Genomic DNA, 144179 nt, shown 5'->3' on the forward strand with positions numbered 1-144179 from the left:
TCAAGAGAATCTGTATTTTCACCAAATCTCGAGAGGGGTGTTTGTAATTTGCCCTTTATTTTATTTTTTCTTCTCAGTCTTTTATTTTTTTTTCCTTCCATTTATTTGACTTATTTAACCAAGATTTGCGTTATTTTCTTGCATTAAAGTGTTATCTTATCACTTAGGAATCGTTTGACAATGACTTTTAAACTAAATTTTTTTTAAAAAAAATCATTAAAAGAGCCAAATCTCAAATGACCCTTTAATATCATCAATATATTTGTATAAAAATTCAAAGTGCATAATATCTAGCCACAGAATTAGACAAAATACTCTCATATGAGTTAAAACTCATTAAATGTGTAGGTAAATTACAAATACACTCTCTAAAATTTACTTAAATTATAAATTACCTCCTGTAATTCTGAAAATTACATTATGCCCCTTAAGGTTTCTAATTTCATAACAATAGGTCATTTTATTAATAAATTATCAAGTTAATTAACAGTTTTTAATAATGTTAAAATTTTATTTCAATTAATAATTCAGGTAATATTATTGTATAGGTGAACAGTTAAAATTTTCACTTTCTCAATTAATTCTATTAAATAAAAAATTTTGACAAGAAAATATTTGTAATTTTTCAAATCACAGGGAGCAATTCGTATTTTAAGCAAATCTCAGAGAATGTAGTTGTAATTTATTCTAAATGTGTAGGTTCCACTCTATGTAAGAGAATTATGTCCAATTCTGTCCATGTAGAAGCAACGTTATGTATACAGAAAATGGCCCCAAAAAAAAAATATATATATATATAGTTCAAAACAAGAAAAAAAATTGCTAAAGACGAAAGAAAACCCATCCAAAAACACACAGATTTTTATTGGGGCTTTCTTTTGTCTTTAATTTTTTTTTTTTTTTCCATATTTTTAGTCTATTAGAAACATCTAGATTAAGTTCGTTTAAAAAGTATTTAAAAAAAAAAAAAAAAGTTGAATAAAATGTGAAGAAAATTCATCAAAGACAGAAGAAAATCCGTCTAAAAACAGTTTTTAAAAAATCAAATCAAACAAAGCAAAAACCTTCCCGGTAAGATTGGCAACAAGTACAACGGAGGCACATGGCGTGCAAGATTGAGCTAATCCATCCGCAAAAGACACTTTAAATTACAACAGACAAGTGTATACCAGACTCTTCAATCTTCATCAATCCTGACATTATTGACACAGGAAAACAAGGACATGTCACTGAGGAAACGGAGAAATAAGACAAACTCTGCGAGGTTGGAATTCTTAAAGAAAGGCTGTCCATCAAGGCAAAGCAAAACAAGAGAATCTTATGTCGTACTTTATCCAAGTTCTATGATTATTACTAGCTTATGTAAATGTGAAAAAATTCAATTCAACCACCTCATGATTATTAACCTCCAAGTAGTGATCCTAAATTTTCCAATCTATTTTGTTGTTGTTAGGCAACAACCTCTCTCCTTCATCGTCATGTCCCTGTTTTAACAGCCTATCCCACCCATCTAATCCTCTCGCGACAAACACACGCATTTGTGTGCATAATGCTGATAAATTTCATGATGGTGGTAGAGTAGTATGGATTGATAAATACTTCACACTAACCATTTGATCGTAAAGTTGCTCCAACTTAATTTTGGAATAAAGATATTTTACATTTATATATATGTATTAATACGTTCTTAATGTTGTGTTTGGTTGGGAAATTTGATGAGGGATTTAAAAAGGAAAATGAAAAAGGTTAGTGAAATGTGAATAAAACATACTTAAATTTTACATAATTTCACATACTTTTTCCTTTTCCCTTTCTAAATTCCTCTCTAAATCTCCTAACCAAACATAACATAACCAAACATAACATAAGAGGGCAGCTATATCTCATTTGAGTTGTTAGGTGGGTGTGCTCCCCATTTACTAATGAAGGTTCAAATCTTCTCCTGTTTGTTCGATTCACTAACTTAGGGTTGGTTTTTCAACCTCGAGTTTACCTTCTTGAAGTGGATGGTGGGTCCAAAAGATCCTGGGATGAGTTCTTGATTATCAAAATAAATAAACAAATAGATAAAGAGAACAACTATCTCTATATCTAGTGAAATCATAGCAACGACGAACAAAACTCTAGTTTTGAGATGAACCACGTAAATCACTTGTAACTCTAGTAACCCTAATTTTGAGATAAATCACATAAATCATGTGATCTATAATTCTTATGTGTTTGTTTTTCTCTATTTTCATATCTTAAAGATTTTGATTAGGTGTTACAAAATTGTTAATAGAAGTTATCATCAAGATTAATGGGATAAGTTAAATAAGTCTCCAAAGTATATAATAAAAAAGAAAAAGAAAAAAAGAAAGATTGTATATGATTACAAACTTTTCACTGTCAACATGGTGAGGAAAATGGATTTACAGGACTACCATGTATGGCCATCTCAACATCTCTCTCTCTCTCTCTCTCCTTGGCCATGATTCTCTTTCTCAAAACTTCCTAAGATCATGCCAAACAACACCTCAAACAACAACCATGCAAGGGGATGAATATGAGGGAACAACTTGGTTGATGGTGATAGGTGTGTTTCCCATTGGATTCTTTTCTTAACAAGTCTTGTCACCATTCATATAGCTGTCACAAATACAATATTGCCATCAACAGATGCTAAACAGATCAATTTCAAGAAAACTTTCTTACTTGACAAAGATAAAAGAAATTACAAGTAGTAGTAGTTCGTAAAAAAGAAATATCCATAACCACTAAATTCTGAAGAATAGACCCTGTCTCTCTCCAATATGATGAATGAATAAAAAGGTGATTACCGTATGCGAGACCCCTGTTAAATCGGAGTCCGAAAAGGATAAGATGTACACAATCTTATCTCAAATGACAAGCCTTACATATAGGCCAAGCCGCCACAGAGATGACGAATGAATGAGAGCACTCTCACCTTCATAAGCTTAAGGCAGCAACGATAATAGGACCAACAAACTATTCATGCCACATGAATTTAAACAACGAAAATGAGTGACGAACTTTAAAGATTCAACTTTTCTATTTAAAATAGGAATCAAAAAATTAAGTGGAGCCAAGTAATGTATCAGAAAATCAGGTACCAATGTCTATCTGCCATGTGTCTGATTTCACCATTCTAAGAAAATGCAGACTGTACTCTCAAAAAGATGAAAATATGTTACATCAAACTATTTTCTCGACTACTTTCTTCCCCTCTTTCCTAAAATTCTTAACAACCAATCATAGCACTAGCAATAAGCATTATAAAACCAAGGAGTCTAGAATGGATAAATACAATCAGAATCAAAATACATAATGAAATTATACGAGGTAATCAAAACATTGAACTAGCAAGTAACAAGATATGCACAATATGAATAATTCTTGAACACACAAACAATGTAATTCCTTACCCGTCCGATTGTTGCTGAATAGTTTTTGATATCAAATGGGCCTCCCAACAAAGAAGCACTGACACGAATACATGACAAAACACGGAAACTGAGAAACACAATAGCTGTTGGATGAAACACTTTAGTTTACAATTAAAAAGAAAGATAAGAAAAAATGACACAGATTTCCACAAGGGATGGAAGAGAAAATGCCACGCGAAATCAAAGCCCATTGGCTAGAATTAACCCATCAACCAAAAGCCACAGTAACTTGTATGCTAGATACTTTCTACATGGCTCTGACTATAAATGTCATAAAGCCAAACCTCATCAGCAATGTTCTAAAGAGCAATCACTTAAGAATATTAAGAAGAAGAAAAGAAGAAAAAAAAAAACTATAAGAAAAACAACTTACAAATTGGAATTTAACAAAATTATGGAAGGAGAAGAATATTCAGCATCACCACCACCGCCACCAGCTGCTACCAAAATTGAGTCTTTAGCTTGCCCAGAGGTGCTTCAAAATCCAAGGAAGAAGAAGAAGAACAAGAGGAGGTTTAGTGAAGAACAAATAAGGTCACTGGAGTCTATGTTTGAGTCAGAGACGAAGCTTGAACCGAGGAAGAAGGTGCAGCTGGCTAGAGAGCTTGGGCTGCAGCCTCGGCAAATAGCTATATGGTTTCAGAACAGAAGAGCTAGATGGAAGTCAAAACAAATAGAGCAAAACTACAGAGTACTCAAAGCCAATTATGACAGCCTACTTTCTCGGTTTGAGTCCTTGAAGAAAGAGAAACAATCCTTGCTCAAACAGGTAATTCTTCTGCTCACTTCAAAGATCAAAATGATTTAATTGAAACGGCCAATATATTCCCGTTTTTAGAAAAATTGAAACGAAAATGGCTGGAATACCGAAATTGTAATGCTTCCACCGAAACATACCGAAAGGTGAAGTATCTTCTCCTTGTGTTTTTGGTTTTTTCATTCCTACTTCTAGTAAAATCTCTTCCCAACCAAGCCTTTAGACTTTTTGTTTATGAGTTTCTAGTAATATGTTCAATTATTTAACTGTCACATTTATATAAGTTCTTGTTTTTGTTTCCAAACATTTTCAAATTTTTCTCTCATTCCCCTTATGTTTATGAAATGTTTCCATTGCCAAACTAACTGAAACAAGAAGTTAAAACGAAATTTTGATTCTAGGCTTTCTGATCTAATTTTCTTTCTACAGTTGAAGATGTTAGGTGATCTGCTGGAAAAAACACATGACCAGGGCAGCAAAAGCAAGGATTTGGGAGGAAATAGCACATCCGGTGACTCTGATAGTGGAGAGCCAAGTTGCTTGAAAAAAGGTTCAGACCGTGGAGCTGTAGCAGATTCAGATGGTGATGAGGGAGGAAGTGGCAAGAACATTCAGCAAGAAGCAACAGAGAACATGGGTGGCCAAGTAGATGGTTCCTTAGCATTGCCTGAAAAGTCATGCAATTTTGAGTCCAGTAGTCTTTTTGATGGCAATTCAACCTGGTGGGACTTCTGGACTTAAAAAATGCACTTCACCTTCCTGAATGATAGAAGTGCTGTACAAAAATTGAAGACCGGTTTCTTATGTAGGATGAGTCGTTCAAAGAGGTCGAGAGGAAAGAAAGGATAGAAAAGTAGACTACTCCATCGATGACAGAAACAACAATCAAAGATTTCAACTACAGCTAAACATGTGACAGACAATGCAAATTCTTTGACAACAGTTCAAAGAAAGCAACAGAAAGTGATGAGAGAGCATGTTTGGGAGAATATGCAAAGAAGCAGCATCAATTATGCCAGTGCGTCCACAAGACTGAGAATATGCAAAAGAGCAGCATCAATTATGCCAGCCTATGCATGTCCATGGTGTGCACAAGAGCATGGGTTTGTACAAATATTTCAAGGCCTGTAAATAATTGTGTGAAACTTTAAGTAGTCCAAATGATAATAGTTTTTCCTGGAAACTAGGAATTGAGCTCTGTATGGTTTACTTTCTAAAGTTTCTTTTTTTTTCTCCATGAAATAATTGCAAGGAAGAAAGTAGGATTGTCAAACAGTTAGGTTTTATTCGGATACAAGAATTTAAAATTAAAGGGATTTAATGTTCAAAGTCAAAACACAAACATATAGAAGGTTTAATTAGAATGAGAGGAGGGTTAAGTAGAGAAACCATGGGTTATTGGGAGTAACTCTATTGATCTTGTTACTTCAAATCCACTCATATAAAGATCCCAAAGTTATGCATGCATCTTGTTGAAATCTAAATTTAAAAGTTTTCTTAAATAATTCTAATTTTTATCATTTACTTCTCGAAAATAAGAAAATATATTGTGTTGTCAATTCATTCCAAAGAATACTTTGGAAATAACAATCCATTCCTAGAATCGTTAGCATGTTGCCAAAAATTCTTACCCCTAAAATTTTCTTAAATAGTTTTTTAACTGAATTTGCATCAAATTATCAATTATTAATGGGTTTAAAGTTGCATCCATGACCCCCCATATTTGTGAATAAGATTTTATTTATTTATTTTTCACAACACATCGTGAACTTTGAATTTGACTTCCCTCCTTGCAAGAGAAGAACTAAAGTATAGCAACCTTCAGCTTCAAACATGTGATTCAGAGGAGTAGTATCACTATCCACTAGCAAGAGGGAAGACATAACAAAGGAAGAATAACACTACACTAAATTTTCGTCAAACCATTTCTTTTAAACACAGAATCAAAAAATAGATCAGTCAAACAAATCTAGGGTGGGCATTTGTTGGGCCGGGCATTTGTTGGGCCGGGCTATTACTACATAATAAGAGGCTTTGTGTCTGTCTAAACCGGACCCAGCATTAACATCGGGCTTCTACATTTGCCCAAGACTGGCCCAAAAAATAATTATAAATCTCAAATCCACACATACTGTATGAAATTTTTTTTTAAAATATTCCATAATTAAATTCAATCACACATTATATTTCTTCAATAAATATACTGATATCATTATAAATTAAAGGATGTTGTGTATAAATTAAAACAATTCAATCAAACATCATCACAAATGTGATTTTCAATAAAATCAACAAAAATAAAGTATATAACCCAACAAAAAAATATATATTTTAATATATTATAATAAATTAATTAAATAGCAAGCCGAGCCCGACTGGATTAAAAGTATAAATCTCAAACCCAACCCATTAATATATCAGGTTGAAAATATTGGCTTAGCCTGACCCTATAAGCTAAAACAATCTTTTCAAACCTTAAAAAAAAAATAGGACTAGGTCAGGCAAGCCAACAGGCGGATGCCCACACCTTCCAAACCCAATTACTTTAAGCTTGGCTAAATGTATACCATTTTTTTTTTTTTCCAGTAATCTATTTTTAAAGATGCCTTGACAATTTCACATGGTCCATGTTAATGAGATGTGACCACAAGCCTTTCAAACCACAACCCTCTTCCGTTTGCGGACTTTAGGACAGACATAGCAATGGCATGAAAACAAGACATATGCAAGGAAAATGTGAAGTTTTCAACCATTTGAATCTTTCGATATGTAGAACAAGTAGTTGAAGAATTCTTGAAACAATTAAATCGGCAAAAGGCAAAAAAGCAGTTAAACTGATAGTAAAAACGTAAGCCTTGTTTGGTTTGTGTATCCCAAAAATTTTTAGAAAAAATTCTCTACAAATAAGTTTTCAAAAGTAATGAAACCAAACAAATTTTCCCAAAAAAATTTCCCAAAACTTGTTTGGTTTACAAGTTTTCCAAACAAATCTCTCTCTCATACACATTAAATCAATCACTTTTTCCAAAACTCTCTCTCAAAATAATTTTCCAAAACATCTTTTGAAAAAAATCAAACCAAACAATTTTTCGTACTTTTTATCTCTAAAACTCATCTCCCAAACTCAAACCAAACATACCCGTAATTTTTGTGACGAGTTCTAAATCCATCCCCAGTGATGATGTACGGTGGATTTTAGCGAAATCCCTTCACTTAGGCCCTCAAATTAGCAATTTTGCCATTTTAGGAAAGTTTTGTTTTAGCAATAACTTTATTTTGGGAAGTACATTTTTAGCATCATCTATTTTGACGTGTTTCTCATTTCGGCTAAAGTCATATTTGCTATATTTTGTAATTTTTTGTTTCTTTTATTTATTTTTGTGTCTAGTAAGGAATTAGCCTAATTAGTTGTTTCCTTGTTGAGTTAGGGTTTCATGTATTACAAACAAGGATGTATGCCATAGGGCAAAACAACTTTTTGATCAATATTATTCCGTTTTTCTTTGAGAATTTGTTACTTCGTCTACTAAAACAATATCTAGCCTCGTGTGATAATTTTTGCTGTGTCATGTATTGGACACATTAATCTATATGTTAGTGAGATGGGAGATTTGCACCGGTTAGTACGGCCGAGCTACTGTAACACGGGTCGTGACAAACCGCACGGCGCCGAGCTGTTTTCTCTCCTGACACGGCCCTTCGGCCTGTTTTGCACGACCGAAGATGTTGGCCGACCAGGCATGATCTAAGGTCTGACCGAGTTGTGACCAGACGTTTGGCAGGGCACACGGTGACCGAGCTAAGGGTAGCCCGAGCTAGACTGATTACAGGGCGGGACCGGCATGCCTCTAACCAGTTGGCCGAGATGGACGGACTTCATATAACCGAGAATGAGGGTAGGATGGGGGGAGGCCGGTATGCCTCACGGCCGATCAACCAGGGTGGACAGACCAAGAGTAGCTCGGCCATGAGAATCAGACTTTCGCTTCTTCCCCGAGGGATAGGTCGGCAAGATACAGCTCGGTTGTGTTGCTTGTGGTGGCGACTCTTCACAAGGACTAGGCCGGTCGTGGTACTCCGGTTAAGTGAGCCACTTGGGCCAATGGCGTGAGGGAGAGGACATCTGCTCCAAGCACGCGTCAATACCGTTGGGCAGTTCTGCGTGTACTGGTTGGAGGACTAGGCCTTTACACACGTAAGGTGGTGAGAGGCGAGCACTGCCACTTGTCCAGGGAAGGACAACAAAGGTAGTGCGCGCACAATCTTGAGGCTGCATGGCCAGCCTAGAAATAGGGGAGGAAGACGAACGTTAGAGGTAAGCAACTCGCGCCATAAAAAACACACACTCTCTCTCTAACAGCCTTCTTCTTCTAGGAGTGATCTGACTTGATCGTCGGAGGGTCTATCCGGCAAACCACCGCTGGGCAGCTCACCGTCTCTGTTTTGTCAGGTTAGACGCCGTCATGTGAAGCTTGAATCCAAGGAGTACGGAAAGCAGAGGATATTTCGCCCTCGTACAATTGGCGCCGTTTGTGGGAAGCTGTTTGATACTCAAACCTTGTTTTTCAAGCTTCTTCGGCCATCTCCATGGCCAACAACGACGAAACTCCACTGTCCGTCATCGATGGCATCACACCAGAGTCTGTTCGACGGAGAGAAGGCACCTTGAATGTTCCAGCCATGGCGGGCCTAGAAACTTCTTCGCGAGGTGCGCGAGACAAACGCGGAAGGAGTACCGATCGCTCAAAGAGTCCAGAGGGCCGTTGGCGGCGGGGGGAGTCCCGTGCGCAGCGCCTGGAGCACAAACTCAAAGACCAAGACGCCCTCATTCGCAAGATGGCAGCGGAGATGGAGATGCTGAAGCGTCAGATGAAGGGGAAGGGTGTTGTTGGAGAGGGCAACCTCAGTGAGCGCACCCCGTCCCCCCGTTCTAGCAATCGCCACCAGGAGAGGACTCACTCTCTCTCCATCACCAGGAACTATGGGGTTAGAGATTCCGACCAAAGAGAGGGCAAATCTCTCACTCGAGACAGCACATACCGTCTTTCACGCCCTTCGCCGACGTCGCGATACTCTTTCTCCACCCGTTCCAGAGACCTGAGGGACATATTGGAAGAGAGGGCGTGCTGTCGAGAGGCTCAGAGACTACCGGCGTTACAGAGATTGAGCGCCCCAATTCATTGTAGCGAAGAAGTGGCGATGCCAGCGCCCAGAGTGATGGCCCCTGCGCCAGTGGACAAAGAGCTGGCGAGACTTACAGCCACGCCGTTGTCTCCGGAAATCGAGAGTACACCACTCCTTGTCGGATTCCACCAGCCTAAGTTCACCTTGTACGACGGCAAGACGGATCCGTACATGCACGTGAGTCATTACCGGCAAGTAATGGCTGGCCACCGGCGCAATGACGCCTTGATGTGCCTCATATTCCCAGCAAGCTTGGGAGAACTAGGCCTGAAGTGGTTCGAACAGCTTCCAGAGGGGTGGCAACAACTAGCGGAAGCCTTCGTCACCAGATTCAAAACCAACACTCGAACGCCGAAGGAGGTCGATCATCTTCTGGGCGTCAAGATGGAGTCAGGAGGATCACTGAAGGCATACAACACGAAGTACTGGAAAACTTACAACGAAATCCTCGACTGCCCTACCAATCTGGCGATCACTTAATACAAGCGGGGCCTCCCAGTCAGACATAGGCTGCGAGACTCGCTCACAATGCACCAACCCACAACCATGGAGCCCTTGATGCAGCGAATCAATGAGCACATTCGTGTGGAGAATGATGCCGCCTCCGTGACCGAGAAGGTTAATCCGGTCGCAGCAGAAAGAAGGGTGGCAGGGAAAGTTCACTCGGTCGGGCAGGAGGATAACCGCCTAAACGACCGGTCAAAAGATCAACGTTGTGGCCCAAACCGCGATGACAGGAACAAAGGTCGCGGAAACGACCGAGCTGACGCTCCCCGTGATGCAGCGGAGGATGCCAAGAGAAAATTGAAGGCGCGGACTGGAATCACCACGGTCTTTAAAATCCCTATCTACCGCATTTTGAGCGAGATTGGAGGTGAGCCTTTTGTCCGCTGGCCAGCCAAGTTGGAAAGTGCACAGAGAGGTTTCAATTCAAAATATCACTGCACCTTCCATGAAGAACGGGGGCACCGCACGAAGGACTGCTTGCCGCTCAAACAACATCTGGAGGAGCTGGTGGTGGCGGGGCATCTTGACCAATACATAGATGGGGATATGAAAGCCGCCCCGCAGGGACAAACCCAACCAAACGGCCTAGCCGCCTTGGACGCGGCGTCGCAAGGTGTAATCAACGTCATCCATGGCATCATTGAACCAGCGAAGGTCTGCGAGCTTAGAGGGATGATTAAGAAAGCCGAGCACATGAGGGAAGCGCTCTCCGTCCAGCTTGCTGCGAAAAAGGGAAAGACCGAGGAGAAGGACATCCTTACCTTCTCGAGCAAGGATTTGGAAAGGATCCAAATGCCCCACAATGATTCCCTTGTAGTAACTCTTCGCGTCAAAGACTTTGACATCAAGAGAATCTTGATCGACTAGGGGAGTTCGGTCGAAATTATGTATTATGATGCATTCAAACAAATGAAGTTGGAGGACAAGGACTTGGCCCCTGCGACGTCCCCTTTGGTTGGCTTCAACTCTCAGCCAGAATGGCCGATTGGAAAGATCATTCTGCCGGTCAAAGCGGGTTCGGTCGTAAAGCAAGTGGAATTCTGGGTGCTCAAGGTTCCATCCACTTACAACTTAATTTTGGGCAGGGGCTGGCTGCACGCCATGCAAGCAGTTGCGTCGACCTTCCATCAAGTTATGCGCTTTCCGACGCCCACCGGGCAGATCGTAGAGATTTGGGGAGACCAAGTGATGGCAAAACAATACTTCGTTGCGGTAAATGGCAGCCGAGCAGCCAAAGGGTTTGTCCAAATGATTGAGGGACCCGAGGGAAATGAGATCCTTGAAGACGTAGGAAGAAAGGCCGAGGAAAAATCGGTTGAGGATTTGGTGGAAGTGCGCATCGACGAGAACGATCCAACTAAGTTCTTCCTCTTGGGATCATCTTTATCTAGCGCCGAGTTGTTAGATTATGTCAACTTCTTGGTTTCGAATTTAGAGGCTTTTGCATGGACGCCTTATGACATGTCTGGCGTTGACCCTAGCTTTATTTGCCACCAGTTGAATGTCTTCCCAAATGCGCGGCCGGTCATTTAGAGGACTCGCCACTCGGCTCTGCACCATGCCGAGGTAGTGGCAGAGGAGGTCAAAAATTTGTTGGAAGCAGGAATGATAGAAGAAATGCAATACCCTCGATGGATATCCAACATGGTGGTGGTCCCGAAAAAGAATGGCAAGTGGCGAGTCTGCGTTGACTACAAGACGGCTAACCGTGCATGCCCAAAGGATAGCTTCCCCCTCCCTCGAATTGACCAGCTGGTGGACTTGACCGCTGGCCATCAGAGGTTTAGCTTCCTGGATGCGTATCGTGGCTACTACTAGATAGCCATGTATGAACTGGACCGAGAGATCACGCCGTTCATTACTCTTAGAGGCCTGTATTGTTATAAAGTCATGCCGTTCGGACTGAAGAACGCCGGGGTAACTTTTCAGAGGATGGTGACAAAGATGTTCGCTCCTCTTTTGGGCCGAACAATGGAGGCCTATATCGATGATATGGTGGTAAAGAGTAAGGAGAAATCTCAACACCTCGCTGACCTAGCAGAAATGTTTGCCATACTTAAGCACCACCAACTTCGTTTGAATGCCTCCAAGTGTGCTTTCGGAGTCGGCACCGGGAAGTTTCTGGGTTTTCTGGTCACAAAACGAGGGATTGAAGCCGACCCATCACAGATCAAGGCTATATAAGAGCTGGAGCGCCCAAACTCCACGAAGGACGTGCAACATCTTGCCGGGATGGCAGGCGCGCTGAACAGATTTATCAGCCGGTCTTCAAATCGTTGCAGGCCCTTATTTAAAACTTTGAAGGCGGATGACGAATGTGACCGTGCACTGGCAGACTTAAAAATATACCTTTCCTCAACCCCTATCTTAGTCACATCTCGGTCAGGCGAAGAGTTGTATCTCTACTTGGCGGTCTCTCAACATGTTGTGAGTGTCGTCCTAGTCCGCGTTGAAGACATCCAGCACTTGCCCATCTTCTATGTAAGCAAGACTTTGCTCCCGGCCGAGACGAGGTATCTTCCGCTGGAAAAATTAGCGGTGGCCCTGATGATGGCATCAAGAAAGCTGGCGCACTATTTTCATGCCCATACAATAGTTGTGTTAACCGAGTTCCCACTTAAGGTGCTTTTTGAAAAGGCAGACTTCACCAGAAGAATTTTGAAATGGACCGTGGAATTGGGGCAGTACGATATCAAGTTCCGCCCGCGCACCACAATCAAGGCTCAAGCTCTTGCAGACTTTGTGGCGGAATTTGTCCCGAGAACGCATCCAGTTTGCCCGGTTGATTTGGCTGGTGCGGATTTAGCGCAGCCCATGGTTCTGGCAATAGAGACGAGTGTTGGCTCACAAGTGGGAGAAGGCCGAAGAGCGACCGAACTAGAGGAACCAGGTGACTTCTTGGAAGATGGGCTCAACCAAGATAAGGAAAGAGACCAGAATGAACCGATCAGAGACTTGGAATTGAGAAGCTCCCAGAACCCCTCTGATTACTGGAAGCTGTTTATTGGCGAAATGTGGAAGCTCTTCGTGGATGGGGCATCCAACAGACATGGGGCCGGGTTGGGTATCGTACTGACTTCACCGGATGGGCTGATTATCGAGCAGGCAATTACGCTCGGCTTCCCAGCATCCAACAACGAAACGGAGTATAAAGCCCTCCTTGCTGGACTAAGAAGCGCATTGAGAATGAAGGCGTCAACCCTAATGGTATTCAGTGATTCCAAGCTGGTGGTCAATCAGGTCTCAGGGAAGTATGAGGCAAGGGACGAAAGAATGACCAAGTATCAGGCGCTGGTACGCGCAGAGATCAAGAAATTCACCGCAATAAGGATGGAACAAATTAACCGCGAAGAAAACAACATGGCTGACGAGTTGGCCGGGCTAGCTTCTACACAAACAGCTTTTCCTAACCCCTTAATGATAGAATTTTTATCTCGGCCAAGTATTGAGGAACCAGAAGTGACCGAGGTACTTTGCACCAACTTGGGTCCTTCCTGGATGGACCCCATCATCACCTTCCTGAAAGATAGAGTTCTACCCGAAGAAAAGAAGGCGGCCAACAAGATCCGGGCCAAGTCAGAGCGGTTTTGGCTCTCCCCGTCCGGAGCCTTGTATAAGAAGTCTTTTACCGGGCCGTATCTGAAGTGTGTTCACCCCGCTAAGGTGGAAGTCTTCCTCTATGGGATCCATGAAGGCATCTGCGGCAGCCATACTGGGGGCAGGTCATTGGCTTACCGAGCAATTTCCCAAGGTTATTGGTGGCCGTGCATGCAGGCAGACGCGCAAAAATACATTCGCTGATGTGAAAAGTGTCAGAAATTTGCTCACTAGATCCACCAGCCAGCGAGAGAATTGCTCCCCCTTACAAGTCCTTGGCCGTTCGCACTCTGGGGATTGGATATAGTGGGGCCACTCCCAACAGTCCCGGGCAATCGCAAATTCTTCATCGCCGCCACTGACTACTTCACAAAGTGGGTTGAGGCTGAGCCACTGGCAACCATAAAGGAAAATGATGTGAATAAGTTTGTCTGGCAAAATGTTATCACTCGTTTCGGTATACCCAAGGCCCTCATCTCGGATAATGGCACTCAATTCGATGGGAAACTCTTTCGCGGATTTTGCGAAGAGCTGAAGATCGAATTCTACAATTCAACGCCGACCTATCCTCAGTCAAATGGTCAAGCGGAGGCCTCAAACAAGACCATCCTGGACGAGCTGAAGAAGCGGCTTGAGAAGGCCAAGGGGAAGTGGGCTGAAGAACTCCCTAATGTACTCTGGGCGTACCGCACTACGCCAACACGGTCGACCGGAGAGACTCCGTTTGCCTTGGCCTATGGCATGGAAGCCGTTATCTTGCTGGAAATTGGCATGCCAACCATCCGGTCTGAAAGCTTCCAGCCACATTAGAACAATGAAGCAGTGGCATTGGAGTTAGACCTTGCCGAGGAAAGGAGGGAACGGGCACTAATCCTCATAGCGGCCTATCAGCAAGAACTCTCCAAGAAATACAACAAGGCTGTGCACCCCAAGCTGTTCAAGATCGGGGACTGGGTCTTAAGAAAAGTGCTGGGCAACACGGTGGTCCCTGGCGAAGGAAAGCTCGATGCAAATTGGGAAGGACCATACAAGGTGACTGGTCTCGCTGGCAAAGGGGCATACCATCTGGAAGATTTAGATGGCAAAGCTGTCCCCAGACCGTGGAATGCAGCCAACCTTAAGATCTTTTACTTTTAAGATGTAATTGCTTTTATTGCTTAGCTTTCTAGACCTTTAGCCTTTTTAGCATTTGATATAAGAATAGCACTGCTTTTTGTAATGAAAAATAGCCCTCTTGTTGTTTTGTATCACATCTTTCTGTACAATGACACCGCAAGGATACAAGGCCACAATGGATGCCAGGGGCAAAGAGACTGACCTGAATGGGACCGGACTGATTTTCTCTCACCGGTATAGAAGCAGTTGGTGTATTGTCCAGCGAAATGATTAGCGTATGGTCTAACTCACATAAGGGCCGAGCTGGTTTTTTGCTCGCCCAATTAGGATGTTGGTGTCATGACCAACTTAAATGAAATATTGGTGTTTTGCCCAGTGTTAAGGCCGAGCTGATTCTGCTCAGCCAAAACGAAATGTTGGTGTTTTGTCCAACCGATAATAGCCGAGTTGACTTTGCTCGGCCAAGCGATATGTTGGTGCCTTGTCCAACTTACAAGAAGCCGAGCTGACTTTGCTCGGAGAAAAAAAATGTTGACATTCTATCCAACTCCAAGGCCAAGCTGATTTTTCTCGGCCATGTCGGAATATTGGTGTTTTGTCCAATATAAAGGTCGAGTTGGTTTTGCTCGGCCATAGTGAAATAATTGTGATTTGTCCAACTTCCTTTAGGGTCGAGCTGATTTTTGCCCGCCCAAATACAGGACTTGAAGTGTTGTCAAAGCCAGAACGACAGTGGTAATTTTTGCTCGGCCGGATGAAAATTTTTGGGTTCATTCGAAAAATCAAAGAACCGAGCTGCCAGTTGATTCGCGAACATTTAAGTTGAAGAAATTCTGATTTTAGCTTGGCATATTGCCCGGCATGGCCGACGTACCAGTTGTGATGCATTAAAGTTTGAATTAAGAAATTTTGCACGTGCAAACCGAACAGAAATAGGAGTTAAACGAGCAATAAGTTCAAATTTCATGGATCAAGGAAACTGCATTACAAGTAAGGGGCCTAGCCCGGTTACATTAAACAAACAAAGAAAGGAAACAAAAAACAAAAGCAAGAAAATAGAAAGGAACATCTTCAATCCAATTCCAGGTCGACCGTCTGCTCGGCGACTTCCACAGTCTGCTCGGCGACCTCCGCAGTGTGCTCAGGCAAGCCTTCTTCTGCCTCATCGCCAGCGCCCTCCATCGTGGTAACCTCCCGATCGGCCACTTGATCTTCGGTATCTTGAGGTGCTTCAAGAGAAGTTTGCTCGGTTTGTTGCGCGGCGGCGGCTTTTGCCTCGGCTTCCTTTTTGGCCTCCTCTATGAGCCTCTTCTGCGCAGCGGTCGTGTAAGCCTGCATATAGTGCGGTATGAAGGCAGCAGGTGGATTCAGGAACATATCAGCATCTTGACCAAGGCCAACTTTCTCCACGGCAGCTTTCCAACCGCACTGGAAAAAGATGTCCTTGATCGCCTGCACTTGTCGTTCATACGTTTTCTCGCCTTATCTTTCTCCTCCTTATGGGCATCGCGCAATTTCCTCACCTCGGCGAGATACCAGGCCTTCGTTGACTTCACGGCTCGCTGTTTGTCCGCTTCAGCTCGGTCAACCTTCTGGCTCAGGTTATCTCGCTCGGCCACAACTGCCTCCTGCGCGGCCTTCAGCTTCGCTATCTTGGCCGCTTGGGCCTTGTTCTCAACTATGGCTTCGCGCAGACTCTGTTGCACAGCGATCATGCGCTCATGGACGAGATAGTTCTTTTGCGCGGCCTGTAAACAAATGAAAGATTGTGAGTATTCAGAAAACCCAGCAAAAACCGAGCAATAACTTGAAGAAAGGAGTGGAGAATTTACCAACACGATTGACTCAGCTGTCGAGCGAAGCACCTTCAAGTCGGACAACTCGTCGTGCTTCTTCATGTCGGGGGAAAAGATTAGCCCCTTGGTCATGTTGAAACCGAGGGAATAATCCTTGTCCGCGTACACTGAATCGGCCGCAGAGACTGCCCGGCCCTTGTACTTGATCTCAGGCGCCCAGATCGGGGAGGAGGTTGGGCTCTTGGATGGCCCAGTTGGTCGTTGCTCAGTCTGGTCCCCCATCTCAGTGGAGGCATGTTCAGTGGAGTCCTCATCAACAAGTTGCTGCTCTGTCTGGTCTTTCCTCGATCGCTTCTTCGACTGGCCAGCCGGTTGTTCGCTGGCAAGGGCCAGCCGGTTGTTCGTTGGCAAGAGCCAGCATAGGCCCTTCCTTTTGCCCGGCTGGAGTGGAATATGTTCCCCCAGTTGCTTCCGGTGGTTGGGACCCGCGTTCCTCACCGGTGATCATGGACTTAATTGCCCAGATTTTCGCCATTTCTTGCTCGGCAATGAGAGGAACAAGTCTGATCGGTGGAAGATTTGGGCCAGGTTCTGGGAAAGGAGCACGGAGGAAGTCAGTAACCCGGCTTTTGCGCGGCGCTTTGTAGTTGTAGGTCGGTTCAAAGCCGAGCAGCTTTGGTGACTCTCTTTCTTCTTCTGGATGGCGCAGTAAGACTCTTATGGCCTCTTGGTTAGCCCGGTGGTAGTCTTCCGCTAAGTGCTTGTAATCTGCAAATAGAAGGAATGTTAGACCGGCACATAGAGAGACTCATGCAAAAGGAAAATAGTGCGGTTAGCCGAGCTACTCACCAACACTTCCAAAATCTTTCCTAATATACCAGCCCGACATGGGCGCCTCGGTGTCCTCGTAATTACCGAACACCCACAAGAAGTCGTCATCATTGGTCTCCTTGTCCGGGTTGCCCTCGATGAGTTTTGCTTGGCCCTTCTTTACTTTTAGATACCGGCAAAGCCCACCTTTATTTTTACTAACGTTGTACTGGTGGAATATTTCAGCAAGACCGAGATTGAGACCGAGCCTCCTGTTTAGCTCGGCCACACCGTTTATTATCTTGTATGTGTTGTTCGACACTTGGGTTAGACAAAGCCTTGTCTGCCTCAAGAATTCACAGATCAAGGGTTGGACTGGGAAGCGAAGTCTTCCTTCGACTATGGACACAACCGTGAAGGGGCACCAGTCTAGGTCGCCCCAAGGGGTATCTCCCTTTTTGGCCAGCTCTAAAATGACATCGTCTGGAATATTGTACTCCCTATGAAACTCGGCGAGCGCACCGGGCGAGCTCACCATGAATCGGTACTTCCCCATCTATCTCGATTTTATTCGGTGATTTAATTGGTATCTCGGTGAAAAATTTTGGTGTATTTGCTCGGACTTTGAGCTCCACCAGTGATGGTTCTGGACTGGCCTGGTCGGTCCTAGTTTGTTCTGCATTGTTAAGAAACAAGTCCAAGGGTTAGCGCGGCACAAATTGCACGGCTTCAGTGTGGATTTTTTAGCTCGATGAAGGGTTTTTGGGTGTTCGACCGGTTCGACCCTAACTCGGCTAGACAACTTGGCCGATTTGGCCTTTCTAGTTCGGTTCTGATTCTCTATTTTTGGCTCGATCAATGCCCAAGAAGAAAACTCGAATGAGTTATAGCTCGGTTCAGTCTTATTTACGGATCTAATTGAGTGTTCAGCTCGGTCAAGGCCCCAAGTAGAGACCTCGAACAAATTTTAGCTCGGTTAAGTCCGATTTATGGATCTAAATGAGCATTTAGCTCGGTTCTGTCCAGTGTTCATCCAGTTCATCCTAAGTTCAAGGTTCATCCATTTAAACTAAGGAAAAACAGGGGCACGAAGGCCCCATGCACCCCTCCAGTTCCAGTTTGCCCTGAGGTGTGCCAATACTACCCCATAGAGGAGGTCTTGGTAGGTGCCTAGCATTTCTAAGCAAGAACGCAAGCACAAAAATGAAGAATAAGTATGGAGGTACGGGAAAGGGAAATAGGAAATGCAATGAAGGGATAGAGAACTCACCAGGAACAGATGCGAAGCAAAGTGGGCCTCGCGAGCCTGGGTACGGCTTCTGCAGGGGCGAGAATGGATGAATGTGAAGATGGAGGCTTCGAATGGACGATTGGGGAGCTTGGAGGCTAGGGTTTGCTTGAAAGAGAAAATGAACAGTGAAGAGGCAATAGTGACCCTTCGTGTGATGTTTAAAGAGGGGGGAAAAAACCCAAACGGCGGCAGCCGTTTGAATTCTGCGCGCGGAAGACAGCTGGGTTGTACGGCCCAATGGCGTGAGGCCATGTGGCACTGAGAGCGCGGCTGTCAATACAGCTGTACGACCCTTGACAAGACTACTGAGGCAATGGCCGACCAAATGGGATAGCTCGACAACGGACTTGGTGACAATCACGCTCGGCCTGGATTGGAGCAACTCGGTGACCATTAGCTCGGTCATGGTGGTAACTCCAATCACGATTAGCTCGGTTGGGATTAAGGGGCAATTGAGAGAGGAGATTTGCATCGGTTAGTACGGCCGAGCTACGGTAACACGGGTCGTGACAAACCGCACGGCGCCGAGCTATTTTCTCTCCTGACACGGCCCTTCGGCATGTTTTGCACGACCGAAGAGGTTGGCTGACCAGGCACGATCTAAGGTCTGACCGAGCTGTGACCAGACGTTTGGCAGGGCACACGGTGACCGAGCTAAGGGTAGCCCGGGCTAGACTGATTACAGGGTGAGGACCGGCATGCCTCTAACCGGTTGGCCGAGATAGACGGACTTCATATAACCGAGAATGAAGGTAGGACGGAGGGAGGCCGGTATGCCTCACGACCGATCAACCAGGGTGGACCGACCAAGAGTAGCTCGGCCATGAGAATCAGACTTTCGCTTCTTCCCCGAGGGATAGGTCGGCAAGATACAGCTCGGTTGTGCTGCTGGTGGTGGCGACTCTCCACAAGGACTAGGCCGGTCGTGGTACTCCGGTTAAGTGAGCCACCTGGGCCAATGGCGTGAGGGAGAGGACATCTGCTCCAAGTACGCGTTAATACCGTTGGGCAGTTCTGCGTGTATTGGTTGGAGGACTATGCCTTTACACGCGTAAGGTGGTGAGAGGCGAGCACTGCCACCTGTCTAGGGAAGGACAGCAGAGGTAGTGCGCACACAATCTTGAGGCTACATGGCCAGCCTAGAAATAGGGGAGGAAGACGAACGTTAGAGGTAAGCAACTCGCGCCATAAAAAACACACACTCTCTCTCTAACATCCTTCTTCTTCTGGGAGTGATCTGACTTGATCGTCGGAGGGTCTATCCGGCAAACCACCGCCGGGCAGCTCACCGTCTCTGTTTTGTCAGGTTAGACGCCGTCACATGAACCTTGAATCCAAGGAGTACGGAAAGCAGAGGATATTTCACCCCCGTACAGTTAGCTTGTATGAGAAGCTGGAGAACACATAAACCGGTCTATTAACAACACCTTCTAATTTAAATTCTCCTACAACATGTGGATTTCTCCCAAAAACCCAGCAACAAAAATATAATTATCATCAATCAATCTTTTCCAGGAGAAATAACAAAAGGAAATCAAATTTGTTTTCCTTTTTTGTTCTGCAATTTATCAGTGTGAATAGCAATTGAAACTGAATTGCAGAGTGCATTAACACGCAAGTGAAAAGCCCGTATATAAACACTCATGTATGTGTTAACAAGAAAAAATTTATAAATCAAACTACAACAACACATTCACTCATTCAAGTTAATGCACATAGAACCTAACTACAGACATTAATAAAAGTGCAAAGGAAAGGAAGTAGAACACTCACTTGAAAACCCTTCTTGAACCACCGAAGAGAATGAAAAAGTTTGAGGAGTGCAAAAGAAAAATGGTTTAGTTTTACGCTATGTTTGGATTTAGTGATTTTGAGCGAAAAGAAAAGAAATGGAGAAATATCTATTTTTATTATTTGTTTGGATAATTTAAGTGGAAAGAAATGGAAAGAAATTGAGAGAAATAGAGAGAAACTCATTTATCTTATAAGCCTTATTTTCAATCTTTCCAAAAGTGGAGAGATTGGGAGATGAAAGAAATCACTATTTTTATAATATTAATTTTGTCCTTATAAAAATAAAAGAAATAAAATGATTGAAAATATAAAAACGTTATTTTGGTAATATAATATAAAATAATTTCTTTTCTTTTCTTTTCTTTTCTTTTTGAAATCTAACCAAATAAGAATGAGAAAAATCACAATTATTTCTTTTCTTTTATTTCTTCCTTATCCAAACAAAAAGGAGAAAAATCGCAATCATTTCTTTTCTTTTCTTTTCTCTTATAACATAAGTGATCATTTCTTTTCTTTTCTCTCTTAGGTTCCCAAATATAGTGTTATAGTTTTTGTTAACCTAACCTAAAATAATTTTAGGTTATGTTTGGTTTTATTTTTTGAATTTTTGAATTTTTTTTGTTGAAAATATATAAATTTGTTTGATAAAAATAAATATCAAAAATATATTGTTAACTTTTTTTTAAAAAAAATATTTTCCAAATAAAATATAAAATTATATAAAAATAATAATAAGGTAAACTACCCACAAGTTTTAATAGTTTGATTTAATTATCATAAAATCCTATTGAAAATAAGCCTTAGGCTCCGTTCGGGAAGAAAAAAGCCAGGCTTTTTTGGGTAAAATAGTCACAAAAAACAAAACATACTTTTTAACCTAATAAGACAAAACATCACATCCAACACATAATCGTTACATTCTTTCTCTTACAAAAAATCAAAAAAAAAATCAAAAAAGCTAAAAGCCTTTCCCAACCGAGAGACTTTTTAGCCCTAGGCTAAAATAGTCAAAAAAACTAGAAAGTCAAAAAGCTAACCCACTTCCCAAACGAACCCTTAGTACAATCATCGTTAAAAATAATTTTTTATGAAATTTTTTTACACATGTCACTAAAAATTAACAATTAACAAATGTGATTTTTCTTGTCACGATTTTTATAAATTGTTGTTAAAACTTACAATTAGTGACTTTTTGTGACGAATTTTTTAAACTATCGCTGAAAATTAAAAATTAGTGACTTTTTTATGACAATTTTTTAAAATTATTGCTAAAACTTGTAATTAGTGACATTTTTTGTGACAATTTTCATACTGTCGCTAAAAATTAACAATTAATGACTTTTTAAATAATATATGATGAAAAATATAATTAATTATCATAGGACCTATTGGATAATAAATACTTATAGGAATTTAAACATAAATCCCCTAAAATAATAAGTGCTTTTGATTTTTTATTTTTTTTAAAGAAACTAATTTTTATTTTTATTTTTTTAAATTAATAAAATAAAATTTGAAAAATTACAAAAACCAAAAATCAAAGTTTGACTAGTGCATCCAAATAAATCCTCAAATTTTAATTTGGGTAAATTATATTTTCCTCATTTTTGTTTGACCACTGCTTCACTTTAGCTCTTAAAATTTATTTTTTATCATTTTAACTTTGCATATTTTAAGTTTTTTTTTTTAAATTTACTCTTAAAATTAATTTTTATTCAAAATTAAACAAAAAAAAAATACCACAATAACTATTACATAACATAAAAAATACTCTCTCATTTCAAAATATTAGTTTCTTATTCTATTTTTTATTATCTCAAAATATTAGTTCATTTTCAAAAATTAAGGACTAAAATAACATGATTTTTTTATTTTGCCATTCTTTTAAATTCATTAACATTAATTTGAAATGTAACAATTGTACTATCAAAAAAACTAGATTCTCCAAAAATGATGAATATTTTGAAATGGAAGAAGTATGTTATTATATTGGAGTTTGAATTTGTATTAGATGTATGAATTATATATAATAAAATATTCTTATACCACGTGAGTGTCAATGTGAGGCCCCTGAAAATTTTAATTTCTTAAAAATCCCTTACTTTTAAATTATTTTCTTGAAGTCCCTCAGTTTCTTAATTAATTGTAGCCCTATGATCAAAATACATGCGCCAACAAAAAACCCGCAAACCCTAATCGATTTTGGAAACTTAGAAATAATTTCTAATACTCTAATTGACTTCCTAAATATGAAATTATCACTTGGAAACCCTAGGTTTTCCAGTCTTTATCACGTTCGTCGGTTGATCGCGTTTTTGTTCGAAACAAGAAATTCAAACTGAATTAGACTCTCTAACCCCAATTTAATTTAATTCTACACTAAAAAAAATGTTCTAATTCATAAATTTAACCCAATACCCTCATATTTTTCTTAAAACACATTTTGACCCCAAACTAGTACCATTACACATATATACTTGTACATTTCTTAAATAAATAATTTTATATACAAATATCTTCATATCTATATATAAAATCAACAAAAATCTCCCCAAATCTAGCACATGGCCAGCAATCACCCTCTCTAGGCTACAATCAAAGATACTTTAGAGACAAATCCCTTAAATCATGGAAAAAGTATCATTGGTACTCCCAAATCAAGGAAAGTTGTTTTGTACTTGTAACTATCTTGGTTCTACTTAAGCCTAACCCTAACTAGATCATGCCTTAATACATGATTAGGCTCCCTAATGATCCTTCATTCCATTACATTCCAACTAAATACATCTCAATTCCACTCCATTCCAACCAATGGGAATTTTGGACATTTTACACCAATTTTATTATAAAAACACCACCACCCTCCACATGTTACACATCTCATACACTCACACACCTACACATTCAACTGAGAGAAAGAAAGAAGAGGAAGAGAGTGAATTTTAGTAGTAGAAGAGATGAAAAGAGGAAACAATTGTGCAAACACTTCACTACGCAATCAAGTAAACCATAACACAACTCTCTCTTTTATTTTCCTTTTTCAAATACATGTTATTAGAAGTTTAAAATGGTATTTTCGGATGTGTTCTAATGGCATTCTTGTGTTAAAAATGAAAGGAGTTGAGCCTTGATTCTACCCTTCTTGTATTTTCCTTAATCGGTATAAGACTACATTTTTCTATATCAAACTCTCAAAATTTTCAAAGGCACACCTTCACCTTAAATTTCTGAGTTTAATACATATTATTTAGCAAGTTTTCATCACAAGATAAGTGGAAAAATTTCCCCTAGTTGACCTTTTTTCTCACCAACTTTCTTGTTGCAAGAACTGTGCCAGAAAAATCTGTTTTACAGCCAACTTTCAAAAATTTTAGAAAAATGTATAAAAATCTTCTAGATCTCAATTTTACGTCCAATTATTCCTTAAGGAGTTAGCTTTCAAGGAAAATTGGTTTCATTGAAAAAGAGTGAGCGGTTTGTAAGAAAATCCAATTTTCGTAACGATCGACGAATCTGGACAACGCTGGAGCATTTCTTAAATAACTAAAATTCTAGAAAAGCTATTCCATTTCCGAAACATGTTATCAAAACTAGATTAAATTCTATACAAACCATATGAAGGCCGAGTTCAGAAAAAATCTGAAATAGCCATTTTGATTTTAATCTTTAAATACTACTGAATCTAGAAATTTAATTTTGCATGGGTATTTTATGCTCTTGTGTTCATGATTATGCTTATTAGTTGATGATCATGTCTTGGTATGATATTGCATTTGTTATGGTTACGTTTCTTATATTCTTTATTTTAATGATGCTCATGCTTATGTAGATATTACTATTTTGTTGAGTTTGTTCTAACTTGACTTAAAACATTGATCCAAACGGAAAACTTAATTGGGATGATATTGGGTTTTCAATCACTTGAATAATGAAGAGATGATAATGTGTTATGTATGGATTGATGGGATGTGCTCCCTAATTGGAGGTTAAGTCTTGCGCAAGCGGTTGTCGCATAAACCCTAGAATGGAACGGACGTATTCGGACTCTTTGCGATGGTTTGATTGGTGAGATAGGGTTGGGTCCGGATGGGACATTCAGGAGAATAAATTTTTTTTGAAAGGATAAGGTTGGATTCAGGAGATAAAACCTTTTTCTTTTCGTTGTCCCTTTTGAGGCCCTGCAGTTAGCGCTACGCGGTATATAACTGTTGGTAGGCATCCGAGATTAGTTCTGCAACAAAGCAGCAAAAGGGGGAGTTTCGAATAGTCCGGTGTCCAATTCTTGTGGTTAGGAGAATGAAATCTCTTTAGGGGATTTCTAGAATACTAACCACTAACATTATAACCTTTGTTATCTATTTGAATGACATGTTCCTTTCCTCTATTATTGAAATTGCTGTTATTGACTTGAATATCATGCTTCACTACTTGTTGCTATAAATGTGATGGTGTATTGGATTGGGAAAAAGGGACGGGGTGTGTGTGTGTTTACTGGGCATTCAAAGCTCATGGCGTTTCATGCTAGGTATTGAAGACTATTAGATCGGTCGAAGGCAAAGCTGAAACATTTGAGGACGTACGGCTACCCTAGGAGGATTAGAAACTAGTTTGTAAACATGTTTGAGATTGTAAGTGATAGATCCCATGTTGTATTTAAGACATGATTTTGTAATTTGTATATATATAACGTTTGTAACCTATCCTTATATCCCGTCAACTCATGTAGGCCTTGTGTTAATACATTGTCAAGATCTGTCAAAAAGGTAGCTTTGCTATCTAAGATGGTTGGACCTTGAAGAGAGGCTATTTTGATTCCTCCGACCTTCTTAGAATCTTGCTTGGTTATTATCCAAATGACTCATTAATGACGTTTTCTACTCTTGTAACCTTAGATAAACCCTGTATTTAGTGGTTAATATATTATCTGATGTTCCCGATTTTTGGGGCTTCACAGTCAATGTGTCATTTTCTGTTTAAGTTTGAATAGAAGTTAGTTTTAGGAGTATACTGAGATAAACTTGAAACATGAAAAACCAAAGTAAGAAAAAATAAACTTCAAGGGTCAAAGTGGAAAAGTGATCAAACATAAAGAGGCAAAATGCAATTTATCCTTTTAATTTTATCAATTTAAACTCTAAATCTGCGATTTGCTTTTAATCTAAACCATTTACTTATTTCCATTAAGTAAAATCGATAGAAAAATTTGCATTTTAATCATTAAGCTTAATGAAAGAGTATGGGAGATGGCTTCTCTTCAGTCGATATCAGATTGGATGGTGTTATTGGGCCTTCATGGGCTTGCCACTGAGCCTGCATTGATGATCTGAATCATTCAATGCGTAAAACTTGTTGAGTACTTTGTCCTTATAAAAAAATCATGTTGATTAAATATCGATAATGCGATTTGATCAAATGTCTAGTAATATCCGATTAATGTAATTTTTTGCAAGAATAAATATTCGACAAGCCCTATACATTTAACGGTTTTGGTTATCAATGCGAGTTTCGTGGTGGGGCCACGAAGGCCCAATAACACCCTCTAGTTGGTTTTCCCAACTGGAGAGAAGTTTCTCCCTTTTATGTATACCTATATTGAGTTTAATGACTAAAGTATTATTTTTTCGTTGAATTTACTTAATAAAAACAAGTGAATGGTTTACATTGAAAATAAATAAAAATATTAGAATTTAAATTGACAAAATTAAAAATTTATGGTTTATTTCAAACCATAAAGTTTTTTTTTTGTAGTTGTCCCAAAAAAATTTAAAAATTGTGCGTACTGATTTCCGCACTAGATGAAATGGATCGGAGCCTTGCGATTGAATTGGACTATTCAGGATCCGAAGGCCTACAAAATGGAAGCATAGTTAGAGCTACCTGCCCGAGATTGGCCGGAAAACCTCTCCGGTGTGAGAATCAGTAATCAAAGAAGATGAAATTATATCTCTAAGTGTAAAGAGAGGAAGAGAGTGTATGTTAGTTAAGTTGGAGTAAGATTCAGTACTATAAATGAGATGAGAGTGTTTGCTTATATAAGAAACTTAACTTGTTCCCCAAGATGAACATCACGAAACTTGAGTGTCTTAAGGCTCTCTTTATCATTACTCAAGGTGAAGAGCGCGTGTTAGCCATGAAGGCACATGCTTACTTTAACTGGGTATATAACAAAGCATATTTCTTCTCCTAACTGTTTTCATGATTCTGAAAGGGAGGACCAACTGATGTGGCTTTTTTCACATACGTGAGTGTTCATAGCGTCAATGCTTGCTTAAGAATGCCTTAGCTCGATGCACTTGGTTCCTCGACCACACCTTTGTGTTGGACTTTTATGAATCTGTTCATAGAGATAGGCTGGACCATAAAGATGACTTTGTGTGGGTTCGCCCCACATCGGTTCTACTAATGGGCTCAACCCATCTAGTTCGACCCAACCTCGAGCCTTGCCTGGGCTGGTCATGATTGTAACGGATTTGGCCAAGTGCTTGAGGACTTAAGGCTTGTCCTCATGGGTGTTTGGTCCATACAAGATGGCTATATAGGATTGGTTTAACAGATTGGATCAACCCAAGGCTTAAAACCCTATCCGTTTACATTGAGCACCTTTAAAAACCAAATCAAACATGGCTTAAGTTTTTATTTTGTTATTATTGTTATTTGTGTAAAAAAAAAAAAAAAAATAGTATACATAAATGTTTTAAAATAAATGAAAATAAAAATAAATAAATATATTTAATGAGTTGGTAGAGATGATGGTGGTAGAATGCGGTCGAATGTAATGATTGTCAATGGGGGCAACCACAGTTGGTTGTCTAAGTTAATAGTTAAAGTTTCGCCACTTATCATGAGGTTACCGAATGGTTTTTGAAAAAATGACTTAAGTCACTGAAGTGAAGTAATTTGATGGGTTGTTTGTGATGTCTTAAATAAGTGCATTTTTTATCTTTTAAAAATAAAAAGTTAAGGTTGAAAATATGAATATTTGGGTTAACTTTTTGACTTTTTATGGAAAAATGTGTATTTAAAAATTGTATAAATTAATGTGTAGGAGAAAATTAGTATTGGGAGTTGTGCAGCCGTAATTGTTGACTTTTGGTGAATAGTGATAACTTTTTAACTTTTTGAGTAACTTTTTGATTTTTTGACTTTTTTGAGACTTCCCAAACTTGGCCTAACTGATTATTATTGGTGGACGATAGTAAAAGAAAGAGAGTACAATTTTGCTTTTGGAAAAAAAAAAAATATATTTTTTAAAAAATTTAAAAATAATATATTAAATAAATTTACCTTATTCATTTCCAAACCAAAAAATAAAAAATAAAAAACCAAAATAGAAAACAAAATTGATTTTCTGTGGGCCTGAAGTCTTACAACTGGGCCTGGGCTGAAGACTAGAAGGGAAACCATCTATCTATCCACTCGAGGATCAAATCCCGTGCAAATGGGGGCCCTATCTTTTCTCGAAATCAAATCCTAACCACTTCTCTCTCTCTCTGTGTCTCTCTCTCTCTCTCTCTCTCTCTCTCTACACAGTGAGTGTAGTAGCAGTAGAGCAAGCAACAATGGTGTTCAGTTTGACCATGGCGACACCCTCTGTACATTTTAGCTGTTTCAGCGCTTCAAATGAGACCCTCCTCTCATCTTCTCCCTTCAAGTCTCTCAAACTCCCTCTTTTCTGGCCATGGCAGAAGGTATTCTTCTCTCTCTCTCTCTCTCTCTCTCTCTCATGTACTGTTGTTTACATTTATACATTTTTCAGCCAAACTACACTTAATTTTAATTTTATCAATTTTTTCAGTGTGACAATTTAAATCAGTTGGAGGAGTGTTTAAAATAATTTTAACAATTATTTGATGCAGTAAAGATCTGAGAATTGTGTAGGGGTATTTCAGATATACAAAAGTTGTGATGAAGCGTGTGCGTTATATATATATATATATATATTAGGGACAACCCGTGCCTGAAGGCACTATGAACAATTTTTGTTTGATACCGTGTTACGAAATTCAATTATAATAAATCAATTTAAAATGATAATGTCATTCTAATATAAAACTTCACATAAAACAGGAACAAATGATATAAAAAAAACTGAAATAAATAACTAATAAATTTCAAATTTTGTATTTCCTAATGAATTTATCATGAATGTAAGCTTCCCACCTCATTCACATAATTGGGGTGATGCCTTTTAAGAGTTCCCACCTCATTCTCTAACATATTTTCAAAGGCAGCCATGTTTAAGAAATAGTTAAAATTAGTCTAATAAAACATCAAATATCAATAGGAATAAAACATCAAATATCAATAGGTCTTGAAAAGAAAAATGAACTCATAAACAAACCATGAAAATAGTGCATCTAAATACACTGGTCTTTCTTAATCAAGAAACATAAAATTCATAACCATAATAAATTATTTCCGCACAACAGATACTAAATTTACACAAAATCCATGTCAAGCATATGTGACTTCCACCAAAATATGCAAAGATACTAAATTTAGTGAATTTTCAAAGGCACTTTACTGTCCACACTCAATAATCATTCATAAGGTCCAATCTTTTACATTGATAAGAGACTTTACAAAAATATTAGAAATTCATTGAAGTACATACCAGTAGGAAACTTTACAAAAATGGTTAACATCAAGGATATACTTTACAAAATATTTGTCAACTTTACAAAATTTATGCCATATAATGTCTTTAAACTTGTTCTTTTACAAAAAAGTACTTGGACGCCTCTAAAGCGCTTGGACACCCTCAAACTTGTTCTTCATCACATTCTGAAATGTCCGAGTATCAACTTCTATGTACTTTTTTCTGTGAGGAGCATACACAACAATCTAATATTTAAAAAAGCAATAACATTAGCATATTGACATAATACGAAAAATAGATATTGAAACAATATGAACCAAAGATACCTTATTATAATTTCATCGGAGCAATGTAGTCTTATTTATCCTCTTGAGCTTCATAGCTTTTTCAACCCAATCCTACAAAAGTTTGACTTGATCATAATTTAAACATAATTTTAATTAAAATACACTTTCAATTTATTTCCTTCTTTCATCATTTGTGTTCTTTTTTAAACTTTAGTTACTTCCATCTTCCATTTGAGAAATTTTATATATCTTTGTAAAAGATCCTTTATAATTTTTTAAGGATGCATAATTTAGTTTGAAAATCAGTAATATTAAGAAAATTACTCAGAGATTATGCATGCTTCAAAATATCACATTTCCCCCATGATTTTCTTTATACATGTTCCAAAACAAACTTGAAAAGAACCATACCACTTGTGTATTTTTTATTCCCTTTCTTGAGTAGTTTTCCTTTCCTTTTCCTTTAAACTTCTCATTTTCCTTTGCCTTTGCATTTGCCTTTGCCTTTAAAAAAATAAGCAAAAATTATTAAGAAAAAAAATATGAGAAACAAATAAATTTGATTAGTGGGTTTAACCCACGAACACAGAGGACATTGAAGTCTCGTTCATTATGGATCACAACACTGACATTTTTGTTTTGAAGAAACTAAACCTGTGTATAATGCATTTGAAAGGTCAAAGAAAAATTATATTAAGGAATGTAGATTAAATAAAAAATGAGTATAGAGATCTAATATTACTGTTTCCTCTAACATATCATCCACCTACAAAAAAAAAATACAAAAGCATTTGATTATGAGAAAAATTATAAATAATAAGTAAGAAATTAAGCCTCGATTCATAAACTATAAAGTAAACATACATAACCAAAAATATGAATGTTGTCCATGATATAAATTAAAATGAACTCCAAGGTTGTTAAAGAGGTTGAAACACTAAAGATCTGTAGTAAAGAAATAACTCATTTAATAGTGCTATAAATAGATTAAGTTTAAATACCAATGGGCTGTACAATGACTATTTGATTACTTAATTGTGCCATAATAAAAATACAATGGGCTAGTTCTTTCTCACTATAATTCTAATTTTTAACAATCAAATAAAAACGAAAGATCACAAAACATTACTTTGCATGTTAAAAAAGGAAACTCAATTTACACATTTATCAAAATAACCCAAATCATTTATCAAAACACTAATCATATTTGAAACACTTCAATCTCATTGATACTTTATTTGGTTCACTGGAATGAGATAAATGATGATTCCCATTGTAATGAATTTTTCATTATTCTTTTAATCAACCAAATATGAGAAGTGTAAGGAATCTTTGAACTTCATTATAGAAGATTAAAACATAGTGAAAAAAAAAAAATGTAATGATAGGAAAAATCCAAAAATCAACAAATTTGACTATCCAAGCCTATAAACAACAATTCCTATTTAGCAAAGTTGAGAGCTCTATCCGCTAAACAACAATTTCCAACAACACATAAAACATATGTTAAAAAACTTAAATCCCATCCCATATCCCAAAAATGTCTAATTTCCTGAGATGAGAAAACAACAAAGAAAAACAACCCATTTCCATTATTCATTCATAATCAACAATGATTCAAGATACAATGATAGCCTGCTCAATCCATTTCAAAAGCATAACAACAAACTAAGCATCACTGTAACAATGTAATAAATATATTTAAAAAAAAAAAAAGGGTCGAATGTAACAATCAATCTTCAAAACAAACTGAAATAGATATGTAACGACATAAAATGAAATGCAATGAAATGATGGGTGTTGAAGGTGGGGGTGGGGAGAGGGCTTCGAGCGAGGGAGTTACATATCAGAGCCGTTGGGGTGGGAAGTGGTTTTTTGGCTAAATGTCATATAAGACTCTGTATTTACCTACCTCTTCGTTTGGTTTTCCCCTTTGGCTTGACACACCTTTAACTTGGAGCACGAAACTGATCAATTTTGCAATATGCATTCATCGGACTGGACCAAACAGTTGAATATAGTTCTCTAGTTGTGTGTAAACTTGGTGTTTTATCCATTTCTTGAAAAACCATTTTGACTTAAGGTTATATTAGTTGCTAAAATCAGAGGGCTTAAGTTTTGCTATTTTTTGAATACATACTTGGGTTTTATATAGCCAAATAGAAAACCAACTACAATTAAAAAATAATATAAGCAAAAAGCCACAACTATATAAGAAGCCAAAAAGCAAGACAATCCATTTCAATTATCACAATCCAATTTACCGGATTAATAAATGATATTGATTACTTGAAAGTAGAAAAATGAAAGAAAAAAATAGGAAGAACACAACCCATCATTGGATTATTAATAGGAAAAACAATCCCAAAATGTCTGATTTCCTGATTAATCCCTAAAATCAATCAATTTCAATTATAACTTGCTTAATATAATTATAAACTGCTTAATACATTTATAATCAAAAGCATGAACAACAAAATGATTCAAAAATTATAACCTGCTTAATACAGATTTATGGATAAATAATTCAAAAGCATGAACAAAAACAATGTAACAATCAACAACAATAACAATATAACATGCTTACGACAATTCACAACAGGTGGGTATGGAATTAAATTGGAATTATATTTAAATGAAAAAGAAGAAAAAAGTAAAATTATATTTCATTCATATAATTTTAGGGTGTATCATGTACAGATACTAAAAATTCTTGGTTCAAAAGATTGGTATTATCGAAATTGGTTTTCTTCTATAAATTGAAATTAAACAAAAATAAGATGAGCAATATAGAGTAGGGATGAGGTTGCCAATTAAAATTTTATTCAAGTCTAAGCATATGGAAAAAAAAAAAAAAAAAAAAACAAACAAACAAAACAAAAACAAAAACAAAAAATGAATCTCAGTCAGGAGTTTAATTTTTTAATTTAGAAATTGTTGATCAGTCAAGCACTCAGATACATGACTGATGTCAGAAGTTTAATTTTTTAATTTAGAAATTTTTTAAGGCAAGAAAGTGATGTCCTCAACTTTGATTATGTTCACAAATTAAACTTGCAACTCAGTTATTGTTCAATCACTCTTCTTGGACAGTGATGGATAAACAAAAATGATGACAGGTTATCTAACAAAGATATACATAACAAAGAAAAACGCAAGAATGATGATTACATAGGTTATATAATCTATACTCTAACTAATCATCCCTTCAAGAAGATGGCAAACAACCATATTATGATTGTCTATTTGCTTTGGCCAAAGCAGAGGAGAACGAAGCTACTTTGACTTGTTTACCAACTAATAGATTATGGTTTAAATCATGAAAAGAGACATGAAACCATATAAGTTCACCAACAGTTTTCTTTACTTCTTTTACACGTCGGGACATGATTTTTAGGGGAAAAGAGACCCCCCCCCCAAAAAAAAAAGAAAGAGAGAGAGAGAGAGAGATAGAGAGGGAAAAAGATGAGGCAATTCAAACCATATAAAACGTCTTAACCATGAACAATAACAAATAAAGTCAATCTCCAAAGATATCTTAATAGCACTTCCAAACACAATCAGACTCCAATCAAAATTGAGTGAATTCCTGTAACAAAGCTAATTAATCCAAGAACTTGACACATTTCAATGAAGCATCTTCTAAAACATATTTTCTAAAGCACATCTTATTATTACTATTCTTATTGTAATTATTCATGAAACAAACAATAGAAACCAATATGGTGGATACAAACCAAAATGTATATAAAAAAGAATGTAGTGAAATCAAGCTACAACCAAACTGCAAAATTAAGATAAAAACACAAATCCAAATCCTCCAAACAACACATTTCACCAAATCAAGCTCACTACCAGAATTGTGCAACTAAATAAGAAAATATGGGATAGGATTGTGCAACAATACATACCAAAACAAATAAAAGACAGGATACCCTTTATTGGATTTGTTTCCTATCGTAAAATAGCCCTTTTTGTTTTCACCAAATCAAATATTTCCAGCGTTTCTTGCCTAACAGGATAGAAATTTTTTCAAACCCTTAGAAACACAAACACAAACACAGCCCTTTATAGGCCAAAAACTGTCTGATTTATTGATTAATTCCCAAAAACTGTCTTGATTAATCCGTTTCATGAGATGAGAGAAAACAACTCAGAAAATTTCCATAAATGATTAAAAAACATGAAGAGAGTGAGAGTGAGAGTGAGAGTGGGGGGACTGAGACTTTGAGGGAAAGAGAGAGGTGTTACCTGAATACGACGACGACCACCGAATCAACGAAGAGCCAATGAAGCAACAAAGAACCACCGAAGCAATGATGATGAATGGGTTTGAATACAACCACTGTGGCAAAGAAAGAGAGAGAAACAGTGTTGATGAAATGGGTTTTAGGCGGTGAAGGGGGAGTGAAATGGGTTTGAAATGAACAATCTCAACCTTTAAATCCATAAGATAGATGTTCCATTGGGATTCAAACCCACTTCAATTAAACTAATGTAAAACAATGAAACTCTCAACAACCAATTCCAAAGACTTTTGCTTGAACAGTATGATACTGTGAAGGGCCTATTCGTGAATTCTATAATTCTGTTAAGGGCCTATTCGTTGAAATAAAAAAATGAAATGTGGTTTAGATTTAAATGAGACAAAAAAAAAAAAAAAAAAAAAAAAAAAAAAAAAAAAAATTAGTTGATAATTGTAAGAAAAAATTACGGGAAAATTACATATACCTCTCTCGAGGTTTAGCTAAATTACAGATACTCCCTGAGGTTTCGAAAATTACATCCCGCTCCCTGAGGTTTGTATTTTTATAACAATTTGCCCCCTGAGATTTATATTTCATAACAAATTAGCCCTAATTTGTTATGCAAATATAGCATTCAGGGAAAAATTTGTAATTTCTCAAACCTCAGGGGTATCTGTAATTTAGCCAAACCTCAAGGGGGTATATGTAATTTGCCCAAAAATTAATAAGTCGTACTTATAAATTTGATTTTAATATACCCAATTTGATTTTAATAAACCCAAATTTTAATAAACCAGACTAAAAATTTGATTCTTGCTCCCCCTACCCACCCAAATAATGACAATTTTAAGAAAAAATTAAAAAACCAAGCTTATAAATTTCCTACACAACCAACCAAAACAATGATCAATCACAAACTGTAAACATCAGACACAATGTTTCAATCACAAATTCGACAATGTTTAAATGTTTTACCTAATCAATGTTTAAATGTTTCAATCACAAATTGATTATTGAAATTAAAGATTAGAGTAAAGATTATCCAAAAATTAGAGTAGAGATTATCCAGAGATTATCCAAAGATAGAGTAAAGACTGAAGATTAGAGTAAAGATTATCCAAAAATTAAAGATTAGATTAAAGATTATCCAAAGATTACCCAAAGATAGAAATATAAATACTAAAGAAAAAGCCCCCAGGTTTGCTCACCTAAACAGTATGTATACCGGATTATTCATGAGATGAGAGAAAACAACTCAGAAAATTTCCATAAATGATTAAAAAACATGAAGAGAGTGAGAGTGAGGGGACTGAGACCTTGAGGGGAAGAGAGAGGTGTTACCTGAATACGACGACGACCACCGAATCAATGAAGAGCCGATGAAGCAACGAAGAACCAACGAAGCAATGATGATGAATGGGTTTGAATACAACCACTATGGTTGATGAAATGGGTTTTGGGTGGTGAAGGGAGAGTGAAATAGGTTTGAAATGTTTTCAACTTTCAAACTATATCCAACGGTGAAATGAACAATCTCAACCTTTAAATTCATAGGATAGATGTTCCATTGGGATTCAAACCCACTTCAATTAAACTAATGTAGAACAATGAAACTCTCAACAACCAATTCCAAGGACTTTTGCTTGAACAGTATGATACCGTGAAGGGCCTATTTGTGAATTCTATGATTCTATTAAGGGCCTATTCGTTGAAATAAAAAAATGAAATGCGATTTAGATTTAAATGAGACAAAATGTAAAAAAAAAAAAAAAATAGTTGATAATTGTAAGAAAAAATTAACAAATCATACTTATAAATTTGATTTTAATATATCCAATTTGATTTTAATAAACCCAAATTTTAATAAACCGGACTAATAAATTTGATTCTTGCTCTCCCTACCCCACCCAAATAATGATAATTGTAAGAAAAAATTAAAAAACCAGGCATATAAATTTCCTACACAACCAACCAAAACAATGATCAATCACAAACTGTAAACATCAGACACAATGTTTTAATCACAAATTGGACAATGTTTCACCGAATCAATGTTTAAATGTTTCAATCACAAATTGATTATTGAAATTAAAGATTAGAGTAAAGATTATCCAAAAATTAGAGTAGAGATCATTATCAGTAAAGACTAAAGATTAGAGTAAAGATTATCCAAAAATTAAAGATTAGAGTAAAGATTATCCAAATATTACCCAAAGATAGAAATATAAATACTAAAGAAAAAGCCCAGGTTTGCTCACCTGAACCGTATGTATACCGGATTATTTCTTTGTTGAACACCATTGTTCCCTTTTGCAGTCCCCTTGTTCCTCTTTTGCAACGGCTCCGTCGTCAATGGGGTTTGGGGCTGCCATTGTTGATGAAGATTAGGAGAGAGAGGGAGGAAGAGAGAAGATGAAGAGAGTAATACGGGGTTTGGGGTTCAATCGCCAGCAAGGGTTGGGCGGAATGGGGTCCGATGGAGGTAGAGAGAGAGAGGGGGTGCCGTCGTCAATATTCAAGGGTGTTTTGGGCTGCCACTGTTGATGAAGATTGGGATGGCGGAGAGATGGAGGAAGGAAGAGAGAAGATGATGAGAGGGAACGGGCTCCGACAGGGAAGGTTGGGATCTGATGGAGAGGGAGAGGGAGAGGGAGAGAGAGAGAGAGAGAGAGAGAGAGAGAGAGGGGGGGGCTGTGTGTTTTCAAAATTTGAAATAAAAAAAGAGATAAATGGGAGAGACAAATGGGAGTGAGAGAGAGAGAGGGTCTGTTGAAAATGAGAGAGACAAATGGGGTGAGATATTTTGAGCCCTTAGATTAAATCAATCTAATGGTCCAAATTTTGACACAGGTATAAGAGTCACATCAAGATTCAAAATTCTGAGTTGTTTTGTTATATATATATATATATATTTTTTATAACCGGTGTCGGGTCACTTACGCGTACCTCGATTAATTCCGAGACGAATTCCATCCCATCGTCCACTTACAGGGCCCATTTAAGGTTGTGCTTTATGTAATAGTATAGTTTGATAGTGTCCGTTTAGAAATATGACTTAGTAGAATAATTCCATTTTAAATAGACTGTTTGTTATTGATTTTTGTCCAATATGGAGGCTATCAATTGAATTAAATGAAAAATTCAAAAGTAAAATTGATATATGGCGACCAAATTAATACAAGAGACAAATTACAGGATCAACTGGTGTAATTGATCGATCCAATATTTTGCTTAAGCACATGTTTTGATGGTAATGGCAGGTGAAAATGGGCCCACTGACTGTATCCCCAATGGGGTTTGGGACGTGGGCATGGGGAAACCAGCTTCTGTGGGGATACCAAGAAGCAATGGACAGTGAGCTTCAACGGACCTTCAATGTAGCCGTTGAGAATGGAATCAACCTATTTGATACGGCTGATTCTTACGGGACCGGCCGGTTGAATGGCCAAAGTGAAAAGCTTCTTGGCAAGTTCATCCGTGAATTTCAAGGTCAGCTTTAGTTCTGAATTATAATTGTCCAATTTTGGTCACAATTTGATTGAGAAAAGACGGTGATTCGCTTGTGCATTTGTTATATTGTTTGATGCTTGAAAAATGTTGTACATTGTTGATTAATGAAACCCTTTTTGAATGCCTAACAGTGCTCAGATATTGAATTTAAATTAATGGTAGCATTTACAGTCTGAAGCAATTAAAACTTACCATTTGGTTCAATTTGTGTCCAATTGCACAATGTTTAATAATCTGACACCCATATGATCACCGGCTCTTAACTTTATTGGATACATTTTGTTGCCCCAGGGAATGTAGTTGGGGTTGTTCGTGTTCTTTGTACCTCCAGGCCAGTGGTCTGGGTTGCTTTGTTTATGCATAAATGGTTGTGCATTTCATTTTTTGTTTTCTATTTTCATGGGAAAAAATTTCTTTGGCAAATTGTTTCCTAAAATTTTTTCAGGAAAATTTTCTGAAAACAACCTACTTTAGTTTCTGAAAACACAAAAATGAAATCAAACAATTTTTAAAAAATTAAAAACACAACCACACACAGTATTTTTTTGGTTGTAGGATATTTTTTAAGTTTGCCAAGTTTTGCACTGATTATTTTCTCAGGACAAAAACAGGTAAAGGATAACATTTTGATTGCTACCAAGTTTGCAGCATACCCATGGCGCCTGACACCTGGACAGTTTGTGAATGCTTGCAAGTAAGTTTCCTCTCATTTAATTTTCTCTTATAATGCCAATTACATTAGGCAGTTTGTGAATGCTTGCAAGTGTAATCTTCTTGTAATGCCAATCAAATCAAACTCATTATTGATAGGTATCTAGGATAGGTTCTCTAGTTTTGCAACTATTTAGTTGTATCTCAAAGACAACAACACAAGCATATTTATCTGTTTTTATCAATTACGCCTCTCAGCATGTGCAAGTCGATTAACTGCTTTTGTTGTCTTAAATATATGGATTTTGATTCTGAATGGTATTTCAGGTCTTCTCTACAGAGGATGGAAATTGAGCAAATAGGAATAGGACAGCTGCACTGGTCGACAGCAAACTATGCTCCTCTGCAGGAATTAGCTCTCTGGGATGGTTTAGTGGCAATGTATGACAAGGTTACTGTAAGAAATAATGTATAGAGAAAGAGAGAGAATAAATTGTATGTATTATTATTGATTGATATATATTGATTTCTATTACAATGATTCATGATTCCTATACATAGAAGAGGGTGAGTGTGTAGTAGGTAAGGAGTAGGTGAAGTGGAGGTGGTAGTGGTGTAGTGGGTTAGGTTTAGTGGAGTAGGTGAGGTGGTAGTGGTGTAGTGGGTTAGGTTTAGTGGAGTAGGTGAGGTGGTAGTGGTGTAGTGGGTTAGGTTTAGTGGAGTAGGTTTAAGTGGGTGAAGTAGGTGGAGAGTAGGTGGATTTTAACAGCCCCCCGCAAACTCAAGGGGGATAGGAACTAACCAACTTGAGTTTGGAGAGAGTAACAAAACAAGAAAATACATAAAAATAAAAGAGGATAAGAGACACTGAATGGTCGTGTCAGACCATTGGTGAAGACACTGGATGGTGGTGTCATAACGTTGTAGAGGACACTGTATGGGGGTGTCATAACCATGTAGAAGACAGTTTATGGGGTCATGTCGGACCGTTGTAGCAGACAATGTGGTGACAGTTGTTGTGACAGTTTACGGAGTCTTGCTGGACCCTTGTAGAAACTAACCGGAATCAATGTCGGGACAGTTTACAGAGTCTTGTCGGACCCTTGGAAAAGCTAACCGGAATCAAATGTCGGGACAGTTTACAGAGTCTTGTCGGACCCATATAGAAACTAACCGGAATCAATGTCGGGACAGTTTACAGAGTCTTGTCGGACCCATGTAGAAACTAACCGGAATCAATGTCGGGACAGTTTACAGAGTCTTGTCGGACCCTTGGAAAAGCTAACCGGAATCAAATGTCGGGACAGTTTACAGAGTCTTGTCGGACCCCTAAAAAGTCGCACCCTCAAAAGGTGTGCCCAATCTTTCAAAAGGCGTGCCATCAAAAGGCGTGCCCAATCCATAAAAAGGCGTGCCATCAAAAGGCGTGTCCACTTTATCAAAAGATGTGCCATGAAAAGGCGTGCCAGTTTGTCGGGCGTCAAGAGGCGCGCGATGCGCGTGGCCGCCTTGGCTATATAACCAAGACGAAGGCAGAGGCTGAGGCAGAGAAAAACTGAGAGAAACCTCTGAAAAATCCTTCGTGTTGCTGAGAAAGAGAGTTCCTTGTGCTGAGAGAGAAACTCTGTAATACTCTGTTGCGAGAGATATTCTGTAACACTCTGTTGCCCAGAAAATGGCCTCGTCTTCCCGGAGTCTGCTCACTCTCTTTCCAGACCTCAACGAGTCAACAAGAGAGAAAACTGGTGCGGTGGCACTGGAACCTCAACCAAGCGCCCCGGAGTTTGCTCCGTTGAACTTTCCGATGCGGTCGGTGGAGCAAAAAATGGCAGTGCAAACGGATGTGGAGGCTAATCAGTATACTTTGAAGGCATGCTAAGAAGCACGGACACTTCTAAGAAGGTGACGTATCCGTGTCGGGTACGTGTCGGACACCGACACTCTTTGGACACTCTCAGGACACGTGTCCGACACTCTTCAAAACGTGTCCTATTGTTTAAAGACTTGGACACTCTTTGGACACTTGAAGGACACACGTGTCTAACGATTAGACATACGTAAAACTAATTATAAGTTTGAACAAAATAACTTAAGATACAATAATAAAATAAAAACCATATAAATTTATAAGAATTAGTGTCATATTGCATTTTTTATTATCTTTGAATGATATATTCATATATATATATAACATATAATAAATATATAAAATTATATATTTCATACGTGTCCTCCTCGTGTCGTGTCCTGCATTTTTTGAAAATTAACGTGTCGGCGTGTCCGTGTCGTACTCGTGTCGTGTCACGTGTCCGTGTCCATGCTTCTTAGAAGGCATGTGTGGAGTCCATGACGGCGGTCACAAACTTGTCGCACCGGCTGCAGAGTAGGACAAATGAGGTGCAGCAATTAAACTCCCAGCTGGCTCTGCTCCAACGCATGTATAAGGATGCGCGAGCAGAGATAAGTGTGCTAAAGGCGGAAAACAAGGAGCTGAAGCGGAAGGCCAGTTTTATGTTCCGATTTGGAGGGCCGCCATATGCTGCAGTGGAGGAGCAGGGAGTAGTGATCATGCCCAGTGGAGTGGGAAACACGGAGGCAACACCGGCAAGGGCCGCCCAGGACGGAGGCAAGAAGAAAAGACCGGCGGCAGAGTAGAGAAGAAAAAATCCCACCTGTGAATGTGGTTGTTTGTTTGTTTGTTTTTTTTTTTGTTTTTTTTTTTTTTTGTAAAATTGTGATCGGGGTTGATCCCTGAGATGAATAAAATATGGTTTGGTGTGCAAAGCTAGATGGTATGAATGGAATTGGAAAAAGATTAAAAATAAGGTGAAAGAAAAATAAAGAAAGAAATAATAAAAATATATTTGAAATCAAAAATGAAAGATGGGGAAATAAGGAAAGTGGTTTGGAGAAAATAAATAAAAATAATGGAGTTTGAAATCAAACGGAGGAGAGATGATGTTTTTTTTTTTTTTTTTTTTTATAATAAAAAAAAGAGATATATATATATATATATATATATATATAAAATAAAGAAAGTGGGGAAAGTGGCGGTGGATGCAAAGTGGGTTGGAAAGTGAAAAGATGAGAGAGAGAAGGCATGTGGGTGGTTGTCCATTGTGGAGGACAAACATAGTGGGTTATATTATATTCAGAAAGTTGTCCATTGTGAATGATGGTTTTGATGATGGTGATGGAGGAGTGAGTGTGGAGAGTGAAGGGTATTGAAGAAGAGTGAGGAACGATGGGTCTGTGAGACATATGCTTGTGAGAGAAAAGGAATCTGAAAGAAAGAAGAGATGGGTGTTGTAGCTTTCTCTCTCATCCTGGCATTACCGTAAGGGATGAGCTCGGAAAATGGAAGACATGAACACGACTGGACATTCAGCACTCCACATGTCAACCTTGGCATCATATTGCTGAAATTGCAGAATTTCTGGGGCCATATACAGTGGAGACCTGCAAACTGTCTCTGCGTGATCATTAGGATGTGCTGGAAATTTGTGTTAATACATATAATATGATAGTGGTGTTGGTGGTAGATAGTGGCATGTATAGAATATGATAGTGGTGTTGGTGGTAGATAGTGGCATGTATAGAATATGATAGTGGTGTTAGTGGTAGATAGTGGCATGTATAGAATATGATAGTGGTGTTGGTGGTAGATAGTGGCATGTATATAATATGATAGTGGTAGATAGTGGTAATATATAATATGTAAGTGGCATATAATGGGTTATAATGATGTTTGTAATATCTCCTATATAAGGAGTGTCATTTGGTCTTGTAAAATAAGAAGTTTTGAATATAACAGAAATATATTTCTTCTTCCTCATATTTTCTAAGTTAGGAGTTCTTCTTCCTCATATTTTCTAAGTTGGTATCAGAGCAACAAAAAACGCAGCAGCCCTAAAACCGTCATAGCCATGTCGGAAGTCACGTCCGAAACCACTTCAACCCCTGCCGCTGCCATTCCGGTGAAAACGTCCAACTCTCACTCTGTCCAAATCACCACCATCCGCCTAAATGGTGATAATTTTCTCCGCTGGTCACAATCTGTCCGGATGTATATCCGTGGGCAAGGAAAGATCGGTTACATCACTGGTGACAAGAAGGCTCCTGCTGTTAATGATCCGCTGTTCGACAGTTGGGACGCTGAAAACTCCATGGTTATGACATGGTTGGTCAATTCTATGGAGGAGGATATAAGCTCTAATTACATGTGCTATCCTACTGCACAAGAATTGTGGGATAATGTTAGTCAGATGTATTCTGACCTAGGAAATCAATCTCAAGTTTTCGAATTAACTTTGAAGTTGGGAGAGATTCGTCAAGGAGATGATTCCGTCACCAAATATTTCAATTCGTTGAAAAGGTTGTGGCAGGATCTTGACATCTTCAACACATACGAATGGAAATCGGTTGACGACTGCAACCACCACAAGAAAACTGTGGAAGACAGCCGTATTTACAAGTTTCTTGCCGGCCTCAACATTGAGTTCGATGAAGTGCGAGGAAGAATTATTGGCAGACCTCCTCTCCCATCCATTGGCGAAGTATTTGCCGAAGTCAGAAGGGAAGAGAGCCGAAGGAGCGTCATGCTTAAGAAAAAAGGTACTGGTGAATCAATTGAAATTTCTGCTTTAATTAGCGATGCTGCGGCCAACAAGGCTGCAAATTACCAGCGCAGGTTTGATGATAAGCCACGGGTCTGGTGTGATTTTTGCAACAAGCCTCGCCATACACGCGAAACGTGTTGGAAGATCCATGGCAAACCTGTCAACTGGAAAAGCAGCAAACAAGGAGAGAAGAATCGTGGCTTTCCTACTGCAAATGAAGCCGATTCAGGTCCCTTCAACAAAGAGCAGATTGATCAACTCTTAAAGCTGATAAAATCCAACTCCTCATCCGGTACTCCTAGTGTTTTGTTGGCACAAACAGGTAGAAATCCTAAAGCCTTCTCTTGCCTAAACTTCTCTCCGTGGATCATAGATTCCGGTGCCTCCGATCACATGACTAGTTTTTCCCATTTATTTAATACCTATTTCCCTTGTTCTGGTCATGACAAAATCAGAATAGCCGATGGTAGTTTTTCACCTATTGCAGGAAAAGGATTTATTAAACTAACTGAGAAAATTAATCTCAATGCTGTTCTTCACGTCCCCAACTTAGCCTGTAACCTTTTGTCTGTCAGTAAACTATCTAAGGATTCTAATTGTCGTGTTACATTTTTTGAATCCCATTGTGAATTTCAGGACCAGAACTCGGGAATGATGATTGGGCGTGCTAGGATGCTTGAAGGTCTTTACTACTTTGATGAAGTACCTGTTAGTAATAAAAAAGCTCAGAGCTTTAATAGTACTAGTTCAATCTCTGTTCGAGAAAAAATAATGCTATGGCACTATAGGCTAGGACATCCTAGTTTTCTTTATCTGAAACATTTATTTCCAGAATTATTTCAAGGGATTGATTGTTCTTCTTTTCATTGTGAAAGTTGCATTTTTGCAAAATTTCATCGCTCTACTTATTTGACAAAACCTTACCAGACTTCCAAACCTTTTTATTTGATTCATAGTGATGTTTGGGGCCCTTCTAAAATCACTACTCTTTCTGGTAAAAGATGGTTTGTTACATTTATTGATGACCATACCCGCTTATGTTGGATTTATTTGATGAATAAAAAATCTGACGTGAAAAATTTATTCACAAATTTTTACAATATGATTGAAAACCAATTTCAAACCAAAATTGGTATTTTACATTCTGATAATGGAACAGAATATTTCAATGAGCAGTTGGGTGAGTTTTTGGAAAAAAAGGGAATTTTTCATCAATCTACATGTCGGGATACCCCTCAACAAAATGGCATTGCAGAACGAAAAAATAAACATCTACTTGAAGTTGCACGTGCTATAATGTTTTACATGCATATTCCTAAATATTTATGGGGTGAAGCAATTTTAACAGCCTCTTATTTGATAAACAGGATGCCTACAAAGGTGTTAACATACAAAACACCTTTCGATTGTCTCAAAGCTTTTTTTCCTGACACGAGGTTGTTTTCTGATTTACCCGCCAAAGTTTTTGGATGTACTGCCTATGTTCATGTTCCTAGTCAATTTCGTTCAAAACTTGACCCCCGTGCTATAAAATGTGTTTTTTTGGGTTATTCCTCAAACAAAAAGGGGTATAAGTGTTTCGATCCTCAAACCAAGAAATTTCATGTGAGTATGGATGTGTCATTTGTGGAAACAAAATCCTATTTCCCCAACACTTCTCTTCAGGGGGAGACAAGTGGAGTAGAAGACCGTTTTTGGGATATTTCTATCCCGCTCCCCAATGTCATTTATCCTACACAAAAACCACATCTGTCTGATAATGATCACTTAGGAGAACCAAGTTCTATGGTGCCTAGTCAAGAAGATTCTTGTTTAGGGGGAGAAGTACTACAAAATGATCTAAATCCTGAGCTTCAGGTTTATACTAGGAAGCGATTTCATCTGAAGAATAATGACCTGAATGTCCATCCTAATGACCCGAATGTCCACCCGAGTTCTGGCATCGAAATTTTAGGTAATCCTATTCCTTCTATTTCCGACCTTGATGTTCCTATAGCAATTAGGAAAGGTGTCCGAAATTGCATTAAACATCCTATTGCAAATTACCTCTCCTATCAAAGACTGTCTAAAAACCATAGAGCTTTCACATCTAGGATTTCACACTTGTTTGTTCCAAGAAATATACAGGAAGCATTGGATGATCCGAATTGGAAATTAGCAGTCATGGAGGAGATGAATGCTTTAAGGAGAAGTGGTACTTGGGAGATAGTTGATCTACCCAAAGACAAGAAAACAGTTGGGTGTAAATGGGTGTTTACGATAAAATGTAACGCAGATGGAAGCGTTGAGAGATACAAGGCGAGACTAGTGGCTAAAGGCTTCACTCAAACTTATGGGATCGACTATCAGGAGACGTTTGCTCCTGTTGCTAAAATAAATTCCATCAGAGTACTGTTATCTCTTGCAGTAAATTCAGATTGGCCTCTACATCAACTTGACATTAAGAATGCATTTCTCAATGGTGATCTTGAAGAGGAGGTGTTCATGAGCCTACCGCCGGGATTTGAGCAGAGACTTGGAAGCGACAGAGTATGCAGATTGAACAAGTCATTATACGGACTCAAACAATCACCAAGAGCGTGGTTTGAACGCTTTGGGAAGGCAGTTATCAGTTGTGGCTTCTCGCAGAGTCAAGCAGATCACACAATATTTTATAAACATTCAAAAAACAGTAAAATTGCAATTTTGATTGTTTATGTTGATGACATCATTTTAACTGGTAATGATGAAGCAGAGTTAGCAGCCCTCAAAGAGAAACTCGCAAAAGAATTTCACATTAAGGATCTGGGAGCTCTCAAGTATTTCCTCGGAATGGAATTTGCAAGATCCAAGGAAGGTATATTCGTTAATCAGAGAAAATATGTTCTTGATCTCCTTGGAGAAACAGGTATGCTTGGTTGTAAGATGGTGGAGACTCCGATCGAGCCTAACTTGAAGTTACAAGCTGCTAAGGCTGAAGAAGTCAAAGAGAGGGAACAATATCAGCGACTTGTCGGGAAATTGATTTACTTGTCTCATACGCGGCCTGATATTGCCTTTGCAGTCAGCATGGTAAGTCAGTTCATGCACTCACCAGGGGCAGAGCACTTTGAGGCCGTTTATAAGATCTTAAGATATTTGAAAGGAACTCCAGGGAGAGGCTTACTGTTCAAGAAACATGGACATCTTCAAGTTGAAGTATACACAGATGCAGACTGGGCAGGAAGTGTTACAGACAGGAGATCAACATCCGGATACTGCTCCTTTGTAGGTGGGAACCTAGTTACATGGCGGAGTAAAAAACAGAATGTGGTAGCTAGAAGTAGTGCAGAAGCAGAGTTCAGAGCTGTTGCCCATGGAATCTGTGAAGTAATGTGGATTAAAAGAATTCTTGAAGAATTAAAACTTTCTCACCCGACACCTATGAAGGTCTATTGTGACAACAAAGCAGCTATATCTATAGCTCATAATCCAGTTCTACATGATCGCACAAAACATATAGAAGTGGATAAACATTTCATCAAGGAGAAAATCAATGCTGGCATAATCTGTATGATCTACCTTCCAACAGGTGAACAATTAGCTGATGTACTAACGAAGGGACTACACAAGAAGCAATTTGATAAGCTGACTAGCAAGCTGGCTATGGAAGATATCTTCAAACCAGCTTGAGGGGGAGTGCTGGAAATTTGTGTTAATACATATAATATGATAGTGGTGTTGGTGGTAGATAGTGGCATGTATAGAATATGATAGTGGTGTTGGTGGTAGATAGTGGCATGTATAGAATATGATAGTGGTGTTAGTGGTAGATAGTGGCATGTATAGAATATGATAGTGGTGTTGGTGGTAGATAGTGGCATGTATATAATATGATAGTGGTAGATAGTGGTAATATATAATATGTAAGTGGCATATAATGGGTTATAATGATGTTTGTAATATCTCCTATATAAGGAGTGTCATTTGGTCTTGTAAAATAAGAAGTTTTGAATATAACAGAAATATATTTCTTCTTCCTCATATTTTCTAAGTTAGGAGTTCTTCTTCCTCATATTTTCTAAGTGGATGTAAAATTCTTGAGAGACCAAAAACAGCAATCTTTAGCACTGCATCACTGTGAGGGCTTGAAAGCAAAATGTTCTCTAGTTTCAAAGTGAAGGTATGTGTTGTGTAGAAAATAAGCGGAATAGGTTGAGGTCCGGCGGGCGGCTAAGGTGAGGTTGCCGCCCGCCGGGGAAGCGAAAATACTAGGTTTTAAACCAGCTCTGATACCATGTAAGAAATAATGTATAGAGAAAGAGAGAGAATAAATTGTATGTATTATTATTGATTGATATATATTGATTTCTATTACAATGATTCATGATTCCTATATATAGAAGAGGGTGAGTGTGTAGTAGGTAAGGAGTAGGTGAAGTGGAGGTGGTAGTGGTGTAGTGGGTTAGGTTTAGTGGAGTAGGTGAGGTGGTAGTGGTGTAGTGGGTTAGGTTTAGTGGAGTAGGTGAGGTGGTAGTGGTGTAGTGGGTTAGGTTTAGTGGAGTAGGTTTAAGTGGGTGAAGTAGGTGGAGAGTAGGTGGATTTTAACAGTTACCATGAATTTTTTGGTTCCAGGAATAGAAGTGATTGATCAAATGATAATGGCTAAATTTGCTTTAATTTTACACTTGAACCTTGACAAAAAAGGGGCTGGAGTGATTTATCAACTTGAGTTCATGATTATTATACCACTTTTAGAATGGGAGGAGAATTATTATTATTTTTTGGTCACTAGGTGATTTTTCGACTACAATTTCAAATTTTATACAGGCTTTCAGATGTTAACGAGAACAAAACTGTTGGTTTAGTTTCCAGATCATATCTGTTTGCCACTTCATTATAATTGCAGCATCATATCCAAATCCTTAAATTCATGAGGTGGTAAAATACAGGGCTTAGTTCAAGCAGTTGGGGTGAGCAATTATGGACCAAAACAGCTTGTGAAGATATATGATTACCTTAAAGCAAGGGGAGTTCCTTTATGCTCAGCTCAGGTGCTATCTTTTGCAATCTCATGAAGATTTGTATGCTTATGGCTTTCATATGGCAATAACTCGATTTTTTTGAGCCCCCCATGCAAGAAAACATTTGCATTACTGTCTGGATTATCTTAGATCTAGTTGATTTTAGACCACACTCTTACAGCTATAAACTAGTAGTGTATCCAAACCTTGTTAAATCACCATTAGTCCCAAAAGCTTTAGTTGTTAGGCAATGGGCCTAAACAATGTATATTAAGCTATCTAATACTTGTTCAAAACAAAAAAAAAAAAAGCTATCTAATACTCTCCTTCACATGCAACTCTTTCTTGCAAGAAGAGATGCAAACATTAATACATATAGAGAAGAAAGAATATCAACAAGAGACAAAAAATGCAAATGGATAGACTTGAACCCAAGACGTCTCGCAACCTGAGCTCTGATACCATAATAAATCACCACTAGTCCCAAAAGCTTAGGTTGTTAGGAAATGGTCCTAATCAATGTATATCAAGCTATCTAACAAACCCAAACCTGTTAACCCATGCAAAATAGATGAGTTTCGGCTGGCCATCTTGCATGACAAGTCATATTTGATAACCTTACTAGACTATAAATATTGCTTGCGTTTGGGTTAGGCTCTTGGACCCATTCATTATATACATACAGTGACACACAAATACATAATTACAAGTTCTATTGTAGATTTATTCTACACTGTTATGCTTAGCTAATTTTTACCAAATTCAGGTACAATTTTCATTGCTGAGTATGGGCGAAGATCAGATGGAGATCAAAAATATATGTGATTCTTTGGGTGTTCGCTTGATTTCTTATAGCCCTCTGGGGCTTGGAATGCTCACTGGAAAATATTCACCTTCTAATCTTCCACGAGGACCTCGGTACTTAAAATTTCTCTCTCTCTTTCAACAGGGTAAAAAATTGATTTCTAGTTTCAAAGCACTATTTGATGTTTGTCTCGTACCATATTATATTGCCTTTTTACAGGGGCCTACTCTTCAGGCAAATTATTCCAGGGCTGGATCCTTTATTGAATTCACTAAAAGAAATTGCACAAAGAAGAAAGAAAACTATGCCACAGGTACTTTTTCTTGACTTTCTTTAGCAATTTCTTTACTGCTACAATAATTGGAATGTTGTTTAGAAGTCCAAGGAAGTAACGAAATAATGATTACAATGATGTTGCTCAACCACTAGTCTGCCGGTATGCCTGATTTGAAACTCCTTTTGTGTTACTGAGCTTACTATCTTAAGTGGTCTACCTTTCACATATGCATTGAGCTACATGGTTTACTGTCTATACCCTATATGGCATTGGGCCACATGGTGCAAAGGTACTAAGGGAGGAGATCAGATCAGAGTTCATTACAAAGAGAAATATGTGGGGAACTGAAATATTTTGGGGCAGTTATGTGAGGAGATAGTTAAGGTGAAAGTGGAACCTCTTTCAATTTCCAATAGTTTTAATCTTTTGTCAATCTCAAGTTGATTTATGCTTGTCCTTCAGAGCGATTAATGGTAATCATTAGTTTTCCAAAATTCTTCAGTTTTCTTGTCTGGCAAAGTTTCTTTTCACACATAAAATTTTGTTTAGGTCCTTGCATCCAAGGCAGAGAAAAAGCCAGTGGCCTATTCATGTGCACTGTCACAGTTTGTCAAAACTTGGATGACACTGGTCCTGGCACACCTGCTTTACACACACGTCAGAGTGTTTTACCCTTCCTTAGGGAGCACTTAAAAAATAATTTGTTAAGCTACATGGTTGTTAAATGTCATGAAAGGTCCTCCATGGAGGCACATGAAACAACTGCTTCTTCCCTCATGTTGGAATTGAAGTTAAGAATTTGTATTTCTTTATTTTTTTTTGTGCCCAATGAGGATCTTCTCTTATACCGTGCACATATATTAAATTCCATGTCTCCAATTGAAGCTTGTGACATTAGTAACATTTCTCTGCATCTACAGCATTATCCTTGTAATGCTTCCCCCTTTACTAGGGCCATGAACGAACTTTAGTTCTTTTCTTATTGTTAATTAACTTTAGTTCATTACTTTGATTCTCTACTAGGGTCATGAACTTACATTAGTCTTTTCTTATTGTTATTCATTACTTTGGTTCTTTGCTTGTAGCATTACTTCATTTATTTTCCTTGGCTCTTTACTATGTCCATGATTGTACTTCAGTTCTTTTCTTATTGTTAAGTAACTTTTGTTCATTATTTTGGTTATTTTCTTGTGGCATTGGCTCGCTTGCTTTTGGATTGGAAGATTGGATACTGATAAACCTTCATTTGGTAGGACTTACGAATTTGTTGTCTGCCTTATTGGATGTCTTCTTTGGCACTGGCTTGGAACTCCTGATCTAAGATATTTTGGTTGGTAGAAGGGACAGTGCAACCAACTGGGCTAGCTCAGTTGGCCACCCCTATACACTTCTATCTGGGAGGTCAAGGGGTTAGTCATTGCCAAAAGCAAAATTTGATAATTTCTCCCCTATTATCTTTCCTTATTGTTAGGTTGGTTATTGGATTTCTACAATTGTTGGACTATGATTGTCTAGATGCAATAGTCTTCATATTTATTTGTAAAATAAAAAATTAAAGAAGGAAAGAAGGGGCAGTGCAAAACATTTGATTGCCTTAGTAACTATGAGGAAAGGCTTTTCCAATGACATGGTTGCATACATATTCTAAAAATCAATAATATATTCACTACACTTAACTATGTTATAAAAGATTGAGTTGATTGATTTACAGAGTAGTGATGAAGTTACAGCGAAGAAGTACTGAGGTTACAAGCAAGGATTATAGTGCTTAATTAGCAGGCCACCAAGAAAAGTAATTTATTAAATTACAAAAGTCGTGATATGTCAAGTGCTCAGGCAGATAAAACTGGATATGAATTATGGTCAACGTGTGAGGAGGTAAAAATGGAATTCTAGTGACCATCTTTAACTCATGATCGAGTTTGTTTTGTGACTCATTTATGATCATAAAACTGATGCAAATTTTCTGTGTTTCTATTAGTACGAAAACAAGCTTTCTTCTTAATTCATGACATTCATCTTGTGGGACATTATTAAGTCAAATGAATGCTAGTGCACTTGAACTGAGTTTTTACTTTAATATTCGCTGATGTTGATCCATTGTAAACTTTGTGATTTTGTCTCCACTAGTTCTCAATCTAATGCGAGTGATTTTGCTGGCAGGTTGCCATAAACTGGTGCATCTGCAAGGGTACCATTCCAATACCTGGAGTTAGGACGGTAAAACAAGCAGAGGAAAATTTGGGTGCTCTTGGTTGGCGTCTCAGTTCAGACGAGTTGCTTCAGTTAGAATATGCAGCACTTGAGTCTCCCCGCAAGATGATCCAAAACATTTTTCAAACAAGGTGAATATCTTATCCAGTCATATAACTGCCATTTTTTTCTCAAGGATAAGTGTCTAATAATGTTTTAACATCCTGAATTGCAGATGAAGTTTGGAAAAATGAGTCGTGGCGACGTGGGTTTGTGCAGGTGTGTTATTCACAATCACAAAAGGTTGTCAATCAGGGATAACCCACCACATTGTGAAAATTTGAGAGCATGATATGAAGTTGTTTTATGACAGAAACAGAAAAGTACATGCTAAATTTATTATTGTTTGTTGAAGAAAAGAGAATGGCATGAATCTATCAGATTGTTTTCTTGTGCATGTTAATATATACATTTTGGAAAGAAAGAAAAAAGAAAAAAGAAGAAGTTAAAAAGTGAAGTGAGAAAGATTAAAGATTGACTCAATGGATGAGACTACATTTTAGTGATTATGATATATAGATTTAAGTCACACAATTGCGTGATGTAATTTTTTTAAAAAAAATTATTCTCCTTCTATTGATTATTTTTGCTTCGAATTTTATTTTGCTAAAATAATTATGTGCACAATAGATTATGACTGAAGCCTGGGATATTTCCAAGAAAGGAAATATTTAATATCCCACAGGATAAAAACATTGTGGTATTAGAATAAATTCTATGTCAAAGTCAAAAATTTAATAAAATTCTTTCAAATTCTTTAATAATAATTGTTTATTTTTTAAATCAAATAATACTAAAATTTAGCAAGAATTTTTCTCTACAAGCTATGTCACTCATGTTAGGATTGGCATTTATATTTGATTTTGTAGAACAAATAAATGTAAAAAATGGTATTTACACAATTAAAACAATATTGCAAAATTATTTATATTTTGGTATAGTTATATGTCAAAATTTAGATTTGATACCAACCATTAAAGATGGTCCAAGAATTATACTTTATTTTAGGATAAATTACAAATATATCCCTTAAGTTTTGCTTAAAGTATAGATTATCCATTGTAGTTTGAAAAATTATAGGTATTCCCTTGTCAAAATTTTTTATTTAACAGAATTAACTAAAAAAAAAAATTCATAATTGCTCCCTTATACAATAATAAAATTACCTAAATTATTAATTAAAATATATTTATAACATTATTAAAAATTGTTAATAGACTTGATGATTTATTTATAAAAGGGGTAATTTTTTGTAAAATTAGAAACCTCAAGAATAAAATATAATTTTCAAAATTATAGGAGGCGATTTATATTTTAATCAAATTTCAGAGATGTATTTATAATTTACCCCTTTTATTGTCAAAAAGAGAGAGTTAGAAGTTAGATGATGGCACATTAGGCAATTGATGAAAGTTTTATCAGTCAAATAATTTCAAATTTGAGTACACGCATCCAGTGCTTGATTCGTCAGTTATAAATTTATGTGTTGTATGAAATTTGTTTAAAATACGGTTTGATTTTTGTAATTTTAAAAATTATATTTTATCTTTTAAAATTTTTAATTTCATAATAAATAATTTTTTTATTAATAAATTATTAAATTAATTAATAATTTTAAAATTTTGTTTCAACTAATAATTTATATATCGTAAAACAGTTAGAAATTTCTTTTTTTTTTTTTAAATATATTTTAAACAAAGTTTAAGCGTCCTAAATTTATTTGACAAATAATTTGCCGACCAAATCTATTTTTGATTTTGGATAAAACTCTGTCAACCAAACAAGGCATTACATGTTTGCACTCACCACCGCCACGTATCACACAACAAAAAGGACCCCTCATCGTCCTCCACGCCCAAACTCACCTCCCTGATTAAAACCCCAATAAAAAAGAGTCCGGATCCTCTGCCGCTTTTCCTGCGCCCATTCTGTGCCCCAAAACGACGTCGTTTTGGGAAAAAATTTCCAAAAAAAAAAAACAGAGAATCAGAAATCAAAGAAGAGAAAGAGGAGAAGAAGAAAGAAGCAGAGAGGAAGAGAGAGAGAGAAAAAGAAAGAAGGCACCACCGCAGGCCTCCCTTCACCCACAGCGCAACCATCTCCCCGCCATCGCCGACTACCAACAGAGTCCGGATCTTGTTTCCTCCTCCTTCCTCTCATTAAACTACCAACCCAGCAACCATCTCGATCTTTTCTCCTCTTTTCTTTGCCGCCGGTGTACCGGAGGGAGTTCGTCGGGAGTTCGTCGGTCATCCTTGTCGCCGTCCCCCCCCGGTCGTCCCTTGCCAATCTTTGCTGGATCTAATGTTTGACTGTTTGTATTGATCTAATTTTTATTAATTTTGATTTATCATTTGGAATGTTCAAGTGTTATTTTGTATATATATCTGTATATATATACATACAAGTTCTGCAAATATTTGGAAAGTTCTGCAAATACATACCATTTTGAATTTGGAATCCCACAAGTTCTGCAAATTTTTTATTGGAACACAAAGTGGGTTTGCATGAAGTTGTTTTCAAGCCTTTAATCTATGGGGATGTGAATAAATTAGCTTCATAGATTCGAGGGGTTAGCTTCACAGATTCGAGCGGCTTGAAGAGGTGTTCTTCTCCTCTCTCTTCCTATGTGCTTGGCTCGTCTTTCCCTCTTTCTCTTCTCCGATTTCTGATTCTCTGTGTGTGTTTTTTTTTGCAATTTTTTTTAATTGAAATTTTGCTTCAAAACGACGTCGTTTTGGGTCACCGGAGTGGGAAAAGCGGCAGAGATCCGGACTCAATAAAAAACGTTTCCAACTCCGACATGTTGACTGTCCAGCACTCACCGGTGGTGGACCAGTTAGTTGTTGCTTACAAACCAACCCACGCATATATATAGAAGGGTGTGCAATGCGCATGGCTTCCTCGTCTAGCACTCTCGCTGCTAATCTGCGCACATCGATCACGCGCCTCCCCTCCATCCACCGATCGCCGTCGTGCATTCCGGCGAGATCTCAACTATTCATCCCTAAACCTCTCGCTTGTTCGTTAATCAGACCGAGAAGAGTCTCGGGAATTGGAGCGAATCCGAAGAAATTCGATTGCAGAGCGAAGTTTTCAATGGCTGAGAAACGCCAAGGGAAAGTAGATGTGTTCGATTCGGAGGAATCTCTGTCGGTTTCTCTGGCCAAATACACCGCCGATCTATCGGAAAAGTTTGCGAAGGAGAGAGGTGCTTTCACCGTTGTTTTGTCTGGAGGTTCTCTGATCAACTCGCTCAGGTATCATAGCTAGTCTTCTTTTTTCTGTTTGGTTGATTAGAAAATTTAGGAAAGGGAAGATTGTAATTAGGATGAATTACACAAATGATTCTAAATTATACTCAGCTAATTTTGTTTTTTTATCTTAGATTTCACACATTGTGTCCCTTCCCCTATATTGTCGCCTTAGGTTAGCCTCACATCACATCAGGCATTGAAGTGTATAAATAGGGGTGATAAACGAACCAAACAGTTCTAACTCGACTCATGTTTGGCTCATTAAAACCTCGTTTGAGCTCAGTTTGATAGGTAAACAAGTTAATCTTCAACATATTTTGAAACTCATTAAGGTTTTCAAACCATGCTTGAACAATTAAACCAAGCTTGAATAGCTGATAGTTTGTTCGGCTCGGTTTGATAAGCCTAAAACTATATAAAAGTATCAAACTACTCGAAAAGCTTGTTAAGATCGGTTTAAAAGTTTAGCAAACCAAGTTTGAACAAATTTTGCAACGTGGTAAAGTTTTCAAACCAAGCTTGAACAATTATTTGTTCAGCTCATTGGCAAACCCCTATGTATAAAGGATAAAATACTCAATCAATTAAAGGATCAAAATGACTCTCAATAATAGAGTGAAAGACATGGTTGTGTTTTGTTTTGTAAATAATATGCATTTTCTACGTGTCCCATGATTCATTTAGGCGAGAAATGAAATAAGTTTCTTTTAATGCCTTTTAAATATCCGATGTCTGATGTGAGACTGATGGTAGTATTTGCTAGTATTTTTCGTATGATTTTTAGACGATAGTTAGGGTAGTATTAGTAGACTGGATTAATGTTATGAAATTTAAGGATGCAATCGGTACAAATTAAAGATTAAGGACTAAACCAAATGGGGTTTGTGGTATGCTTTAGAGACTATTTGTGTAATTTAATCTTGTGATTATCATAGAAAATCATCTTGGTGATTGTTTGCTGTTGATAAATCAGGAAATTAGTCGAAGCTCCATATATTGATTCAGTGGATTGGTCGAAGTGGCACATCTTTTGGGTGGATGAGAGAGTGGTTCCTAAGGATCATGAAGATAGCAATTATAAGCTTGCCTACGATGGTTTTCTATGTAAGGTATGGTTTAAGACCTTTGGTTTTTAATCCTAACATATCTTGATTGTGCTGTTTTTATTTACTGAAATTTAGTGAGTGTTTGGGAAGTGGGTTTTTATGTAGGTTTTTTTAGTTGTAGGATGTTATTGGATAAAATTTTTTTGGTGTTTGGGAAGATAATTGGGTTTTTTTGTGGTTGGATGTGATATTTGTGAGAGAAAAGGTGAAATGATTATGGGGTTGGATATGATATTTTGTTTGGATTGTTTTTTTTTTAGTTTTGCAAAAAGTTTGTCTTTTAGTGTAAAAAATAAAAAAAAACCCAACACACAAACTTCCCAAACACCATCTTAGTGTGAGTTCCAGTGTGTGAAGTTACTTAACTAGTTTTAATCCTACACAAACAAAACAAAAAACAAAAACAAAATTAAAAAATAAAAAATTTACTTGATATCACTGCCAATACAATCACACTATAATTTGGTCAGATGACATGTGGGCCACACGTCAGCCTCGTGAGGTGACTCGTGAATCAATGACAAGTCTCCACGTGTTCCATCTGTGGTCAAACTATCCTAGCAGTGGCAAATGTACATGGGACCCTTGTCTTCTTAGGTCTAAGAATTAAGGCATTTTCCAAACTGCTTCTAGCATCCCTTGGCTCAGCTAAGGATCCTCCACTTGAGTGGTCACCTTCTCTGCTTGTGAACAGCACTTGGTGTACCCAGCTCGATTGAATAAGTACCCTACCCTCTTCCTCAGAAGACTTGGGCATACTTGTTCTCCAGCCGAGCATGTTCTCCCTCTGGTAATTTCTATCTAATATTCTTATATCTAACTACCCTCTTATAAGTTGCTTTAATGGAAAATCAATTCAACCAATAAGTTTGAAATCAATGCTGGCATTTCTGCTTTGATTGATGTTGAGGAAACAAATCTCTCTTTACCCAACAAGATCTCATCGACATGCCATTAGAAAGATATAGGAGGGAGGAAGGGAGGGAAGGGAGGGAAGGAAGGAAGGAAGATTCTATTGGACATGCTTTTTCCAGATTGGAAGTTGCTGAGGGTGAGATTGCTATTTCTCTCTCTTGGGGAACATGATCCCAAGGTTTTGTGATTGGGTTTTTGAGCCATGGATTCCTTACCAAAACTAATTGGAAAACTTAAACAAATAAAATATTTAGACCTACTCCAGTATTCCCGCATAGGTGGTCTCTAGATTGGGGTGCCTAAACACTCTTTTTTCACACAATTTTCTCTCTAACAGCTCCCCTCGTCTTTCTTTAAGGAATTCCTTCATTGCTGCTTCTTCTTGGCATCAATATCAATAACACACAAATTAAGAACCTTGGATGATAGTGAAGACGTGGGTACTAAACCAAAAATGTAGCCCTTGTTTGGTTTGCTTTTGAGAGAGTAATTTTGGAGAAATTTTTTTAAAATTTTGTTTGGTTTAGTGATTTTGGAAAAAAATTTCAAAATCACTCTCTCTCTTACAAATCAATCAATCATTTTTTTCTCTCTCCTCTCTCATTCTTAATCACTTTTTCTCTCACACACATCTATTCAACTATAACAAAATATCAAATCATCCCAAACTCTCATATTCCAAAACTATTTCTAAAATATACAACTAAACAAACCAAAAAAATTTCTAAACTCTTTCCCCAAATTTTTTTTAAAAAATTTATCTCCCAAAACTAAACCAAACACACCCGTAATGTTTTACTTTTGACAACAGAACAATCAAGGGTTGTTTGGGAATAGGTTATTTTAGTATTTTTTTAATTTTTTATGAAAATATGTGTAAAAAAATAGAGAAGTGATAGTAACTCAAAAAGAAAAAAGGACAAAAAGTATACTATTTTAGTAGCATCCCAAACAACCAAATGTGCCAATCGAACATCTTTCTTTGGCAACTTAAAAATGTTAGAATCTTTTTGTAATTGTGCACTTGCTAGGCTCAATTTGGTTAGATAGATAATAAGTGAAAGAAAAAAGAGAAAAAATATTTTTGTCACTACAACATATAAGACTTTTGGCAACCAATTATTTTGGTCGCTAAAACTATTATTTTGGTCTCTAAATGATTTTTGTGACAAAATTAGTTTCGTCACTAAAAAAGTCACTAAAAGTATGTCTAGAAAAGTCTTTAGCGACGAATTTTTGAAAATGTCACTGAAAATGACAATTAGTGACCAATTTTATATTGTCACTAAATGTTTAATTTTACAAGACTAAACATTTGGTCGCTAATACTTCGTCATAAAATGTCCCAATTTGGTCGCGAAAAACAAAAAAATGACATTTTTAACGACAATGATATTTGGTCGCTAAAAAACATAACTTTCTCTACAAACACATTTTTGTCAATAAAAATCGAAGTTGAGAATTTTGTAATCATTTAATCTCATAGCTAAAAATGCACAAAATTAAATGTCATCCAATCATATTAAAAAAAATTGACATCCACACATCAAAGGCACTCTATTCCCAAACCATAATGAGTATAAAATTTTACAAAAATTAAAATTGAAAGTTTTCAAATTCAAATTAATTTAGTAACAGTTCAAATAAAGAATAGCAACAGTTTCTTCAAAAAGAATCTCTAAAAAGCATTTTCTCAACATCGATATTAGGCTTTATATCAGACAATCTTGGCACAAGAGGCTTCAAGCTGTACTTAGGTGTGACACCCTTGGGACATCCCTGCAACCAAAATTCAAAACGAAGAATCAAATAATAAGAACCAACTAAAAATAACCTCATTAAATAATCAATAGTCATTCATAATCAAATAAGTTACAAATAATGGAAAAGCACATTATCTCAGAACAAGCTATCTCTAATTTATGGGATCAATTGTTTTGTGACATAATAAATTAACAATCATACATGGACCTCCACGAAGGGGGATTTGTATATATGTCTGTCTCTCTCTCTCTCGTTTACAAGGGGAGAGACAATAAATATTGGAGGGTGGCGAGGGTGATTCTTTGAAACCTATAGAATGAGGGGATTCAAATGATCCAAATCTTGCAGGGTCATTATGAGCCCTACTGCTTCTACTGTAGTATTGATTCTGATGCTGAGCAACAACAAGAGTCTCCATAGGAAGTTTATCAGCAGCGAGTTCAACTACGATTACTCGATCCAGTTAAGCCAATTCTAAAACATTAACATTCAAGATCTGTACTAAACTCTAAAAATATCTCTGGATCTTCTCCATAACCACCAAAAACTGAGCACTGCTTCTACTGTAGTATTGATTCTGATGCTGAGCAACAACAAGAGTCTCCATAGGAAATTTATCGGCAGCGAGTTCAACTACGATTACTCGATCCAGTTAAGCCAATTCTAAAACATTAACATTCAAGATCTGTACTAAACTCTAAAAATATCTCTGGATCTTCTCCATAACCACCAAAAACTGAGCAGATTTGCGTTGATTTCAGTAAATCCAAACAATGCGTCAAGCATATATGTAGATCGACAAGAACCAGCAAAACAAGTCGTCCTTGATCTCTTCAAAGCAGCAGTCGTCAATTCAATGATCAGATCTATACAAAAACAAAATAGATCAGCACATAACCAGTCTTGATATATCAAACTAATAGATGGATCAGAAAACTAACTTGTAACATACCAAACAGGTAGTCACCCCATGTGATCCCTGGTTCAAGCTCCCAATCATGGCCAGGGGGTCTATCATGCAGGGCTTCAATGAAAGTCACAAAGAAGTTGTGCACGCCCTCCCTTAGTTGTTGGATGTAGCTATAGAAAAGAAATGGAAGGTTTAAATATGGTCTACATCTACAGATATATGATATAAGGTACTACATGAGAATAAAAGCTCACGTATGCTGATCCGTGCTCCCTTTATTTCCATAAACAGTAAGTCCCTGATTCACCTATTGAGGTCAAGAAAAAAGAAAAAGAGAAAAAAAGGAAAAAAAAAGGCTAGCATAAGTGATCAAAATAAACATCGACACATAGTAAAAGCAGGGCCTTGGGCAACCAACACGTCCTTGCCTAGGCTAGACATGGTATTTTAAATATCATGCTCGATTAACTGTTGAAGCTTTAATAGCTAGTTGATAACTTCAAATTCCAAAGAAAAACAACCTAAATTTTTCTAGCATGATTACCAAAGGGGCTATTGAGCATTGACATAAATTAAAGGCGTATATAACAGGACATGTATCTTGTCTATTGTGGATAGGGATAGTCATGTCTTAAATCATTATATGTAGGTAATAGAACTCGGTTAATGGATAAAGGTGCACCATCCATTTGCATCAAAATGTCCACACATTGGAAATGCAGGATCAAATGCCATTTTAACAATTAGGAAATCAAAATCCAATGTTTCCAACTCCTTATTGATGGATGGGGAATAGAATATGAAAATAAGAAACAAGATTTCTAATAGATGCTAAATCATCCAATTTTTCTTTCTAGTGAGGGTGAAATTGAAGAAAATTGCTATTTAGATGAAAATTTTGGACAGAGCTAAGAAAAAGACATGAAGTACAAAGTTGCTAGAAAATTTGTTATTACAATTTACATGCCATCTGCCTAACTAGATGCAACAATGCTAACATGTTATAAGAGTCCTTAAAAACCAAAATATTTAAAAATTGCCTCCAAAGAAAGATAAAAGGAATATTTCCTCAAAGAAAATTCTACTCCATTCAGTTGTTTCCTCCTAAACCACTGCCAAGTTGACACTCTATAGTGTGACAAAAATATATGGCCATCTAAAATGCGTAGCCTTAGTCTCACATCACACCTTTTTTGTAGTTGCTAGAGGTGTCACAAAATCAAAATGCTTCAATGGTAAACAATATTAATGCCAATTAAATAGATAATGATATTTTAGGACATCAAATTTGTTCCGTGTTCAAACAAGAAGAGTTGGTAGAGATGGTTGGACATACCCGATTACTATCTAGGTCAAACTCCTTCCTAAGTGATTCCATGACCAACTGTTTTAAATACCTACTAAATAATAATAGGCTATCCTTGTAAGGAAGAACAACCATATCCTGTGGAAAAACAAAGAAACCAAAGCATAAATATTTTATAGTTAAACAGAATCACACTAAGACAACACCAAGATAATAGCTGGGGACTAAAGGTCTATAAGTTATCAAGAGGGGGATGAGATACGCCTTAGAAATTAAAGCAGAATAACTAACATTTTTATTGCACAAAGCTAAACCAAAACAGAGCCTTGCCAAGAGGTACTACTTGGAAACAACTGAATTTCAGGACATCTGGAGGAAAACTGATAAAGCAGAAAAACAAGACTTGAAGTTCAGTGAAAGATTTGTGTGGGTTGTGCAATTTTGATAATGGTCTAATCGAACAGCTTTCTCATAATGAATGAGTAAATCCAAACTGATTTGATTAATCATTTTTTAAAACAGAACCAACCAATTTTTAACTTTAATTTCCCCCTCTTGATTAGTTTACACCAATGAACATCTCCACCTACTCCCATTTCATTGACTATGATTGGCCATGATAGAAGTGTCACATGTACCAGGAATAATTTGCCAATGCCTGAACTCTCCTCTAAAACCTCTTGATATGCTGCCACTCCTATAACATCAAAAGGATTTGACCCCCATCAAATGCATAGAAATATTACATAAACTAGTGGGGTGGCACTCACTACCTGAGTGCAAGTGCCACAAAGAACCACTAAATTAGCCACTTTTTGAACAGTGGTGCATAGAGAGAGAGAGAGAGAGAGAGGTGTACTAAGTAGCCTCTAAATTATAAAGGAGAGAGAGAGATAGAGATAGAGAGAGAGAGAGAGAGAGAGAGAGAGAGGTGTACTAAGTGGCCTCTTAATTAGGAAGGGGAATTTTTAAAACTATCTGGGAGTTCTAGGCAGTTGTGGGGAGTTCTTTAAAATAATGTGTTTACTTAAACATTTACGTTAACTAAATATAGAAGTAAAAGGATTTTAATAATGCATAATTTAATTTTCTTTGGATAGTTTAGGGAAATGAAAAATGTACACAAAATTAGTGTTCTACTTTTATATATTAGCAAAGATGACATGCTTGACAACTGAACCAGTGCTTACCCCATTCCTCCAAGTGGGACACCTTGGGATGCTGATGGCTTGCAACTCTCTTGATTGAAAGGATTAATTGGTTCTGTCTGCACATATTAAGTGAGTAGCAATTAAATCTAAAGAAAAGGTCCAACAAAAAACTGCGTCAAAGTCCAATTATTTTTTTATTTTTTTATTGGCACTAGGGTGCCCGAATCAAAGTCCAATTAATTTTCAACATAGGAAACTAGTTGTTAGGGTCATTATTGAATACTAAAAAGTAGCTATAGGGAAAAATTAAAATGAGTTGAAGAAGAATAAAGTTGAGAGAGTTACCCTTCCATGGGAAGCCTCTTCCCGTACATAGGACCACATATGTATACCAAGTCGAACCTAAGTTCAAAATTCAAGACATGAATCACAAAATGAGAACTGGTGAACGATAATGCATAACTTATGATACACAGGACCTATATGTCTTTTCTGTTTTGCCGTTTCAATAAAATCATCTTCCATTTTGTTGCTAAACAGTTTTGACAATATTTATGCTAGGACAGTTTTGCAGTAGAGACTAGTAGAGTAAGTAAATAAAATAAATGTCATATATATTATTCATTATATACATGTCTAATATTCTTCCAACTAAGAACCAATCAGTATTGCCTAATAATAGGGTGAATTAGACATACACCCCCTGGAATATGCACCGCATCCCCAATTCTTTGTCTCCAACACGCATTAGATAGACATAAATATACACACACACACAAGTTCAATCTATGTAAAGAATTCTTCAATTCCAACACACATTAAGATAAGAAACAAGTTCAATCTATGTAAAACACAGATTGAAACACGCATTAGTTTGCTTTGTGGATGCAAAACACAGATTGAAACACAAACAAGTTCAATCTATGTAATACATTAGTTTGCTTTGTGGATGCGAAACACAGATTGAAACACATATGTAAAGAATTGGAGCTCTTACAGGTCGATTACGGAGATCAATTACGATAAGAAATTGAAAGTTCGAATTGGAGCTCTTACAGGTCGATTACGGAGATCGACTATGCAGAGAGAGAGAGAGAGAGAGAGAGAGACACACACACACACACACACACACACACAAACACACACACACACCAAAATTTGAAGAAGATTGAGCTCCCAATCTACCTGGGAGCTCCGAACTTTAGGGCTAAAGATTGAGCAAACCCGTCAAAAGAGAGAATGAGCAATTTAGGGCTGAAGTGAAGTGAGGTCCCGACTTTTCAATTGTTAAAATGATGAAAATAATTGGTCTCAAATTGTTTTTAATTGATAATGACGAAAATATTTAGTCCCTAAATGTTAATAATATATTAGCAACCAAATTTATTGGTCTAAAAAAATTATATAAATATTAAGTGAGAATATTAATAGTCATTTTTACAATCGTATAAGTAAATTATCATATGTTTAAATTTGTCCCTAAAAGATTATTTTTAGCGACCAAATTTAATTAGTCCCTAAATATTAGTCTCTAAAAGACTAATTTCTTGTAGTGTGTACGTGTTTGTTTAGATAGAGAGTCCTAAAAGGTAATGGAAATTAAGGCTGTGTTTGGTTTAACTTTCTAAAACTAATTTCGCCCTTATATTCTAATGCTATGTTTGGTTTAAGTTTTCAAATCATGATTTCAAATCAATTTCAAAACACATTTTAAAAACATGTTTGGTAAACTAGACAGTTTTTGAATTTTTGGTCTACCTGGTCATCTGCCTAGACATCCTCCTCCGAATGTCCGGCCAGTTGACCGGAACAATATTTTTTTTTTTCAATTGCCCCGCCACCTGTTATTTGAAAAAAAAAACATTATATTTATTTTTGATATTTTTTAAATATACAAATTATTTTTTTAGACCAAAATGACAAATTATTCTTTTAAATTAAATTAAATTTTAAAAAGAGTTTGGTTATAAGTTTTAAATAAAATTTTTAATAGAGTTTTGAGTTGTGTGTTTGGTTATGAGTTATAAATTTTTCAATTAAGTTTTGAAAACTCTTTTTAAAACTCAAAACCAAACAACTTTTCTCATTTCCTATGCACATAAAAAATTTAAAACTCAATTTAAAACTCTTTTGAAAACTTATAACCAAACAAATTTTTTCTTTTTCAAATCATAATTCTGAAACTCACAAACCTAAATTACAACTCTATTTTCAACTCATAATTTTAAAACTCCATCAAACACTACCTAAAGTTTCCTGCACAACTCAAATTAGCTTGTTAGTTAAGCTAACAATTTCTTGCAAAATATACAGAGAATCTCTTAAATCTTTTCTTTTTGCCTATGTTTTTCTCCACAACTCTATATTATGTAGTGATTATATTTTTTTTCCCAACATTTTCTTACAAATTTTTTCATCTATTCAAATACATGTAAGAAAATAAATTTTTATTTCTTTTTCCTTTCTTTGGCTTCACTTTTTACCTTTTTTATTTTATATCATACTTTCTTTTTACCATTTTCATTTTCTATTACACCTTTTCTTTCATCGTTACCTAGTTTTTTCTCTTTCTTGTGAATAATGATTTTTGAGAACTGAATTATAACATATTTGGACTATGTAAAACTATTCACCCCATTCCTTGCTTTGGCAGGTACCAATTACCACCGGTAATGTCTACGCCATCAACGATGCACTGTCAGCAGAGGCTGCAGCTGACGACTATGAGACCTGTCTCAAACATTTGGTTAAGATAAAGACGGTGGATTTATCTGAGGCTAGTGGGTTTCCAAAATTTGATCTCATGCTACTGGGTATGGGCCCAGACGGACACGTGGCTTCTCTATTCCCCGGACATCCCCTTGTCCATGAGAGCAAGCAGTGGGTGACCTCCATCAAAGACTCGCCCAAACCACCTCCGGAGAGGATTACTTTCACCTTTCCAGTAATCAACTCGTCTGCAAATATCGCGCTTGTGGTAGCAGGGGCAGGTAAAGCACACGCGGTGAACGTGGCATTGGGTAGTGGTCAGAATTCTGATTCACTGCTGCCTGTTCAAATGGTTTCGCCGGAAGGTGAGGTGACATGGTTTTTGGACAGTGGAGCAGCTTCAAAGCTGTAGATTTACAGTTGATCCGAATCATAATATGGTATGTCTATTTTAGTATTTTGTGAAGTGATTAGTAAGCTTTTGGATGTATTAGAGGGTTTTGCAATGTTGGTGATATAGTTGATGAACAGCGAGGTTTTTCTTCATCTAATGCTGGTGGGTAGAGTATTTGAATAATGTGGGACCCAAATAATGTAATATATTTCCCTCTAAATTCTCCATAATGTGAATTTGAGTTGCATTTTCTTTCCTGTACTTTTTTTTTTGTTTTTTTTTGGAGCTAAGAAAAGCCCTCAGGCTACCCAATCAATAGGTAAAGCTCTCTTGAGATGAGAAGAGGTGAGCCAGTGAGCAATTCGATTGGCCTCTCTAGGTGCCCAAGAAAGCAGGCAACTGGAAGAAGAGCTCAAAGATAGAATATCATGGACTATTGCAAGCCAATCCCATGGGGGGACCAATTCCGAAACACTCAGATCAATGATAGCTTTATAATCACTTGGACAGTAGCAAGTCCAACAGCTTGAAGAAGCTGACATGCCAATCGGATAGCACGAGCTTCGCCTTGAATGACTGAGGATGATTGAACCGAGGAAACAACCCCACCAACCAGATTCCGCTTCCAATCCCTCAGACTGAGTGCAATAGATGATTTCCCTCCAACTTGGTCAAAGCTAGCATCACAATTAATTTTCAAATGACCTTGACTAGGAGGGACCCATTTGGACTGAGGTTGGCTTATTTTAGGTCAATTATGTCTTTTGCCTTGTTCAATTGGACTCCGCTCTAAATATTAGAAATCAACAACAAAAAAAAAAAAAAAAATGACTTGATGCATTGAATCATGACTATACTGTTATTTTAATATTAAAATTTGATAGAGATGAAATTGGATCAATTGATTCTTTCCTTTTTCTTTTTTCATTTCTTTGAACTTCACAAGAATCTGGCAATATTTTTAATAAAATTTGCTTGTTCTCAACAATTGAAAGTAATTAAACCGGACAACTTGATGCCATTGAAGGATATTACAGAAAATCTAATATAACACTAATATCATGTAATTATTAACACATAGTATTATCAACTAATAATAAAATTATTAGATACTGAATTTTACTATTAAAATGTAATTCTCTGTTGTAATATAATGTGTACTTGTCACATTTACATATAGTGAGATTTGTTATTATGCTTATATAATAATTGGTGTATCTATGATCATGTCATATCATCATTATAATTTTTTTTTTTCCTAATCAGCAAGTCAATATATATATATATATAATTTTGGTAAAAATAAAATGAGTGATGGATTCTCATCATTCATTGTATTCATGCCAACAATTACAAAATTATAATGTATGATTCATGGATTTCTACTTTAAAATCTACATTGAAAATGTGTCGTAGTGTAATTTTATTTCACTTTCTTGCCCCTTAGCAGCCCAATGCTATTATAACTTTAATATTGGGATCCATCATTATTTTCTAGTCTTTTTATGTGAGCTGTTTTTTTTTTTTTTTTTTAATAACTTCTTTTGTCCCTACATAACTTGCTTTCGTGTCATTATTATAACAAATAAATAATTTGTAAGAAAAAGAAAAAAAAAGATTTTACAAACCTCTTTGTAAATTTAAGATTTAAATACAATTTAAAAATAATATATATATTATCCAATTATATTTGAGTTGTGACCACCAATAGAAAAGATTTTAACCACAGGAATACCATAAAGGAGTATATGATTGAGCACATAGATTGGAGAAGTTGAACACTTTTATCAGAAAAATGATTTATAAATAAAAATTTTGTTGAGGACAATGTGGTTGTATGACATTTATAAAATTTAATGTCACAATATGTTGTGGTGAATAGTTTAATTTAAAATAAAATATCACATAAATTTATATAAAAATATTATTTGTATAGCATTACCCCTCTTATGTGGCCACCACTTGCACTACAAATTACTTATTGGTTATTTATTTGAAAAGTGATTCCAATTTAGTAACACTACTAATTCAAAATTTTTATTAAACATTATCAATCTATGGTTGAGAGTTTTTTATTTTTATTTTTTATTTTTTATTATTTTTTTAACATAACTCCATATGACGCCGTTTCAATTTGTACCACAAAATCAATTTTTAGACAAAAATGTGGTACATTTTTTCTGGGCAAGTAGAATTTCTGATTCGAATTTCCTAACTTTGCATTCAATATTTGATGCTTGCCCCAAGAAGATAGTTGTATAGAAACAAGATCTGACAATGTCTCTCATGTTTATAATATTGAATTCACTCACTTTCATGCATTCATGCAGCCAGTGACGGAGTTCGAAAATTAGGTTAGAAGAGAGTTCTTATTAATTATAATTTTTTATTAAAAAAAAAATTATGAGTAATATTAAGATAATGATCATTTTATGAGATAAATTTAAACATAAAAAATTACATATTTATTATTAATAAGAAAAAATTAAAATTTTATAATAGTGTGGAATAGCTCGGTGTGAGATGATAATGTAAGTTTGTAATTTTATCACAAAAAATTATGGATCAAAATTCCTAATTTTAAAAAATAAAAACACATCATTTATAGCACAAATTATTATAGAATCTATTTAATTTTTATTTGACAGAAAAATATTAAGGAGATGACATTGCTTATAAATGATGTGTTTTGAATGAAAATTATTAAACAGTCTTAGAGTACCATGTGACGTTATCTACGTGATGCTCAAAGCATAGAAAATCACAAATCACGCTAAGTAGTATGTCAACTACTTGAAAATAATGAGTTCATTATATTCAATCTATAATATTTTTCACTATACTATTGATTTAAACTACTACATAAATAATACCACATAGTGTTCACAAAGTATCAAATAAGTATTTGTTGTGAACAATATAATAAACCATTAGCCAAAAAATATGTTAAAAAAAAAATACATTTTATACACAAAAAAAAAAATTACAAAATTGAGAGGGGCACGTGACCCCCTCGACCAATGCTACCGTCGCCCCTGCATCCATGCATGGTGGCGTTGTGGTGTGTTGATTTTAAAATTGTTTATGCTTTTCTATATAACATATAAATAGAAAAAGAATGAGTCACAAAAAATATATTGATAGATTTGTGATTTTATTTTAAATTTAGTAATAATAATAATAATAATAATTAAAAAAAAAGTGAGAGTTCAACAAAATTATGGCCATGATTTAGTTGCTAATGCATTGATAAAAAAAATAAAAAAATTAGATGTTAATTTATTGCAGCCTTTTTTTGGTAGGTAATCCAATTTGTTGCCGTTCTTTTAGATCTAACACTTTATGGTATGTTTGGATGGCAAGAAAGAAGAAGAGTATTATGAATCTTATTTCTTATCTTCCTCTTCATTTTGTCATTTAGGTGCATCAAGACATGAAAATTTATTCCGAGTTAATTATTCACTCACTCATCCCAAACACCTATACTCACATTTCTGAACCAATAGTCACAAAAGAGGATGGCAATTCAATATTAAAATGGATTCATGAAATAGAATCTCATTTTATTATTGATATTGTGAATTCTAGCGAATTTCTGCCATCCAAACAAACATTAGGAGTGTAAATTTATATATGTATTGTCACTGTCTATTCCAACTACCTTTAGAAAGATGAAGCTCACCTTTGACCTCATTTTACTCTCTTGATGAATGATTGTAGTTGGTCATGAAAAGCATTAGTCTAGGGCATGCTATGTACCCTGCCATAAAAAAAGAAAAAGTTAAAAGATGAAAAAACACAAAGAGCATGCTTATATAATATGAAAAAAAGGGTTAGGAACTTTAGTATATAATTGTTATGATTCATGTGTTGGTGTGTCCTTCAATCCAAAAATGAGGATGAGCTTGACATCTAGTTTCCCCATTGTGGACAGCTCAGCCTGAGCTTATGTTAGTAATCTGAATTGTTCATTTTATAAATTTTTTTAGATGACTATTCATAAAAAAAATTAAATTAATCAGATTTCGATTATCATATAATTGGATCATGTTTATCTTAAAAACTTATGATTTGTCACAAATCAATTTTTAAACAAAGTTTTTTAATATGAGATTAAACCAAATTTTAGCTTATTACTTTGTCCATCTCGCTTGGTTAATTAGAACCTTTGCCCCTCACTCCCCTTCCAAATGCTAGGGCTTCCATGCGCTTAAAAAATGAAAGGAGTTGAGATTTGCCTAATCAAGAGCCTTCATTTTTTATTATTATTATATAAATAATGTCATATATAAATAAATTTTTCATAGAATTTTCTCAGCATTAAATACAAAGCAATGGAATCCATGTGGATTGCATTAGTTTTGTCTAATGATTAATAATGCTAAGAATAGAGGATACCAAAACAAAATGAATCACAAAACGTATATTACTAGATTGAGATTTGTTTTAAATGTGAATACTCCTTAATTGGGTTTAATTGCAACCGTTCATTATATTTTCTATGAACCATTCTATTATTTATTTTATATTCTTAACATCACCCATCTAATAATATAAAATCTGATAAAGAAAGTCATTTATGTATAATATTTTTCCTTTTTCTGTTGTTGAAGGAAACCATAATTACTTTCTGCATGCATACTATATACTTCCCCAACTCGTTTGTCAACTATGCCTCCGTTTGGCAAGTTGGGTTGGGTTAGGTTTGAGATTATTTTAATTATAAAAAAATAAAATAGATTTTTTAAGTTTAATAAGACAAAACATCATATCTAACCTATAATCATTATATTCTTTCTCCCACAAAAAGTTTAAAAAGTTAAAAAGTCTTTCCTAAATGAGACTTTTTAGCCCTATGTTAAAATAGCTAAAAAGACAACCTACTTCCCAAACTAACCCTATATATTTTGGTCAAAAAATCAAAAAAATCACTATAAATTATCACATCACTCCCTTTATGAATTTTTATTTTTGAATATTTTTACCCTCCTTTTCCTTTTTTATCCAAATAACAACGCACCTGATTTTGTTGACTGGTCTTTTGGAAGTAGGAAATTTTTGGGACTGGGTTGTGGTTCTTAAAATGTTCAATTGCTATAATAAAATGTTAAGCCATGATAGTAGTTGCATTATTGCATACTTGAGATCCATTATGAGTTTTGTTAACGAGTATTTAAAAAATATTAATTAGTTAAATTTAAAATAATTATACATTCTTTACAATAACTGTTTTATGAAAAAAGAATATAAAATAATTTTAAATTTCTTAATAAATACCCGATAATAAAAATTCATCAATTGTTAACCATTTTGACATGCAATTAATTGAAAGACCAAAAGATAAAAGTTGAGAAAAAGGGTCATTTGCAATGTAGCTCATAATTATAATATGCAGGGGGGGGGGGGGGGGCATGTTGCAGAATGTTTTCCTTTCCCAATTGTTTGCAAATTCTAAAGAGTGCAGTGGTCCTATCTTTTGAAGAAAAAAAATTACGTGTATTCAAACACTTAATACAGTGAAAATTACAACTACTCCCTCAATTATGTGTTAAGTTCCAATGGTTTTGTGTGTAATTAAATGTGTAAAAGAAATAAACAACAAAATAAAATAAATAATTTAGAAAATAATTATATAAATTAAATTCCGAATTAATTGCTTACAGAAATTATAAGTCGAGGTTTGTACTAGACACAATCTTCTTAAAGTAGATTCACTACAACATTTTCTTAGTTTAGTGACATTTGAAAGTGCCACAAAACTATTCTTCTAATGATATTTTTTGGTCTTGTGGCATTTTGAACAAGTGCCACTTCTATCGGTGCCACGGTAGATACGAGTGCCACGGTAGATACTTGCAAGTGTCACTGCACCATCATGGCTGAAAACTTTCAATGACATTTTAATGTCATGGTAGATATTATTTGTGGCACTATCAAGCGCCATTAAAAAAAGAGTTAGTGACACTTGTAAGTGTCATTACACCATCAAGACTAAAACCTTTCAGTGACACTTTAATGTCATGGTAGACACTATTCATGACACTATCAAGTGCCATTCATGACAATAATTCGTTGTAAAACAATTTGATCCGCTCTTGTGGAGACTCGAACCGTCAACCTTCCGCACCATAAACCTTATACACCACACTCTTCCCACTACACCTCTATAACACCACATGATTATATATGCAACATATATTATTTATATAGTACATACATCCATATTAATATAAAAGTATATGTATAAACATAATTATTTTATTGAACATAATTTATGTAAAATAAACTATTTACTACCAAAATAAAAAAAGACCACTTTTGGCGACTAAAAATATTTTTTGGTCGCCAATTCTATACTTTTGGCTACTAATTGTTTTTTAGTTGCTAAAAAACTTAACTTTTGCTGACCAAAATCGGATTTGGTCACCGAAGATGCACTTTCAGCTACCAAAATTTTGGTCGCCAAAAAATTTAATTCCCACCTTAGGATTTTAGTTCTCCCGTGCTAAAAATAACCACTTTTGGCGACTAAACTTATTTTTTAGTCGCCAATTATAGACTTTTGGCTACTAAAATTTTTTTAGTCACCAAAAAGCTTTACTTTTGGCTACTAAAATTTTTTTAGTTGGTAAAACCCATATAATCAGTGACCAAACTTATTTTTAGTTGCCAATTGTAGACTTTTGGTTACTAATTTTTTTTAGTTGCCAAAAAGTTTTACTTTGGGCTACTAAGATTTTTTTTATCACTAAAACCTATATAATCAGCGACCAAACTTAGTTTTGGTCGCCAATTGTAGACTTTTGGCTATTAAAATTGTTTAGTCGCTAAAAAGCTTTACTTTTGACTACTAATGTTGTTTTGGTTGCTGAAAGCTATACTTTCAGCGACCAAATTTTTTTGGTCAGGAAATTTAGTCGCCGAATATGCTTTTTCCTGTAGTGGATATTGAGTTTAATTTATTTATTTTTAATCATTTACTGCATTGTAAAAATTTTAAAAATATATTGACATTTTTTATTTTTTCAAAAATGTCATTATAAGCTTGGAAAGTTTTTGACTTAGTGGCATTTCTCAAAATGCTATAAAATATTTGTTTATGAAACTTTCACCTAAGTGCCATAAAAAGTAATTTGCAGCTACCTAGTGTCCTGGCATTTTTTAAAAAATGCCATTGCCACTAAAGTTTAGTGACATCTGTTGGTAAATGTCACGAACATAATTTTTTGTGTCATTATTTTATAAAATGCCATAAAATTGATGTGACATTTCTTTATTGAAATGCCACTAGAGCCTTATATGTTTGTGACTTTGTGGCATTTATCTAAATGTGTCACCAAATATTATTTTTGTGGCATTTTCTAAAAACATGCCACTAGTATAGTGTCACTAAAGTGTGTTTTTGTTATAGTTTTGTGACACTTGCTCATTGAAATGTCATTAGAGCCTTTTATGTTTATCGTTTTGTGACATTTTTTAAAAACGTGCCACTAAATATCATTTTTGTGGCATTTTCTAAAAATATGCCACTAGTGTAGTGCCACTAAAGTATGTTTTTGTTGTAGTTTTGTGACACTTGTTCATTGAAATGTCACTAGAGCCTTTTATGTTTGTCGTTTTGTGGCATTTTTAAAAAACGTGCCACTAAATATCATTTTTTGTGGCATTTTCTAAAAATATGCCACTAGTGTAGTGCCACTAAAGTATGTTTTTGTTGTAGTGATTTCGCCCTCATTCTGGAACTTCGAGATTTAACAGCGTTTACTTCCTAGGATGCAACGACTACAACTTGATTTGTAGCACTACAAAATCAAGTCTGGCGAACCAAAACTTTGCTGTAACTCTCTCTTATTCTTCCTAATGATTAAATGATGGATAGATGTAGAAGACAAGAGGACGACTAGAAGGAAAAAAGAAGAAATGCTCTGAAAAATTGGATACCAAGAATTGCTGGAATGACATGCTATTTGTAGGAAGATTGGTGGCTTTTCAGAATAGGTTTTAACAGATAGAAAACCTGTTCGGGCAAATTCAATAGGTAGAAAACTTGTTCGGGTTGAATTCAATAGGTACGAACCTATTCGGGTGGAGGAAAAAAATCTGGATTAATTTATTTTGAATTTTGAAACCAAATTAAAAAATACATAAAATACAAATGTTTTGTCCCAAAAAGATAAGTATTAGGTCAGAAAAGCCTGACCCAACCTCACACCTTGCACTCGCGCCCAAGCCCAAGCCCAACCCGCCCGACAACCGGACGAACGGCGGCACCCGTGTGTGTTTTTTTTTGTTTTGGGTCCAATGGGTCTAGCCTACTTTACCTACAACCTCACCCTTCCACAAACTTGGGTACCCCTTGGGGCTCATCCCAAGTATCCCAAGCTAGAGTTTATATACTCATATAAATCCTTAATCCTTAATCCTTTCCAATATGGGATAATCACATTTCAAAAATGTATAGGAAACTTACATAAAGCCATATCTATGAACTTGAAAATACGCGTTGAATTCTCATTCATCTGAAAATGATTTTGAGCAACCAAATATATGATGTTATTCACTACGCGGCATTAAACATGAACCCAATTAGAAACATTAAAAATAATGCTTGGGTCCTACCTTAATTAATGCTCAAAGTTAGCAAAAAATAAAGTTTTACAAAGTCATTTTTCAACAATTCCCCACATGAATGGAATTCATGATAACAGACATGTAACAAGATGTAGACAAAGAAAGAGTACATTAAAAAGACACACCATATCGAGATAGGTAACTTTTGGCTTCGAACCTTCTTTAGTGAAAGCCTATCGGACTAACTGGCTAACCAATGGACGCGATGCCTTAAACTGTTCAGTTGTTTGTGTAAGCCAAGACAATAAACTACACATAATGTATCCATAGACACAATTTAGTTCTTACGGTCGTGTTCATTTTGGCCATGAACAACACCTGGTAATTCATGAGTGTTCTAGAGAATTTAGCTTTCTCAATTCTCATTGAACTAGCCCAATTCACACTCATATAGGTGACTTCTTATTAAGAGTATCCTGCTATACCCCATTTGGATGTCCAAGCTATAAGAATCATTAAAAGCAAAACTTATTCTACTAACGCTGCAGGTATCACTCTTCTTATCATAGAAATAGGTAGGAGTAAACCTCCTTAGTGATACGTGAAGTCATCAATAATTCGGTTGTACCTTTGAACCTAGATCTTGGGATCTCCAGTCAACTAGGTTGGGTTGCCATTATGGCAACTTTTAAATAATATGCTTTAATCCCATTCCCCTTGATAAATGCTACACTTGTTCTCTAGTAGCCCTTTAGTCAATGGATCCGTAATATTCTCTTTTGACTTTACATATTCTATGGAAATTATTCCATGTGCGAATAAATACCGAACACCTTGTTTGGTTATCATTTTTCAAAAACACTTTTCAGAAAATTCTATTTTCTTATTTTTCGCATTTTTTTTTTGTTTTTATTGATTTTTTTTTTCATATTTTAAGCAATTTTTTTAATTTTTAGACATACCTAACATAAATATACCTAAAAAGTAAAAAAAAAATTAAAAAAAAACCTTTTAAAAATTCACTAAATACCAAAAATATAAAAAAAAAATATGAGAATTCAGTACATTTTTTGTATTTTTATGTATTTATTAATTTTTTAAAATATTTTTTCACAATTTTTTTACTTTTTGGATACATCTAAGTAAGGTGCATCTAAAAAAGTAAAAAAAATGTTTAAAAATTTAAAAATGTTCACTAAAAACAAAAAAACACAAAAATCAAAAAACTCAATTTTCAAAAAATTTAATCCAAAAAACTCAAACCAAACACACTGATTATGTCTTCAACGAATGTGTCGAGACTTACCGTTATACATATGATTCTGTACCCGTCCTATTGCTATTTCACTATCACAATGAATGCATATAACTGGCACAGGTTTAGACCACATTGGAATGTCTTCTAAGAAATTACAAAGCCATTCTGCTTCTTCTCCTGTTTTATCTAATGTTATAAACTCAAATTCTATTGTTGATCTTATTATGCATGTTTGCTTGGAGGATTTTCAAGAGACTGCAGCACCTCCTAGGTTAAGATGTATCCACTAGTAGATTTTGAGTCTTTAGTATCCGATATCCAATTTGCTTCGTTGTACCTCTCTAGTACTGTTAGATATTTCGTATAATGTAAGCCATAATTTCAGGTATGTCGTAGTGTCACGACCCAAACCCGTCCCTTTGGGTTTAGCATCGTAACCAGCCAGTAATTCGTGATTACCGAAGGCCTGCTTAACAGTAATAACAGTAATACAGAGAACAAGGGCTGGCGGAAGCCAAAACAATAACAAAAAGATGTCCAATGAGCTGCGACAGTCTGTATGCAAAAAGACTTTTCATGAATATTCACATTCAGAACCAAAACAGTGTATACATATATATATACAAGCATTCAGATTAGGAACCAAATCCCTACCATAACAGTACAGTACAAGTCTATACAGTCTATACAAAACAGAGACAGGAATGGGAAATCTAAAACACCCTGAAGCAACCTTGGCTTGAAGGACTTAGAACCTTTCAGTGAGGCACAGTGGTTGGCTTGACAAAAAGGGGAGTTAGACCCAACGCTCCTAGCTCCGATCCGGTGCTTGGACACCTACATATATATATATAAACAGTAAGCTAAAGCCCAGTGAATAACATATGCGTAAAGAGGTTAAGAATGAATGTCATTTCGGTCATTAAACAGTCATATTAGTCATTTAGAAACTATAGCAGTTATAAGTGGTATATCCAATAGCAAAACAGTACAGTAGGTCTTAATAGACCGAACAATCAGTTGATAGCCATCATAACAATAAACAGTAGTGGTTCCAACATGGGAACCGACAGAGATCTCTGTGACAGTAGCAGTACAGTAACAATACAATAACAGTAAGTTGCTATGGATACCACGAGTACAGTTCATCAATAGGACATCATTCATTCAGGAAGAAATATCATTTCAGAAAGCAGTACAGTAGATCATTCAGAAAATATTCATGATTGAACATATCTTTACAACATTGTTACTCACAGAGTTCTGGGCTACAGATAGGCTAGTGAGCGTCCACGGATGTCAACCCTACATAGTTATAGGATGAACACACACTAAGTTACACGTTTGGGAAACAATAACTTAGTCCCTATCTTGACTTGGTGTGGTTCTATAGCATTAACCTCATTAAGATACCTTAAACTAGGCCTAGGAATGCCTAGGATGGAATGAGGATGTAAAAATGTACTTTAAAACACTTTTCAGAATTTTCAGAAAACAAGGGTCTCGCTCAAGCGTGTCTTTCTACGCTCGAGCGGACATGCAAACAAAGGAACTCCGCTCGAGCGTGACTTTCTTCGCTCGAGCGGACTGTAAAAGTACTGGATGCATGAAATTTACGCTCGACGGGCGCTCGACCCCTGCTCGAGCGTGAGACACAAGTCCTCGTTCGAGCATGCATTCCCTCGCTCGAGCGGACTTGTAGACACTCCATTTTTGACCGTCCTCAAGACTTGGACGTCACCGTTTGAACACTCGGTGATCATCCATGTTCGTGTTCGGTTTGAGTTCCCGGAGATCTCGGCTACGCGCCTTGCCTCAGGATCTCTCAACTCGGTTGTCTTGTGCTTGGTTGGACCAAACACTTGTTGGTTTTTGCTTTGGAAAGTAGAGAATGGCTTGTTGGCCATCCCCAATCCTCACCGGCTATGGCTTGAGGCCACCAGCCATGTCTTCTTGCCACCGGCCATTGGTGATGGCCGGTCGGCACTTTGTGTGGTCGGCCGACCATTTATTTAGCCGATGGACTCCTTTTCTGGCCGGTACTACCTTTTTGCCTTTTTTAGGCATTATGCATGCCAGCTGTGCCAGCTGGAGTGCACAGATTTGTCCTCCATTGTATGGAGGAATTGCACTGAAATCCATTGGCCTTCTCACCACTGAAATCCAGTGGATTTTCAGTGGTGGTGAAGGGGTCTTGAAGTCTTGCATAGGGGAGGGACACCCCTCTCCCTTGGTCTCTCATTTGTTCATTTTTTTGGCTCAGAAGGGTAGCAAGCATGCTTAGTTGTTTTTGGCTCCATTTCAAAGGTTTTTGGATATTATTTGGTCATATTATATCACTGTTTTTGGTCGGATTAATGGTCTATTTCATGCATTATATGCTTGCCTTGTAATCACATGTTTTGGTCTAATATGTATATGCTATGAGATGACATTCTAGCATGATTTTGGTTTGGTTCTAAGAAGGTTTTAGCATTGTTTTGCCATGCTTAAGGTCTGTTGGATACTGATTTGGCCATGCTTGCCATGATTTGTATTGCTTCCATGCATTTTGGCTTGTGAGTCTTGGGTGTGTGAGTCATAAGCATGCTTTAGTTGGGCTATTTCAGTGATTTGGAGTCACTTATTATGCCATTTCAGTTCATGTTTTATGCTTACATAATTACATTTGTTACCTTTTCAATGCCTTGAAGAGATGTGGTCTTATGCTCCATGTTTGGGGCTTTTGTGCATGCCTATGTGTTTGAGGCTTTGGGCTGCCATATCAGAGGTTTTTGGGACTCATTTTTGCATGATAAAACTCTGTTTTGCATTGAAAAATCCATGCCATGTTTGCTTGGGGTAGGTGTTGAGTAATGCTTTCTTTGTGGCCTTGAATGTCTTCCATCTCGCACCCATTCCCTAGCATGTTTTGGCGTCATCCTGCACATGCTTTTCAGAGTTTAACATGAGTGCTTAATGTCCATTTTTGTCACCTTTGAGTGTTCTTGAGAGTTGCCTTTCATGCCTTAGTCTTAGGCCCTTCGGTTGGCATGTTTATTTTGCATGATTGGCACCATTATTTTAGTATTCTTGGCCACTATTTTGGGATGGGCTAAGGCCTTCCCATCTCGGTTTAAGTCCATCTTTGTATATAATCGCATGTTTGATGTGTTGCATTGCTTTGGTGTCATGCTTGCATTGTATCATGTTTGCACATTTGCATATTGTTTAGCTAGTTGCATTTTATATCCTAGCTTGCATGATAGATTGCATGGCATTGCATCTTGCATGTTTGGCACATTGCATTTGGCATGTTCATTACCTTAGTCTCATATGGCATACTTGAGCTACTTTTCATGTTTGAGCCATGTTGCATACATGCATTACATTTTGCTTGGTTTGGGGTGTCAAACCAAGCAAGAGGGGTGAGGTGTGTTCGTACTCCAAGTGAAAAAACACGTCTCAACCCTCGGTCGCCGATGCCCTTGATCTCAACATGATAGGGCATGAGGCATTCATTTGTTTTGTCGCATGCATTTACATTGATTTGCAAGCTTGGCGCCTTTGGCCATCATGCATCGAAATGCGTGATTGGTTGCCCGAGGACCAAGGGCCACACTCCCTTGAGTCCATAGCATGATTGGGAGAGTGACCATGCTCACATTGTTTTGAAATTTCCATGCCATGCACTGTCTGTTCTCTGCTGCTGTCAAAACAGGGTTCTGCAGGAAGGAATGGCCGGTCGGCCACTTACAGTGCCAACCGGCTACCAAAGTCCAGCCGGTGGTTCAATTTTTGGCTGATGGCCACATTCTCATAGCCGGTAATGCTCTATCATGGCCGGTGGCATCCCACAACACTCAGGGAGTTATTCAGAAGGCTTCTGGAAACTTTCATAATTTTCAGAGGAGTAAGACAGTGTAAACAGAGGCAACAGTGGCATGGTACCGGGTTTCCGAGCAAGGCGAGTCAAGCATGCATCATCCACGCATTCCGAGGTAGAGCTACGGCGGTCTCTTTAGTTTCATATTTAGGCTTTTTTTTGTAATTAATTTGTTAATTAATTAGAAGTTTTGTAATAATTAATTAGTTAGGATAGTTAATTCATTATTCGGCCTGTATTATTATTTCGGACCCTCCGAGTGAGGGCAATTGTGTAATAAGTGTGCGTGCGTCTGTGTGTGCCTTCCAACCCCATTTCTTTCTCCCTTTTACTTACCTGCTTTCAATGGTTAGTATAGGGCATATTTAAATTAGCATACCTTATGCTATGCATGCGTGCATCCATACATTTGTCTTGCATGCACCGGGCTCGGCGCATCATACTAACTGCATTGTATTTCAATTCTGAGTTGAATACTTGTTAGTTGTATCATTTCACATGCCATCTTTTGAATAGCCGAGCCTATTGTAGTTGCATTCCTGCATGTGTTGCATTAAGCATTTCAGCATAGTTAGGATCATGCATGGATTTCTAATTAGCTTCTGTTTTGGCTTAGAATACTCGGTAAGTTTTATGCTTTAGCATCCTTGCATGCGTATGAGTGATTGCCATGATAGCATGCTTACCATGAGGCTATTTGCTTATGTGATATACTTGCCTGAGTGTCTGTGGGTGAATGTTGGGTTATCTGAATTGGAATAATGCGTTGACTGTGAGTTTTAAGCCCACTAGATAGTGGCAAAACCATGTTTTCTAAGCCCATCCGATAGTAGCAAAATCCACGTCTTAACCTACTTGCGAGTAGTACTTTCAAACCGTTTTTCAAAACGAACATGAGATGTTTTGTTCCAATTCAGGCAACGCAGTCTATACTTGTATGCTGTGCGCATCACATAGTAATTCTAATCTAATAACCGAAATAAGAGCACATAATGTTTTTAAAACTCGATATCATGGTTAGTAGAGGCCGATCTTCGGATCGGGCAAGCGGGGGTGCTCATAGCTGACCTTCCCCAATCATACCTAAGTTCTCGAGCCGAGGCAACTTTGGTGATGACGGACATGTGGCCTTAGGCAAACGAGTCAGGGTTTCCTAAATTCCCCCAAAATAAAATATTTAGGTGGCGACTCTGTATCTGGAAAAGCAGTCCATGTTTGGCACTTCTTTCTAAAAAATCTGTTTTCTAAAACGATTTACCGGATTTGGACTCTTTGATGATTCATCAGTCTTGCATTGCACTCTGTGAGATTAGATACAGGACCGTGACAATTTGAGTCTGAACTGTAGTGAGCGCAATATGAACAGAACGGGATTTCCCTCCTGGGACGTTCGGGGACGTCTACAGGACTGTAAACACATGCAAAGTACTGGACACACACATTTCACGCACGAGCGTTACTTTGCCCACTCGAGCAAATTGCATGAACTCAAAGTGTACACTCGAGCGTGGATCCAAAATCTGGAATTTCCAGATTTGTCTCCAAGCATGAAACTCAACATTTAAAGCATCAAATTCGATCCTTTTGGGCTAATTTTTTGGAAAATACTTTAAAACTCATAATATGACATGTTTCAAAGATCAATTTGCAAAATTAAAGCCCAAAGGTAGTTCAATTGAACCCATTTCCAAACAAAACTCAAGAACATGATGTACATGCAACATGCATGAATTTAATCCACTTCAAAGCTTCTAATACAAGAACAAATGAGCCAATCCTTTAAAAAACATGCTGAATTCATGGACCAAAGCTAGAATATGGACATGCATGTGAGGATTCTATGAAAACAACCTCAAAACTCAACAATGTATACATGCATGCATGAATTCCTACTCCATTCAACATATTAAGCTAATTCATGCCTTAAATCACTAACCTTACCACGAATCATGCAAGAATAACTCAAACTCACAATTAAAGGGTGAGTCTCCTACCTCAAGTCTCCAATTCAAGGTATAGAAGCTCAATTTGCAATCTACTCTTCAATTCTTCTAATTTTCCTAGCCAAAGCTTGTTGAAATCAAAGTTCTCCTAACTCTATCTCTCTCTAGTCGGTTTTGGGTCTCAAGAATGAACAAAATGATGCAACACATAAGCTCTAACAAGACTAAACAATTGGTCTAGCAAAGTCCACTTAATGGCATTTTGGTAAATAAGCCAACTAATGTAATATAGCTTATTTAATCCAATTTAATCATACCAAATCAAATTTTAACTAAATTCACCATAAAATCACATTAATTCTAATTAACATAAAACACTAATCAGTTTTGGATTCGGCCGCCGATAAGGCCTTCAATTTGCAGTTTAAAACATAAAGCATGAACAGATCATTTAGCAGTCAAACAGATAGATTTGCATTTAAACTAATACACTTAATCAATCAGTTCAGAATATCAGTCAAATCAGTTACTTAATCATGTTCAGTCACAGTTTAGCAGTAATCAGTGGTATTATCAGTAAACAGTGGTGAGGGTTGTCACATGTAGACACCTATGTACCCTTATTATCGCTTTCCAATGATCGGACCCTGGATTACTTGTGTTGTCACAACCCAAACCCGCCCCTATGGGTTTAGCACCATAACCGGCCAGTAATCCGTGATTATCGAAGGCCTGCTTAACAGTAAAGACAGTGATACAGAGTACAGGGGCTGGCAGAAGCCAAAACAGTAATTAAGAGATGTCCAATGAGCTGTGACAGTCTGTATGCAAAAAGACTTTCTGAACATATTCACATTCATAAGCAAAAAAGTATGTACATACACACATCATATACAAACATTCAAGTTGGGGACCAAATCCCTACCATAACAGTACAGTGCCAGTCTCAACATTCATTACAGAACAAAGGCAAAAGGGAAAATCTAAAACACCACAAAACAGCCTTGGCTTGACGCACTCAGAACCTCGAAGTGAGGCACAATGGTTGGCTTTCACAAAACGGGAGCTTAGCCTAACGCTCCTAGCATCGATCCGGTGCCTGGACACCTACATATATATATAAACAGTGAGCTAAAGCCTAGTGAATAACAGTTATGTAAAGAGGTTAAGAATGAATGTCCTTTCAATCAATAAGCAGTCATATCAGTCATTTAGAAACCATAGCAGTTATATGTGGTACATTCGATAGCAAACAGTACAGTAGGTCTTAATAGACCGAACAGTTAGTTGATGGCCATCATAACAGTAAACAGTAGTGGTTCCAAACATGGGCACCAACAAAGATCTCTGTGACAGTAGTAGTAACAGTGCAGTAACAGTAAATTGCTATGGATGCCACGGATACAGTTTACAAATAGGACAAACATTCATTCAGTAGGAAATATCATTTCAAAAAGCAGTACAGTTGGTCATTCAGAAAATATTTATGATTGAACATATCTTTACAACATTGTTACTCACAGAGCACTGGGCTAATAGCAACTAGTGAGCATCCTCGGATGCCAACCCTACACAGTTACAGAATGAACACACACTAAGTTACACACTTGGGAATCAATGACTTAGTCCCTATCTTGACTCGGTGTGGTTCTACATCAATAACCTCATTAAGATACCTTAAACTAGGCCTAGGAATACCTAGGATGAAATGAGGATGCAGAGATGTACTTTAAAACACTTTTCAAAATTTTCAGAAAACAGAGGTCTCGTTCGAGTGTGGCTTTCTACGCTCGAGCGGACATGCAGATAAAGGAGCTCCGCTCGAGCGGACTGCAAACTCAAGTAAAAGTACTAGATGCATGCAATTCACGCTCGATGGGCGCTCGACCTCCGCTCAAGCGTAAGACACAAGTCCTCGCTCGAGCGTGCATTCCTTCGCTCGAGCGGACTGTAAACATGTGAAAAGTACTGGATACACGTATTTCACGTTCGAGTGTTACTTTCCACGCTCGAGCGTACTGCATGTACTCAGAGTGTACGCTCGAGCGTAAAGTCTTACGCTCGAGCGTGGGTCCAAAATCTGGAATTTCCAGATTGAATCTTCAAGCTCAAATTCAACATTTAAAGCATCTAATTCGATTCCTTTGGGCTAATTTTCTGGAAAACACTTTAAAACTCATAATATGACATGTTTCAAAGATCAATTTGTAAAATCAAAGCCCAATGGTAGTTCAATTAAACACAAATCCAAACAAAACTTCATGAACATAATGTATATGTAACATGCAAGTGTTCAATTGAAATCAAAGCTTCCAACACAAGATCAAATGACCCAATCCTTCCAAAACATGATGAATTCATGAACTATAACCCAAATATGGACATGCATGTGAGGATTCTATGAAAACAACCTCAAAATTCAAGAATATAAACATGCATGCATGATTCAAGCTTCAATTCAACAATTTAAAACCAGTTCTAGACTTAGATCACTAATCGCTCATGGGCCATGCAAGATACAACTAGAATTCAAGTTCAAGAAGATGATTCTCCTACCTTAGGTCTTCAATTTCAAGTCTAGAAGCTCAATTATGCAATCTACTCTTCAATTCTTCTAATTTTCCAAGCAATTCTTGTTGAAACTAAAGCTCTCCTAACTCTCTCTCTCTCTTTCTCTAGTCGGTTTTGGTCTCAAGAAGGATGAGGAAATGATGTATGGAATGAACTAATCAAGTCCCAAACAAGTGTATAGGGAAATGGCCACTCAATAGCAAAATTATAATTAAAGCAACTAATGTAATTTAACATTATTTAATCTAATTTAATCGCTCCAAATCACGTTTCAATTAAACATACCATAAAATCACATAAATTTTAATTAGCATAAAACACTAATCAGTTTCGGATTCGGCCGCCGATAAGGCCTTCAATTTGCAGTTTAAAACATAAAACATGAACAGATCATTTAGCAGTCAAACAGATAGATTTGCATTTAAACTAATACACTCAATCAATTAGTTCAGAATTTCAGTCAGATCAGTTACTTAACATGCTTAACCACAGTTTAGCAGTAATCAGAGGTATATCAGTAAACAGTGGCGAGGGTTGTCACATGTGTACCTACTCAATTTGCTTACAGCATAGGCTATATCTGGCCTAGTGCAATTCATTAAATACATTAAGCTTCCGATTATCCAAAAGTACTCTAATTGTGATATGCCTGCACTTGTTTTTTTTGATAAATGAAGACTAACGTTAACAGCTGTTTTAGCAGGACAGTCGTCATGCTTTCCAAATTTCTTTAGAATCTCTCAACATAATGAGACTGAGATAAAGCATATCCTTCAGATGTTCTAGTAATTTTTATTTCTAGAATTACATCTGCTACTTCCAGATCTTTCATGTCAAACTTTTTGTTCAACATTTTCTTTGTGGATTTAATCCTGTCATTATTGCTTCCAATAAGGAGTATGTCATCCACATAAAGACAAGCTATAACACAGCCTTTGTCTGTGCTTCTAATATAAACACATTTGTCACATTCGTTTATCTTAAAACCATCCGAAAGCATAGCTTGATCAAACTTTTTATGTCATTGTTTCGGAGCTTGTTTTAATCTATAAAGGGATTTGATAAGTTTACAAACCTTTTTCTCTTGGCTGGGAACTTGAAATCTTTCTGGTTGTTCTATATAGATTTCCTCATCTAACTCGCCATTCAAAAAGGTTGTTTTAACATCCATTTAATGTATCTCCAGATTATACAATGCTGCAACTGCTATTAGCATGCGAATAGATGTTGTTCTTGTTATTGGTGAATAGGTATCGAAATAATGAAGACCTTTCTTCTACCTGTATGTCACGACCCAAACCCACCCCTATAGGTTTAGCGTCGTAACCGGCTAGTAATCTGTGATTACCGAAGGCCTGTTTAACCATAATGACAATAATCTCCCTCTCTCTTTACGTGTATACTAGGAGAGCTCCAAAATGACCCACTATATTACACTTATCATCATCATATTCAAGTGTTGAAGGGGATACCTCTAATGTTATTTACTTCCCTAATTAGTTTGTCTAAGGCTTACATTAATTCCTAATTAAGTTAATAAAACTCTAATAATTTTACTTAAATTAAATTAAACCTCATCATAAAATGATCTCAATCAAACTAAACTTAAATAAATTAAGGTGAATTAGGCTCTAATTCTTATCCAATTTCTTGTTAAAAATTAACGAATCAGACAAGTTTAATTTTCACTCTAACCTATCTATCTACAATAACAAGACAACACAAATTAGTATAATACATATAACACATGGCACATAAGTCACAATTAACACATAATCTCATGATCAACACTAATCACATAATTAACTTCATTAATTTACTTAATTAAGGGAGCGACTGTCACATCTTCTCCCCCTTAGGATATTTGGTCCTCCAAACTCAATTACCTTCCTTCGGGAAGAATATAAGATCAAGTAGAAAGAGGTTCGGATATCTTCTCTTCATATCATCCTCTCTTTCCCAAGTTGCATAGATACTACCATGATTTTGCCTATCCACTTTCACTAACGGAATTTCTTTATTTCTCAACTTCTTGATTCGCCAGTTTACAATCTAAATGGGCCATTCTTCATAAGTATAGTCATCACTCAAAACCACATGAGTAGGCTCAATAACATGGAAAGGATCTCGGAGATAATCTCGCAACATCGAAACATGAAAGACATTATGCATATGTTCCATTTCGGGAGGAAGTGCTACCTGATATGCCACTGGATTAACCTTTTCAATGATTTCATACGGCCCAACATACCTCGATGCTAACTTGCCCTTGGTTCCAAAGCGAGTCTGCCCTTTCATTGGTGTCACTTTAATAAAAACATGGTCTCCTACTTCATATTCCCTATTTCGCCTTTGGACATCCGCGTAATTTTTTTGTCGACTTTGCGTAGTTTTCAATCTTTGTTGAATTAATTTCACCTTTTCCATTGTTTCATGTACAATCTCAGGCCCACGTAAAGGCCTATTCCAACTTCTGTCCAACAAATAGGAGATTGACATTTTCTGCCATATAAAGCCTCGAAAGGCACCATACCAATGCTCGAATGAAAACTATTGTTGTAGCCGACTTTGGCTACAGGCAAGTGAGTTTCCCAATTCCCTTGAAAATCAAGCACACACATACGCAATATGTCCTCCAGAGTTTGGATTGTTCTTTCTGACTGGCCATAGGTCTGTGAATGGTATGCACTGCTCAATCTCAATTCAGTACCCAATGCCTTTTGCAAACTTTGCCAAAATCTCGACGTGAATTTCGAGTCCTTATCTAAAACAATTGACACAAGCACTCCATGCAATCTAACAATCTCATTAATGTAAATTGTAGCCAACTTATTCGCATTATAAATTGTTTTAATAGGTAAGAAGTGAGCAAATTTAGTCAAACGGTCAACAATAATCCAAATTGAATCCATACCTCTATTAGAGCGAGGTAATCCAACAATGAAATCCATAGTGATATGCTCCCATTTCCACTCCAGTATTGGCAGTGGTTGAAGCAATCCGACGGGTTATTGATGTTCGGCTTTGACTTGTTAGCAATATAAACACTTAGACACAAATTCTGCAATTTCCTTTTTCATTCCTGGCCACCAGAAATTGAGCTGCAAATCGTGATACATTTTTGTATTCCTCAGATGGATAGAAATTTTTGAATTGTGGGCTTCGTGCAAAACTCGCTTTTTTAACTCGATATCATTTGGTACACACAATCTACCTTGAAATTTCAACACACCATTTTCAAAAACAAAATCCGGCATCGGTTTGGATTCCCGTTCATCAATAATCTTCTTCAAAAATTCATCTTGTTACTGTTTTTCTTTAATTTCTTCAAAAATCGTCGGATGAGCAGCAATTGCAACCAATGTCCCACCTTGCTCTCGCAAAACAACTTCAACTTCAAACTTCTCAAGGTCATGTAGCGATTCTCTTTGCCCGTTAAGTAAGCAAGCCAAGTTCCCAATTGATTTTCGACTAAGTGCATCGGCAACGGTGTTAGCTTTCCCTGGATGGTACAAGATTTGTAAGTCGTAATCTTTTATCAATTTCAACCATCTCCGCTGTCTCATGTTCAACTCTTTCTAGGTGAAGAAATACTTTAAGCTCTTGTGGTCTATGTAAACCTCACTTGTTTCCCTATACAAGTAATGGCGCCAAATCGTCAATGCAAATACTACTGCGACAAGCTCCAAATCATGAGCCAGATAGTTGTCGGGAAGTATATGCTATTACTCTGCCATTTTGCATCAATACACACCCCAAACCTTATAAGCAACATCATTAAAAATAATAAATCCATCCGTACCTGAGGGTAAGGTGAGAATCGATGCAGTCACAAGTTGAGTATTCAATTCTTGAAAGTATGATTCTCTCTGATTAGTCCAATCAAACGGTACCCCTTTCTGAGTCAAAGACAAAGCAATTTTGGAGAAGTCTTTCACGAATCTTCGATAGTATCTGGCCAAACCCAAGAAACTTTGGACTTCGGTAATATTACTCAGTCTAGGCCAATTCACAACTACTTCTATTTTCCGTGGGTCGACAGAAATGCCATCTTTATTAACCACATGTCCTAAAAACATAACACTATCAAGCCATAATTCACACTTTGTCAGTTTTGCGTATAGTTTCTTATCTTTCAAGGTTTGTAACACAATTTTTAAATGATGTTCATGTTCCTCTTTACTTTTGGAATAAATCAAAATGGCATCTATAAAAACAGCCACAAATTCATCGAGGAATGACTTGGAAATTCTGTTCATAAGATCCATAAATACAACAGGCGCATTAGTAACTTCGAAAAGCATAAGAAGAAATTTATAATGTCCGTACCTTATTTAGAAGGCAGTCTTTCCTACGTCTTTGGCTTTGACTTTCAATTGGTGGTATCCTGAACTAAGATTGATCTTGGAAAATACTTAGGCACCTTGCAATTGGTCGAATAAGTCATCAATACAAGGCAACGGATACTTGTTCTTCACTGTTACCTTGTTCAATTCACGGTAATCAATACAGAGCCGTAATGAGCCATCTTTCTTTTTCACAAATAAACTCGGAGTGCCCTACGGTGATGTACTAGGTCTAATAAATTTCTTGTCCAACAACTCTTGCAACTGGATTTTTAACTCTTTCAATTCAGTAGGTGCCATTCGGTACGGAGCTTTGGAAATTGGCTGTGTACCCGGTATCACCTCAGTAGTGAACTCAATCTTCCTGTCAATCAGATCCCCTGGAAAATCATCTAGAAAAATATCTGGGAATTCTCTGACTATAGGAATATTGTCCACATTAGCTTTAGTATTAGCAGGCACAGTCAATACATAACACAAATACCCTTTACACCCCTTTCTAATCAATTTGAATGCTTTCATAAATGAAATCAAATATGGGAGAGGTACAACACCAACTCCGTTAAATATAAATTCGGGCAACCCAGGTGGATGAAAAACAACTTGTTTTGTTACACAAAATGGAGGCATGATATTTTGTTAATCAGTCCATCCCCAAAATTATATCAAAGTGATCAAGATTCAGAGGTAACAAATCAACATATAAAATAACATCTCCAATAACAATCTCACATGAAGGATACACATAAGCACAAGTCATGGACCCCCAGTAGGTGAAGACACAACTAATAAATAGTCCATAGGTTCCAATGGTCTAGATAATTTTCTCGAAAAAGCATACGATATAAATGAATGCGTAGACCCCGAGTCAATCAAAATATAAGCATTTTGAGCACAAATAGGGAGTATACCTGACACCACTATCTCAATATTCTACACATTTCTTGGTACAAGTTCAAACACCAGACCTTGCCTCAAGGTTTCTCTCTCGGTAGTTTTGGGATTGGGTTTTGGTGTGACGGTTGATGCTACAGCACTTGCTACGGGTCTACTAGTGCCTTTTGATGCGAGATGACAATCTTTGACTATGTGGCCCATCTTGCCACATCTGTAACATACCCCAGAAATTTTGTAACAAACTCCTTTATGCCTTTTGCCACATTCTAGATAAGGTGGTATAGAATTGTTCCCCTAACTGGAACTACTGGTTGACCTTGTATTCTATTTCTTACTTTGTGAGTTATTCCGACCCTTTTTAAAATTAAAACTTTGTCTCTTACCCCGCCATTTAGTCACCGGTGTCTTAGCCTGTTTCAAGGTTGCAATGTTTGCCTCGGCTATGATAGATTGGTCAAGGACATCCACATACTTGAGTAATTTCAAAACATTGATCTAGTAAAGTATCTCCACATTAAGTCCTCCCTCAAATTTTGGAGCCTTTTTATAGTCAATATTTACCATGTGTGGTGCATAACGTGCAAGCTTAGTAAATTTTACTTCATATTAGGCCACGGGCATAGTACTCTGTTTTAATTCCCCAAACTCGGATATTTTGCGATCACGGACACATTGAGAAAAGTATTTATCATAGAATGTTTCCTTAAATTAAGCCCAAATCATAGTATTATTACTTTCACGCACAAGCATCCACCATCGCCTTGCTTCATCTTGTAAAGTAAAAGTAGCCAACAACACTTTCTGTGCCTCTGAACACGGAAACACTTCAAACAGCTTTTCAATTTTTAGGATCCACGCCTCAGCTTTCAGTGGTTCTAGTCCACCCTGGAATGTCGATGGCTTTATTTTTTTAAACATTTGTGTTAAGGCAATAACATCATCATTGGCATTTGGTTCAGGTTGCACTAGTGGCGGAGGAAAATGTGGGGGTTGTTGATTTTGTTGTTGTCTTAGAGCTTCAGTCAAGAGTTCAACCATTCTCTTCAATCTTGCAATTCTTGCTTCGAGTGATTCATTTTCATCTACATTTCTTGCATTCTCCATTGCACTATATCAAACATCGTAATAACAAGCATAGGAAAGATGGTTTGCTTATTCATGTTAGAACATATACACATAACATGTCCACACAATCTCATTTATGCTCATGTAATGCCCTACTTGCTTTTCTAGGACATCTTATAGCTCATTTGCACACGTGTGTGCGGTTTAACTTGTGCTCTGATACCACTCTGGCACGACCCAAATCTGCTCCTATAGGTTTAGTGTCGTAACCAACCAGTAATTCGTGATTATTGAAAGCCTGTTTAACCGTAATGACAATAATACAATAAAAATGAACCGGCGGAAGCCAATCAATAATAGAATATATCGTCCAATGAACTGTGAGGACCTGAATGGAAATAAACTTTCATATACACAAACACTTATGTCCATAAAACACATATATACAAGACAAGACACAAATTAGGAAATAAAATTCTGTTATAAAAACATTATTAACAAAAGTCATAAAATATTCACTTGACTCCATATAACATTCAAAAAGGGTGGATTTAGATCACTCCAAAAAGCCTTGACAAAAACGGTTCGGAACCTCGTGGTGAAGCACAATAGGTTGGCTTGACAAAACGGAATCAGGTTGATGCCGTTAACTTCGCTCCGGTGCCTGGCCACCTATATAAATATAATGAACTGTGAGCTAAAGCCCAGTGAATAATAAATGTGTAAAGGGATTAAAAATAAATGTCATTTTAGTATTTAAAATAGTCAATTGCATCAGTAGGTCATTTACTCAATCAATGTCTCATATTTCATGTCAAATCTATCATATAGTAATCATAGCAGTCATACGTGGTACATCCCATAGCAAAACAGTATAGCAAGTCTTAAAGACTGAACAGTTAGTTGATAGCCATCAGTACAGTAACAATAGTTCCAAAAATTGGAACTGACAAAGATCTCTGTAACAATAATAGTAAATAGTAGTAGTAAACAATGGCAATATGCTATGGATGCCACGAATATAGTTCATAAAATAGGACAATCATTCATTCAATAAATAGTATCGTTTCAGAAATAGAACTTAACAATATCATTCAGAAAATAATTAACACTTGAACATAGCTTTACAACATTATTACTCACAGTGGGCTCCTTGAAATGCATGCTATAAGGAACTAAAGATTTGGCGTCCGACCTAAACAAAAAATTCAAGCACAACAATTCAATACACAATTCATTCATTCATTCATTCAGTCAGTTGTCTTTGTTCTTTACTTATTTTGATGTTCATTTTCTCGGTTTCTAACAGCTGCTCATTTGTTTGGTTAAATTTTTGTTCTTTAATTCATTCGTGTTCATGAGATGCAAAAGCACATGAAAAACACTTTAAAACCATGCAAACGGAGGCCCGAAAGGTGGAAAAGATGAGCGAAAACAAAGCCGAGTTTGCCCAAAGGGCCGCACGTGCAGGGGTCCTGGCTACACGTGCGGGACCTCCACCGCACGTGCGCCTCGTAGGTGTGATTATTTCAGTATGCAAGCTCCAATTTGCCTTGTTTTTCGCAAGTGCGGGGCTCCAAGCCGCACGTGCGGCGCTGGGTGTTTTGAAATTCGAAAATCTACCATGTTTTGGAACCTCAACTAGTGCATATTCTAACTTCAATACCATGCATTCTAAGCTAAGAACTCATAATTTCATGGAGGATTAGCACTTGTACCTTAAAACAAAAACCATGACCAAAGATTAAACCCCAAAATTGGCATGAAGAAAGTAAACTTCCAATTTAATATGTAATTGTAAAAAACATGCAAGTATGAGTTCTAATCTTCAAAATTCATAGAATTTCCTTCACATTTGAAGAACCATACATGAATTTAAGTGTATGAAAACAATTTCCATGCAAATCATGCCATGCATGTTAAGGTTTTAGAATCAACTCATCCAATCTTTCATTTATATATATTCTCAACTTCAATTTCACTTCAAATGTTGAAATGTATAATCATGAAATTTACAACTTTTGAGCCAAAACTCTCAACTCCCATGGAGTTTCTCTTTAAATTGAAAATTATATGTAAGAAATTGAATGTATGATCATAATTGTTCAAGAATTATGCCATGCATGTATTAATTTCCATTTCTAACCACAAATCCTACAATCAAGTTTATATTCTTCTTAAATGATCTTGAATTCCATAAGTATAAATATGATTCTTCAAACTGGTGAGATACAAGAGAAGAACTCTTACCTAGAGTTAAAGAATTGAGTTGAATTCCTACTTCTCCTTTACTTTTCTTCTTCCTCTTGGTGTTCTAGATGAACTCTCACTCCCTCTCTTGAATCTCTCCCTCTCTCTACATGTATACTAGGAAAGCTCCAAAAAGACCCACTATATTACACTTATCATCATCATATTCAAGTGTTGAAGAGGTTACCTATAATGTTATTTAGTTCCCTAACTAGTTTGTCTAAGGCTTACATTAATTCCTAATTAAGTTAATTAAACTCTAATAATTTTACTTAAATTAAATTAAACCTCATCATAAAATGATCTCAATTAAACTAAACTTAAATAAATTAAGGTGAATTATCCAATCTCTTGTTAAAAATTAACGAATCAGACAGATTTAATTTTCACTCTAACCTATTTGTCTACAATAACACAATAACAAGACAATATAAATCAATGCAATACATATAACACATGACAATAAGGCACAATTAACACATAATCTCATGATCAACACTAATCACATAATTAACTTAATTAATTTACTTAATTAAGGGAGCGGCTGTCACATTGTATCCCTTAATTACAAGTCTAGCCTTATATTTATCTATTGAACCATTTGCTTTTATTTTTGTCTTAAATATCCATCACCACTACTACAACCTTTCACTTTCACCTTCATCGCTACCACCACCACCACCACTACACCATCACCCTTTCACATTAACCACCATTGTCATTGGCACCATAGTTATCGTTACCACATCCACCACCTCACTACCGCAATATAAAATTTATTACAGAAAATTTAAAAATAATAAAATAAATTTTAATTTCATCTTGCACATATTAAACAATTTATTTTTAGTTAACCTGCTATGGATAAAGTTAGCAGACAAAATCCCACAAGTTCTAAGGTAACCCTGAACTAATCAACATGGCATTCATCATCTCTTTAAAATTTCGATTCTTTCTCTCAGCAACTTCATTTGACTGAGAAGAATAGGGTGCAGTGGTTTGGTAAATAATACTATTTTCAGAACAAAATTCCTCAAATGGTGCATCATACTCACCACATCTGTCACTTCTCACTATCTTAATAGTTTTGCCAAGTTAATTTTCAACCTTAAGCTTATATTGCTTAAAAGCTTCTAAGGCTTTATCTTTACTTCTCAATAAGTAAACATAACAATATCGAGTGCAATTATGAATCAAAATAATAAAATACTTTTTACCTTCTCTATTTTGAACAAATTTTAAATCACAAATATTTGTGTGAATTAAATTTAAAAGTTCAGTACTTCTTTCTACTTTATTAAATGATGCCTTAATGAGTTTTGCCTCAACACAAATATCACATTCATAATTAGGATCAAACTCTAAGTTTGTCGAACATTCTAAAGAAACAAGTCTACGCAAAGAATTAAAATTAACATGTCCTAATCTACCATGCCATAAAAAAGAAGACTCAGCAATATAAATAGAAGATATGTTCTTATTATTAATAGCCAAATTTGGTACAACAGTCAATACGTTAAGCTTAAAAGGTCCATCACTCATGTAACCTCGCCCCACATACATTCCACTCTTGGAGAGTATAACCTTGTCAAACTCAAAGACTAATCTAAACCCATTCTTGATCAACAATGACCCAGAAATCAAATTTTTGTGAATCTCTGGCACATGAGTACATTGTTGAGCATGAGTTCTTTCCCCGAGGTCATTTTCAGCACAATCTTTCCTTCTCCTTCCATAGTTGATGTGGAGGAGTTTCCCATAAAAAGTTCTTCCCCACTTTTAACCACTTTGTAGGTTGTGAACATCTTCTTATCTGCAGAGATATAGCAGGTTACTCCAGTATCACCCACCACTCCTTGGGATTGCCTACCAAATTTGCTTCAAAGACTACTGCAGCAAGATTGATGTCTGCCACTCCTTCGGAAAGATAAAAATCCTCGGCTATGTTAGCTTGTGCTAGTTTTTTGCTTGAACTCCCTCCGTCCTTGCGAATGTGACAATCCTTAGCGCGATGTCCATCTTTGCCGCACACAAAACACTTGCCTTTGAACCTCTTGTCGAACTCATTGTTGTTCCCTTTGTTGATCTTACTAGTGGATCCTTGTTTGGGACCATTGTCATCATGCTTCCGTTTCTTGTTGTTCAATTTTGACCATTGTCCATGTTCCACAACATTTTCTTTAACCTGCATGATATGGTTTCCTGACTTCTTGTCGGAACCATGGTTGTCCTCCTCAATTCTGAGCCGCACTATTAGTTCCTCCAATTTTATCTCTTTGCGTTTATGCTTCAGATAATCCTTGAATTCTTTCCAAAATGGTGGCAATTTTTCAATTATTGTTGTTGCTTGGAAAGATTCACTGAGAATCATTCCTTCCGCATGTATGTCATGGAGAATTAATTGGAGATCTTGAACCTGGCTAATAACCGTCTTGGAAGCTATCATTTTAAAATCCAAAAAATGGCCGACAACAAATTTCTTTATACTGGCATCCTCTGTCTTATATTTATGATCTAGAGATTCTCACAGTTCTTTTGCAGTGCTTTTGACACTATACACATTGTACAATGTATTGTCCAACCCATTGAGGATATAATTCTGACACAAAAAATCACCATGTTTCCATGCATCGACTGCGGCAACCACTTGCTAGTCAGTTTCTCCCTGGTTCAGTGTTAGAGCTTTTTCATGAGTGAAACAAGCCAAATTCAATGTCGTAAGATAAAACATTATCTTTTGTTGCTATCTTTTAAAATCATTTCCATCGAATTTTTCTAACTTTTCCCCATGATTTACCAGTACTGTCGGAGTCATCACTAGTACAACGGGTGTGAAGGTCAGAGTATGAACAGTCTCAGTACTGTTTGTTTCAGTAGTCATATTTCTAACGAAATAATAATGCACTAATCACAAATTTATACATAATAGAATTTACACACAAAATATACAGAATAATATTTTGTAACAAAATTCTAGTGATAAACAGTATATGACTACTATGTTATCAAGGAAATTATAAAACACTATATTACTACTGGTTAAGAAATTAAACAGTATATGACTACTATTTAATTTTCTGAAACAAAATATTCGTCTGTCTAACACACAAATAAAAAAAACAAAATCTACTTTAAGATTGTTAAGTTCCAATGGTTGTGTGTGTAATTAAATTTGTAAATGAAATAAACAGCAAAATAAAATAAATAATCCAAAAAATAATTATATAAATTAAATTATGAATTAATTGCTTACAAAAATTATAAGTCGAGGCTTGTGTTGGACACAATCTCTTTAAAGTAGATTTCGCCCTTGCTTTGGTGCTTCGAGATTTAACGGCGTCTACTTCCTAAGATACAATGACTACAACTTGATTTGCAGCACTACAAAATCAAGTCTGGCGAACCAAAATTTTGTTGTAACTCTCTCTTATTCTTCTTAAAGATTAAATGATGGACAGATGCAGCAGACAAGAGGACGACTACAAGAAAAAAAGAAGAAATGCTCTGAAAAATTGGATACCAAGAATTCTTGGAATAGCAAGCTATTTATAGGAAAATTGGTGGCTTTTCAGAACAGGTTTCAACAAATAAAAAACCTGTTTGGACAAATTCAACAGGTAGAAAACCTGTTCAGGTGGAATTTAATAGGTATGAACTTGTTCGGGTGGAGGAAAAAATCTGGACCAATTTATTTTGAAGTTTGAAACCAAAATTAAAAATAAATAAATAAAATACAAATATTTTTGGCCCAAAAAAATAAGGGTTGGGTTGGACAAGCCCAACCTAACCTTGCACCCGATCGGACGGATGGCAATGACGGTGCGTGCGTGTGTTTTTTTTTTTTTTTTTGGTTTTGGGTCCAATGGGTCTAACACACTTCCATAACCTCACCCTTCCACAAACTTGGGTACCCCTTAGGGCCCATCCCAAGTATCCCAAGCTAGACTTTATATACCTATATAAATCCCTAAGATTTTCTAATGTGGGACAAGCACATTTCACAAATGTATAAGAAACCCACCTAAAGCCATATCCACAAACCCGAAAATGTGCGTTGAATTCTCATTCATCCAGAAATGATTTCGAGCAACCAAATACACGATGTTATTCACTATGCGGCATTAAACACGAACCCAATTAGAAACATTAAAAATAATGCTTGGGTCCTACCTTAATTAACACTCAAAGTTAGCAAAAAATAAGGTTTTACAAAGTCATTTTCCAACATTATGAAATAATTACACTCTGTTTTCTTGAAATATAAATTCATATAACATTTTGTCTCATGCTGTTAATTAAATAGATGAAAAAATGGAAATTTAGTCAAAACCCCATCCATTGGACCATTGTTTGGTAAAAAAGACAGCTCAATTTATTTTTTCTTTATAACCCTCTAAGGAGAAAACACATAATTGAGTAAGGACAAAGTAAAATATTTTTTTTTTCTTTTTTCTTTCTTAAACAATATTGCCAGAGTAACATGTTATTGTCAAACAAAGTAACATGTTGCTGTCAAATAGAGTAATTGTCAAACACGGTAACATGTTACTGTGAGACAGAGTAACATGTTACTGTCAAATAAAGTAACATGTTATTGTTACTGTTTATATGAATTTTAACAATAATAATTATTTTTTAAAAAAAAGAATTTTATAGTCAATATGGATCTTATTTGATAGATCTTGATGAGAGAATTCTAAAAATATTAATTTTATTAGGGTAAATTACACTAACCTCCCCTGAGGTTTACCTTAATTACAGGTACCTCCCATACTTTTGAAAATAATATACAAAGACCTCTTTTTGTTACCTATCCATCCAAATTCAAATAAATTATGCTGATGTCATCCATAATTATTCTTCAAATTCCAATACTACCCTTCAAGGGAGATAAGTGTAGTTTACCCATATATATATATATATATAAACACACACATATCAAATTCCATATCTCTTTAAATTCTGCAAATATATGTTTATGTCATACATAAACACATTCTTCAAATTCCATCTCTCTTCCCTCTCACTCTCTCTCTACGATCTACATCTCTCCCTCTCATTATCTCTCTTCTATTTCTCTGTTATCTTCTCTTTCTCTTTCTCTCTCTTTACTGGAAAACGCAGGCCTCTCTCGCTACTTCCTCGCCGTCAACAGCGCCGGCGCCAATCTCGCTCATCAAATCAAATTTCCAGAAATTGAAGGCATGAAAATCAAACAATAGATCCATAGCACAACATAACATTTGCTCTATCTCCCCATCTCTTTATTTGTATGAATGAAAAAAAAAAAGAAAAAAAAGGGTGAGATCTACTATGTGAACCAGTAACACCACTTTTACTATGTAAACTAGTAACACCTGTGAGGCCCTAACTTTTTGTAATGTCCCCAAACGCTGATAGTTGAAGAATTTCAATGAGAAATCTTGTTTATCAATTTCTTGCAAATTAAACCCTAGAAATCAGGAGCAACTGTGCGAGCTAATCAGCAAACCTTAATCAACTCTGAGAACTTAAGAAACATTTTAAAACCCTAAATTAATAATTTAGAAACCCTAGAATGAAAAATTATAAGAGAAAAATCCTAATTTTCGGTAATCACAGTTTTAGCCTGGTATCTCGCCTTTTGTTGTGAATCGGCACCACCTGGCCCGAATTATTTTTCCTATCATTATTTTATTAATTATATAACTTAAACATATGTTTTATTTCAAAAATTTTGATTGTACCCTTTTCTTTCTTAATTATTGCATTTTGGCCCCAAAACCTTAATATTTTATTCAATAAAGGTACAACCAATATTTTATTAATTTATACAAAATATCCTCTATATTTTATTAACAAAAAAATCAAATTTTCACATGGGTAAATAGGGTAGCTAGCTATAGGTGGTGAAAAGAACCTAGAAGTGTATTTTTTATTCATAGCAAATCTTGTACATAAATGCAACAAATCTTTGACCATTATGGAGAAATGGGGGGCATTTATTGCTATATCTTTTTTGTCTCCCAATTAACAAGTAAATAGGATTACCTTCTATTAATCAAGATTAATTAACACAAATCTTAATTGGATCCAATTACAAATCAACCAAACTTGAATAGTTTCTATTGAAAACCAACCAAACCAAGCCAACCCTTCTCTCTCCTCCTTGGCCTATAAATACAAGCCTTGCTAGCTATTGTATTTCACTCCATACACACACAACACATAGCTGAGAGAGGAGGAAAGGGAGAGCAAGTGACCTTGAGAGAAAAAGAGAAGAAAATATAGCAACAAGTAGGAAAAAGATCTAACAAACCAAGGTAAATTTCATACACCTCTCCTCTCAATGAATCATCATGTTTTTCCCCTTCATAATACATGCTAAAAATATATTTCACATGATATTAAAAGTTACTACATTATTAGATGATGTATGGTTTGAAAATGAAATGTCCCCTTCTTCCTTGCAATTTCTAGCAAGCTTTTCTCAAGGTTTTTTATTTTATTTCCATAGCAAACCTTCACCAAATCAAAATCTGTTTTAAAGGGGTATTAATTGGCATATATAGAGTATGTGAAAATTTTGGTTAAGACCCTGGATATGTTTTTATGACCCCTTTTATTTTTCTAAATACTTGCTACAAAGAACCTGTTAAAGCAAAGGACTTTGGAAAATCTAGAAAATTATATAAAAATGGTATCACGTTCATTTTTACATCAAAATCTTTAGCTTTCAAACAAAAATTTTTTCAATGAAAATGAATGAGTATTTTAAGAGAAACACCAAATTTTGTAACAGTTGTCAAATTTAGACAGAGTCTGTGTATTTCTTAAATATCTAAAAATCAAAAAGAGCCACCCTACTTCCGTAAAATGGTTCTGAAACTAGACTTGATTCTCTACAAATCCTCTAGAAGCCACATTTCTGAAACCCTTAAAAAATATTTTTTCTATATTTATTTTTGAACCGGTGCAGTGTTGGAAATCTGAACAATGTGGTTCTTGTTGTAGTTAATGCTTTTGTGCTATCATGACATATTATTGTAATATATGTTATACTTTCATGCTTGATTTTCACCTTGAATGGCCTTATTTTGTTCTTACTTGTGCTAACCACTAATGTGTAATACACTTAATGTGAAAAGGGAAAAACTAAATGGGTTGGTAAAAAGGTTTAACAACCACACTAGCTATACATCATAAATGATGAGAATGTTAAGTTGATATTAGTAGTGGATTAAAATGAGTATGTCTTGTGAAATTGGTTGTTCGGAACCCTTGAATGGAGCGGTTGTATTCGGACCCTAGGTAGTTCGGTGTAAGGAGAGGTTTGGGCTAGGCCCATCATTACCGTCTCTTTTGAGGCCCTCAGTTGGCGCTACGTGGTATATAACCATTGGTAGGCATCTGAGGTAAGGTCTGTAACAAAGCAGCAAAAGAGGGGGCATACCGAATAATCCGCATCCAATTCTTAGAGTTGGGAGGACGAAATCTTTTTGGGGGATTTCTAAACTACTAACAACTGACCATATAATCTGTGCTATGAACTTAAATGCCATGATCCTTTCCTTTGTCTTTTTTGTAAATGTTGTTGTGTATTGGACTGGGAAAAAGAGATGGGGTGTGTGTGCGTTTACTGGGCATTCAAAGCTCATGGCGTATCATGCCAGTTGCTGAAGAGGAGCTTACAGTAGGAGACGACGAGTCAGAAACCTTTGAAGACATTTGGCTATTTTAGGAAAGTTAGAAATTTTCCTTTTGATATTTTGCAAGACTCATATGAAAATTTAGATTTTCTTTTGGGATGTAATGTAATGGAACGAGCTTTTGTAATTAAGGATATTCGTAATTATTCTATTATTATGTACTTATATTCTAACACCAATATAACCCCTGACGTCGTTTACAAGACCTTGTGTCAATGTCTCTTAAGATCTGTCAAAAAGGTAGTGTGCTACCTAAGAAAGCTAGACTTAGAAGGGAGGCTAATTTGACTCATCCGGCGATTTGGGATCTTACTTGGTTATTGACCATAGGACTCATTAGTGATTTTTCCTTGACTACAACCAATAGTGTAGATTTGGGGCGTCACAACACCACTTTCTCTCTTTTCATCTTCTCTATCATCTTTATCTTCTCTATTTGAGGTTAGGGTTTGTGATATCTCAAGTGGGTTACAGGTCACAGATTCATCAAATTGCCACCGCCGTTGCTTCTAACTTCATCTCTGTAAACCCTAATCGTCGATTGAACCCCCATATATATATATATATATACATACATATACATATTTAGAGAGAGAAATGGGATTGAAGTTGATTACAAGGGTCACGAGACCTAGTTGATTCTAGAGGTCACGAGACCCAACCCACGTCCGATACATACAACCCACGTCCGATACATACCCTTTGTGATTCATTCGATTCGCTACATGCTTTGAGAGCAGTGACTCATTTCCGTCATCGTCGGCATTGCCATCGCCACCATCGTCTTCTCTCTCCTCTTTTACTCATCATTCTTTCACGGCTACGATTACACCCCGATCTCTGACTCGCACTTCCCTACTGAGTCAACTTACATGACCCACTGGAGAAGATAACAAAATAGCAGAGTCGTTTCACATTGTGCTCTCTTTCTCAATAGAGACGGCAGAGGTGTGGGGTTTGAAAAGAGAGAGAGAGAGAGAGAGAGAGAGAGAGAGAGAGAGAGAGAGAGGGGGTTTTTTTTACCTTAAAGGTCAATTATATCTTTTCACAATGTAGTTGAAGGGTATTATAGTCAATTTCACTATTAAGTTAACGTTGTTAAGGTTCTTTTAACGAGAAGGGGGTCTTTGTATATTATTTTAAAAAATAAGGGAGGTCAGTGTTATTTTTGAAACTGTAGGGGAGGTATCTGTAATTAAGGTAAACTTCAGTGGAGGTCAGTGTAATTTACCCATTTTATTAAAAACCGACATCTACATCAAAAATTATATTATTTTAAAGTTTAATATTTTGATAATAGTAATATTTGTTGAACTTTTCAAGAAAAACTTTTTATGTTTGTCCTTAATGTATTAAAATTTTATTATAAGAAATTTTGACCAAATCTCCCAAAAATATATATTGTCTCTTTTTAGACTAAAATGAATATTTTAATCAAATGTTACATTCATTAAAATTCTTATATTCTATATTTCAATAATATATACCTAAATAAACATAAATCCCTCGCTATCCCAAAACCAACCATCCACCATCACTTTGCCATTGATCACCACCATTATCCAAGTCCATCATCTCCAAAACCAACCACCAACATAGTCTCACTACCACCACCAAAGCCAACCCACCAAAACTACTATATTTCTAAAGTCCAACTACTACAGTCCACTAGGCTATCAAAAAGAACTGACAACAATTTCATTAGTTGTAGTGGTGTGCACAACTGGTTTTCCCCTCTAACACCACCCATTCTCATCCTTTTCCTTTATCAACCCCAATGATAATCATGTGCCTTCACCAATCCCTTCAATTTGATCAAATCTCACTACAAATCTTAACGACAATGAATGCATTCTATGTGCATCTCAAAATTGATTATTTACACAACCCATGAAAGTGTTATTTTAATTTCTAAGGTTTGAACCAAAGTAGGTTTGCTATGAAAGCAGTAGAAGTTGAATTTGTGATGAATGAAGTTCGAAAAGTTGAGGTTGTGATGAAAGTAGTAAGGGTGGAGTTTTGAGATGGAGGTGAGATAAGGAAGAAGATGTAACAATATAGAAAGAATGAGATTCTAGCTTGTCGTGGTGAAAGGAAAAGATAGTGGTTGCGTGTATAGTGGTTGTTGATTTGTATCTCCTTTGTTTTAAAAAATGAAAAGAGATAGTTAGAGAACAAAGGAGAAAAGAGAGACATATATAATCAAAGATAGAGGGTAATTGTGTCATTTTACATTATAAATGCAAAAAACTAAGAGTAGAAAAAAAAATGACCGCATAAATCTCCGTTACGAAAGAGAAAATTGATGTGAATATATTAAAATAAATAAATTTATTATTTCAAATTTATCCACGTAAATTTTTTTAAATAGATGAATATGTGGTGAAAATTAAATTTATGTAGTGTAGAATATGTATATAGAATATATTTGAATAAATTTTAAATAATTAAGTCTGAATTTATAATATTAAATAGGATAAAGCTTGGGAGCTCGAATGAGCTCCCCCTCGAATTCCCCGAAAATGGAAATAGACGGAAACAGAGGGACAAGAGGGGGAAAAGAAGGTGAAGGCAAGAGAGAGAGAGGGAGAAAGAGAGAGGAGAGGAGAGAGGGAAACAGAGAGGGAGAGAAGAGAGAAGAGGGAATGGAGACACACACACACACAGAGGCCCCTGCATTCCGGTCGATCGTCCGATCGTCACAGCTCCGCCCGCCCGCCGTCGCCTCCGCCTGTGCCTTCTTCCTCCGCCTCTGCCTTCTTCTCTTCTTCTTTTCTTTCTTCTTCTTCTTTCTTTCTTCTTCTGATTTTCTGATTGAAAAAAAAAAAAAATGAAAACGACGAAATGACGTCGTTTTGTAAATTAGGAGGATTCGAGGAGGCACAATTCGAACTACGTAGCATTACTCTTGTTAATATAATATTGCTAATTGCTAATTGTATGCCAACTGTATAGCTTTCTCTTTTCTCTTTTTTTGCTTTCGGTGGTAATGCCCATCTTTTGGAATCCAATGTATGTTGCTTCTCTCTATAAAGAGAGAGTTGATTTCTCTTGTAATTACAGAACACACAATACAGAAAACATTTTGCTCTATAGCTTCTCTCATTCTTTGCTCTCTAGCTTCTCTCTCAAACTAATCTTTCATGGTATCAGAGCCCATCAACTTGTTCGAAATTTTCTCCTGAGTCCAACGGCACCAAGCCCGTTCTCAGAAAAGCCAACACGCGCCCACACGCGCCGCCCTTAGCCTCTGCGCGTCAACACGACCGCCACCACGCTCACACGCGCCCACACGCGCCAACTCCTGTCGCTCACTTCCGCCACGCGCCCACACGCGCCCACACATCCGCGGCTCCCATACGCCGCGCCTGCTACCGTACGCGTACCGTGCGCCACTCTGCTAGTGTGCACCCACGTGCGCCAAACCAGCTACCGTGCGCCGCGCCTGCGCCTGTCTGCTAACGTGCACCGTTGCCTTCCTGCTAACGTGCTCCTCCCTGCACTCTGCTAACGTGCGCCGCTGACATCATTGCTGACATCATCTCTGTCCAGCATACCTTTCCTTACTATTTTCGACCTTCCGGACTCACTGGTACACTCTGTTTTACCTAATTTTGCTCCTACGGATCTATTTCTATTACTTTCACCCTACTCAACGAGTATTATGGATCGTCATGATGCCTCCCATCCCATTTCCGTTATTTTAAATGGTTCAAACTATGTTCTGTGGGCCCAAGCTATGTCCTCTTTTCTCAAAGGCAAGAAGCTCTGGCGAATTGTCACCGGGGATGTGGCTAAACCAGTAAAAGACAGTGCCACTACTGAAACTCCTGTTCATACTGCTACATATGAAGACCGACTTGAGGAATGGGACAGTAAGAATTACCAAATCATTACCTGGTTTCGTAATACCTCTATTACCTCTATCAGTCTTCAATTTGGCCGCTTTCAGCTTGACTCTGTAACTACTCCTGCGAAAGACATCTGGGATTTTTTGAAAGAACGATACCAGACTACTGGTCTTGCCCATCAATATCAACTTCAGAACCAACTTCACCGCATGCGCCAAGAATCCACTCAGTCCATTAATGACTTCCTTTCTCAAATGTACTCTGTTTGGGATCAGCTTGCTCTTTCCGAACCAGCATGGCATGACCCCGAAGATGCCGTTTTATTTACTATCCATCGCAACCAGCAAAGGTTGGTGCAATTTCTCATGGCTCTTACCTCATCTTTTGAGCCCGTACGTGTTTCCCTGCTTCATCGCCATCCATTGCCCACTCTTGAACAAGCAATTTCTGAGTTGCTATCCGAGGAGACTCGTCTCGGTACTCTTCAAACACATCATGTGGACTCTGTTCTTGCCACTCCTCCGACCCGGCCATCATTTCCCCAGCGAACTACTGCTTGCCTCTACTGTCAGAATCGGGGCCTTCCTTCAACCCATCTCCTGGTCCATTGCCCCGTCAGATCCTGCCGCTACTGCAACAAACTTGGTCCTGGCCATCTGCAACAGGATTGTTTTCGCAATCCCTCTCGCTCATCCTCCAATAGCCACTCCTCTCGCGGTGGCTCTTCTCGGGGAAACTTTCACCGTTCCGGCAATCAGTCTCATCACACTGCTGCTGCTGCTTCCGGGAATCAGTCTCACCAAACTGACACTGCCACCTCTGCCGGGTTCTCTGAGTCACCTACTCCATCTACCCCTCGCTTTTCTCCAACAGATGTAGAGGCCATGCTTAAACAGCTTCTCTCCCCATCTGGTACACCTCCTCCTACTGCTTTGTCTGTCATTCCAGGTAACTCTTCTTGGTATTTTGACTCTGCCTGTTGTAATCATATGACCTCCAGTTCTACTAGTTTTTCTTCCTTCTCTTCCTCTCCTCATATTCCCTCAATCCATACTGCTGATGGTTCTCTCATGTCTGTTAGTCATGTTGGTACTGTTTCCACCTCTTCTTTATCCATACCTCACGTTTATCATATCCCTGCTCTTACCTTAAACCTTATTTCCATTGGTCAATTATGTGAACTTGGTCTAACTGTCACATTTTCTGCTACTGATTGTTTGGTACAGGACCCTCAGACAGGGCAGACTATTGGGATCGGCCGTAAGCATGGACGTCTCTATGAACTCATTCATCTTCATGTTCCTGCCTCTCCTCAAATTGCTGCTCCTACATCTACTTCCTCATTATCTCCCTTTCATCTTTGGCATTGTCGCTTAGGGCATATTTCTGTTAATCGCTTAAGGTCTTTGGTTTCTAGTGGACAGCTGGGTCATGTAATTCCCGATAATTTCGATTGTATACCCTGTCAACTTGCCAAACAACCTGCTTTATCATTTAATAAAAGTACTTCTGTTTCTCTTGCACCTTTTGATCTTATACATTCGGACATTTGGGGACCCTCACCTACTACTACTATGGGGGGATCCCGCTATTTTGTTGTTTTTATTGATGATTTTTCCCGGTTTACTTGGCTTTTTCTCATGAAACATAGGTCTGAATTGAAACACATTTATTATCGTTTTGCACAAATGGTCCACACCCAATTTTCCAAAACCATCAAAATTTTTCGCTCTGACAATGCTATGGAATACCGGGATTCCGATTTCCTTTCCTTTCTTCAGCATCATGGTACATTGCCTCATCGTTCCTGTGCTGGCACATCTCAGCAAAATGGCCGCGCTGAACGGAAACATAGGCATATTCTTGACACTACTCGCGCTCTCCTTCTCTCTTCTTCCTGCCCTGAAAACTTTTGGGGAGAAGCTGCCCTCACTGCTGTCTACACTATCAACTGTGCCCCTACACCTGTCATCCATAATCAAACTCCTTTTGAACGTCTGCATGGCACTCCCCCTCCGTACGCCAATCTCCGGGTTTTTGGCTCTGCCTGCTTTGTTCTACTTCAATCCCATGAACACACCAAGCTTGAACCTCGCTCTCGTCTTTGTTGCTTTCTTGGGTACGGCATTGAACATAAAGGCTTCCGCTGTTGGGATCCTATCTCTCAACGTCTTCGTATATCCCGCCATGTCGTTTTCTGGGAACACCAAATGTTTTCCTCGCTATCCTCTTTTCACTTACCCGGCCTTTCCACTACTGCACTATTTACTAATCCTTCCATCGATCTTTTCTCTGCTGATTTTGATACAGGTTCCTCCTCCATCGAGACGCCCTTGCTCACCCCTGATCCTGTCCAGCCTGCTCTACCTGAAGGTCTGCCTCTTGCTACCACACCTCCTTCTCCGCTGGCTCTTCCTCTCACCACTCCTCCTCCAGATCGACCACGCCGGGTAACTCAACCTCCTATCCATCTTCGTGATTATATTGTTGGATCTGCTGCCTTCTCTACTTATGAACCTACCTCCTATCGTGAGGCTTGTACTAATCCTCTTTGGCAGCAAGCTATGACTGATGAACTCCATGCCTTGGAAAAAGCTCATACTTGGGATCTTGTTGATCTTCCTCCTGGCAAGACTGCAATTGGCTGCAAATGGGTTTACAAAATCAAAACACATTCTGATGGCTCTATTGAACGCTACAAAGCTCGTCTTGTTGCCAAGGGCTTCAACCAAGAATATGACATTGATTATGAGGAGACATTCTCTCCTGTTGCTCGGCTTACATCTGTTCGCAGTTTACTTGCTGTTGCTACTGCTCGCCACTGGGGGCTCTTTCAGATGGATGTCAAAAATGCTTTCCTCAATGGTCATCTCCTTGAGGAGGTCTACATGCAACCTCCACCTGGGTCTACTTTTCCACCTCATCAGGTTTGCAAACTACAGCGTGCTCTCTATGGTCTCAAGCAAGCACCTCGTGCTTGGTTTGCTACGTTCAGTTCTACCATTCTTGCCTTCGGATTCACCTCTAGTTCCTATGACTCTGCTCTCTTTATCCGGACTACTTCTCATGGTACTACTCTTCTTCTTCTATATGTGGATGATATGATTATCACTGGTAATGATACAGCTGGTATTCTCCACCTCAAACAATTTCTCCACCAACAATTTGAGATGAAGGACCTTGGTACTCTTAACTACTTCTTAGGCCTTGAAGTATCTCATGATTCTACTGGTTCCTATTTGTCCCAAGCCAAATATGCATCCGATCTTCTGGCTCGTGCTGGTCTTACTGATTGCAAAACTGCCTCTACTCCGATTGATCCTCAGATTCGTCTCACTCCTCTAGATGGCACTCTTCTCTCTGATGCTACTCTTTTTCGCCAGCTCGTCGGCAGTCTTGTTTATCTCACAGTCACCCGTCCTGACATTGCCTATGCTGTTCACATTGTCAGTCAGTACATGTCGGCTCCTCGCACTCCCCACTATACTGCTCTACTCCGCATCCTTCGCTATCTCAAAGGCACTCTGTTCCATGGTCTTCACTTCTCAGCTTCTTCCTCTCTTGACCTACGTGCCTTTTCCGATGCTGATTGGGCTGGGGATCCTACGGATCGACGCTCCACCACGGGATTCTGCTTCTTCTTAGGGGATTCTCTTCTTGCTTGGCGTAGCAAAAAACAATCTCTCACTGCCCGCTCTAGCACCGAAGCTGAATACCGAGCTCTTGCTGACACTACTCAGGAACTTCTCTGGCTTCGCTGGCTCCTTGCTGATATGGGCGTTTCTTCATCTACTCCTACCCCTCTCTACTGTGACAATCGGAGTGCTATTCAGATTGCTCACAATGATGTTTTTCATGATCGCACCAAACATATTGAGATTGATTGTCATTTCATTCGCCAGCATGTTACTTGTGGAACTGTTCATCTTCTTCCTATTGCTTCAGTCGATCAACCCGCTGATATCTTCACTAAAGCTCATCCTCCTGGCCGCTTTACTGATCTTGTTTCCAAACTCAACTTGGTCGATGCTTTCCCTCCTTGAGTTTGCGGGGGGCTGTTAATATAATATTGCTAATTGCTAATTGTATGCCAACTGTATAGCTTTCTCTTTTCTCTTTTTTGCTTTCGGTGGTAATGCCCATCTTTTGGAATCCAATGTATGTTGCTTCTCTCTATAAAGAGAGAGTTGATTTCTCTTGTAATTACAGAACACACAATACAGAAAACATTTTGCTCTATAGCTTCTCTCATTCTTTGCTCTCTAGCTTCTCACTCAAACTAATCTTTCAACTCTATTAAATGATAAGATTAATAATGTAATCTTTCCTACCTTAAAAAAAATAGGGTAATTTATTCTTTAGAATCATTTGAAACGGAAAAAAACCTACAAAAGTCGCGCAACATTTATTGGCAGGAAAAAAATATGGAAAATATTGATTGGGGCGAGGGCAACAATTACACCGTAGATGCGCCGTCGTTTCCGAATACTATATAATAACCCCAGTGCCTTGAATATAGTAAACATATTTCCTTGACAAAATCACTTCCTGAAAATTGAGAAGGGAGGGAGGGAGGGAGGTTCCTCATCCGGTCTTCTGTTCTCTCTCTCTCTCTGTGTCTCCTCTCTCTTTCCTTTTCCTTCATCCCACTGTAGACAGAGTAAACAAAAAAGAAAGAGAAAAATTCAGAAAAGAGCGACCCAGACAACACAAAAAGAAAAATACAGCGTGAGAGAGAGTGATAAAAGGCAGTTGGGGGACCTTGGGGTTGGTCATGGTGGACAATGCACTACGCGTGCTCAGGGGCATTTCCGTCATTAAAACCATTCTTTCTCTCTCCTCTTTCTCCATGCTCTTCTTCAGCTCCGCCGCTAATGGTGTTGAAGGCGCACTCTTCTTCGGCGGCGCCGGCGGCGGATTCTGGTCGACCACGGCCGCTGGTAATGCACAATTAGCTCTCTTTTTCACGGTCTTCGCCGGAATCGCCTTGGCTGCCGCCGTATTCTTCACTACTAGGTAAAAAAAGTAACGTAACTTACCAGTGCTCACGCATTTTGAAGCCCTAGGACTCGATAGGTTTTTTTAGAAAGTAGGTATAGAGAGATAGATGAAAGCCCTACGACGAAGTCACACTTCGTCGTCTTCGAATTCTTCTTCACCGTCTTCATCGTCGTCGTCGTGGATTCATTTGAGATCGGTTTTATTCGTAGTTGCTTCTTCCTCACCAGCTTATTGTTCTTCTGATCGGTGAGTTTCTCTCTCTTCCGCTCCATTTTTGTCTCTTCTTTTTTTTTTTTTTTTTATAATTTTAAATTCAGCTCTAATTTCGGTATTTTTGCTGTTTTCATCAATTTTAGATCTCGATCTCAGAGTTGTGTCTCGTTTTCTAATTGAATTAATCTTTTAGCTCAATCTCAGCTTCAGTTCCGTCTCTTTTCGGATATTATAGTTTACTCGCATTGGATCCTTGAGTTGTGGTTTCTGATAGTTAAGTTTTGGTGGATTTGGGAGTTGTTTTAGTTAGGTTTGAAAAAGTCCACCAGCTACACATGGTTTGACTGATTGGCATTGTCTCAATTTGCTGATTATTATATTCTTGAAAATTTATGGAAGTTCATGTTTTTCACCGGGAACAGTTAGTAGCTTGGTCAAATTTCTTTGTATTGTTTGTTGCTTTTGGATGCGTTACTGATCAATTTCAATATGCTGTATATTGATTCTTGCTTGCGTGAAGATATGTCGTATGCTTTTCTTTTAAATGAAAAAAAGAAGCTGGTCTTCGGGCTTGACTTTTATAATCTTGATCCCCATTTTGTCTAAAGAATATTGAGAACAAGGGCAAGAAAAGGGAAATGCTTGCAAGCAATATCCTTTCTTGAGTTTTAAGCATTGAACCTCTTGCATTACCTCATTTTTTTCCAAGAACCAGACAAATTGTAAAGGTCTTAAAAGCTTTGAAGTCTACAATTTAGAATTAGAATGTTTAAAGGGACAAAGTCATTAATTTAATGTACACATTGGGAGAATTGAAAAGTATTCATGGAAATTTAAGAGGAATTGCTGCCCATGAGGCTCTCTCTCTCTCAAAACGCCAAGTTGAGCAAGGGAAATATGTTTTTGTCTTATAACTTTAATGGATCTTTACTCAATATACGTTGTGAGTCTAAAAAAACCTCAACTGGGAGGGGGGAGAGGACCTGAGTTTTAAGAGTTTATGAGGGATTACCAATTAATATGATTTTGTCATCCTTACTTGTTTACTAAAAGTGACAATCTTATATATTAGCACATGATGTTCAATTTGCTTGAGGTTGTCCTGTTTTCTTGCTTTGAAGATGTCTCAAATTTTCACGAGCGTGAGCTTTTGGCTCTCCTAAAGTAGCTTACATACTTGTGTTGCATTCATCTTGCTTTTTTGTTTTTTGGAAGAGTTATCTGACAAGTTTGTTCATTCAATTTGTGACATTGAGTGGAATTATTTGAAAAAAACCAAGGTTGGACTTACTTTGATGTACTGGACTGTAGTATTTTGATTTGAACCAAAAACAAAAATGAAAAAGAGAGAAAGATACTTTACCAGAATAATTTTCAGGTATTTGTATTTGTTTTTCAGCCTCATAGAATTAAGTTGATTAAAACAAAAAATTTGTGTAGGCTTGCAATAGTGATTAACATGTATCAACAATGCAGTGGTTATAGAGTTTGTTACTAAGTTGTTTCCTTTATCTTTTCTCTTAAACTAAAGGAGCACAGATAGGAGTCCTACCTTCTGTTTCATCTCTATTCTGTTTTTCCTCCCCTTCCCCTTTGAACTTCTTCTTCGAAGAAGTTATTGGTTAAAGTAATATTGGCCAAAAGAATCCTGTATTCACAAGAACTTAAGATTCAAACTTCAAAGGCAATGAGATGACTGCGCATAGGACTTAAAGGATGCAACTTACCCAGACACAAAAAAAATAAAAAATAAAATAAAATAATTGAAGGATGCATAGTTGACTGGTTGTGTATATTCGTTATTTGATGTAGTGGACATCTAATTGGAACTACTATATGCTTGTAGTCAACTAGAGGAGTGGAACATTAGCTTCAAGTGGAAAAATTTATAGTTGAAACCTTAGGTTCAAGTTTATGCTACCAAGCTTTATTTATTGGATGCCCTTGCTACTGTCACTCTTTTTCCTAAGGAAAAGAAAAAGAAGAAGATGGAAGTGAAAGATTAGCTGTTCATATAACTTTACCGGGGAAGTCCATGATTCTGTATCATTGAATCTCTTTTTGTTATTGTAAGAATAATTGTTTCTAAGATTGGTGCATTTCCTGTTGTTGTTCTTGGGAATAGGGACATATTTTCGAGCAGGTTCTGCTTCCTAATTTGCATTCTTTTCATAATTAGCATTAATACAATTTATACATGAAATGATCATAATCAATAAGCACATTGGTTTTGTTTCTCTTTAGCATGGGTATAGGAACTTATCACACGTATTGTAAAAGTAAGACATGCTGCTGACCTACTGCTTTGTTTCCTCTATTTCCTGATGCATTGCACGGAAAATTCTCTTTTTAATGTTATCTGTGATTTTAGTTACTGATAGTGTTTAATCAGCCCAACTTGTTATTTGTGATGATAATTAATTATGACTGTTGTTTCATTTCCAGGGGCCGTCTCAAATCGCCTTGGTCCCGCAGAAAAAGAAAACATGCCCTCTCACCTCAGCAGTGGAGAAGTTTGTTTACACCAGATGGAAAGTTCCGTGATGGTGGAGTGAAATTTTTGAAAAAAGTTAGAAGTGCGGTGAGTTTCCATTTCCTGTTGTTTATATAAGTACTCCATTTTTCAAAATTTAAAGTTGCAGTTATACATGTTTACATCTTGCCTTGTTATTTTTAAAAATAGTGAAATTTTATTTCCTGATATTTTATGTAGGGTGTTGATCCAAGTATCAGGGCAGAGGTTTGGCCGTTCCTTCTTGGAGTGTAAGCATGTTCACCATTCATATATTTGATAACTGCTTTGTATCCCTGAAATGGAACTTTTAAACTTTGATTGCTACATTGAAGAGCAAATTCACTCAGTTCCAAATATCAACACTATGATTTGGTTCAAAATCTTCCTTGTCTATATTTTCCTTTTCTGAAGACTGGGAATTTGTAAGAACGAGAAATACTCGAGCTATTTTGTTTTTATTATTTTTGAGGGATTAGGTGAGAGGGGGAGAATTAGTTTGGATTAATGCCCAATAGGTCAACTAAGGAAGCGATATGTTTACTAAGAAGATTAATAGAAAAGTACACAGAGCAGTAGAGGGATCTAATATGACTTTCATAGATTTAAAAAAATAAAATAAATAAATAAATTATGATAGGGTGCCTACAGATATAATATGGTGGGTATTAGAGAAAAAGAGTGTGACCAATAAAAGAACATGTATGATGGGTTTGTGACAACAATTATGATGGTTGTCAGTTACAAGTGTATAAGTATATAGAGGTCAGACTCATAAGACCTTAAATTTAAGGGTACATCTATTATGTGGGATAAAATGGTGTTAATACAAATATATAAGTGTCAACACAAATCTCATACTCTTATCCAAATGCTGGGTGTTCGACACGAGTATTTGATTTATATTGAAGAGTCTATGTAACATATCCTTGATAGAGCAGAATGGTGAAACAAATTCATGTAGCTGAGATGGCTACATGAATAGTTTTGGTTTGGTTATAAATACCTGCAATCCTGTACAGGCTGTTGAGATGGCTTTTGTCCAAAATATAGTTGCATGCTTGGCAATTTAAATACATTGTGGGAAAAGATTAGTTACAGCAGATATTTGCTAAACTTACATCATATGAGATTCAAGTGCTAAATGCAATGTTATTGGATAATGCTTTGTGGGATTCTTTTTTAATGGGTTTCGGACCTAAGATTGGAATCATTTGATTCAGGCTTCTTTTGAATAGTAGGGCATTTTGAGCTGTGCCCTATAAACCTTCAAGTTCATTGCCATAGCTTGTTACGAGTTCTTTTGCAACTGGTTATGTTATCCAGAGATGACATAATATAATATAGTGGTGAGCTGCAGCCTCATGAACCTGAGAGTCTTTACTCGTACATCCACCTTTTGAAACAAATGCTATCTAGAGCTCAAATAATTTAAATTCTCTCTCTCTCTCTCTCTCTCTCTCTCTCTCTCTCTCTCTCTCTCTCTCTGAGACTAAACTGATGTGCAAAACAAGTAAATATTAAGTGCTTGTTCTCTTTCCCTTTGAAGTTTGCTTTCTGCTTGTATGTGATTAGATGCAGTCATACCTTGCTGTATACTTGTATTGTCTTTATAATTAGTTAAGGTGGATGTTTTTTTTTCCTGATGAATGTTATTTTACTGTCCAAAAACAAGAAAAAAAAAAAAATGTTGAAGTGGATGCCCCAAAATCCTCTATGATGACCAAATTGCCTTTTCTTTTACAGCTATGACTTGAACACTTCCAAAGAAGAAAGAGAAGTTATAAGAGCTCAGAAGAGGTAAGCTCGCCAAATTCATCTCTCTCTCTCTCTCTCTCTCACACACACACACACACACACACACACACCCACGCGCGCACACACACACAAATGTATTTGTTTGTTGAAGGTTTCACCCTTGCTGCTATATAGTCATCATGTTTCTATTCTCCATTGTTTTTTTTTTTATTCTTAATCTATGGATGCAGGAAGGATTATGAAAAACTTCGGAGACAGTGTCGGCGGCTTCTAAAACATAGCGATGACAGCAAGAAGTTGAAGGAAACTGGCGGGACCAGCAGTAATGGGGATAGTGGGAGGTTCAATCAAAGCATAGATTCTCCAGACTCCGAAGATGTGGTTAGTGCCAGGGAGTCGCTTTCTAGCGAGGAAACGAGCCCATACGTAGAGTACACTAACCACCCCTGTAGTGAATTGTCAGTAGGAGATGGTTCAAGACAACTCACAGATTCGAATTCCCCAGCACTCGACACCGAGTCATCAGACACAGACTCGTCTGAGGAAGTGAGTACTACTTTTCCCTTGTCAGAAACCAGGGAGGAAAATGATACCAACACACCCTTTAAGGACGAATCTTCCCCCTCTAGGGCAGAAGTCCAGTCAAAACCCCGCAACGCTGAAGATTTTGCCACTTGGCAGCGGATCATCCGCCTTGATGCAGTTCGTGCCAACGCAGAATGGATAGCATACTCACCATCTCAGGCTGCAGTATCCGAAGAAAGGGCACACCGTTCTGCTGAGGCTGTTGCGTTAAAAGATTACGATCACCTGGAGCCTGCCAGGGTCTTCCATGCTGCTCGACTAGTCGCCATCCTTGAAGCCTATGCACTTTATGACCCTGAAATTGGATACTGCCAAGGGATGAGCGATTTACTTTCTCCAATAATAACTGTGATACTGGAGGACCATGAGGCTTTCTGGTGCTTTGTTGGTTTCATGAGGAAGGCTCGGCATAATTTCCGGCTCGACGAGGTCGGAATCAGGCAGCAATTGAACACTGTTTCAAAAATCATCAAATGCAAGGATTCTCACCTATACCGACACTTGGAGATGCTTCAAGCAGAGGATTGCTTTTTTGTTTACAGGATGGTGGTGGTACTCTTCAGAAGGGAATTGACTTTCGAGCAAACGATTTGCCTCTGGGAGGTAATGTGGGCTGATCAGGCTGCGATTAGGGCTGGGATTGGAAAATCTGCATGGAGCAGGGTAAGGCAGCGTGCTCCACCAACAGAAGATCTGTTACTTTACGCAATTGCGGCTTCGGTGTTGCAACGGAGGAAACAGATCATAGAGAAATATAGTAGCATGGATGACATAATAAGGGAGTGCAATAGCATGGCTGGCCAACTTGATGTGTGGAAGCTTCTAGACGATGCACACAATCTGGTGGTGAATCTCCACGACAAGATAAAGAACCCCTTCTGACAAATTCCATTGGAGCATATTTTTTCGTAATTTATTTTATTTTAGCTCTTGAAGCTTAATTTCACCAGCTGGTGTGCTTGTCGCGTTGGATGTTCGTTTGAATGGTAGGGGCATGTTTGGCAGTGATAATTTTGCGTTTTTTCCCATGAGGTATATATGATCTTGAACACGAGGGCATGGTGCAGCAGGGACTTGCAGTCAGCGGTGAAATGTACCATATTGGATTGGAAAGATGAAAGTTATTAGGTAATTTGCATTCCCTAAATCTATTTTTGTACTGTTTACACTTCTGTAATAGCTATGAAAACCTAAAAAGGGTCAATCCCTTGAAAGTGTTTTGTAGAAACTGTTTCGAGGCTTTAATGACTTCTTGGAAGCCTTATAATAATCTCAGTGATGATTTCCCTCTAAAGCCTGATTGATTGTATTATGTTCATTTTTGTGCCTTCAAAATTGGAAAACATGTTTTGAACCAAAAAATATGAAATCACAACTAAATCTCTCTGGTAATTTACTCTGCGCTCTACCCAAGAGTTGAAAAATAGCTGAAAAAGAGCCGAGTAGGTGGAGAAAGTGGGGTATTGATTATTTGTGTTGGGTGATTGAGAAATACGAGGGGCCATAATGAATGGTGATTGGTAAGGGAGTATGACTATGTATGGGAGAGTACCTAATAATTTTCCGGTTATTTAAGCTTGGTTTGATAACTTAATGAGTTTAAAATTGTTCTTAAGCATGATTTGTTTACATAACAAGTTAATTTTGAACGAGTTTTTAACCAATCAAGTTTAAGTAACTTATTTTTTATGGTGCATATTAGTTTATTAAACCAAACAATAAATTGTTTAAACTTAACTTCAAATGGAATGAGTTTAAAATTACATTCAAAGTTTAACTTATTTATATAATGAGTTTTACAAGACGAAGTGCTGAAACACAAGTGTTGAATGAGAACAGCTCTAGGTGTGATTTGTTCAATTTGTAAGGGTTGATATCCAATTAGCCAAATCTGGTTAAACTCCCAACCAAAAAGAAAGAATAAAATCAAATCATTAGAAGAGCACTGTATTGCAGCCTCAAAAAGTGAAAATTTATTTTAAAAAGAAGGGAAAAATCTCTCTCTCTAATGATAAAAGAAAAATGGCTAATGACAAGTGAGATTGTAGAGCTTGATTTATGTTCAACAAATTAAAAATCAATTCATTATATAAATAAATTAACTTTAAACACATTTTAAAGGTCAAGGCTTGACTGATGTTGGGCTTAACTTTTTTTATTTATTTTTTATTTTTTTATCAGAGGAAAGTACAAAGAAACAAACCAGGGGACCAAAAATATCAAAAGAGAAACTACATCTGTGCCAAACGAGCACCAAGCCCAGGCGGCGGTCTGGACACCCAATCCAGCAGGAGGAGATTCCCAAGATGATACTGTGCCACCCAATGAGCTGCTTTGTTTGATGTTCTGGGGTTCCACGAGAAAGTGAAATCACCAAACTGAAATGTTGGACTAACTTATGTTCAACTTATAAAAGTATATTTTTATTAAGTGGTGCTACAGGTCTCTAATATTGAGGCGCAAATTTATCTCGAATTTATTTAATCAATTGTCCGGTAGATCATCTGATAAAGAGAATAACAACCACGGTAAACAAGTGTTTCACTCGATCGTCCAGCCAGTCGACTGGTGACCATAAATTCGCACCATTCATGCCTAAAACTCTCGAAGCCTGAAGTATTAGTGATTTTTAAAATCGACTCAATATATACCCAAGATAAGTTTCAACATATTTAAAATTTCAAATCAAATTTGAACTACTATGAACTCATTTGCAACCCTAATTTGCAACCCTAATAACAGTATATCATTAATTTCCAGAGATGTGTAAAAAGTGTTACCATTAAAATATATAAAACAAAATATTAAAATCTATAAAAATTATATTGATATTCTAACCTTTATTTTTTTTTGTTATTTTGTGCCTCGGTTGTCATTAGAATAACTATTTTTCATTTCCACAATTTTGAATATTTTGGAGTCAATTTCACTTGTCTAAAAACAAAAACAATATCCAAACAAGTTTTCGTTTTCAATTTTCAAAAAACAAAAACAAATAAACAAAAGACAGAAATCAAGTCAATTACTGCATGTCAGTTGACAAAAAGACACTCCAGAACCAATTTTTTGACTTCTATGAACGGATTCTTAATTATAGTAGCATGCCCAACCTATAACGAAACTCAAACAAGTTTGTACCAAAAAGGACCATTAAAAAGAAACTCAGACAAATAGAGTGAATTGTTCTTTCAACTACTCCACCAATTAACCCAGATGTGACCATATCTAACCCGGCAAGAGAGCACAAGATTGACAGTAACTGACTATTTCTCCTTGGTGTAGCTCCGAACAGCAAATGCCAAGCCCAAGATGAAGATTGGTACCAGGAACTGCAAAATCTTGATCACGAACTGAGGGGTCTTGTCTTGATTGTAGGGGGTTTGCTGAGGCGGAATGAATGTGCGCTTCAAGGGAACAGTTGATGTATCTATTTCGCCAATGTAATACTTTTCCATCATTTCTCTAGCAGAATCGCTGTGGCCGACGTCTTCAAAATCGTTCGTTGCATCTTTTCCTGCAAAATTCAACAAAATTCACAACCTCGTCTTAAGAGTGTGTCCTGATTGACGCTCATCAATCCAGAATACAAGAGATGAGTTGGATAGGGGCAATATAATCATATTACCAGTTGCAGATAGCAAAACTTCATCACCTCCGGGATGATCATCCATGAATGGAGTGACATCATACACCTGATATAGTAATTTGAGATTCAGAAATTCATCAATTGTAAAATACTTATATTAGACAAAGAAACATAATACAATAATGCACTGATATTTTTTTCAAAAAAAAGAAAAAAAAAAGAAAGGAATCTCAATTATTACCATACTAGTGTCCTACAATACAATGACACAAGTGTCCTACAAGTTATTCCAACTCTTTCCCTCCATCTCAAAATTTTCCCCTTTGAGTTGTGATAGCATCCATAATTTTATTCTGGATAAACAAATTTGCTGGAAATAGGATTTCCCCGTCTCATTGACAGTTAGATTGCTGGTGCTAAAAAAGAAAGTTTTGAAGTAGATGCACACCTCAACAAGATGAAACCTTAGTTGCAGGAATCGTGCAACCAGATGACGAATCTTCGTAAGAAACGCGATTCCGCGTTTCTTAGAAAGAAACGTGTAAGAATCGCATTTCTGTAGAGAGAGAAACGCGATCCTGTCCAAGATGGGATTGTTGGTGGCTATGAACAAAAACCCTAACTTGTTGGTCAACAAAGAGACAGAGGAGAAAGCAGGTGAAGAAGAACCTGAAGGTTGTCTCTGGGTATGTCCTCCTTTGCTTCATTTTTCTTCTTCTTTCATCAGTTCGAAGGTCGTCTCTCTCTGTGTGTGTTTTTCGTCTTTGTCGCAGTTCGTCTCTCTCTCTCTAGTAGATCATCTTTCTCTCTCTCTCTCGCAGTTCGTCTCTCTTTCTCTCTCTCGCAGATCGTCTCCTTGCTGATCGTCGTCTCCTATGCCTTCTGCCTTCGTCTCACTCGCGCTCTCTCTCTTTCTGGCCTTCTATCACGATATATATCTAATATAAGTAATATATATATATATATAAGATGAAACATATATAATCTTTATATAAATACATATATATTTAAAAAAAAAAATCAACACATTATTATTTAATATATATCATACATATACATATAAATATATAATAAAAAAGCATTAATAAAAAAAATAAAAATATTAATATATATAATCTTTATAATATATATACATAAAAAAAAGCATTAACACATATAAATATAATATATATATATATATATATGAGTATATATTATACATATTAATAAAAAAACACAAACACATATATATATAATAAAATAAAAAAAATTAACAATAACACATTATTTAAAAAATATGATAAATAAATAAAATAATTAATGTGTATTAAAATAAAAATATTTATAAAAAAACTTCTAATGTGTATTAAATATATATATATATATATTATCGCTCCCCAAGATGCTCCCAACCAAAGAAACTTCTACTGGCTCCCGCTCCCACCCCCGCTCCCACTTCGTGCAACTAAGGATGAAACACTATGGGTGTATCTGGTTTGTGTTTGTAGAGTAGTTTTTGAGATAAAAAGTACGAAAACTTGTTTGGTTTGCTTTTTTTCAGAAATGGTTTTGAAAAATTGTTTTGGAGAGAGAGTTTTAAAAAAAGTAATTGATTTGATATGCATGTGAGAGAGAGAGAGTGAGAGAGAGAGTGAGTGATTTTGAAAAGTAAGTAACCAAACAAAATTTTAAAATTTTTTTTGAAAAAATTTGTTTGATTTGATTACTCTTGAAAATTTGTTTGTAGAGAATTTTTCTCAAAAATTTTTCTGAAAAACAAACCAAACAAGCCCTATGACTCTAGTATTGTAAATGTAAGTAACTAGGGGTACACAAATGAGCTGAATTACCAACCAACTTGAGAAACAAACCCATCCTGACCACCTTGGTTTGGTTCAGGGTTGGTCGGTTTACCAACCTAAAATTACTAAAAAAATTATATGGTATAAACTTAAGCCCTCACACTTCATAGGCACAAAGCACTTAAACCCCTTGTAGTTGTCCGTGTGTGAAATAATATATGTATATATATATGTATATGTATATGAACTTAATTTTCAATATGAGACATTAAGTGAATGAAGACGCTAAAACTGACTCTGAACACTATCACACTTGAACATGTATGTCAGCAACAACAAAACAATGAAAGATAACCCCCAGTACCACCACTTCATTCACTCCCTTAAAAGTCAAAGTACCAATGCAAAGACACGAATTTAAGGAATTTAGTCATGATATATAGAAATAAAGAATATAAACAAGGATGAAAACTACACTACTGGTTTCTTCTTCTTTTTTCCCCACTATGTCACTGCTTCACAGATTAGTAATTTGGGTTTTGTGCTCAACTTCGCTGATCTCTTAATAGAAAAATAATATTCATAACAAGAAAAATGTTGATGTGGAAGTCCCAAAGCAAATTCATAAATTGATCATAGGATGAGACTCATAAAAGAAACACACATCCCTGATTGTGAATTAGAATTCAAAGTAGATTCCAGGTAGAATCTGTTTTCTGTTTGAAACCAATTCAGCTTGTGCTTTAGCAAAAATGCAAGTCCCTGCTCAAGCTTCACTCAATAATATAATATTCAGCGAAGCTTGACCTGGGCTCGGCTCAGCTCAGCTTAGCTTGTTGCTAATGGAAATCAAGTACTCCATAACTTTAATCTCCCTCTATCTTCATAATGTTTTCTTTACACAGTCATGGCCCTTTTTTCCTTTTCTCCTTTTTTCATATTTCCTTTTTTTGGTACTGATTACTCAAGGGTGTCTTAAAACGTTAATTATCTGTAATTTATATATATTATATGGCTGATTTTTCAATTTTCTTCCCATTTATGCATAATGAAATTTAAATTTTGTTTATTAAAATGTTATTCATTTTGAAACGGTCACAATTTTCAAAGGAAAGATTCAACATATGGATGTTTAAGCATATCACTGAGATCACTGAATATCTTGTCTCATAAACAGCTATGACTGTGAAAGGCAAGCGGCTTGCCATGGTGGCTTGGGGCTTTGTTAGCCACGTTCATGGACCGGGGTTCATATGGAGTTGGTGACCAAAGTGTCACCGGATGTCAATCGAGTCTGCTTGGTTCACTTTTCAAAATCTGTTTCTGAATTTTATTTTATTTTTTTAAATATAAACTAAGCTTGATGAAAATAAATACAAAAAATACTTTTGCCCCAATAAAGTAGAAAAGCATACGAAAATTATGAGTGTTTTTTTTATTTTATTTTTTTCATTTTTTCATGAAACTAGTTTTAGAAAATAAATTTTAAAAACAAAACCAAACAGAGATTACCATAAAACCTTAACATTGAAACAAAGCATAAGATGAACAACCCTCAACAATTTGAACCCAAAAACTGCTCCATACAACAAATATAAATTGTGCTTGTATAAGAAATAAAAAACAAAATAAAATAAAACAATCTTCATGAGAAAATACAAAATAAAACTAAATTCTACACAGATTTGAGATAAATAAATAAAATTACCAGAAGAAAGAAATCAAATCAAAGAAAATCTAACCTTTCCAGCTATAATTAGCCAGCAATCTTTGGTTTTGTTGTGCTTAGCGACCTCTTCAAACAGGTGAACTTTCGGATCTGAAGCCATTTTTTCACTGCAACTGCACAGAAAATTGAAAACCACCCCTAAAAACACATATTTAAAAATAAATCATCAGAAATCTATACACATCTATAGAGATATTATAAACACGTACAAAGCATCAGAACATAGAGATTCTTGATCAATATCAAACAAAAATAAATAAATAAATAAAATTTGCTTACGAGAGAGAAAAGTCTAGATTGAGCTCCTCTCTCTCTCTCTCTCTCTCTCTCTCTCTCCGGAGTCACCGTTTCTGACAAAAAGGCTTGTGAGTGTGAGAGAACATGCCGGCCACACGGAACTTCAATTTATAGATCAAAAACTTAGTGATTATGCTAATTGACCCCTTGGATTTATAGAAATTGCACAATTTCCCTTTTTTGGCGAAGCTTCTTGCTATTGAGTCCTCGTATGAGGGACTTGATTGTGAACTCGAATATCTTTGGCGTCGTTGGGCTATCCCAGTTGGAACTAAAATCGGTGTTTGGGAAGTGAGTTTTTATGTAGATTTTTTTAGTTGTAAAGTATTATTTGAGAATTTTTTTTTTATATTTGGGAAGATAGTTGAATTTTTTTGTGGTTAGATGTGATATTTATAAAAGAAAAAATGAAATAATTATTAGGTTGGATGTGATTTTTGTTTGAATGTGCTTTTTTTAGTTTTTCAAAAAGTTTATCTTTTTGTAAAAAAAATAAAAAAAAAACCCAAGTCTCAAACTTCTCAAACACTGTCAAAAAGGTATGAGAGATAAAATAAGTTAAATAATTTAAGAAGATAAAATTTTATATTTAAATCATAATTATTTTATTTTTTTTCTTATAAAATTTAAAGAATATTTGTCAAATGAATTTTTTAATCTCAAACTAAAAAATCTTAACTCTAAAGTGGTGTTTTGGTAAGATGGTAAAAAATTAATTTTTTAGCATTTTTTATTTTTTGTAAAAAATAAAGAGATAATGTAACTTACAAAAATTAAAAAGTTTAAAAAAAAAAAAAAAAAAAAGATTAATGTTTCCAAAACACCCCAACATGTCAATTTATTTATTTTTAATTTTTTTGTCAAATGACAATTTTAAGTGTTGAATCCACCTGATGTGTTTGGTCTTAATTGATACGAGTTGTTTGCGAGTCACTACATTTATTTGGAATTTATTCTACTAGGTAAGATTTGTCATTAACACGCAAGTCGACACACAATGTGGCTGTTTGGTAAATTGCTGTTTTAGGCTTTATTTATATACCTATATTTATTTAGGTCATATCAATTAACATCTCTTTTTTATTTTTATACATATTTTTTTATAAAAAATTAAAAAGTGTACTTATTTAGAATATCTCAAACTAATCTTAGTAGGCTATTTTAATTTTTAGCTATTTTTGTAAGTTAAAATTTTTATATTTGAGAAGATAATTAATTTTTTTTAATTAATTATGATGTTTGTAAGAAAAAAATAAAATAATTATAAATTTGATATGATATTTTATTTTATTAATTATTTTAACTTATTTTATTTTTTTTTATAAATTTTAACCTAAAAGAAAATTCTTCATGCCAAACTCCCCTATTGGAATTCCGTCTGTAAGGTGATTTGGAATAATCTTACCTTGAAAAATTCAACGTCAACACAAACGTAAAGAATAAAAACTATTGCACAATGGTCAATATTGGACATGTTCGCCGTAAAAAAATAAAAAATAAATAATAATAATTTCTAAGTTAATATATGAAGAATTAATTTAACGTGACTTTTTAATTTTTTAATTTAAATGTGATAATTGTGAAAAAAATGTAAAATTATTATGGTTTGAATATAATATTATATTTTATTAATTAAATTAACTTATTTTATTTTTTAATAAACTAATTTAATCCCAATCAACTTTCCAAACAACTCCTAATTATAAACCATCACTCCTTAAACTTGTTAATAATCATCTTTTCAACTTATGGTTCCGTTTGGATACATATTTGGGCTAAAATATAGGGCAAAATAGGTTGTTTGAGATAAAATGTCACATTCGACTTATAATCATTTTATTTTTTCTCTAAAAAAAGTCAAAAAAAATTAAAAAATCTATCACAAACAAGAATTTTTAATCCCAAATTAAAATAACTAAAAAATTAAAAAAATCGACCCACATATGTATTTGTGACCCATAAACGGTGCATTCATTATGACGAATACCTTGATATAAGTTCTAAAAATATATATAAATAACTCCATAAATTTTCCTTTGGAAGTTACCTTAAAATCTAACTTCGTTAAAGAAAGGTCTACTAAAAAAAAAGAAAAGTTAATGCTAAAAAATCTAATTTTTTTTATATATTCCTAAATTTTTTACTTTTTAATGATTATTTAGAATGACTAAAGTAAAAAAAAAATTTAGTGAGAAACGAGTTTGCAAAATGAAGTTCTTTTTTTTATGTATATAAATATAACAAAATGGACCTTTTTAGCCAATAAAATGATTTTTTAGAGCCATTCAATTGAAAGAATAAGTTGTATTTAAATGCACCATTATGATTCAGTTAAGTTGCAATTAATTGTATTTTTCATTAATTCCTTTTGAATTTATTTTTTTTTTGGTAACAAATTTACAGTTTGTTGATTTGATTGCCCTCCCCTTTTTCTTTTTAGGGGGAATAACAAATTAGAGTATGTTTGGGAAAAAACTTCGGAGTAATGACAAATTTTATAAATTTTAATTAAGATCATACACTTTTCCATGAATATCTAACTATTTTAAAAAATTACAATTGATTTGCAATTTTTTTTCTTTCTTGTTATTCTTCTTTGGGAAATTGGGAGTAAAATAAAAATTATTATCAAGTCTAGGGGAATTTTTTAGAACACATGGAATGAGGTAAAAAATAAACATATTGTTTGGGATGATCTAAATGAGTATACTTTTTAACTTTTTATAAAAAGATGTGTAGAAAAATAGAGAAGTGATATAATGCAAATAAAATAAAATAAAAATTGTGCTTATATAGCACACCCTAAACAAGCTCTATTATTATTATTATTATTATTATTATTTTGTCTTTCATCATTTCATTCTTCCTTCTCTTTGATATATATATATATATATATATATATATATATATGTATATATTCTTATCCATCACTAGGGAAGCTCTTTGATATATATATATATAGGCTCTGTATGTTTTCAGAGGTAAAATGGAGGAGATTCATAATGATAAGATTAATATTAAGGAGATTGTTAGTGAGGCGATTGATAGTGAGGGGATTAAGTAAAATTATATTTGCTTTGATGATAATTGTTGGTGTAGGGATTGTTAAATTATTATTATATAAAATAATAAAACAAATACAAAAATATAAAAACATTAAACATTAATGTTTAAAAAAATGCCTAATATGTAAAAAATTAAAAAATAGAAAAATAATAAAATAATAATTTTTACTTAACAAAAAATACAAAAAATTAAACATTAATTTTTTAAAAAAAATACCCAACATGAAAAAATAAAAAAAAATAATCCAACGGACTATTTTTCTAATACCACCTCTATTTTCTCCATCTCAATCTCTCATCTAAGGCCCGGCCTATTCTAGACCTCCATCTCAATCTCTTCTCCAAATTTACAAATCTATATAATAAGGAAGCTCTATTTTTTAATCCTTATGGGACTTTTGTCTTTTTGTCAATACTTGGACCATTAGATTAATTTAATCTAAGGTTGAAAACATCTCACTCTCATCTCTTTCAACATACACCCTCTCTCAACACACACTCTCTGTCTCTCTCATACACTTCTCTCATCTCTTTCCGTTTTCAAATTTTGAAAAAACACACACACACACTCTCTCTCTCTCTCTCTCCCTCCATCGGATGGAGCCACTACAAAAGGGGAACAAGGATTGAAAGGGAGTCCTCATTGCCGGAATAAAAGAGATCAAAGAGATTCAAAGATGGGAGTGGAAAAGGAAGTCCTCACTACCGAAACTAGACCCAAGCATGTCCCTGGTCAGAGCATCATTGTTTATTGCACCAGCTACGGTTACCCCCCTCTCTCTCTCTCTCTCTCTTTCTCTCTCTCGCCAATATGTATGTTTTTGTATGTATTTGCGTGTATTATATATGATTCCAATATGTATATATATCCAATATGTATATATATTAGGGCAATTTTGAGGAGGATATGAAGAAGATTTTGAAATGCCGATGATGCTACTCTCCTCTTCTTTTTCTTTTTTTTTAACTTGTATTTAGAATCAATTTGCATTAGAGCAGGAGTTATTTCCAATATATTGAACTGATTCTCCAAATTTTCAAGACTCTCATTTCCTTTCGATTCTTTAGATTTTGCATTAGAAACAGTTATCACTGGACCTGGCGACATTTTTGAAATGTTATACTCATCTTGAGTGATTAAAACACTCTTGAAGTCCATCTCATTTGGCTTATTTGGATTATAACACTCTTGAAGTCCATCTCATTTGGCTTATTTGGATTATAACACTCTTGAAGTCCATCTCATTTCGATTCTTAAGATTATAACACTCTTGATTATAATTGTCACGACCCAAACCCGCCCCTATGGGTTTAGCACCGTAACCGGCCAGTAATCCGAGATTACCGAAGGCCTGCTTAATAGTAATGCAGTAATACAAAGTACAGGGGCTGGCGGAAGCCAAAACAGTAATTAAAAGATGTCCAATGAGCTGTGACAGTCTGTATACAAAAAAACTTTTCATATATATGCACATTCATAACAGAACAGTCTATACATACAGGTACAATCATCCAGGACAGGGACCTAATCCCTATCATCACAGTGCAGTACCAGTCTATACAGTATAGCAGAACCAGTATAGAGATAGATGGGGGAAAATTAAAACACCCCAAAAGCCATAGCTTGACAGGCTCGAAACCTCGCAGTGAGGCACAGTGGTTGGCTTTGACAAAAGGGAGTCTAACCTACGCTCCTAGCTCCGGTCTGGTGCCTGAACACCTACATATATATATATATATATATAAACAGTGAGCTAAAGCCCAGTGAATAACATAATGCGTAAAGAGGTTAAGAATGAATGTCCTTTCAGTATAGAAAACAGTCGATTGATTCAGTATATCAGTCATTCAGTCATAACAGTCATATGTAGTACATCCAATAGCAGAACAGTACAATAAATAGTAGGTCTTGAAAGACCGAACAGTCAATGATGGCCATCATAACAGTAAACAGAAGTTCCAAGATAGGAACTGACAGAGATCTCTGTAACAGTAGCAGTAACAGTGATGGCTATGGATGCCACAATACAGTTCAGAATAGAAAACATACATTCATTCAGTTAACAGTATCAATTCAGAAAGCAGTTCAGTTAAACATTCAAAAAATATTCATCTTTCAACATATCTTTACAACATTGTTACTCACAGAGTTCTAGGCTACAGATAAGCTAGTACGCGTCCTCGGTTACCAACCCTACACAGTTACAGAGTGAACATACACTAAGCTACACAGTTGGGAAAATAATAACTTAATCCCTATCTTGACTCGGTGTGGTTCTACATCAATATCCTCATTAAGATGCCTTAAACTAAGCCTAAGAATGCCTAGGATTAAATGAGGATGCAAAGATGCACTTTTAAAACACTTTCAGAAAACAGGGGTCCCGCTCGAGTGTGGGTTTACCTACTCGAGCGTACAGGAAACAAAATACACCGCTCGAGCGCGAGTTACCCCGCTCGAGCGGACTGTAAAACATGCCAAAAGTACTGGATGTGCGAAAATCACGCTCGATTGGGCGCTCGATACCCGCTCGAGCGTGTGACACAAGTCCTCGTTTAAGCGTCCAATACCCCGCTCGAGCGGACTGTAAAATAGTGTAAAGTGCTAGATGCATGAATTTCACGCTCGAGCGCCAGTCACTCCGCTCGAGCGTGAGTCCAAAATCTGGAATTTCCAGATTTGAATCTCAAGCTCAAAAACAAGTTTCAATGTACCAAATTCGATCCTTTTGGGCTAATTTTCTGGAAAACAATTCAAAACTCATAATATAACATGTTTCAAAGATCAATTTGAGAAATCAAAGCCCAAAGATAGTTCAATTAAATCCAATTTCAAACCAATTTTCATGAACATAACTCAAACATGACATGCATGAGTTTAAACCAATTCAAAGCTTCAATTACTTGCTCAAATGAGCCTCAACTTCCAAAAACAAGATGAAAACATGGACTATAACAATAATATGAACATGCATGTACCAAATTCCATATAATCAACCTCAAAATGCAGCAATGTAGACATGCATGCATGATATATGCTACAATTCAACATTATGAACCAACTCTTAGCTAGAATCTCTAATTTCTCGTGGATCATGCAAGACAACACACAAATACACCAAAGAGAGGTTGAATTCTCTACCTTAGGTCTCAAATTCCAAGCCTAGAAGCTCAATTTTGTAAATCTTCTACCAATTCTCCAAGTCTCTAAGCCAATTTGAGATGGAAACAAGCTCTCTCCTATCTCTCTCTCTCTAGTCGGCTGTGATCACAAGAATGAGCTGAAGAAATGTTGTGTTTGCATGTAATAAGGCTCAACATGTATTGCCTAAATGGTCTACTAACATGGCAATATGGTAAATAAGGCAACTTGTGTAATTTAACTTATTTTAATCTAATTTAATCATACCAAATCCAAATTCAAGTAATTATACCATAAAATCCTATAAATTTTAATCATCACATAACACTAATCCATTTCTGGTTCGGCCGCCGATAATGCCTTCAATTTGCAGTTTAAACATAAAACGTAAACAGATAGTTTAACAGTCGAACAGATATAAATGCACTTAAACAGATACAGACAATCAATCAGTTCAGGATTTCAGTCAATTCAGTCAATTATCATAATCAGTCTCAGTTTAACAGTAATCAGTGGTTTATCAGTAAACAGTGGTGAGGGTTGTCACAATAACACTCAAGTTCTTTCCTTTATTTGGCCTAGCACCATTAGGTTTAGATCCCGCAATACATTGTTGACTCACTTCAGTAGTCAAAAAACATGCATTTGGATGAACTACAATGCTGATCCTAGATTTAAAGGAATGAAAATAATATTAAGCCATTAGAAAGCAATGGAGTTAAAAAATGTAGTTACATTTAACCAAAAAAAAAAAAACTACCAATAGGGTTGTGTTTGTGTTTCTAAACCAATATAATAACCAAAAAAAAAAATTCAATTAACAAAAATGTAGTTACATTTAACAAAAACCAATGTATATGTCCAATTTGTTGAAACAACCGAGAGTGGGGATTAATCTTCTATCCTGTTAAATTAATTTTTTCCCCTCAACTTAAATTTGTTTTGTTTGATGTTCTCAACTTATATTTGTCAAAATCAGGTCATTGATCTAAAGGGTGGTGTTTGTGTTTCTAAGGGCTGTGTTTGCCAATAAATCTTCTATCCTATTTGGCCAGTTGAACAGTTTTTTTTTTTTATTTGTGTTTCTAAGGGATGTGTTTGTCAGTAAAGGGTTATGTTTGATCTAAATAGTTTTTTTTTTTTTAATTTCTGTTTAAACCCTCAGTTTGTTGTCATTTTTTTTTCGTCTTAGTTTGTTGTTTTCTCTCATCTTAGTTTCTGGACTGTTGGATAAATCAAGAAATCAAATATTTTGGGGATTAATCAATAAATCAAACAAATATTTAGGTCAGACAGTTTTTTGGCCAATCAGACCAATATTTTGTGTTTTTGGCCAATCAAATATATGTGCATTTTGATCCTAATATATGTATATATATATATATGATTATGGATTAGAAACAAAAGAAAAGTGTTTCTCTTAGTTCTAAAACCCGGTGTTTCTCTTAATCCAAACAAGGATGGATTATCTATTTGGATTAGCGAATAGGGGAGACATTGGTTTATTCTAAAACCCTCATTTTCAATTTTGGAGAAAAAATAAAACATATTACTATTTTACATGATACCAAAACTGCTCCTTTAGATATAGAAAATAATAAAAACACTAACACTTATAAAATTTTATTTTGATGATATTTTGATAATATTATTTTTTGTGGCTTTTTAATTATTTACGAAAACACTTATGTAGAATAAATAAAGAGAATGGGTTGATTTTTTGTGTTAGTTGTTGGCTTTTTAGCTACTTTTCCTATTCGCAAACAAATTAATCTTTTTCTTTTCTTTTCTCCTTGAATTAATAGGTTGATACAGTAATATTATACAAACTAACAACCTTACAATTTTTTTTACTCATTGATGTCACATTTAGTGCATGTTTGATGAGTAGTATTATACCATAGGATTAGAATTGTTAGTGTTTGATTGCAAATTTTATTAACTGGATTCAATCTAACGAAATTAGCGAATATTGAGAGGGGTTGGGGATCATAAATGAATACATAATAAAATGGTTATGTCACGAATTTGATTGGACAACAAATCCTTCACTAATTCATTTTATTATTAATACTGTTAATCAAACAAGGCCTTATTACGTTCTTAAAGTGGTAGTATTTCAGATTTTGAGTTTTATTTATTGCATAAAACACCCGTTCATAAAAAATTGGTAAGATTAGTTTGTATAAGATTTTGATAACATTCGAACATGATTGACAAATAACCTCTACAATTTTTCGTATTTGAAATAATGCATGATAATTTCATTTGGAATGCTATTAAATGTCATTCTCAATATACATAACCAACCAATCAAATAATGTTTACTATTCAGGTAAGCAAATAATGTTTCAATAATCTTTATTCTAATTTTTAGATATCTTTACTCTAATCTTTAATTTCCAGCATGTTTCAATAATCTTTAATTTCAGTAATGTTTCAATAATCTTTGAAAATCTTTTGTTTCAATAATATTGACAATAAGTGATTAAGGCCGAATTGTACACCATTGAGGCCGTTAATTAGAATCTCTTAACTTCACTTGCTGGCCAAACCATATACTTTATGTGTGTTGAATGCCAATCAGGTTGTACATAGTCGGAGCATAAAATGGGCAGAAAGACAGAATTTGGAGAGAGTTGACCGAGTCGCACGTGCGTTGACTTTTTCTGAAAAAGTCAACTCGACATTTTAAACCTGTTTGGACGAGATTAGAAGTATAGAAAGGCAAGGAAAACGCTGGAATAGGGTTCTAAACTTGTTTTGACCTAAAGAGAGAGGCTAGGGTTTGGAAGGGAAGAAAAACTAAAAGCTTCAAGGATGTCTCCCATGGTGGTTCCTTCTCTATCTACCTCCTTCCGCTCCTCCATGAGTGGCTAGTCTTCTTTTCTAGGGTTTTGATGAAACCCTAGCCATATAATTATTTTGTTTTCTTTTTTATTTTTAATTAAGTAAAGGTTTGAACATTTGTATGGTGATTTAGAAGTTTCTTTTATATATTTTTCATTATTTCTTCGAATATTTGACTTTCTGTGATTGTTGAATGTTATCCATACATGAGTTTTCTATTCCTTTACATTCAAGGTATGAGACGAACCATGCTACGAGGAACGAGTCGTATCACTACCTTAGTTTAGAGTGAACGATTCGTATTACTTGAGATGGTTCGTGCTCGTACATTGAATGTGATGATCTTCTTGTTAAATGCTTTGAGCTTGTAGTTGTGAAGCATTAATCTGTTCAAACCATAGCATAATTGATTTCAATTGGAAACCCTAATTACGTGGCTAGTGGTGGACTCTTTGCCCTAATTTTTCCCCCAATTCAGTAAACCCAATTTCATTTATTATTGATAATTTAATTCCTTAGCTTAATTTATTTGTTATTAATTTAGGCTATGAACAATCAATCTTTTTATCAAAATTAATTTAGAAATTTAACAATTAAATTAGTTTAATTTCACAATTGTCCCTGTGGATCGATACCTGCACTTGCCATTATTCTAAAAGAATTTGGTGTAGTTTAGGGTTTATTTTTGGTCTGTTCAACGACCCATCAAAATTTTGGCACCGTTGCCGGAGACTTCTGGCGAAATTAGTTAATTTAACGTTACATTCTTATTTTAATTTTTAGTTTAGGATTTTATGCTTTTGGGTTGCTAAGTGTGCAGAGCATTTGAAATTGGAGCTATCACCAAGGTGCAAGCGGAGCGCAGCTAAGCTTTAAAAATATTAAAAAACCGCAGCATTAAAGCGAATAAACAAAAGCAAACACTCACAAGCAAAGCACCAAAGTGCTAAAATGAAAGTCAAAGCTCAAATAGAGATTGGAGACAACGTCTACACGTCAAGCATCCGCAAGACGAGTAAAGCGTTTTCGTTGAATCGCTGTGAGTATTTCTCCTTTAGCATTCTGCTTTCGTAATTTAGTGCACCGAGTCGAACTTTTTGTGTGTGTGTGGGTAGTGTATGCACGGGCGCCATTCTTGTCACCCTGAATTGTGGAGTTTGGACCTTGAACTATAAAGGACTCTTAGGAGACTTAGGGCCTCTGCCTGTGTTCCTAGGCTTGAGTATTCGTATTCATACATTGAGCCATTAGAGATGGCAAATCCTGATGTCCCGAATGTGCCTAACCAGACCCTTAAGGATTATTTTACACCCACTGCATATACATCACCATCATGCATCCAATTACTCAACACCGCTGCTGCTCATTATGAGATTAAGTCCAGTACCATATAAATGCTCCCATCATTCCATGGACTAACTCATGATGATCCTTATAAGCATTTGAATGAATTTCTGGAGATTTGCTCGATAGTGAGGATTCAGAATTTCACAAATGAGGCCTTAATGTTGCGATTGTTTCCATTCTCATTAAAGGATAAAGCCAAACACTGGCTAAATTCTTTACTTGCTAATTCAATCACAACTTGGGACCAATTACAGCAACGGTTCTTGGAGAAGTATTTTTCCATAGGTAAAACCAACCAACTTAGGCGAGCCATCACAAACTTTGCTCAAATGGATTGCGAGCAATTCCATGAGACGTGGGAAAGACTTAGAGACCTTCTCCAACAGTGTCCCCACCACCAAGTGCCTGATTGGCAACTTGTTCATACATTTTATTATGGCTTTACTGAGCCGCATCGCCAAATGGTGGATTCGTCCTGTGGTGGGACATTCATGTCTAAAAATGATGCCGAGGCATGGCAATTGTTTGAGAACCTAAGTGATAATTCCCTTCATCATGCCTCCGCAGCCCGGCAAGTCCGGTAACTAGTAGTTGGAGCCCCGAAAAGATGGGGCATTTATGAGGTCAGGTAAAACCTAGAGTTAGCCCAACAAGTAGAGGCACTGTCCCGCAAGATGGACCAATTACTAGCTGCGGGACACGCCCCTACCCAGCAAGATCAGCCTCAATTCCGTGAGGCATGTGTTATATGTGCGAGCTATGCTCATGACTTGAGTGAGTGCCCTTCGGCATCATAATTTTCGAAGTTAGTCCAAGAGCATGTGAATGCGGCTCAAGGATTCTCCAACCCAGGTAATGATCCATACTCCAACACATATAATCCGGGATGGAGAAATCACCCTAATTTCTCATGGAGACCCCCTTCACAAGGCACTTATTACAATCCTCCACCACCAAGGCAGAATTTCAATAATTTTACCAACCAATCATCCTACCGACCACCACACCTTATCGACCCCCACGACCATACCAGCAATCACAACCCCCGCCTATTCCTCAAGGTAACTCTGCCTTTGAGACTTAGGTGTTGGAAGTTCTCTCAGAACTTAAGGGGTTAGCACCGGTAGTTCACTCCCACACTCACTCTATTGCCAAGCTAGAGACCCAATTGGGTCAAATGGCTAACAACATAAATCGGAGAGATGAGAGAAAATTACCAAGTCAAACTGTGGCCAACCCTAAAGGACAATACGGGGCAGAGAGTTCCGGTGGGAATGGAAAGCACCATGAGCAGGTGCAAGCAGTGATTAGTTTGAGAAATGGTAGGGAGTTAGAGCCTCAGTCAGTTGCATCTGATGCAACTAGAGTTAAGAAGGGTGACCACGGTGGTTCACCTAATGAGAGCAAGGGTGAGGGGAAAACACTTAAGAGGGATGACTTAGTCCCTAGTACTTCACTTGAGCCCAAGGCACCATATGTGCCTAAGGCACTCTTTCCCCAGTGCCCTGACACACCGTCCCCTTTTAATAAGAAGGCGGCATCTATGGAGGCAATGGTGGAGGTCTTTAAACAGGTAAAAATCAACCTCTCCCTGTTGGAGGCCATTAAGTAAGTACCATCATATGCCAAATTTCTGAAGGACCTTTGTACGCAAAAACGTAAATCTAGGACACATGTGTCCCAAAAGGTCTTACTCACGGAGCAAGTAAGCTCCATCTTGTTGAATGACGTACCTCCTAAGCTTAAAGACCTGGGTGCCCCAACCATTGCATATATTATAGGGGACCATTTCATTAATAGGGCCTTATTGGATTTAGGGGCTAGTGTCAATTTGTTGCCGTACTCTGTGTACGAGGAATTTGGGCTTGGCGAGTTGAAGCCCACTACTGTTACTCTTCAGTTGGCTGACCGGTCCCTCAAAGTGCCACGAGGCATGATTGAGGATGTACTAGTTAAGGTTGATAGGTTCTACTTCCTTGTTGACTTTTTGGTGTTAGATATGGAACCAGTAACTAGTTCTAGGAAACAAATCCCGGTGATCTTAGGTCGACCTTTCTTGGCTACGGCCAATGCATGCATTAATTGTCGTACCGGGGTGATGGAAGTTTCATTTGGTAACATGCAAGTGAAACTTAATGTTTTCCAAGCATCACAACAACCTCATGAGAAAGAGGAGTGCTTATTAGTGGATATTGTGGATGAGATTGTGGAGGAGGCTTTGCCCTCCATTCTTGTAGAGGACCCTTTAGAGGCTTGTCTAGCTTATTTTGGGTTTGAAAATTTTGATATTGATGGGTCAGTTGAGGAGGTGAATGTCTTGCTTAATTCTTCTTCTACACCGGATTTTTCTCCATGGAAAACCCGGTTTGAGTCACTTCCTCTTCTATCGAGAGAGCCTGCCATACCATCTTTGGTCACACCAACTACACTTGAGTTGAAGCCACTCCGGGCCACACTCAAGTATGCATTTTTAGGGCCCCAAGATACTTTACCGGTCATCATTGCATCTGACTTGACTGTAGAGCAGGAGAGTCAGTAAATGAGTGTTCTCGTGGCACAGCGGAGTGCTATAGGGTGGTCAGTGGCTGATCTGAAAGGGATAGATCCCTCTGCGTGTATGCATTATATATACCTAAAGGAGGACACCAAACCGTCTCGCGAAATGCAACGAAGACTGAATACTAATATAAAAGAGGTGGTGAAAAATGAGGTATTGAAATTATTGGATGCGGATATTATATACCCTATCTCAGATAGCAAGTGGGTGAGTCCCACACAAATGGTGCCCAAGAAATCAGGCATCACCGTTGTTGAGAATGAAAGAGGAGAGTTAGTCCCCACACGAACCACTACTAGGTGGCGAGTATGCATTGATTATAGGAGACTAAATTCCTCGACTAGGAAGGATCATTTTCATTTACCTTTCATTGACCAAATCCTAGAGCGGTTAACGGGGCAGGGTTTCTATTGTTTTCTTGATGGCTACTCGGGATATAATTAAGTCCCAGTGTACCCCACTGACCAGGAAAAGACCACATTCACATGCCTTTTTGGTACTTTTGCTTACAGGCGCATGCCCTTCGGGCTATGTAATGCACCGGCGACCTTTCAACGATGTATGATGGCCATTTTCTCCGATATGGTGGAGAAATTCTTAGAGGTTTTTATGGATGACTTTTCGGTATTTGGACCGTCTTTTGAGGAATGCCTTAGGAACTTGACTAGAGTGTTAGAACGATGTACCGAGGCAAACCTAATCTTAAGTTGGGAAAAGAGCCATTTTATGGTTCGTGAGGGTATAGTGTTGGGACACATTATGTCCCCTCGAGGTATAGAGGTTGACAAGGCTAAGGTTGACCTCATTGCAGGCCTTCCTCCACCCAATTCCGTGCGTCAAATTAGGTCTTTCTTAGGGCATGTAGGTTTTTACCGTAGCTTCATCAAAGACTTTAGTAAGATGTCATGTTCTTTGTGTAGTTTACTGGTTAAGGACGCGCCTTTTGTCTTTGATGAGGCATGCTTAAAGGCATTTGAAACACTGAGAATAGCCTTGACCACCGCCCCAATCATGAAATCACCAGATTGGTCGCTTTCCTTTGAAATCTTGTGTGATGTCTCCGATTATGCTGCCGAGGCTGTGTTGGGCCAAAGGGTCAATAAGGCACCATTTGCTATATACTATGCTAGTCGCACTCTCTCGGATGCACAATTGAATTACACTACCACTGAGAAAGAGTTGCTAGTTGTGGTCTTTGCCTTAGACAAATTCTGGTCTTATCTCCTAGGTTCCAAGGTCATAGTCTTCACTGATCATGCCGCTTTGCAGTATTTACTATCTAAGAAAGAGACCAAACCTAGGTTGATTAGATGGATTTTGTTACTTCAGGAATTTGACCTAGAGATCCGTGATAAGAAAGGATCTGAGAATGTGGTGGCGGATCATCTCTCCCGAATCCTCGTTGAGTATACTAGTGACCCTCTTATTTTGCATGATTCGTTTCCGGATAAACAACTCTTTGAGCTGTCACAAATGAGCCCCCCGTGGTTTGCACATATTGTGAATTACTTGGCCATTGGGCAAATTCCACAGAATTGGTCTAAGCAAGACAAAGACCGATTCTTTTCGCAGGTCAGGTATTACTTTTGGGAGGATCCGGAGTTGTTTAAATATTGCTCCGACCAAGTGATCCGATGGTGTGTGCCGGAGAGTGAGGTGCATAGCATTCTTACATTTTGTCATTCTTCTGCATGTGGTGGTCATTTTAGTGGGCATAAAACGGCCGCCAAGATTTTGCAAAGCGGGTTTTATTGGCCCACAATTTTTAAAGATGCCCATCAATTTTGTAGAACTTGTTTGCGCTGTCAGCAAATGAGTTCGATGTCTCGACGTGACATGATGCCAATGTCCCCTATTCTTGTGGTAGAAATATTTGATGTTTGGGGGATTGATTTTATGGGCCTTTTCCTATCGTCGTTCGGGTTTGAGTACATTCTTTTGGCAGTAGATTATGTGTCTAAGTGGGTGGAGGCAATAGCTACCCGAACAAACGATCATAGAGTGGTAATCAAATTTTTGCATGAAAACATCTTTAGTCGTTTTGGGTTTCCTAGAGCCATAATAAGTGACCAGGGTACACATTTTTGTAACCGGTTTTTTGAGTCAGTAGTTAAGAAATACTCTATCACTCATAAAGTTGGCACTCCATACCCCCCTCAAACTAGTGGCCAAGTGGAAGTCTCAAATAGGGAGGTAAAGCACATAATTGAGAAAACGGTGAGGCCGGATAGGAAAGATTGGTCACAACGGTTAATTGATGCATTATGGGCTTACCGCACTGCTTATAAGACACCCATTGGGATATCACCATATAGAGCGGTGTTTGGCAAAGCTTGTTATCTCCTGATTGAACTTGAGCATCGAGCATTGTGGGCCATAAAGAAGTTTAACTTCGATATGGCCGCGGCTGGGCTCAACCGGAAATTGCAACTCAATAAGCTGGAGGAAATCTGGAATGATGCATATGAGAGTTCGAGAGTTTTTAAAGCTCGGACTAAAGAATTTCATGACAAGCACATTAATAGAAAATCCTTTGAACTCGGTCAAAAAGTGTGGCTTTTTAATTCAAAACTGAGACTCTTTCTGGGTAAGCTAAGATCAAGATGGGATGGCCCCTTTGGGGTTGTTGAGGCATTTATTCATGACGCCGTTGAGGTGCAAAATCCAAAAACTGGCCACACTTTCAAAGTGAATGGCCAAAGATTGAAACCATATATAGAGGGGATTGGGAATGGGGATATGATTGAGTCCATTGCTTTGATGGACCCATTTTATTATGATTGATAGATTGATTTCTTATTCTCTTTTCTTTTTCTTCTATGCTATTCTGTTTTTCGTTGTTCTCGTTATGCTTTACTTGCGTCTAGGAGACTTTAAATTCTTTAAAGATGTAATTCCTTTGGTGTTAGCCGTGCCCGAACGGCATCTGACGGTCTGGTATAGCCACCTAACCGTATTTGTAGTGAGTTCCTAGGAGACCAACTGAGACGGTTGAAACTAGAGTTCGAATGGCAAAGCCTAGAACACAAAGGTTTGGTATTTCTGAGACTAGAGTCTGGTTTAAATACCCAGGGGTGTGGAGATTGCTTCAAAACTACCTCGGCTTGAACTCTGTATGGTAGCCCCATAGGTTGAGGTAGCTTTATGCGCCTCGATTCTAGATACCGAATCAACCTAGTCTGTCACCCTATTGGAGAATAGGGAAAGTTACAAACATAGTTAGGGAGAAAAGTAGTACCCGTTGTTTTCGCGTGAAGATTATACCTTTAGTGGGCATTCCGTTATTTTCTTATGTGCTACATTTATTTCGGTTGTCAATTGAAGGTAGAAATGGTTAAGTATACTTTGGGCGGTACTAGCCCAAAGGCTATAAACTACGCTAGGTTTTATTACCTGGGGGATTCTGAAGTGGCAACTTTATGCCATAACTCTGGTGCCTCTTGTTAGGTGCTGGGAGTTAGTTTTCCATTTTCTTGAAGCATGTACGCTTGTGAGTGCTTCTTGTTTTTGTTAAACTATGCTGTTGCAATGTAGCAAAAAAAGGTCATTGCATGCGTGTGGGTGGAAGGGACCCTCCCTAGCCTGGGTAAGACCTTGATTTCTGCTTTGTGGTTTATGGGAAATCAAGTATTCAACCACATGTTTAAATGCTTAGAACTTTGTTTTTGTCTTATTTAAAAACAAATATATATATATATATATATATATTTGTGTTGTACTTCTTGTTAAAAAAAAAAAAAAAATTCCCGCACGTGCGGCCAAATGTGGGAAACAAACAATTGCACACTGCTTAATAAGCAGGTGCGGAGGGAGTTGCATTGACCACGCCGCACGTGCGGCTTGGGCCCCGTACATACGGGACGACGATTGAAAAAAAAAATTTGCTCGAGGGGTGAAATCGCCGCACGTGCGGCCTGGGCCCCGCACGTGCGAGAAATTTGGCAAACTTCAAATCGCACACTGTTTTGTTTTATTATTATTATTATTATTTATTTATTTATTCATTTTTTTTAATTTCATTTTTAATTTATTTAAGTAAATAAATTTTAAATAAATACATAAATAAATTTTAAATATAAATAAATAAATATACAATTATTTTATTTACAATTTTATAAATATATATATATATATATATATAAATTCATTATTTATTTATCTATTTATTTATTTTCTATTTTTGTAAAAAAAAAAAAAACCTTTTCTACATCACACCTCCTACTCTCTCCCAATCACTCTCAAACTTCTCTCTCTCTCTCTCTCTCTCTCTCTCTCTTAACCCCCACGAACCCACCTCTTCCTTCTTCTTCTTCCCTTTTCTTCTTCTTTCTTCTTCCTTACCACAATCATCTCACCACCGGCATCACTTCCCTCTCCGTCCGACGATTCTCCAGCGACCACCATTTTTTCTGGCGAACCTCTATTTTTTTTTTCTCTCTTTCTCCACTTTTTCAAGGTAATTTTTTCCTTTTATGTGTAGATTTGTGGATGTAGGAATCAATTTGTGGAGTTTTTGATTTTTTTTTTAATTTTTATTTGATCTAGTGTTCATCCTAAAAAAAAAAATGCTTAGCCATGTTTGTTGTTAGTTGTTTCTTCTTTCTTTCTTTTATTTTATTTATTTAGCCATGTTTATTTAGCCATGTAGTAGTCTACTAACTTAGCCATGTTTAGTTTGTTTGTTTATCTTAAAAAAAAAAAAAAAAAAACAATAACAACAACAACAACAACATCAGAACCAAACTCTGCGTAGGAAGAAGGTGAGCACCGCACGTGCGGGAGTCAAGCCACTAAAAAAAAAAAAAACTCAGAAATCATGGTGCTAATACTAATCCTAATTTAGTTTTTTTTTATTTGCTATGCTTGTTTAGTTTAAATCGTTTCGGTAGTGATTCTCTTTAGTTTAATTAGTTTGTGGATTGTTTTGGTTTTGGTTTTGGTTTTATTTTTATTTTTCATTTTATTTGTTTGGTTAGTAATGTTATTTTTATTTTTTTATTCTATGCTGCAATTGTTCATTTAATTATTAAGTAGTTTAGTTTTTATTTTATTTTATTTTATTTTATTAAATTTCTTCTCTCAAAAAAAAAAAAATATATATATATATACATATGCTTAGTTTAGGTTATTTTATTCTATACTTTAGTCTCTTTTGTAGTTTAGTTATTTTATAGTTTAGTTTAGTTTATTTAATAGTTTAGTTAATTTAATTTAATGTCATTTTTATTCATTTATTTAATTATTTTCGTTTTTATATATATATAAATAAAAAAAAGGAAAAAAAGTGGGAATTGCATGTGGTACATTAGTGGGCAAACTTGTGCTTTCATATAGGGATGGCAATTTAAACCCGGCCCGACGGGGACCCGACCCCCCGACCCCAATTAGAATGGTTTTTCCCCGAAAAATACCCCCGTAGGGACGGGAATGATATTCAAAATTAAATCCCCGATCAATTTCGGGCCGGGGACGGTGATAAATTTCTCTTCCCCGACCCCGGCCCGGCCCCGCCCCGCAACTTCCCCGAAACTTCCCCGTATGTGCATATGTCTATATTATAATATATCTATCTATATAATATTATTTTATGTCTGTTTGGGTGGCTAAACAATGATATTATATTATATTTATAATATGAGATATATGTTATATTATATTATAATCTGATGCCTCTCTCACTCACTCAATTCATATCATTTCATCTCTGACTCTCAACCTCAGCCCCTTTCTCTCTCTCTACACAGGTGGTCTCACGAGACTCAACCTCAGCCTCTCTCCCTCTCTCTCTACGCAGGTGGTCTCACGGCATCGGCGACGAGCAAGCTCCTCTCATCACCGCCGATCGTCGCTGTCCTTCCCCCATAGCCGTTGTCCCTCCTCTCCATCACCGCCATCTCTCCATAGTCGCCGATTACAGTCGTCTCTCTCTCTGAATGTGTTAATTTTTTTTTTTTTTGAGCTCAGATCTGTTTCGATCTGTTGTATATATGTTAAATCTAGTGTTGAATATGTATTTGGGCTTAGATCTGTTGAATATAGCGATATATATGTTGATATATATGTTGAATATAGGTCAGATCTCTATCTAATTCTTGTTGTTGTTGATATATGATGAAGAGATCTGTTATTGAATGTGTTTTTTTTTTTTTTTTTTTTTTGATCGGTGAATTTTCGGGGTCGGGGAAACCCGATCCCCGTTAGGGGACGGGGATGGGGGCGATGAGAGACTCCCCGTCGGGGATCGGGGCCGGGGACGGGGAAATTCGTACCTTCGGGGATCAGGGACGGGGAGTGTGATCCCCGGCCCCGCCCCGCCCCGTTGCCATTCCTACTTTCATATTTTATTTTATTCTTATGATTGGTTCCACGGGTTTGTGTTTATTTGCTTTTGGTGTGTGCAGGATATGAGTCGATGTCTATCTACTCGGGCCTCCAAGAAGGCCAGAGGTTCCACCTTTTCGGTGCCACCACCGCCACCGTCACCACCATCCTTGCCACCACCACCGAGTGACTTGCCTCGGCCGGAGTGGGCTTCACGCCCTCTTCACAAGCTCACGCAGTTCAATATGCTATTTTTTTAGCGTGACGCCGACACTACTTGGGCCGTTGAGCAACTCCGCCTTCGGCAACAGTTGGGCATTGCGCTGTGATAGCACCCATTTATCCTCGTCTGGTACGACTATTCTACCAGAACCTGTATGAGACACCCACCGAGGATGGCCTGCTCTCTAACATTGATGGTTATGTTGTCCACATCACCTCATCCATGATTGCCACAGTGTTAGGGTTTTTCGCCAAGTCGGAATATCAACCCTTCCCGGAAGTTGAGGATCGACAACCCATACATAGCCTCATTCAGCAATACTTCCCGGGGGCCCACGGTGACCTCAGTTTCACATGCTTGCGGCGGAGCAAGCTGCCTAGTCGCTTGCTATTCCTTGATTCTGTGGTTCATAAGAATGTCCTTCCACTTGGGCATCGAGCTGAGCGACGTTTGGAGTTTGTTCGGGTTTTACACGGGTATCAGTATGGCTATTAGGTCCCGCTTGAGCATATCATCTGGATGCATTTACGGAAATTTCTACGAGAGGTCGTTCGGCCTGATCCTATGCAGAACCTGACTTGGCCACTGCCCTTTGCCAATTTATTGACACTTGTGTTTGAGCTAAACCACCTCCCCTTTGCTGAGGATGAGGAGATTGATAGAGGGTATCTGACTTTCGGCCAGCGGGAATGGTAACATAGCATATCTCGTATCCCGCAGCCGGTTGGTACCCCTGTTGATGAGGCCCAAGACCCCGTGCACGACCACCCACCTCATCCTGTTCCCCCCGTGCCTCCCCAAGGGGACCCACTCTACATGACTCGTGAGGCTTACTTACAGCATCAGCACTCTGTGGATCAGGTCCACAGTACTCTTCATGATCATCACCAGAGTCTCATGGAGTTACGCACGGATTTTCAGGCGCATCGTGATTATTCATAGGCGACGTTTGATAGGTATCAACAGTCAGTTACCTCTCTGCACACTGACTTCTATGCATACCGGGATTCGAGTGGGCAGCGGTTTAATCAGTTTGATCGGCAGTTCGATCAGCATGGCACTAGGGTTCATGATGAGGCGTTCGAGACTCGGACACTGATGCATGCCCTATTTGAGCAGCATTTCCCACCACCACCGCCAGATCCACATCCGTGATTTCTGTATATTTCCTTTATTTTCTTTATTTTTTTTCATTTTATTTATTTTCTTTTCTTTTCCTTTTTCTTTTCTCCTATACCCAAAAAAAAAAAAAACAGTGTAAAGTGTGTATATGTTACTCTCTGTCTACCTGGATGTGCACCTACAATTCTGGTAATATTCTCTCATTTCTCTTTACTTTTCCATTGAGGACAATGTCATATTCAAGTTGGGGGATGAGGGTTATATTTTCTTTTGTGCATTTCTATTTGGCTCATAATTCATGCTTATACCTGTTTCACTTGATTGCATTACTTCACTTGATGTGACTTTTTGCTAGTAGGGTGATGATATTTGCATATGTTAATTGGAGAGCATAGTAGAGTTGTATGAAAATGGTTTATTGAGTAGATACTTGCATGCGATGTTTGCACGAGGAGAGTTATCAGTGTTTGTGGTATTAGTACACTTGTCATGAGTATGCCTTAATTCACATGAACACACTATCATAGCGGTGATCTTTTTATTATAATCCCTGGTGTACATCATTGATAATAGCTAGAGTTGCAGAAAAGAATAAATGAGGAGCCAAGATTCTTAAAAAAAAAAAAATTGACTTGTTTGGGTTCGTAACCTTTTTAACTCGAGTTATTAAGCCTGTAGGGGTATCTCTACACCCAATGCCCTAAAACCGTCTGGTTTGGGAGTCATTGGCCCAAAACTTGCTACATGGGTTAATTAGAAAGCTTAAGGGACTTGGACATTGCACAGTTAAGGAAAAATAAGAAGAATGACTTGTTCGGATTCATAGCCTTTTCAACTCGAGTTATTAAGTCCGTAGGGGTGTCTTTACACTTAGTGTCCTAAAACCGTCTGGTTTGGGAGTCATTGGCCCAATGCTTGTTACATGGGTTGATTAGAAAGCTTAATGGATCAAGACATTGCACAGTCATAAAAATAAATAAATAAATAAATAAAAAACTTTTGAGAATCTTGGCTGCAACAGGTTAGTTTTTCTGTATATGTTGGGTGTTATTATGAGTTACACTGGGCTATTATAGTGGACAGTTAACTAATATGGAGATTGCACTTTACACCGAGGATACTCATGACTTGTCTACTAGCATGCACAAGTACAGGGAACTTTACTTTTGTATTAACTGAATTGTGATTTTGACTTAATAGGTTCCTTCATGCTTATCCACTGTGCCTTTAATGACTCATGATGTCTCAATATCACACTATAGTGGCACATAAGTTGAATGCTAGGTGGAGTAGTGTGGTCAATTATTGTTGAGTATATATGCATATGTTAATGTTTGTGGGTATCATTTCTGGAAACCCTCACGAGACTTTACTCGTCCACATGGGGTAACCTTGTGGTTTAAAGGCTTGTTGCATATGCTAAATGTAACCGTTTTCCCACGAAAGAGGAAATAGATAGATTTTGTTTAATTTTATTTTATTTTACTTGCTTGAGGACTAGTAAGTTGTAAGTTGGGGGATGCGATTAAGGCCGAATTGTACACCATTGAGGCCGTTAATTAGAATCTCTTAACTTCACTTGCTGGCCAAACCGTATATTTTATGTGTGTTGAATGTCAATCAGGTTGTACATAGTCGGAGCATAAAATGGGCAGAAAGACAGAATTTGGAGAGAGTTGACCGAGCCGCACGTGCGTTGACTTTTCCCGCACGTGCGTTGATTTTTTCTGCGAAGGTCAACCTGACATTTTAAACCTGGTTAGACGAGATTGAAAGTACAGAAAGGCAAGGAAAAGGCTGGAATAGGGTTCTAAACTTGTTTTGACCTAAAGAGAGAGGCTAGGGTTTGGAAGGGAAGAAAAACTAAAACTTCAACGATGTCTCCCATGGTGGTTCCTTCTTCATCTACCTCCTTACACTCCTCTATGAGTGGCTAGTCTCCTTTTCTAGGGTTTTGATGAAACCCTAGCCATGCAATTATTTTGTTTTCTTTTTGATTTTTAATTATGTAAAGGTCTGAACATTTGTATAGTGATTTAGAAGTTTCTTTTATATATTTTTCATTATTTCTTCGAATATTTGACTTTCTGTGATTGTTGAATGTTATCCATACATGAGTTTTCTATTCCTTCACATTCAAGGTATGAGACGAACCATGCTACGAGGAATGAGTCATATCACTACCTTAGTTTAGAGTGAACGATTCGTATTACTTGAGATGGTTCGTGCTCATACATTGAATGTGATGATCTTCTTGTTAAATGCTTTGAGTTTGTAGTTGCGAAGCATTAATCCGTTCAAACCATAGCATAATTGATTTCAATTGGAAACCCTAATTACGTGGCTAGTGGTGGACTCTTTGCCCTAGTTTTTTCCCCAATTCAGTAAACCCAATTTCATTTATTATTGATAATTTAATTCCTTAGATTAATTTATTTGTTATTAATTTAGGCTATGAACAATCAATCTTTTTATCAAAATTAATTTAGGAATTTAACAATTAAATTAGTTTAATTTCACAATTATCCCTGTGGATCGATACCTGGACTTGCCATTATTCTAAAAGAATTTGGTGTAGTTTAGGGTTTATTTTTGGTGTGTTCAACGACCCATTAACAAGTTTGTCCAATTTAATTACTTTATTGATGTTTATAGTTTGTGATTGAAATATTGTGTCTAAAGCATTATGGACTTTCTTAAGACCTTTCATATCGAAACAAGCTAGAGATGTGGTATGGAAACCTGAGCTTTGATTTGATCATTGTTATTCTGTGATTATTTCTTTGGTTGGTTGTGTAGGAAATTTATAATTCTGTTTTTTTTTTTTTTTTTCTTACAATTATCATTATTTGGGTTTATTATATATATATATATATATTTATTTATTTATTTTAAACATTTTGGCTCAGTTAAATCTAAACGAATAGGTCCTTATAGAATGCATGACTTAATTTTTTAAATTAATTAATTTTTAAATTCATACTGTGGTATCATACTGTTTGATTTCTTAAATTCATACTTTGGTTTGAATTTGTGGTATTATATACTGTTCAAGTTTTAATTAATCTCATTAGCAAAAGTATTTGTATTTTCATTGTTCTCTGATTGGTTGTTCAGAGTTTCATTACCAAAAGTCTTTGTGGAATTATAGAATTCTTTGATTGGTTGTTGAGAGTTTCATTGTTCAAGATTAGTTTAATTAGATATCTTTATGTATTCAGATTCAAATTATTATTTACTAAATTTGACGACTCTTTTTTTTTTCTATTCAGATAAGATAGCTCTTTTTTTCAATCCTAATAAGACATGTGTCTTAGGTGGCAATAGATTTCTGAACTAAGACTAATTTCCAATATTACTTTCGTAAATTATACTAATAGATTTTATCATTTTCATAAATTACTAGATTGTTGTGCTTTAGCCTTATTAGGGATATACATACAAGTTGATAAGAAGACCTTTCAGAAATTGATGAGGCGTTCGTAAGAATTGTGGGAAAGAACAAATTTGAAGACATTGTCAAACACATATTTTTGTAAAGTATACACATTTTGTAAAGCAGAGATAGCTATGACCCATTTTTTGTAAAGCTTTCCACCGATATGGACTTTGTTGCATTTCCAATATTTTCGTAAAGCCTTTTATTCCCCAATATTTTTGCATTTCCAATATAGCTAAGTTTGACTTAAGTGTATTTAATATAATGATTGTTTGGATTATGTAGTGGCAAATCTTATTTTATTTT

General features: G+C 36.7%; 7 protein-coding genes and 3 long non-coding RNA genes across 14 annotated transcripts; 6 read left to right on the forward strand and 4 right to left on the reverse strand.

Annotated features, from left to right (window-relative positions):
- Window positions 1-2595: 2595 nt before the first annotated feature.
- Window positions 2596-3561, reverse strand: LOC145797494 (uncharacterized). Its single transcript, XR_014339027.1, has 2 exons — window positions 3426-3561; window positions 2596-2628 (listed from the first exon to the last, which is right to left on the reverse strand). It is a non-coding gene; the product is annotated as an uncharacterized LOC145797494 (long non-coding RNA).
- On the forward strand, window positions 3556-5386 carry LOC114259203 (uncharacterized). Its single transcript, XM_028199198.2, has 2 exons — window positions 3556-4215; window positions 4633-5386. The coding sequence occupies exons 1-2, from the start codon at window positions 3580-3582 to the stop codon at window positions 4942-4944; spliced, it is 948 nt and encodes a 315-aa protein (XP_028054999.2). The 5' UTR covers window positions 3556-3579; the 3' UTR covers window positions 4945-5386.
- Window positions 5387-12126: 6740 nt separating this feature from the next.
- Window positions 12127-14628, forward strand: LOC145797545 (uncharacterized). Its single transcript, XM_082884928.1, has 3 exons — window positions 12127-13645; window positions 13799-13948; window positions 14315-14628. The coding sequence occupies exons 1-3, from the start codon at window positions 12127-12129 to the stop codon at window positions 14626-14628; spliced, it is 1983 nt and encodes a 660-aa protein (XP_082741054.1).
- A 13110-nt stretch (window positions 14629-27738) lies between these two features.
- Window positions 27739-51056, forward strand: PLR1 (NAD(P)-linked oxidoreductase superfamily protein). Of its 3 annotated transcripts, XM_028199195.2 has the most exons (9): window positions 27739-27986; window positions 36692-36920; window positions 37542-37635; window positions 37920-38043; window positions 47122-47223; window positions 47960-48111; window positions 48218-48311; window positions 50439-50620; window positions 50704-51056. In XM_028199195.2, exons 1-9 carry the CDS (start codon window positions 27858-27860, stop codon window positions 50705-50707), a joined length of 1110 nt encoding a protein of 369 aa, XP_028054996.2. In that variant the 5' UTR covers window positions 27739-27857; the 3' UTR covers window positions 50708-51056. The 3 variants fall into 3 exon arrangements, with proteins under 3 accessions (XP_028054996.2, XP_028054998.2, XP_082740825.1); XM_028199197.2 differs by lacking the exon at window positions 47122-47223; XM_082884699.1 differs by lacking the exons at window positions 50439-50620; window positions 50704-51056 and adding an exon at window positions 49987-50149.
- LOC145797495 (uncharacterized) lies at window positions 38137-38453 on the forward strand. The gene is made up of 2 exons (XR_014339028.1): window positions 38137-38196; window positions 38239-38453. It is a non-coding gene; the product is annotated as an uncharacterized LOC145797495 (long non-coding RNA).
- A 1269-nt stretch (window positions 51057-52325) lies between the features above and the next one.
- Window positions 52326-64297, forward strand: LOC114259199 (6-phosphogluconolactonase 3, chloroplastic). The gene is made up of 3 exons (XM_082884700.1): window positions 52326-53788; window positions 54759-54894; window positions 63591-64297. The coding sequence occupies exons 1-3, from the start codon at window positions 53418-53420 to the stop codon at window positions 64056-64058; spliced, it is 975 nt and encodes a 324-aa protein (XP_082740826.1). The 5' UTR covers window positions 52326-53417; the 3' UTR covers window positions 64059-64297.
- Window positions 60408-61431, reverse strand: LOC114259201 (uncharacterized). Its single transcript, XR_003628213.2, has 3 exons — window positions 61283-61431; window positions 60977-61053; window positions 60408-60483 (listed from the first exon to the last, which is right to left on the reverse strand). It is a non-coding gene; the product is annotated as an uncharacterized LOC114259201 (long non-coding RNA).
- A 20003-nt stretch (window positions 64298-84300) lies between the features above and the next one.
- Window positions 84301-88595, reverse strand: LOC145797546 (uncharacterized). Its single transcript, XM_082884929.1, has 5 exons — window positions 88226-88595; window positions 86822-87037; window positions 86051-86317; window positions 85558-85750; window positions 84301-84721 (listed from the first exon to the last, which is right to left on the reverse strand). The coding sequence occupies exons 1-5, from the start codon at window positions 88593-88595 to the stop codon at window positions 84301-84303; spliced, it is 1467 nt and encodes a 488-aa protein (XP_082741055.1).
- Window positions 88596-106734: 18139 nt separating this feature from the next.
- LOC114259198 (rab GTPase-activating protein 22) lies at window positions 106735-113708 on the forward strand. 2 transcript variants are annotated; one of them, XM_028199191.2, is made up of 5 exons: window positions 106735-107361; window positions 110005-110140; window positions 110273-110322; window positions 111818-111871; window positions 112060-113708. In XM_028199191.2, exons 1-5 carry the CDS (start codon window positions 107120-107122, stop codon window positions 113294-113296), a joined length of 1719 nt encoding a protein of 572 aa, XP_028054992.1. In that variant the 5' UTR covers window positions 106735-107119; the 3' UTR covers window positions 113297-113708. The 2 variants fall into 2 exon arrangements, with proteins under 2 accessions (XP_028054992.1, XP_028054993.1); XM_028199192.2 differs by having other exon boundaries at window positions 106759-107592.
- A 1658-nt stretch (window positions 113709-115366) lies between these two features.
- LOC114259197 (cytochrome b5) lies at window positions 115367-120013 on the reverse strand. 2 transcript variants are annotated; one of them, XM_028199189.2, is made up of 4 exons: window positions 119790-120013; window positions 119524-119648; window positions 116040-116106; window positions 115367-115928 (listed from the first exon to the last, which is right to left on the reverse strand). In XM_028199189.2, the coding sequence occupies exons 2-4, from the start codon at window positions 119608-119610 to the stop codon at window positions 115678-115680; spliced, it is 405 nt and encodes a 134-aa protein (XP_028054990.1). In that variant the 5' UTR covers window positions 119611-119648; window positions 119790-120013; the 3' UTR covers window positions 115367-115677. The 2 variants fall into 2 exon arrangements, with proteins under 2 accessions (XP_028054990.1, XP_028054991.1); XM_028199190.2 differs by having other exon boundaries at window positions 119524-119623; window positions 119790-119958.
- Window positions 120014-144179: the final 24166 nt, after the last annotated feature.

The sequence above is a fragment of the Camellia sinensis genome, chromosome 8 (assembly GCF_055761805.1).
Source record: "Camellia sinensis isolate YWXY chromosome 8, ASM5576180v1, whole genome shotgun sequence".
NCBI classification, from domain to species: Eukaryota; Viridiplantae; Streptophyta; class Magnoliopsida; order Ericales; family Theaceae; genus Camellia; species Camellia sinensis.

What these genes read in the sequence shown, in the direction of transcription:
- PLR1 (XM_028199195.2), top strand. Translation starts at nt 27,858, where the DNA reads ATGGTGTTCAGTTTGACCATGGCGACACCCTCTGTACATTTTAGCTGT. An exon ending in TTTTCTGGCCATGGCAGAAG is followed by an intron (nt 27,987 to 36,691) that starts GTATTCTTCTCT and finishes TGGTAATGGCAG; the next exon opens with GTGAAAATGGGCCCACTGAC. An exon ending in AATCTTCCACGAGGACCTCG is followed by an intron (nt 48,112 to 48,217) that starts GTACTTAAAATT and finishes GCCTTTTTACAG; the next exon opens with GGGCCTACTCTTCAGGCAAA.
- LOC114259198 (XM_028199191.2), top strand. Translation starts at nt 107,120, where the DNA reads ATGGTGGACAATGCACTACGCGTGCTCAGGGGCATTTCCGTCATTAAA. An exon ending in TGGCCGTTCCTTCTTGGAGT is followed by an intron (nt 110,323 to 111,817) that starts GTAAGCATGTTC and finishes TTTCTTTTACAG; the next exon opens with CTATGACTTGAACACTTCCA. An exon ending in GTTATAAGAGCTCAGAAGAG is followed by an intron (nt 111,872 to 112,059) that starts GTAAGCTCGCCA and finishes CTATGGATGCAG; the next exon opens with GAAGGATTATGAAAAACTTC.
- LOC145797546 (XM_082884929.1), bottom strand. Translation starts at nt 88,595, where the DNA reads ATGGAGAATGCAAGAAATGTAGATGAAAATGAATCACTCGAAGCAAGA. An exon ending in GATTCTCACCTTACCCTCAG is followed by an intron (nt 85,751 to 86,050) that starts GTACGGATGGAT and finishes TGTACCATCCAG; the next exon opens with GGAAAGCTAACACCGTTGCC. An exon ending in GAAGAAATTAAAGAAAAACA is followed by an intron (nt 84,722 to 85,557) that starts GTAACAAGATGA and finishes TTTGTTGGACAG; the next exon opens with AAGTTGGAATAGGCCTTTAC.
- LOC114259197 (XM_028199189.2), bottom strand. Translation starts at nt 119,610, where the DNA reads ATGGCTTCAGATCCGAAAGTTCACCTGTTTGAAGAGGTCGCTAAGCAC. An exon ending in GGCTAATTATAGCTGGAAAG is followed by an intron (nt 116,107 to 119,523) that starts GTTAGATTTTCT and finishes TTACTATATCAG; the next exon opens with GTGTATGATGTCACTCCATT. An exon ending in AGTTTTGCTATCTGCAACTG is followed by an intron (nt 115,929 to 116,039) that starts GTAATATGATTA and finishes TGAATTTTGCAG; the next exon opens with GAAAAGATGCAACGAACGAT.
- LOC145797545 (XM_082884928.1), top strand. Translation starts at nt 12,127, where the DNA reads ATGGCAGGCGCGCTGAACAGATTTATCAGCCGGTCTTCAAATCGTTGC. An exon ending in TTACCGAGCAATTTCCCAAG is followed by an intron (nt 13,646 to 13,798) that starts GTTATTGGTGGC and finishes GATTGGATATAG; the next exon opens with TGGGGCCACTCCCAACAGTC. An exon ending in AAATGTTATCACTCGTTTCG is followed by an intron (nt 13,949 to 14,314) that starts GTATACCCAAGG and finishes ACAATGAAGCAG; the next exon opens with TGGCATTGGAGTTAGACCTT.
- LOC114259203 (XM_028199198.2), top strand. Translation starts at nt 3,580, where the DNA reads ATGACACAGATTTCCACAAGGGATGGAAGAGAAAATGCCACGCGAAAT. An exon ending in AACAATCCTTGCTCAAACAG is followed by an intron (nt 4,216 to 4,632) that starts GTAATTCTTCTG and finishes TTCTTTCTACAG; the next exon opens with TTGAAGATGTTAGGTGATCT.
- LOC114259199 (XM_082884700.1), top strand. Translation starts at nt 53,418, where the DNA reads ATGCGCATGGCTTCCTCGTCTAGCACTCTCGCTGCTAATCTGCGCACA. An exon ending in TCTCTGATCAACTCGCTCAG is followed by an intron (nt 53,789 to 54,758) that starts GTATCATAGCTA and finishes TTGATAAATCAG; the next exon opens with GAAATTAGTCGAAGCTCCAT. An exon ending in ACGATGGTTTTCTATGTAAG is followed by an intron (nt 54,895 to 63,590) that starts GTATGGTTTAAG and finishes TTGCTTTGGCAG; the next exon opens with GTACCAATTACCACCGGTAA.